Source organism: Mobula hypostoma, chromosome 1 (genome assembly GCF_963921235.1).
Source record: "Mobula hypostoma chromosome 1, sMobHyp1.1, whole genome shotgun sequence".
NCBI lineage: Eukaryota > Metazoa > Chordata > Chondrichthyes > Myliobatiformes > Myliobatidae > Mobula > Mobula hypostoma.
In genome coordinates this window covers 209,352,735-209,475,198 of record NC_086097.1, presented here as the reverse complement: position 1 = coordinate 209,475,198, position 122,464 = coordinate 209,352,735, and the positions used below count along the sequence as shown (strand labels likewise).

Genomic DNA, 122,464 nt, shown 5'->3' with positions numbered 1-122,464 from the left:
TTCTGATTAGGGAAGACTCAGAATGTTTCAATAAGAACACACTGGATATTCATGTCTTAATAAAGCCAGTGATGACTATGGCATATTTATTTAGGTCTCCTGATGAACTCCTGAAGATGGTCCAGTGAATCGACTCAAAGCAATCCCAAATTTGCTCCTTCACTTCTGCCATCCAGCACTTTATGGACTCCTCACCGACGTTGTGATCTTCAGAAATATCTCATTGATCTATATTTCAATTAAATGCATAAAGTTTCATCCTCAATATTATTATTTAGCCATATAGTAGAAACGTGTATACATTTCACAATGTATAAAAATTGTGTTGGTGCCTCCGATTTGCCACTTGAACTATAATGAAATGGTTTGCCCTTTGTAAGTGGGCAGTTGAAGAAAATTAGAATGTTCTTAAACATCCAGTAACCTGATTGAATAATTTCATGTACAAAGGCTTTTGGGTAGGATCATCTGCTCATGCACACTGCAATGAAGTAGTACCCACTACAGAGATAATCAAAGAGCTCTTAAAATAAAATTGTCAAAATTATAAGTAAGCACAATATCATACACCCAAATTATCAAGTAAATGCCATTTGAGGAATTGAAGCAAATTACATACAGAATAATATCAACTATGGTAAAATAAAATTGCAAGTAACACAAAAACTATTCATAAATTTACAGTACTGGGAAAAAATAAAATATTTAAATATCCTTTTGTGTATGTATTTTAGCTGTTGAAAATATATTCAGAGCAATGAAAAACTTATCTGCCATCATACCCTGAAGGACTTCTTTCTTAATTTTTCTTTTATTGCTAACTTTTCCAAGCAGCTTTAACTTCCTGTCGGTTCGTCTGTCAGCAACTTCACTGTCAATCCATTGTTGGCATGGAAACACGTACTCTTGGACTCCACTGGTTTCTTTTGATTCCATAATACTGATTGTCTCCAGATACCAACCAGCTCCATATCCAACACTGTCGTGTTCAACATGCACGAGTGTTGGAATACCCAAGTCAATAGCATGCAGATGAAAAACATTAACCTAACAAAAGTGATTTATAAAGAGTAACAAAAATTAAATTTGTTAAATAAGTTGATGACAGACCTTTAAATGATAGTCTAAATCTATGCACTTTTTAGATACTTAAAGTTCCCCATCAACTTAAACCAACCCCATCAACATCACTCCCATCCCAATTTCTATCACTCACTTACTCATTAGGGTAATTAACATCCTAACATGAAAAAATCTGCAGATGCTGGAAACCCAAGCAACACACACAAAATGCTGAAGGAACTCAGCAGGCCACCAGCATCAATAGAATAGTCGACGTTTTGGGCCGAGACCCTTCATCAGGACTTCATCAGATTAATATACTAATCTGCACATCTATGGGACATGGGATAGTTTTCATTCTAACTTTGGTTTACTATATTTTGTATTAGGTGTGCATATTATAATCGGAGTTCCACACATAACAAAGCACTTGGCAAACATATTGCATCAGGAGTTCTAAGGGGTGTTGGATCAAATAGGGTAGACTCCCAGCCCTCAGTTTAGCCTAGCCATAATCCAGAAGGGAATCCATTCTGACTCGTGTCCAGATGAAGAGGCCAAAGTTTAAGCAACACACATCAAAGTTGCTGGTGAATGCAGCAGGCCAGGCAGCATCTCTAGGAAGAGGTACAGTTGACGTTTCGGGCCGAGACCCTTCGTCAGGACTAACTGAAAGAAGAGCTAGTAAGAGATTTGAAAGTGGGAGGGGGAGGGAGAGATCCAAAATGATAGGAGAGGACAGGAGGGGGAGGGATGGAGCCAAGAGCTGGACAGTTGATTGGCAAAAGGGATATGAGAGGACCATGGGACAGGAGGCCCAGGGAGAAAAAAAAGGGGGAGGGTGGAAAAACCCAGAGGATGGGCAAGGGGTATAGTGAGAGGGACAGAGGGAGAAATAGGAGCGAGAGAGAGAAAGAAAGAATGTGTGTATATAGATAAATAATGGATGGGGTACAGGGGGAGGTGGGGCATTAGCGGAAGTTTGAGAAGTCAATGTTCATGCCATCAGGTTGGAAGCTACCCAGATGGAATATAAGGTGTTGTTCCTCCAACCTGAGTGTGGCTTCATCTTTACAGTAGAGGAGGCCATGGATAGACATATCAGAATGGGAATGGGACGTGGAATTAAAATGTGTGGCCACTGGGAGATCCTGCTTTCTCTGGCGGACAGAGCACTCGGATCTCCCCCTCCCACTTTCAAATCTCTTACTAGCTCTTCTTTCAGTTAGTCCTGACGAAGGGTCTTGGCCCGAAACTTCGACTGTACCTCTTCCTACAGAGGCTGCCTGGCCTGCTGCGTTCACCAGCAACTTTGATGTGTGCTGCTTGAATTTCCAGCATCTGCAGAATTCCTTGTGTTTGAGGCCAAAATTTACCTCATTAGAAATTTGAATTTAGAAATTACAGGGGCAGATTAAAAAAACCAGATAACTCACAGTAAGTGGTGTTTCTTTTTACAAGGACAAGCAAAGTTCTTGCAAGTCTTCTGATTACTGAGTTTGAGATCAACCATCAATTATATTCATGTAAAACACTTCAAGTATGCAATACCATCCATCTTTGTAGCATTGCTTTGTGTGGATGTCTGCAGTGTGGGCACTTAAGTTGCAGTCAGTAATTGTCATTTACCATACAAATGTATACCGTCAAATGAAACAATGTTCCTCCAGACCAAGGTGCACAACACAGTATATGTAACTCACACACACAACACATAAAGTAATATCACCACAAATAAATCAACAAATAATAAGGTGCATGTGTGACACAAAGTTAAAAAGCAAATACTATAATGCTATATTGCAAAGGGTTCATCTTTGTGCTTGTTGAATGTGTCACTACTGTGGCCTTGTACATAACAGAACTAGCTGCAGGAACTTTGATTACACTGTGGGAATACAACTGTGGGGACATGAAAGTTAGGTGAATACAGGGGTGGGACTTGTGACAAGTGATGATTGGTTCTGGTTTGATGGTTTGAGATGGTGCTAAGTAAGGTATTAGTCCACTTACTGGAGCATTTCATATCAGTGGAAAGGGTATCAAAGTAGAGTGGTCGGGGGGGTGGTGGTGGTGGTGGGTCTGATGTAGTTCTTCAAGGCCTCACTGATGGGCTGGTTGTGATTGACGCTGCAGATTGGGCAGTGTGGGAGGTGTGCTGAAGTGAGAGGGGCCCATGCTTACCCAGAAAAGTATTTTAATGCTTGCTCTGTTCTGTCCTAATAAACATAGTTTTATAGTTCTATGCAGATAACTGGAGTTTGTGTCTTTCTGCCATGAGCTTTTTGTTGTAATGAAACATTTCGGTGTAGTCGGCAAAGGATCTGGCGGGTGCAGTAGAAAGCAAAAATATTTGCAAAAAAATGTTTAAGAGCGAGAGTTAGCAGGAAGGCCACTGCTGTGAAGGATACTGAGTAGGGGATGGGCCGATAACTCTGCAGGGTTTCAGCAGCCTAGCCAATTTGCTGGTGGACCACAGTGTGCTGGTGGATTGATCGGACGAGCTGGACCCCCGAGGGGAAAAGATGGGACACCATCTCTTGTCAGTACTAAAATGTTTGGTGTTCCTGAACAAGACGGGGACCCAGAGAGGGACTTTTTGGCAGCGGGCAGCCATCATAAAACAAAGAGACAAGACAATCGTTTCAGAAAGAGGATGAAATGGGAAATCTTACATATGAGGTGGAGGTATTGAATCAGTGCTGCATAACCATGGCAGAGGCCACGCGGTTGGCACGGACATAGGCTGAGGAGATAGAAGAAAAGACTGTCAACATTGACTGCCACCTGTCTATGGTCCAGCAGCAGGCAGTGGCCCAGAGGGACAATTGGCAACCAGACCCAGTGAAGGCCCATGGTCTTATATTACAGGGCGATGACCCAGAAACCTGGGATGTGGATATTTGGTCTGATGGTGAGGATCGGGAGGTAAGGCTGGATTGGAACTCAGTAGTGGTTCTGCTGGAAAATCACCCTCCTTCCTATGCCCCACAGCCATTGAAAGCATGACCATCTAGGATTACTACCTCCATAGGAACACGGTCTGACCAATCTCTCTCACTAAGCCCTCCTCTGGGATAATCTCACACCCCCGGGTCAATGTATCATCCAGCTAGCAGGAATGGAAACCCCGAAACGGTGACCAGCTTGGTGGTGACTAAGGACTACACCATGGAAATGGTGGAGCTGAGGGAATGGTACAGACTGAAATTGGGGGATTCATTAGTAGTTAAGGACAAGGGACATGGAGGAATGATTTTATCTGACTGAGAAATGGCGCCCTGGGAGGATTGTCTTGAAACCATCGTGTAAACAATGCCCTACAGTGGGAAGGTCAGGGAAGAAAGATCTTTGTGGGAAAGAGTAATGGCCACAGAAAAGGTTAAAGTGCCCCTGTGTAATTACCAGTCACCCCGAATGGTAGTTAAAGTCTTGGGAAGACTGGAACACAGGAGAGGAGGGGACCAAGGTTCTCTGTCAGTGGACCCTGATCACTGGGATTTATGAAGGTGGTGATGACCCACTGGACCATGGTAAAAATAGCAGGCCCCATCTGAACAGGATAGTACTGCCCCTTTTAGGGCTGATGGAAAGGAATACTTCAGCATTGCCTATTGGGCTCTTGGAGAGGATAGAACACGCTGGCGGGGCTCATAGCCAGGTAAGCAAGATAGAGGAGGAGGACAGAGGGGGATATCGCCTGACCCGTAAGGAGGTGTTTTAGCTCTTGCTCAATACAGGCATGTGGATGGGATACTCACTGCTGCCTTGTATGCTTTATGGAAAAACCATTGGCAAAATAAGAAGGGAGAAGTCTCACAGGGGAATTAAGGGGCTGCTGCTGATCACTCACCAACTGTAGGAGACGTGATCTCCCTATACCCCTCCCTCGAGGTGTTGCGGTTGTCACTCATCCCAGACTGGCTACATACAGTAAGGATTGTTAGACACAATCTGCCTTTCACAAAGCTATGCTGACTGTCCCTGATCAGACCATGACTCTCTAAATGCCCATAGATCCTATCTCTAAGAATCTTTTCCAACAGCTTTCCCACCACAGACGTAAGGCTCACTGGTCTATAATTACCTGGACTATACCTACTACCTGTTTTTGGACAAAGGGACAACAGTCGCCTCCCTCCCATCCTCCGGTACCATTCCCGTGGACAACAGGGACATAAAGATCCTAGCCAGAGGCTCAGCAATTTCTTCCCTCGCCTCATGGAGCAGCCTGGGGAATATTCCGTCAGGCCCCGGGGACTTATCTGTCCTAATGTATTTTAACAACTCCAACACCTCCTCTCCCTTGATATCAACATGCTCCAGAACATCACCATCATCAAGTTCCCTCTCATTGGTGTATACCGAAGAGAAGTATTCATTGAGGACCTCGCTCACTTCCACAGCCTCCAGGCACATCTTCCCACCTTTATCTCTAATTGGTCCTACCTGTCATCCTGTCATCCTTTTGTTCTTCACATAATTGAAGAATGCCTTGGGGTTTTCCTTTACCCTACTTGCCAAGGCCTTCTCATGCCCCCTTCTTGCCCTTCTCAGCCCCTTCTTAAGCTCTTTTCTTGCTTCCCTATATTCCTCAATAGACCCATCTGATCCTTGCTTCCTAAACCTCATGTATGCTGCCTTCTTCCACCTGGATGTTGTTATTGTGGAATGCCGGGGGAGCTGAGTGGCCTTGGCAGTGGCATGGACTAGGTCTCAAGCCAGTATGTTGCCTGTTTACAGCCACCAAGAGAGAGGCGTCAGAGCTGCCGCACCATCGTGGGTGGTGTGGTGCCGTGCCCAGACTGAAATCATTGCTGCCCCGCTCAGTGTTCATTTGGCAGAGGATAAGCCGTATTGCAGTCAACTCCAGGTTTCAGTGGCATTCATTTCAGGGCCACAAGCCACGGTGAAGCTAGTTTACAGCCACTGGGAGAGAGGCATCAGAGCCGGTGGGGTCGGCATGGCACAGCATTCAGGCTTGAGTTGGTGCAGACACCCCCTCTCCTGTAGAGTCCGCTTGGCAGAACAATGGACTCAGGGTTTCGTCTCTAAATATATATTTTTGTGTGATTGTATTTTACTGATATCCTATATGTGCTTGCTGTCTTGTAGGTGTGAGGTCTAAGCCTCAAGCCATGGTGTCACTTGTTTGCTGTACCTAGGGGCAGAGTGTCACGGTGTCCAGGCTAGTGGAGGCGCTGCTACACCCACACCAGTGCTCAATAGGCAGTAGTCAAGCTCTGGTTTGGTCATCTGCAGACTTCGGTGGTGTTGGATGGCTCGAGTTTGGACTTTTTTTATTGAGTGGTTGTATCTTTCTATCTTATATGTGCTATTTGTGCTTTGTACTGTGTATTTACTGTTGGTACTGTGTTTTGCACCTTAACCCTGGAGTAACGATATCTCGTTTGGCTGAGTTCATGAGTATTCATGTATGGTTGAATGACAATTAAACTCGATTTGAATTGAATCTCCCAGAAGTAGAGGGGTTGGTTTGTGTATTAACCCCAAAAAGATCCAAGACACCAGCCAGAATGTGTTGTTCCTGGGAATAATGTGGCACTCTGTACATCAGGAGATACTAGAACCGGTAAACAAAAAATATTGAGGGTGGTGGTTCCTACCGCTAAAGAGGAGACCCAACATTGTGTGGCTATTTGGGTACTGGAGACAATGATAATGACCATGTCAGGTATCTCAGAAAAAGAGTTCTTTCCAGTGGGGACCCGGCCAGCAAGGCACCTTTGAGACTGCCAAACAGGCTGTAGAACAGGTCCACCCCTTGGGGTATCTTTTGAACTACAGGTTTCTGCCAACTCTCGAGTAGCTGAGTGGAGTCTGTGGAAGCTAATGAAAGGGCATTGGGTCCCTTGGGATTTTGGACTAAGACCTTTCTTGAGGATACAACCAGATGCACCCCTTTGACAGAAATCCCTAAACTTGTTACAGGGTCTTCTTAGCCAGTGAGCACCAGACCGGCTCAGAGATGGTGATCTCCAGACACCATGTATCCATTATGCAATGAGTGAGATCTAATAACGCGACCCACAAAGAAGGCCGAGCTCAGCGCCCTTCTATAGTCATATGGGAATGGTACATAGCAGACTGGGCAAATAAAAGCCTCGATGGGCTGAACTGCCTCCATGAACAGGTTATGGCCTTAGCCACCAATAACCATAGCACCTCAGATGAGGTTGTAGCCCTCGACATATTGCCTATACAAGGAGGCAAACCATATGGTGATGTAACCCTGGAAGAGGAACAGCACGTGTGGCTCACCGATGGCTTCTGCTGTTACATAGTAGCAAACAGTGGTGGAAGGCTGCTGCCCTCCACTGTGCTACATGAGGGGGCGGGAGGACCTAGCCAGCTTGCTGTAACCCTGCCCCTACATAATGTCACAGGGTCAGTGCAAGTATGCACCAACTTCTTGGTTGTGGGTTTAAAGAAGATGTTTCCTGTAGTTCGGGAGTCTAGGACCAGATGAGAGAGCCTCAGAATATCTCTGTACTATCAATTTCTGTACTACCAATTTAGTACAGAGATGAAGAGGGATTTATTTTGCAAGAGGATGGTGTATCTGTGGATTTATTGCCGAGGAAGGCTGTGAAAGTCAAATCATTGAATATATCTAGAGTGAAGATTCATACATCAAAGTTGCTGGTGAACGCAGCAGGCCAAGCAGCATCTATAGGAAGAGGCGCAGTCGACGTTTCAGGCCGAGACCCTTCGTCAGGACCCTTCGTGACGAAGGGTCTCGGCCTGAAACGTCGACTGCGCCTCTTCCTATAGATGCTGCTTGGCCTGCTGCGTTCACCAGCAACTTTGATGTATGTTGCTTGAATTTCCAGCATCTGCAGAATTCCTGTTGTTAGAGTGAAGATTGATAGGTTCTTGATTAGACAGGGTGTCAAAGGCTATGGGGAGAAGGCAGGAGAATAGGGTTGAGAGGGACAATAAGTCAACCATGGTGGGATAGCAGAGCAGATTCAATGGGCCGAGGGGCCTAATTCTGCCCTAATTCTTATGGTATTCTGGTCTCAACATTATATCAGTTCCATGACAATATACTCTGGGAGGGAGTTGGCGGCCTTTTGGAGTGTCAGGAAGGTGGTGGGCTACGATCATGCACTGGGTGTTTCTATAGCCATTTTGCCTTTATGCTTAGGAGTTTTCCCAATCTGTTTGTAATATGGTGGGGTGTCTGCAGGAATTTATTGAAACCAGTGGGCCAGATGTAATGGGGTTGCAACATTCAAGGGCTGGAATGTATTACAAAAGGTAAATCTTTGCATTTGTCAAATGCCTCACCACTGTGGCCTAGAATGTAACAGAACTGGCAGCAGGAGCTTTGATTACCCTCTGGGAATACAGCTATGGGAACATGAAAGTTCGGTGAGTGCAGGGGTAGCACTCGTGAAGATTGGTGACAAGTGATGATTGTTTCTTGTTTGGTGGTTTGAGTTGGTGCTAATGTAGTAGACCACTTGTTGCAACATTTCATATCCGTGGAAAGGGTAAAAAAGGTAAAGCAGTTGGGGGTAGTTATTCGAGACCTCACTAATGGGTTGATCACGAATGGTGTTGCACTTCGGGCAGAGTGGGAGGCGTGCTGTAGTGAGAGGGGCCCGCACATACACAAGTAAGCACTTTAATGCTTGCTATTCTGTCCTAATAAACAACATTTTGTAGTTATAAGTAGATAATTGGAATTGGTGTCTTTCTGTTTTACGAGCTGGGTCCGCCAACCTTCAGTTGTAATAAAGTGAATGCCACTGGTGCTTCATACATGATGAAGCCTAGTTGGTGGCAGGCAGTTCTGTCGTTTTACAACCTGGGAGAAGAAGCTGTTCCCCATCCTAACAGTTCTTGTGCTAATGCTATGGTACCTCCTGCCTGAAGGAAAGAGGTCAAAGAGATTGTGGACAGATGGGAGGGATCATTGACAATGCTAAGGGTTCTGTATATGCAGTGCTCCTGATAAACATCTCTGATGGGTGGAAGAGAGACCCCGAAGAATCTCTCAGCAGTCCTCACTATCCTTTTCAATAATCCAAGCAATAATATAAAACTATACACTGAGCATACTTCAGATTTTTCCCATTTTCCTGGCCCCATGATGGAGGAAAAGCAGGGTGGATTTTAATGTATTTTATTTGACTATGTAAATATCTGTTAACAATCATAATATTGATGGCAGATGTACTTCTCCCAGATCAAATATAAAACGCTATGCATTTTACCCATGATACTTTCATGATGTATCTCGGGAGAGTGGCAACGTGACACTGTATCCAGGGAAAGTGTCTAGATGGTCTGAAGTAAAGTGATTGATTCATATTTCAAATTTTCTAAACATCAACCAATTTTTTTACTGTGCCCATGGCCTGTTCTTCATCAAGTTACGGTATTGCTTGCACTGTTGTAACTATATGTTATAATTATGTGGTTTTTGTCAGTTTTTCAGTCTTGTTCTGTCTTGTGTTTCTGTGATATCACACCAGAGGAATATTGTATCATTTCTGAGTGCATGCATTACTAAATGACAATAAAAGAGGACTGCGTGTCCTCATAATCTAATCTAATCGAAATCATAATGCATGTTACTATTTCTCAAAAAGAAACCCATGCATTTGGGAACTAACTGTATTTCTGATTATCTTCTAGCTCTTTCCAACAGCTATGTTAGTTCTTTCCCTTTTCCACCAACTAATTTTCTACTAGAATATGCAACATAATAAATACAATGAGAAATCCATCACTTGCACAGAAGAATCATAAAACCAATTCTTTCTACCAGCATCCCTATTGTTCTCAAGGACTTTGGCTTAGTGATCCATGTCCAGAATTGCAAATTAGAAACATTTCAAAATATGGTGACCTTGGATCCATTTCTAAGGTTAGAACCATAGAACACTATAGCACAGAAAACAGGCCATTCGGCCCTTCTACTCTGTGCCAAAACATTATTCCGCTAGTCCCATTGATTTGCATCCAGTCCATAACTCTCCAGACCTTTCCCACCCATGTACCTATCCAATTTATTTTTAAAACTGAAGAGTGAGCCTGCATTTACCACGTCAGATGGCAGCTCATTCCACACTCCCACCACTCTGAGTGAAGAAGTTCCCCCTAATGTTCCCCCAAACCTTTCCCCTTTCACCCTGAAGCCATGTCCTCTTGTATTTATCTCTCCTAATCTAAGTTGAAAGAGCCTATTCACATTTACTCTGTCTATACCCCTCATAATTTTGTAAACCTCTATCAAATCTCCCCTCATTCTTCTACACTCCAAGGTATAAGGTCCTAACCTGTTCAATCTTTCCCCGTAACTCAACTCCTGAATTCCCGGCAACATCCGAGTAAACCTTCTCTGCACTCTTTCAATCTTACTGATATCCTTCCTATAGTTAGCTGACCAGAACTGAACACAATACTCCAAATTTGGCCTCACCAATGTCTTATACAACCTCCCCATAACATCCCAACTCCTATTCTCAATACTTTGATTTATGAATGCCAGGATGCCAAAAGCCTTCTTAACAACCCTGTCTACCTGTGATGCCACTTTCAGGGAATTATGTATCTGAACTCCCAGATCTTTTTTTCTCCACACTCCTCAGTGCCCTACCATTTACTGTGTATGTCCTACCTTGATCTGTCCTTCCAAAATGCAACACCTCACATTTGTCTGCATTAAATTCCACCTACCATTTTCTGGCCCATTTTTCCAGTTGGTCCAGATCCCTCTGCAAACTTTGAAAGCCTTCCTTGCTGTCCACAACACCTCCAATCTTAGTGTCATCGGTAAACTTGCTGATCCAATTTACCACATTATTATCTAGATCATTGATATAGACAACAGACAACAATGGTCCCAGCACAGATCCTTGAGGCACACGACTCATCACAGGCCTCCAGTCTGATAAGCAGTCATCCACTACCACTGTCTTCTCCCACACAGCCAATTTCAAATCCAGTGTACAACTTCTCCATGGATACCTAGTGTCTGAACCTTCTGAACTAACCTCCCATGTGGGACTTTGTCAAAAGCCTTACTAAAGTCCATGTAGACAGCATCCACAGCCTTTCCTTCATCTACTTTCTTGGTAACCTCCTCAAAAAGCTCTACAAGATTCATTAAACATGATCTACTATGCACAAAGCCATGTGATTATCTTTAATCAGCCCTTGGCTGTCCAAATACTTGTATATCCGATCTCTCAGAACACCTTCCAATAATTTACCTACTACTGATGTCAGGCTCACTGGCCTGTAATTATCTGGTTTACTTTTGGAGCCTCTTAAACAACGGAGCAACATGAGCTACCCTCCAATCCTCCAATCCTCTGGCACCATACCTGTCGCTAAGGACATTTTAAATATTTCTGCCAGGGACCCTGCAATTTCTACACTAGTCTCTCTCAAGGTCTGAGGAAATGTCATGTCAGGCCTGGGGGATTTATCTACCTTTATTCGCTGTAAGGCAGAAAGCACCTCCTCCTCTTTAATCTCCATATGTTCCATGACACTACTGCTCATTTCCCTTCCTTCCATATATGCTATGCCAGTTTCCTGAGTAAATACTGATGCAAAAATTTGTTTAATATCTCCCCCATCTCTTGAGGTTCCACACATAGAAGATCACTTTGATCTTCTAGGGGACCAATTTTGTCCCTTACTATCCTTTTACTCTTAATATACTTGTAGAAACCCTTCAGGTTTACCTTCACACATTATCTGCCATGTCTTCTTTTTGCCTTCCTGATTTCCTTCTTTAGTATTTTCTTACATTTTCTATACTCTTCAAGTGACTAATTTTTTCCTTGTTGCCTACTGCTATACACCTCTCTCCTTTTTGTAACCAGATCGCTAATATCCCTTGAAAACCAAGGTTCTCTATGCCTGTTAACTTTGCCTTTAATCCTGGCAGGAACATGCAAACTCTGCACTCTCAAATTTTTGCCTTTGAATGCCTTCCACATACTGAACACATCATTGCAAGAAAACAACTCATCCCAATCCACTCTTCCTTGGTCCTTTCTCATTTCCTCAACATTCCTTCTCCAATTTAGAACCTCAACTCGAGGACCAGACCTATTCTTATCCATAATTAACTTGAAACTAATTACATTATGGTCACTGGACACAAAATGTTCGCCTACCCATACTTCTGTTACCTGACCTGTCTGGTTTCCTTATAGGAGATCAAGTATTGCATCCTCTCTCGTTGGTACCTCTATATATTGATTTAGAAAACTTTCTTGAACAGATTTGATGAACTCCACACCATCTAACCCTTTCACAGTGTGGGAGTCCCAGTCAATACATGGAAAGTTAAAACCCCCTACTATTACAACTTTCTGTTTCTTACATTGGTCTGCTATCTCTCTGCAGATTTGCTCCTCCAATTCTCTCTGACTATTGGGCGGTCTGTAACACAACCCTGTTAGTGTGGTCACACCTTTTCCGTTTCTCAGCTCCACCCATGTGGCCTCTGTAGACAAGCCCTCCGGGCTGTCCTGCCTGCACACAGCTGTGATATTCTCCCTGACTAGTAATGCCACCCCTCCCCCTTTCATCCCTCCCTCTCTGTCACGTCTGAAACAATGGAACCCCGGAACATTAAGCTGTCAGTCCTGCCCCTTCTGCAACCAAGTCTCACTAATAGCAATAATGTCGTAATCCCACATGTCAATCCATGCCCTTGGCTCATCTGCCTTACCTACAATACTCCTTGCATTGAAATAGTTGCACCTGAGAACATTTCTATCATGTACAAACCTTTCATTACTGTCTATACATGCAGTCATTGCATGAACTTTATCCTCCTCCACCTCACTATCTGCTCTAACACTCTGGTTCCCCTCCCCCTGCAAATCTATTTTAACCCCCCCCCCCCCCCCACTAAGCAGAACTAGCAAACCTACCTGCAAGGATGTTAGTCCCTCTCCAGTTCAGGTGCAAACCGTCCCGTCGGAACAGGTCCCATCTTCCCTGGAACAAAACCCAATTGTCTAGAAACATGAAGCCCTCCCTCCTGCACCATCTCCTTAGCCACGTATTTAGCTGCATTATCTTCCTATTTCTAGCCTCACTAGCACATGGCATGGGTAGCAATCCTGAGACTGCAACCCTGGAGGTCCTGTCCTTCAACTTTGCACCTAACTCCCTATACTCCCTTTGCTGGACCTCCTCCTTCCTACCCACGTCATTGGTCCCTACATGGACCACGACATCTGGCTGCTCACCCTCCCTCCTGAGAATACCAAGAACTCGATCTGAGATATAGTGGACCCTGACACCAGGGAGGCAACAGACCATCTGGGATTTTTGATCTCTCCCACAGAACCTCTTATCTGTCCCCCTAACTATCGAATCCCCTATCACTACTGCTCTCCTCTTTTCCCTCCTTCCTTTCTGAGCTGAGGGTCCAGTATCAGTGCCAGAGACATGACCACTACAACTTGTCCCTGGTAGGTCGCCCTCACCAACAGTACCCAAAACAGTATACTTATCATTGATGGGAACGGCCACAGGGGTGCTCTGCTCATTCTGTCTACTCCCCTTTGCTCTCCTGACAGCTTCCTGTCTCCTGACTTTTAGCAGCAACTATCTCCCTGAAACTCCTGACTACTTCTGCCTCTGCCTCACGAATGATCTGAAGTTCATCCAGATTCAGTTCCAGTTCCCTAACTCAGTTTGTCAGGAACTGCAGCTGGATGCACCTTTTACAGGTGTAGTCATCAGGGACAATTGTGCTGTCCCTGACTTCCCACATACTGCTAACTGCTGCCTCCATTACATACTCCTAAGTTAATTAAATGAACTGACCGAGCTGGGAGCCACCTCTGCCTCAAAGCTCCACTCCTACCCTGAGCCACTGACACACTGGCCACGCCTCTTCAGTTACCCCTCCTTTGATTTGTCCCTGCCAATTATCTCAAGTACCCACTCCCTCTAATCAACTAGTCAACACTCTGTTTAGCCCTTCAGTTGCCCTCTACACTCCTTTTTAAAGCACACTCACCTGAGCTTTTAATTTCTTTTGCAATTTGAATCTCAGGGGCATTCAGTCCTGCTTTAGTAATCTTTCAGTGCACATGCAGTTACCGATTATCTTATCATGTTTAGCCATAACTGACCTTTAGGCGCTTGATTTTTGCAACTAACAATGTTTTCATATTTTATTACCATCATCAAAATAAATTAGAAATTGTTCCATACCTATTTATTCTAGAATTAGTTCCTCACTTTCTAAAGACATAATTAACATAATAACTCATTATCTTATTCACAACATGACTAAAATGGAGAAACTTTACAATTGCACCTTTTCCTGAAGTTAAGCTATTAATGAATCTCTGTGTGATCAGAATACTAAAGAGGGAATTTTGGGCAATTATATAAAAAAATAGATGATGTGAGAAAAAATAATCTAACATTTGCTAAATTAAAGTGTTTGAGAAATTGAGGAAGTAATGCTGGAATGAATAAATATGAAATAATTTCTAATATTCCTAATGTTTTTGAGCTATGTAATAAAGATACAAAATAAATGGATATGATGATAAGTAATGCAAATCACATGAACAGCACAATATATATCTCACTGCTTTGTGCCCTAGTCTGCATGACAGATGATACATGAACCACATCATAGCAGATTTAATAGCATATTTGAAAAGTACTGAAAATTTGGAGAAGAGTTTCTGAATCAGAATGAACTGTGAAACATATTATTCAAAACTTTTTAAACTTGGAATGGTTACTTGACTTGCATGTCACAAAGGTTTTGAGCAATGATCACCTTGACATAATATGTTCATTGTGCCTTTAGCAAAATACCTCATTTTCACTGCTTACAACACCACATACTTTAGCACCATCAGCACACTTACCAACCAAGATTTGTACATTCTCAGCCAAATTGTTGATATAGATGAAAAATACCAAAGGGCCTAGCGCCCACTCATAGGGAACACCTCTAGTCATAGGCTTCCAGTCAAAAAAAAACCTTCCACACAACCCTCTGCTTCCTACCATCAAGACAAATGCATACCCAATTATCTGGCTCTCCCCGGATCCTATGCAGTCTAAGTTTCCGTAGAGCTGTCTCAGAGAAAATTGGATTAGCAAAAGCTGGTTGTGTTATGAGTGAACAAGAACTATAGTGAGGTCATAAATCACAATGGATGAGTATTGGACTTTGCATTATTGCTGATGTCATTCAGGGTTGTTTTATACCAGAAAAACAATGCTTCAGGTGCGAACAAAAATTAGAAATTTTTAATTAGAAAGTCAGGGATTGAACTTCCATTCAGTCACTAAGAGACCCAAAAATAGTTCCTACTTTACTTGACTCTTGGATTGCCTAATTTCAATTGCACTGCACTATTTTAATGTTATGAGAAGTAATTTCAAGACCAGCATATATTTATTCACACCTGATTGGTGAGGAATGTGACTAATCAAAAAAAAGAAGAGTTTACCATGAATCTCTGCAGTAAAATAACATGTGACAGGGAAGGTTAGTAAGAGAAGCAAGAGCATTTTTCACAGAAAAACTATTAACCAATTCACTAACTGTTTGATAATTCATGTTTTAGTTGTAGGAGTACTGTAAACACAATACCAACCTGATGTCTTTTAAACAATACAGATCTAGAACGCCCAAGTTTCCTTTTGCAAGTATCCCCTTGCTCACCATATATGGTGATGGAAACATCTGCATCCGTGCTTGCTGCAGGCACGTTCCCTGTGAACACTTGAATGGAATATAAGATAACTGCAGGAAGCAGAAAGAATTAGTTTCTTGAGTAAACTGGTGATGCCTACATTGTGGACATCAGGGCTACGGAAATATCACAAAATATTGACATTCTATGAAAAAGGTAAATAAATAACACATTTTTCCACTTGCATCTTCTGATGTACGCACATATCTTGCATCTTTGCATCATGTAAAATCATGATCTGGACTGTTTTCTAGGAATGCAACTCCCTGTAAAGCAGGGGCCGTCTGCATTAAGAAGTGATAAGGATTACAATGATATTCATTATAAATCTAAGTGAACATACTATGCCATCTTCAATCAGAAAACTAGCAATAATACTTGCTCAGCAATATGGTTAGGGTGAGATGATTATATAGATAAATGTTTTGTAGAGTCTTTTGATCATACGACACAGAAACAAACCCTATGGCTCAACTGGTCTATACAGATCAGGATTTCCCAAACAAACTAATCCCATTTGCCAGCGTTTGGCCCATAATCTTCTAAACCTTTTCAATCTATGTACCTGTCCCAATGTCTTTTAAACATTGTTATTGTACCTGCCTCAACCACTTCCTCTGGCAGCTAATCTCAATAAATACCTCCCTTTGTATAAGAATTCTCCTCTTCAAGTTTCTCTAAAATTAAACCTATACAGTCTAGTTCTTGATACCCCAAATTTAGGAAAAATGACAGAGTGCATTCACCCTATCTATGACCCTCATGATTTTGTACACCTTTATAAAATCACCTCTTGGTCCCTAATGGTGTCAAGTAATAAATTCCTAGCCTGTCCGACCTCTCCCTCTAAGTCTGTCCCTCAAATCCCGGCAAAGTCATTGTAAAACTTTTCAACACTCCTCTCAGTTTAATATCTTTCATATAGCAGACAACCAAAACTGAAAGCAATACTCCAACTGTGGCCGCACCAGCATCCTATACAATCATTACCAACTTGTCTAATTGTAACTCCACTTTCAGGGAACCATGTACTTATATTACAGGTTCCTTTGTTCTATAACACTCCCAATAACCCTGCCAATCATTGTGAATTTCCAACCTGGATTTGACTTCCAAAATGCAACAGCTCATGTTAAAGAATTGGAATTGGAACTGGGTGAATTCAGGATAATTCAGAAGGCTGAGGGGTTGATTAGCAGGCGACACAGGGAGGTAGTTACATCGAAGATGCAGGACACAGGTAATTAATGACCATCAGGAAGGTAAAGGAGATAGGTAGCCATTGCAGGGCACCCCGAGTCTGTTCACCACAATAACAAGTATACCACTTTTGAAACTGTTAAGAGGATGTCCCAGCAGTGGAAAGCCACAGCAGTTGGGTCCCTGTCACTGAGTCCGGCTCTGTGGCTTAGAGGGAAGGGGGAAAAGAGGTGAATTGTAGTGATAGGGAATTGAATGGTTAGGGGAAAGGGCAGGAAGTTCTGTGGAAGAGAATGAGATTTACAGATGGCATGTTGCCTCCTGGGTGTCAGGATCAGGGACATCTCGGATCGAATTTGCAGCATTCTGAAGTGGGAAGGTGAGCAGCCAGTGGTCGTGGTCCACATTGGTACCAATGACGTGTAGGTGGGGTGATGAGGTCCTGCAAAGTGAGCTCTGGGAGTTAGGTTCTAAGTTAAAGGACAGGACCTTCCGGCTTGTGATCTCAGGGTTGCTGCCCATGCCACGTGCTAGTAAGGCTAGAAATAGGAAGAAAATGCAGTTTAACATGTGACTAAGCAGATGGTGCAGGAGGGAGGGTTCAGATTTTTGGATCATTGGACTTCTTTCCAGGGAAGGTGGAACTTGTACAGATGGGATGGATTGTACCAGGACTGGGACTAATAATATTCTTATGGGAAGGTTTGCCAGTGCTGCATGGTGAGGGGGGGGGCGGGGGTTTGAACTAGAGTTGCTGGGGGTGGGAAGCAGAGCGCCAGAGCAGATAGTGGAGTGGTTGTGGGAAAAGATGTTGTAAAGCCTGCATACCAAGACAGGAATCGAAAGGTTCAGCATGTTGAGAATAATGGTCTGAATTGCATTTACTTCATTGCTAGGAAATAGTTGAGTTTAAGGCCTGGATCAGCACATGGAATTATGACATTGTAGCCGTTAGTGAGACTTGGCTGCAAGAGAAGCATGACTGGGAGCTCAATTTTGCAGGGTTCTGTCGTTTCAGACATGATAGGCTGGGATATATTAATAGGCATGGGGTGGCATTACTAGTCAGGGAAACTGGCAGTGCTCTGATAGGACAGTTTAGACAGCTCGTCTATATGGGTGGAAATAAGCAATAAGAAAGAGATCACCACATCAGTGGGAGTTAGAGAGTTTGCAGACTGTTGCAAGGTTGTGATTTCAACTTTGCACATATTGACTGGGACTCCCTTACTATTAAAGGGCTGGATGGTAGAGAGTTTGTCAAATGTGTTCAGAAAAGTTTCCTTAATCAATATATAGAGGTCCCAAACAGAATGTGTGACACTGGATCTCCTATGAGGGAATGAAATGGGGCAGGTGACAGAAATGTGCATAGGGGAACACTCCGGATATTGTGATCATAATGCAAATAATTTCAAGATAATTATGGAGAAGGATAGCTAGAATCCTCAAGTTGAGATTCTAAATTAGAGAAAGGCTAACTTTGATGGTATCAGAAAGAATCTAGCAAATATAGATTTGGACAAGTTGTTATCGGTCAAAGGTGTGATTGGTAAGTAGGAGGCCTTCATTGGAGTTTGGAGTTCAATTCCATCGCTGTCCTAAGGAGTTTGTACATTCTACCCCTGACCACATGGGTTTCCTCCAGGTGCTCCAGTTTCCTCCCATAATGGTTAGTAGGTTAATTGACCATTGTAAAAAATCCTGTGATTAAATAGATGAGTTGCTAGGGTGCAGCTCTCTAGGCCGGAAGGGTTTGTTCCATCCTCTGTCCCTAAATAAGTAAATACATAAATAACGGGTTTAAGGAACCTTGGTTATTGAGAGATATTGAGGCCATCATTAGGAAGAACAAGGAGGTGTATAGCAGGTATATGCAGTAAGGAACAAATGAGGTACTTGAGGAGTACGAGAAATGCAAGACAACTCTTAAGAAGAAAATCAGGAGGGCTAAAAGAAGGCATGAAGTTGCTCTAGCAGACAAAGCAAAGGAAAATCCCAAGGGCTTCTACAGATATATTAAGATCAAAAGGATAGAAAAGGACAAAATTGGTCCTCTTGAAAATCAGAGTGGAAATCTATGCCTGGAACCAAAAGAGATGGGAGAGACCTTAAATGGATTTATTGCATCTTTATTTTCTCGGGAGATGGACACAGAGTCAAAAGAAATGAGGCAACACAGCATTGAGGCCATAGACTATGTATATGGATTACTGGAGAGGAGGTGCTTGTTATCTTGAGGTAAATTAGGGTGGATAAATCCCCAGGGCATCACAATTTCTTCAATTAGAGGATGGTGAGAGTGTGAAAAATACTGCCAATAGAAGTAATGGATGTGGGTTCGATTCCAAGATTCAAGAGTAATTTGGCTAGGTACGTGGATAGGAGGGGAATGGAGGACTATGATCCGGGTGCAGGTCAGTGGGACGAGGGAACATAATAGTTTTTGTTGTGGACTAGATGGGCCAGAAGGCCTGTTTCTGTGCTGTAGTGCTCTCTGATTTTATGACCCCATGCCATTACCTTGCACTTATCCAAATAAAAGTCCATTTGCTATTCCTCAGCCCACTCACTCAGCTGATCAAGATTCCACTATAATTTTTGATAACCTTCATCATTGTCCATGATGCCATCAATTTTGTGTCATCTGTAAGCTTATGAACCACACCTTTTTTATTCCAATCATTGATACAGATGATAAACAACAAAAGGGCCCAACACCGATTCCTGAGGCACACCACTGGTCACGTGCTTCCAGTTTGAGAAATAATCTTCTCCCACCACCCTTTCTTTTCTATCATCAAGCCAGCTTCCAGGGCAGCATCCTATTATCAAAGATCATACTAACCATTCTTATCAACGTTTATGGTCACCTCATCAAAAAAACTCAATCAAGTTCATAAAACATTATTTCGCTTGGTCAAAACCATGCTGATTACCATTAATCATCCTTTGTCTTTCAAATGTACATATATCATATTCATCAGAATTCTCTCTAGCAACTTACCTACCATAGACTGGCCTATAGTTCCCAGGTTTTTTCTTTACTATCTTTCTTAAATAAAGGCAGAACATTTGGTACCCTTCAGTTTACTGGCACCTTACCCCTGATGAAGAATGATGTGAATATTTCAGCCAGGGCTCCTCCAATTTCCTCTCTCGCCTTCAACAATGTTCTTGCAGCCTGTCAGCAGGCTGGATGGAGAGCGAGATGTCTCCCAGTGGAGGTTGGTTGTAGGGGATTCGTAGCCCATTCTTTAGTTAGAGCCTTCAGCATTTTGGGCATCGAGGGAGAGAGGAAGAGGAGAGCCATCCACAGTACCACCAATGCGGCAGAGAGGGCCTCAAGATGGCTGTGGCTCAAAAGAGGGGAGCCATGGAGTCATAAGTAGCTAGCCACCTGGAAACAAGCTGGGGTCTGATCAGCCCTGGCTGGGTCACCTGGAGGAGGTTGTCTGATGTTGAAAAACCCGAAACACCTGATGATTCCAGGAACATCACTGAAGATGTGTCCAGAAGCATCAATAGATGTATGTACACAGCTTGGATAAACCTGGCTTGGCCTTGGAGATTTATCTAACTTCATATTTTTCTGTCATGATATGATTGGATTGCTTGTAGGTAATTGTTAAACTGATTTTACTTGCCTCTCAGTGGCTCTCGGTCTGGCTGAATAGCTGCCAGTTCGGTCACGGTTTCAGATCCGTGCTCTCCAAACAACCAACAATGTGCAGTGTTGAAACCCAGTTCCTGTTTTGTTTTGAGGTTTTTCATGCGAAACTGCAATTATATAAGTTTATAATACATGTTTTGATCTGTAACCAGCAAAAGTTATATATATTTTTCTATGGAGTTATTTGTTTCCAATAAATTGTATGCACAAATGCCTTACCTTAAATAGTCTTATTCCTCTATTGAGGTACGGATTTAATAGCACAAAGGAAACTTTTTTGATTTCACCAATTCCTTCAAGGGTTACCTATAACAAAGTATACATGATTTTGACACACAAAGTGAAACAAAGCAAGTGGTAAGCATCAACAAACTAAATTGTTCTTGCTTAAAAGTTAAAAATGAAACAGCGCCAAGTTTGTAAGATTGCTCAGATAAAGGTGTTAAAGAACTAGTCCTAATGGAGGAATCTGCAAGAAATGTAATGGTTAGCATTTGTAGTAACCGTTTAATGCACTGAAAAACAATTAATTATTTTGATGTATTTGGCTGTTTTCACTAGGAATTCATTTTTCTGGTGCTGAGGCAGAATAGTTAATGGACCAAGTAAGCTCATTTATCCTATTGATGTAATTCAGTGCCAAGATCAAAGGTCTAATTCAAGCAGCATTTCTCTTTTGATTCTTGCAAAATAGTTGTATTGAAGTGTTCAAATCTGGATAGATTACAACTGTAGTTAATCCAGTATTAGTCTATTCAGTAATCAAGTAGTATTTCGGCTTTTGCTTGAATTAATGTCACATGACACAAAGCCTACATTTCACACTTAAAAAAAATTCTTAAAAGTTTACAGCACTAAAAACCAATGTGAATATAATTGATGTTTAAATATCCTACACTGAATTCTGTCCCTACAAGATTTAGCACTTGTCTGAGCAGGACAGAATAAATTGTTGTTAGTTTATCCATCCAAAAACTGGTTCTGCCTGAACCTTGCCCAAGTTCTTGGTTGCAATAATTTCATAGTGGGGGTGACCTGGCTCTCTAGGTAAAATTTTTATATGCACACATCATTTCAAGTATGCAGGTCTGACCAGTTTTAAAATTTCAACAAAACACTTGCTGATTGAGAGGATCAAATAACAATTAAGTAAAATTGGGTGAAGAATTGGATATTTCCATTTGTCTCAATCTGATTTTCAAGCATCTATTTGAAGAGCAATGACTCTATTATGGGGTTGAGATTTCCTGCATTTAATATTTAATTGTGTAATTTAGCCCAATGATCTTTTAGTTCATAAAATGATGGAGGAACTCAGCAGGTTGGGCAGCAAATATGGAAAGGAATAAAGGGCCGATGTTTCAGACCAAGGCCCTTCATCAGCATTTGAAAAGGAAGGAGTAGAGGCCAAAATTTAAAAGATGTGGGGAGAGGAAGTCAGAAGGTGATAGGTGGAAGCCAGGTGAAGGAGAAGGTGAGTAGGAGAGGACAGATGAAGTGAGAAGCTGGGAAGTGTAGGTGGAAAAAGTAAAAGGCTGAAGAAGGAATCTGATAGAAGAGAAAAGTGGACTATGGGAAAATGGAGGGGTGCCAGAGGGAGGTGATAAGATGTGAGGAGAAGAGAAGGGGTAAGAGGGGAATCAGAGTGGGGAATGAAAAAAGAGAGAAGGGATATCAGGTAGAAATTACTGGAGGTTAGAGAAATCGATGTTCATGCCATCAGATTATAGGTTAGCTAAATGGATTATGAGGTGTTGCTCCCCCAGTCTTAGATTGGCCACATCATGGCAGTAGAGGAGGCCATAGACTGATATAGCTGAATGAGGATGAGGACTGGATTTAAAATGGTTGGCTACAAGGAAATTCTACTTGTTGCAGATGGAGTGAAGGTACTTGGAAATGATGACTGGGTGCATCACAGGCTGGTATGGAGACTCTAATGCACAGGATCACACGAAGCTGCAGAGGTTTGTAGACTCATCAAGATCCTTCATGGGGGCAACCACAATGAAATATCTTTATTGTCATTGCATAGTACAATTTGTCATGCACCAATACAGCGAAAAGGAGTTTGCAACTCTCGTACTCAATGCTATAAAACAACAAATAAAATAAATAAACAATAAATAAAATCAAGTAACCAGCCAATACAAGCAATGTCCAGCAGTACAGCACAACTCAGATGCATGACAGCCATAAAACCAGTATTAAAGGTAGCAATAAACAAATTTATGGATGATGCCTGATCAATTGGTTCAGTGCAATTATACCTCTGGGGAAAAAGCTATTTTTCAGTCTGGAAGTGCGGGCATAGAAAATCTTATAACGTCTGCCAGATGGAAGAAGTTCGAACAGATGATTGCATGGATGTGTATTGTCCTTACAGATACTTGTAGCTTTCCTTAGGCAGCGAGAGCTGTAAGTGTCCTCCAGGGCTGGGAGCTGTGTCCCAATGATCTTTTGTGCGCTAGAGACGACCCACTGAAGTGCTTTCCTATCAGCTGCTGTACAACTGAGATACCACACAGAGATGCAGTATGTCAAGATGCTCCCTATGGTGCAGCGGTGAAAGGTCATCAGCATCTGTTCAGGTAGACCAGCTTTCTTCAGCGTCCTGAGGAAAAACAAGCATTGCTATGCTTTCTTAACTATTGTTGTGGTGTTAGTGAACCATGTAAGGTCTTCTGAGATGTGTATTCCCAGAAACCTGAAACTGGACACTCTCTCCACTAGATCTTCATTAATGTAGCCTGGAGCATACTAGTCATCTCGTGACTTTCCAAAGTTGATAATTAGCTCCTTAGTCTTTGCTATATTAAGAGACAAGTTGTTCTCTGAGCAGCAGCTCACTAAGTTCTGTACCTCCATTCTGTACGCTGATTCGTCTCTGCTGGAGATCAACCCAATCACTGTTGTGTCATCTGCGAATTTGGCGATGGTATTGGTGTCAAATGCAGGTACACAGTCGTACGTGAAGAGGGAGTAGGGTATGGGACTCAATACACAACCTTGTGGTGTACCAGTGTTCAGGATAGTAGTGGAGGACAGGTGAGGGCCCAGTCTCACTGCCTGTGAATGCTCTGACAAGAAATTCAGGAACCATCCCTGCCATTGAGGAGATCCTCAATAGGGGGTGTCTCAAGAAGTTAGCATCAATCATTAAAAAAGTCTCACTGTCCTCTTTTTGTGACTACCATTAGGGAGGAGGTCCAGGAGCTTGAAAAGCCACACTCAGTAGTTCGGGAACATCTTCTTCCCCACAGCCATCAGATTTCTGAATGGTCCATGAACCTATGAACATTTCCTTATTAATCATCTTTTGCACTATTTATTTTGTGACTTACAGTAATGTTTATGTTTTGCAGGTACTGCTGTTACAAAACAATACATTTTGTGATATCTGTCAGTGACAATAAACCTGATTCTGATTCTGATAGACTGAACATCTCAGCTATTTAAGTACAGCCTTTTTATTAAGAGCCTGGCAAATTTATGCTGGAAATAAATTATAGATTTGACTGACATAATAATAAATATTGTTAATCTCTTAAATTCTGATTGAACATTCAACTGATTAACAAGTAAAACAGCAGGCAATAGAGAGCAAAGACATCAACAATTAATACATCAGATCAAAACCTGACTTCCCTGCCACATCTAGCCATAGTCAACGAGTAATCTTGCAAGGAAGTTAGCCCTTCAGCCTAACTTGTCCTTGCTGACCATGATGCCCAGCAAGTGAGTCCCACTGGCATGGTCATGATTGATGGTGGTTAATTTAATACCATCATGAGGAAGTGGCTCCAAGAGCACCCACATCCTCAGCAATGGAGAGGCCCTGCCTGTAAATGCCAAACGCAAAGTTGAAGCATTAGAGACCGTGGTCAGCCAGAGGTGTCAAATGGTGATTTGATCTCAGCTTCCACCTAAGATTCCAACAATCACAAAGCCAATTCAATTCACTCTGTATAACATCAAGGAACAGCTGAAAACATTGAAGACAGCACAAGCAATGGGATTTAACAATATCTTGGATGCTTTTTACACAATTGACAATCTGTTTGACAATACCTATGGTGGACACTCAAAATGATGCTCAGTGCAGATAGGTCATGGTTCCAGCCTGAATAATGAACTCATGCCACATTGTGGTGGGATTCAATTTCTCAGGGTGTAGGGTGGTAGCCATATAGGGAGAAGATGTGAGTCCAACCTCTACCACATTTTCTCTCACTCCATGGCAGCTTTTTGTGCTGGTGTACCATGGCTGCTATGGATAGTGTCGAAGGTGAGATCCACCTCCACAATCTCTTATGGGAAAAACCTATGATCTTCAGAGGCATCTGCTTTTAGAAGCTATGTGTTCACAATCAATAAAAATCACCATAACTATTTCTTCAATGAATAACTTCCTAAGTTTGCAAATATTTTGGTGTGGGGGAAGGGGCTGCCATTGAACATTACTGTGTGAAAGGGCCTAGTTTGGGACCCAACAAATAAGCGTAAAATCATATTCTAGGTAAAGTATCCTCAGGTGATGAACAGATGTACAAGGAAATGGAGCTCTGTTCAATCTTTATCAATCATTGGTTAGGCCTCAAATGTTCTTACAGCAGAGAAGATGAAGGAAAAAATAAACAGATCCCTAAGATCATAAGGTGTTTTGTTAAAATAAATAGGAAAAGCAATCTGCATTGGCAGGGTGGTTAGCTGTGAGGACACAGAATTGAAGGCATTCCCAAATACCAGGAACTGGATGATTGGAATTTATTATCTAACACTTCATGATAATATGTCTGAAGTGGTGATTGAAGCTCATTCAGTAGCAACTCTAAAAAAAGAAATTGGATTATAACTTGAAAAAGAGAAATGATGCAGATGACATGGAAAGAGCAGGGGATTTAGATAAATTTAATAGTAGGTTCAAGTAGGCCATGAAACTTCCTATATTATGTGATTCTTAATGATTTTATGAAACACGCCTGTGTTGGAAACCATTTCACATTATTTTTCACAACTGAATTAATCCTATGATTCCATGTTTCCAGTGGATTGCTATCGGATCTCTGTCCAGGATCTCCTGCTGAGTATTTCATGTCCAGTTAGAGTACAATAATCTGTTGCTCTCATATCTCATGTAATCTGTATTAGTTATCTAGACCTATTTTATCAGCCAAAAGATAATTTCAATGTTTATGTTAATAATTTATTCTCCTGTAATTTTCAAAACAGACTTGAATTGATGCTTGAAAAAGAATAAAATGTGGTGCTTTGGAAAAGTGCAGGGGTTGGGCCTAATTGCATAGCTCGTCCAGACAGACAGCACAATATAGCAGGTTTGAATCTGCTCTGCGTGATTAGAAATTAGTAACCTACGAAGAATTTCCAGATCACACATGGCAGTCAAAATGCACTTGCAATTATGCAGCAGATGTCATTTTGTGATTTAATTTCCATAAATTACCTTTTCCTCTTTTTTTCAGTTCCTCAGTTCTTTTAATATTTGTTGCTAAATTGTAATTAACTGGTGATTTATCTCAATGCTATTCCTGGGATCTTGCAGTGCACAACATAGCAATTCTGATCAGAGCTCTTCCTTAATAATTATTTTCATGACAGCAATCAGAGCAATCATGGAGTATTACTTCATACTCTCTAATTATGCTTGTGCATAATGGATAAGCTTTGCGGTATCAAGATACCTGGCCTTTCACAAGATGCTGGGGTGAGGGGGGGGACACTCAGCAGGTCAGGCAGCATCTATGGGGAGGAATAAAGAGTCAACATTTCAGACTGAGACCCTTCATCAGGATTGGAAAGGAAGGGTGAAGAAGACACAGGTGGGTGGTGAACTGCAGGAGGGATATAGTAAGAAGCTGGGAGGTGACAGGTGGAAAAGGTAAAGAGCTGGAGTAGAAGGAATCTGATGGAGGAAGATGTTTAACATTAAGGAAGCAACCACAATGCTGTATTCAATGAAGTAATGGAGTTAATTGAGTGTGAAAGGCTATCCACTGATGAAATAGTTTGTGACGCCGGTTTGAAACTTATATATATCTAAGTGTCTAAGCCATAAACTGAGGTCAGGCTGCTTTGAGAAATCAAAAGAAACAGTCTACCAATACCATAATGCACATAGTTAACTAAGTTAGTAATAATTACTTTGGAATATCCAGCTGAATGCCTGTCATATCTATTGTGGTGTGCTTTTCCATTATGAGAATCACCCCTACCGTCTCATGCCAGTCAAGAAGTTGAGGATGCAGAAGATAGAAGAGAAAGGGAAAATGCAAACGTGGTGAAGGCAATGCGGCTGAATGTCAAAAATTAATGGTTTGACTTACATGTCATAAATAATCATTACTTGGAACTTTTGTGGTGGAGCTGGTATTCACCACTTATCTGCCAACCTCTAACTGTTGATAGGTCTTGCTATATACAGGCATGGACTGCTCTATTTGCTGGAGAAGTGCAAATTGAACTGAATTTATTTTCAAGAATCAGAAACATCCTTGTTCTAATGTTATGACAGAAGGAAGATCACTGATAAAGCATGTGAAGATGTTTAGGCCCACTTTAGATATACTTTCCTGCAATGCCCTGAAATTAAGATGATTGATTTCCAACAACCACTACCTTTTTCCATTGTCAAAGGTAAAATTCCAATCTCTGTAAAGTTTTCCTCTAGAAGCTCATTGACTGAGTTTTATACGGTTTTCTTTGTTGTCACTCTTGTTCAAATACTGCATTGATATCAAAGGCAAGTACTCTCAGACAAGAGAAAATCTTCAGAGTCAAGTCAAGACACCTTGTATTGTCATTTTGACCATAACTGCTGGTACAGTACACAGTAAAAACGAGATGTTTTTCAGGACCATGGTGCTACATGAAACAATACAAAAACTACACTGAACTATGTAAAACAATGCAAAACTACACTAGACTACAGACCTACCCAGGACTGCATAACGTGTACAAAACAGTGCAGGCATTACAATAAATAATAAACAAGACGATAGGCACAGCAGAGGGCAGTAGGTTGGTGTCAGTCCAGGCTCTGGGTATTGATGAGTCTGATGGCTTGGGGGAAGAAACTGTTACGTAGTCTGGTCATGAGAGCCCGAATGCTTCGGTGTCTTTTGCCAGATGGCAGGAGGGAGAAGAGTTTGTATGAGGGGTGCATGGAGTCCTTCATAATGCTGTTTGCTTTGCGTATGCAGCATGTGGTGTAAATGTCTGTAATGACGGGAAGAGAGACCCCGATGATCTTCTCAGCTGACATCACTATCTGCTGCGGGGTCTTGTGATCCGAGATGGTGCAATTTCCGAACCAGGCAGTGATGCAGCCGCTCAGGATGCTCTCAATACAACCTCTGTAGAATGTGGTGAGGATCGGGGGTGAGAGATGGCCTTCGCAGAAAGTAGAGATGCTGCTGGGCTTTCTTTGCTATGGAGCTGGTGTTGAGGGACCAGGTGAGATTCTCCACCAGGTGAACACCAAGAACTTCGGTGCTCTTAATGATCTCTGTGGAGGAGTCATTGATGTTCAGTGGAGAGAGGTCGTTCCATGTCCTCCTGAAGTCAATAACCATCTCTTTTGTTTTGTTCACATTCAGAGACTAGTTGTTGGCTCTGCACCGGTCTGTTAGCCACTGTACCTCCTCTCTGTATGCTGACTCATTGTTCTTGCTGATGAGACCCAACACGGTCATGTCATTTGGAAATCAAAGTAATACACTCAAAATGCTAGAGGAACTCAGCGGGCCAGACAACATCTATGGAAAGGAGTAAACAGTCGATGTTTCAGGTTGAGACCTTTCATCAGGATCCTCAGCTTTTCTCCGGAATGATTTCGAGAGTTTTCAACTTCTCTTTGGCAGTTGAAATCAGCATGAGAGGTCACTTGTTGGTGACACAGTGCAAGGTTTAAAAAGACCTCAGGAGCTTTCAGCTTCTTTTTGGCTGGCGACAACAGCATGGGGCCAATAACAGGAAAGGAGGTGTAGGTGGGGTGGTCATTGTCGGAGCAGGCATTGTGTGAATGGGGCATTGTTAGAGTCAGATGTATCTGTAAAGGCAATAAAGCAGGCAAAATGGAGTAAAGGGAATTACAGAGGCATGAGAAAGGAGCTTGCCAAAGTTGATTGGAAGAGGACACTACCAGGGATGATGGCAAAGCAGCAATGGCTGGAATTTCTGCAAGCAACTTGGAAGGCACAGGATAGATACATCCTAAAAATGAAGAGGTATTCTAAAGGGAGGAAGAGGTAACGGTGGATGACAAGCTAAGTCAAAGACAGCATAAAAGCAAAACATTGTAATATATCAAAAATTAGAGGTAAGCTACACCATTGGGAAGCTTTTAAAAACCAACAGAAAGTAACGGAAAAAGCTATAAAGAGAGAAAAGATAAAATATGAAGGAAAGCTAGCCAATAAAATAAAAGAGAATATAAAATTTTTTTATCAGATATGTTAAGAGAAAAATGGAGATGAGAGTGAATCAGACTGCAGGAAATGACTGTGGAGTGGTAGTAATGGGGGACAAAGAATTGTAATGCAAACTTACTAAGTATTTTGTATGAGCCTTCACTGTGGAAGACACTAGCAGAATGCAAGAGAGTGAGAATGGCAGGGGGCAGAAGTGAGTGCCATTGCTGTTACTATGGAAAAGGTGCTTAGGAAGCTGAAATGCCTGAAGGTAGACTACACCCTAAGGTTCTGAAAGAAGTAGTTGAAGACAATGTGGAGGCTTTAGTAATGAACTTTCAAGAATGACTAGATTCTGGTATGGTTCCTGAGGACCGAAAAATTGCAGATGTCATTCCACTCTTTAAGAGGGAAGGGAGGCAGAAAAAACGGAAATCATAGGCCAGTTAGCTTGACTTCAGTGGTTAGAAAGATTTTGGAATCTATTGTTAAAGATGAGGTTTCGAGGTGTTTGGAGGCACATGATAAAATAGGCCAAAGTCGACATGGTTTTCTTAAGAGGAAAATTTGCCTGACAAATCTGTTGTAATTCTTTGAGAAAATAACAAGCAGGATAGAGAAAGGAGAGTGAGTGGATGAAATATATTTCAATTTTCAGAAGGCCTATGACAAGATGCTGCATAACAAAATAAGAGCCCATGATATTACAGGAAAGGTGCTGGCATGGGTAGAAGATTGGCTGATTGGTTGGAGGCAAAGAGTGAGAATAAAGGGGGTCTTTTTCTGGTAGGTTGATGGTGACTAGTGGTGTTTCACAGGGGTCAGTGTTCGGATCGCTTGTTTTCAAGTTATATGTAAATGATTTGGATGAAGGAATTGATGGCTTTGTGGCCAAGGTTGTGAAGAATATGAAGACAGGTGGAGGGGAAGGCAGTTTTGCAGAAGCAGAGTGTCTGCAGAAGGGCTTTGAAGATTGAGAAAATGAGCAAAAGGAGGCAGGTGATACAGAGCATAGATAAGTGCATAGTCATGCACTTTGGTACAAAGAATAAAGGCATGAACTATATTATAATTGGGGAGAAAATTCAAAATTCAGGGGTGTAGAAGGACTTGGGAGTTCTCAGGCAGGACTTCTACGTCTGCTTTGAAAAGGAGAATATAACTACGGCTTTGAAGACTCCTGCAGCCCGGTGACCCTGTGATCTCTGTCTCAGAGGCCAATGTTAGGCTGTCTTTAAAGAGGGTGAACCCTTGCATGGCGCAAGGTCCCGATGGAGTACCTGGTAAGGCCCTGAAAACTTGTGCCAACCAACTAGCGGGAGTATCCAAGGACATTTTCAACCTCTCACTGCTATGGGTGGAAATTCCCACTTGCTTCAAAAAAGCAACAATTATGCCAGTGCTTAAGAAGAATAATGTGAGCTGCCTTAATGACTATCACCCGGTAGCACTCACACCTACAGTAATGAAATGCTTTGAGAGGTTGGTCATGACCAGTCTGAACTCCTGCCTCAGCAAGGTCCTGGACTCACTGCAATTTGTCTATCATTACAATAGGTCAACAGCAGGTGCGATCTCAATGGCTCTTCACATGCCCTTAAACCACTTGGATAATACAAACACCTATGTCAGGATGCTGCTCATCCACTATAGCTCAGCATTTAATACTATCATTCCCACAATTCTGATTGAGAACCTCACTCTTCAGTGGATCCTCAACTTCCTAACTGGAAGACCACAATCTGTGCAGATTGATGATAATATCTCCCCTTCACTACGATCAACACTGGTACACCTCAGTGGGGGAGGCAGGAGATTGGAGCTGAGAGGAAAAATGGATCAGCCATGATGAAATGGAAGGACAGACTCAATAGGCCAAATGGCCTAATTCTGCTCCTTTATCTCATAGTCTTAACTTACAGGTTGAGTTGGTAGTCAGGAAGGCAAATGAAATGTTAGCATTCATTTTGAGAGGACTAGAATACAAAAGCGAGAATATATTACTCAGTCTTAATAAGGCATTGGTCAGAATGCATTTGGAATATTGTGAGCAGCTTTGGGCCTCTTATCTAAGAAAAGATGTGTTAGCATTGGTGAAGGTCCAGGTCCAGAAGATCACGAGAATGATCCCAGAATCGAGAGAGTTAATATATGAGGAGCGTTTGATAGCTCTGGGCTGCAGTTTAGAAGAATAGAAGAATAAGCGGGGGGGGGGGGGGCGGAATCTCATTGAAACCTACTGTATATTGAAAGGACTGAATAGAGTGGATGTGAAGAGGATGTTTCCTATTGTGACGAAGTGTAGATCCAGAGGGCACAGCCTCAAAATTGAGACATGTCTATTTAGAACAGAGATGAGGAAAAATTTCTTTAGCCAGAAGGTGGTGAATCTCTCGAATTCATTACTACAGACGGCTGTGCAGGCCAAGTCACTGGGTATATTTAAGGCAGAGAGTTATAGGTTGTTGATTAATCAGAGTATCAAACGCTATGGGGAGAAGGCAGGAAGATGGGGTCGAGAGGGATGATAGATCAATCATGATGGAGTGGTGGAGCTGACTTAATGGATCAAAATGGCCAAATTTTGCTTTTATATCTTATGGTCTTATGGAATTCAGATCTTTGGAGATGTGGACCTATGCCATCCTGACAAAACCCAAAACCAAAGTTTTCAGTGAACAAGTTGTGAGTAAGTGCAGTTTGACTGCATCAATAATACCTTCCATAACTTGCAGTTGAATGTGAGGGGACTGACTAAGTGGACCGAATTTATCCTGCCATTTTGTGAAGAGGATATAACTGTACAACATCGACATCCGGTTAGATATCAGTGTTTTGCTACACCAGGACAACTTGGCTAAGAGGCACAGCTAGTCCTGGAGCTTAAAGCTTTAGTTGTATTGCAGGCATTGTTATATTTAGTTAAGTGGAGGTGGCATCCTCTTTATGCAGAGGTTATTGCTAGAAGAAAAGTAGATAAGCATTAAAAATGTTTTAAGCTTCTCATTCAATTTTTAAAATCTTACCTCAAATGGAATATTTTTCACATTTGCAATTTCCATCAAAGGAGATTTTCCCTTTGTTCCAAATACAATTAAAGAAATTTCAGGTTTTTGTAATAACTCTCCACTGTCAGACATTGTATGCATCCACATCTGCCATGGTTCTTTGCGGTCAATTGTAATATGGTCCAAAGGGTTAGTGAAAATGTCAACAGCTTCTGAATAAAAAAGTGTGATTGAAAAGTAATAAATACTAGCTATTCATCTATATGTGGATATATTCCATCATCTTCCATTTTAGTTGAAATTGCTTAATAAAATTTACAACATTGTAATTAACATTCCAGAAAGTTATATATGACATTTCCACTTTCAAGCAAAAATAAATGTTACTCTGTGCAAATATTTCTTTGCATATTTCAAGATCACTCTGGTACGGAGAGGGGAGGCTGCCTTTTTATCACTGGTGCGATCACTCTGCTACAGAGAGGAAGAATGTTGCCCAGGTTTTCTGCATTTTGGATGTGGACTTTTTTACAGCCTTATGGTTTTTCTTGTATTCTTTGTTTTTTTGTCTGATCTTCCACATTTTTTTGTGTGTGGAGATGGGGATTCGGGGGTCAATGTGCCTGTTTCATTTTTGTTCAGTTTTTTTGTGCGGAGAGGAGGGATTTGGGGGTTGATATGCCTGCTCCATTTTTGTTCAGTTTTTGTGCGTGGAGGAGGGATTTTGGGGGTTGATGTGCCTGCTCCATTTTTGTTCAGTTTTTGTGCGTGGAGGAGGGATTTGGGGGTTAATGATCGTGCTGCCATTCTCTTCTTTCTTGGTTTCATGGCTATCTGGAGAAGAAAAATTTCAGAGTTGTATACTTTGATAGTAAATGAACCTTTGAAACAGTATATAAAGATGGATTAAAGGAAACTCTAGATAATCCTTTCCTGTTATAATATTATATTATTTTATAAAGTAACATAAAAAAATTTATTTCAATTATCCGTGAAGCAGCTCATTTATTTGGGGATCACAAAATATTTATGACTCAGGAGACGGCCATTTGGCCCACTGATTTTGTGCTAGTTAGGAAAGCGCTACTCAGTCAAATATCTCATTCCAGTATTGTGTCTGTAGTCCAGTTCATCACCCAAGTATGCATTCAAGAAATCGTTAAATGAAATTTTTTGTCTCTACCATTCTTTCAGTCAATAAGTTCTGATCCCTACCATCTTTACACCATTTTTTTAATTAAATGCAATCGTGAACAATAGCCAGATCAGAAATGCTGATCAAGTCAACTAGTTCTCAAAGAGAACCCTGATAGGCCATTCAGATGGTTCACTGCTGCTCAGCGATAGAACACAAAAAAAATGTACAATTTATTATCTCCACTCTAATTTTTCTAACTCATATAAATTAATGCCCTTGTTTTTTTTTAACTCTTTCACTTGGGGAAGGAAGTCCTCTCCATGTAACCTCTCCATCTGCTCTTAATTTTATGCACCTCATTGAAATCTCAGAATCACCATCCACACCTCCCCACCACCCTGCTTCTCTGTTCCAAGAAAACAAGCCAGTTCTGATATAGGCTGTCCAATATTTCCTCGTAGCTAATGTTTTACAATTTTGGCAAATTCTCATGAATATCTCCTCCAATACATGCAGTAATATGGTGGCCAGAACTTAACACAATAATCCATTTCTAGTTTATTGTATATTAACCAGCAAACTCTCCCTGCTCTTACTTTCAAAACTTTGACTAATAAAGAAACATGCTATGTGCCTTCTTAAATGTATTGTTGATTTCTGCAATTAAGGATCTGTGAATGTACATTATGAGATCCTTGTTCCTTCACCACTCTCAGATTCCTCCATTTTATTATGCATTCTCAGTTGCATTTACCTCACACTTCTTCCAAATGAATTCCATTCGCCATTTTTCTGTTTAACTGATCAGGCCACCACTCTCATCTGGCTGTCAAAAATTCATTTCCTTACAATCAAGTAAATAGCCATTTTTGTAACATCTCCAAACTTACAATCAAGTTGAAATAATTAATTTATACTACAAACAGCAAGGGGCTGAGTACTGGGTCTGCTGTACCTCCACTTAACAACCAATATTCTTTGCTTTCTGCCACTAAGTCAGTTTTGGATCAAACTTTCCACTCTACCTTGGATAAACTGTGCCTTTATTGACTAGCCTGTCATGTTGTAAAATAAATTGCTAAAATTTATGTGGACTGCATCAAACTCACCAGATCCGCCCCCCCCCACTTTGAAAAAGTTCAATGATGATTTCCCCTTTAATAAATCATTTCTAACAGCCCCTGATCAATCTCCCCCTTTCTCAGCAAAGATTTGCGCTGTCCTTCTTAATATCCTCCCATTCATTGCATATCTTGCCCTTGTTGCTCTTTCTCTACATCCATCCACCATTATCTCATGCTTTTTGTATTGATAGACCATTAACCCAGTAAAATGCCCTTTTTTTGTTTTTCCGACAATAACATTAATTCAAGGCAATGGAAAGAAACTGTTGTCAGTGATAAATTAAATTTAATAACTACTCTTTTTCAGGTACATAACATAATACCTTTAAGATGGATTATTGCTTCAGAAAATTCATTATTTTTCTGACGTTCTCCAATGAAATTATCATGGATAAATGTATGTTTCGAAACAGGCAGTTCTCCCTCTGTTATAATGATTTTCTCCAGGAACCAATCATCTGATTATGAAATTAAAAAAGAATAAAACCATGGTGAAAAAAAAGTCTGATCAACTAGTATCAGAGGTTGCATCTATCTATGCACATCTGGACCAACTTATTAGACAATATAATTTCTGGGATGTAGTTAGTGATTTACATAAATGGGAATCTTGGAATCAGACAATATATATGACTCATTTATTTGGCCTATTCTGTCTGCATAATACTCAGGCTCATCTCACCTTCCATTATTTGGTCCAGAGCACTGGAGATTACAGTCTTCCATGTGCATATCCACGCTATTTTTAAATGCCACGAGTTTCATAGAACATAGAATAGTACAGCACATTACAGGCCCTTCGGCCTACAATGTTGTGCCACCCCTCAAACCCTGCCTCCCATATAACCCTTCTTTCTCCACCATTCTTTCAGGCAGTGATATTCAGACCTTTGCAAGTTTTGGCATGAAAAATGTGCTTTCTCACTTCCCCTCGAATTTTCCTCCCATCTACTTTAAATTGTTTATTCACTCCTCCGTCAAGGAAATTCATTTCTTTCAATTTACTCTACTTAGGTCTCTGATAATATTGTAAGCCTCCATTAAGGCTCATTCACCATTATGTCCTGCATTCTCAACCGCATTCTCTGTTCCACAAGAAAATAACATATTTTAGTTCTGATGAAGTATTTTTGATCTGAGCTGTTAACTGTATCTCTTGCCACAGATGCTACAGAGGAAAATCTCCTCCGTATCTTCTCCATTGTGATCACATCTTTCCTGTCGAATGTTAAATTTATTATCAGCGTACATATTTGTTACCATATACAATCCCGAAATTCATCTTTTTTTTGGGTATTCGCAGTAAATACAAGAAATACAATAGAGTCAGTAAAAGACTGCACCCAACAGGACAGACAAACAATGTTCAAAATACAACAAACTTTGCAAATACAAAATGAAAACAAAGAAACCATAATAATAGTAAATAAATAAGCAATAAGTATTGAGAACTTGAGATGAAGAGTCTGTCAAAGTGTGGGAACAGTTCAGTGATAGGGTGAAATTATCTCCTCTGGTGGAAAAAGCCTGATGGTTGAAGGATAATAACTGTTCCTTAACCTGGTGCTGTGAGTTCTGAAGCTCCTGTACCTTTTTTCTGATGACAGCAGCAAGAAAACAGCATGACCCAGCTGGTGGGGATCCTTGATGATAGATGCTGCTTTCCTGCAGCAGCGCTCTGTATAGATGCGCTCACTGGTGGGGTGGGCTTTACCTGTGGACTAGGCCGTTTCTACATACTCTTAGAGGATTTTCCATTCGTGGGCATTGGAGTTTCCATATCCGGCCAATATGTAACCAATCAGTATACTCTCCACCACACACCTATAGAAATTTGACAGAGTTTGAAGTATTGTAGAATATTGGTAGCTTGGGCTGATGGAGTTTTAGGTGACATTCTGAATCTACACAAACTTCTAAGAAAGTAGAGGCCTGGCCATGCATTCTTCATAATGGCACTTATGTGCCAGACCCAGGACACTTCAAGGACTGCATTCTTCCCATATTCAGCATCCTTTCATTTATTGTGTCCTGTTCCACTTTCTCAAATTACTAACCCATATCTTCAAAGTGTGCTCCACTTGCAGTTAATGTGCTCAATTACCTACATCCTTCTGTAGTGTGAAGCTTTCCTATGCAGAAACTGCAACTATTTTTTATCATCTGCAATCATTTTTAATCAAGCCTCCTATTTTTAACACTAAACCGTTAGTATATACTGCACACATCAAGGAACTGTATTTTGTGCCACGTAGAACACTTGCCAATATTATCATTTTATTTCTTGATACCGAGCCAAGTTTTGGATCCAGCTGCCAGTTTTGCATGGATCCCACGTTCCTTTCCTTTACTGACCAGCCTGCCATCCGTAAGGTATCCACATGCTTGTGCTGTTCAGAAATGATTTCAAGAATTTGCCCACCACTGAACAGGCTTGTAGTTATTCAGTTTATAGATTCCTCCCTTTTGACTATTTTCTAAGCCACTACTGAAGGTAGAAAGGGAAATCAAATTAGCTGCATTACTTAAGATTATAACAATTTCCACAACAATAGTGCTAAATAGGGGATTGTGACAGGAAGCCAGAGCGTTGATGCTGCTCCTGAAAATTGAAAATGAATAGTAGAAAGGTGTATTATGTGGGAGTAAGGGTTCCATAGTGCCCAAAGCTCAGTTAGCTCACATAATGAAGTGGCTCCTGGAAAAAATACTAGAGTTTCCATCTACCATGGATTCGCATTGCAATAGGACTCTGTTCTTATTTTGACTGGTGAGATAACATGGAAAATAAAACAAGGCAGATTTTCTCGACCATATAAAACCGTAGGTATATATGGCATCTTTAGCAACCATAAGATGTCTCAAACTCAGTTAATTTAAAGTACAGCTAGTGAAGGAGATGTGGCAGCCAATTCTGCAAAACAATGTTCCACATGAAGCATTGTGAAAATGACAACAGAATCAGCTTTAATGATGTTGGTGTGGGATGAATAGAGAAAATGTTTAGTTAACTATGACAATAAATATGTGAAAGCTTTGTATTTACAAATCTGCACTACATAATTCATTCAATATTACAAAAAATAGTACATACAACTGTGTCATATTGATCAAACTCTACTAAATAGAAGTTTATTGAGTTGCATTAATGCTGTTATTGCTATTCAAACTGTCTTCATAAAGTATGTTGGTCATACCTTTTTTCTGACCCTTGTAGCCAACATTAATATGATAGAGTTTACCCAGGAAAACTGCACTGAACTTGAACGTGTCCATCTGAAAGTACAGGAAATTAATAATAGCAAAAATACTCCTTCATAAAGTAATGTTGAAATTGATTAAATTGGAATATGTGCAACACACATAACATGCTACATGACTCAGCAGGCCAGGAAGCATCTACGGAAAAGAGTACAATCAACATTTTGAGCCGAGACCATCAAGGGTCTCAGTCCGAGATGTCGACTGCACTCTTTTCCATGGATTGTCTTGGCCCGAACCATTGACTGTTTTACTCTTTTCCATAGATGCTGCCTGGCCTGCTGAGTTCCTCCAGCATTTTGTGTGCGTTGCTTGGATTTCCAGCATCTGCAGATTTTCTCTTGTTTGAAACTGGATTATGTGTTGGGATGTAAACATTTCAGGCTTCTGATAGAAACATAATTGGAATTAATTAAGATATTCTGAATGCTAAATTTTCTGAAAAGGCCTCCCTTCCAGAACGGCTAAATTATAATCATCACTAAAAATTAGTCTAAAGGATTGTACAATTAAAATAGTTAAATTTATTTCTGTTGATTATTTTAACTTCATTTCCAAATTATATTCTATATGTCAGGATTCAGGAGAAGGATAATGTTATTCATGTACTGTTTATAGTCAATGTTAATCACATGGCTATTGAGGTAAATTTGAATAGACCAATTCCTTTTGAAAACAGTTTATCACAGAGGCCATTTGTCTTTGTCAATATCACATGCATTCATGTAATCGAGATTCAGGACTCAAACTGAAATGTCACATCTAATGATTAATCTTGTTTTAATGGAAAATTAATTCTAAGTGACCTTTTTAAGTAAATTCATAATAATATCTAAGACAAGAACTTAGGGGGTGGGTGGTTTAAACTTGAAATTATGTAGCGATAACAGACTAAGTATAGAAATTTAGCTGTTTTATACACCATTTGATGAATTCCCTCCATAAAAAAAGATTGTACTTTTTTTTCTCTCTTTCTTTATGTCTCCCCATGTCATTTTTGAAAAGGATAGGGAGCCATTTCCCTTGCACTTCCTAAGGTTTTGGAATGACTAAAGATAAACCATCTTGTCTGGATGCAGCTGAGTGCCTGGAAGTCTTTACTCTGTTTGAATGCCTAGGCTTGGAGAATTACAATAATGAGATAAAAAGCAATAAAGCTAGAGATTCTGGGAACCTGAAATGAAAACAGAAAATGCTGGAAACCTTCAGCAAGTCAAGCAGCACCTGTGGAAATAGAACCAAAGTTCTGACAAAGCATTCTTGATCTAAAACATTATCTCTATTTCTCTTTACATATCCAGCATTTTTTGCTTTTGCAATATAAATGGCTTCTTTATCTTTGTCGATATTATTGAAAAATTGCCTCTGAAAATTGGTGCTTGATCATCTGTATATATGTGAATGATGTATTATGTGACAGTATTATAAGTTCCAACAGTTAGATTATTTTTAAAGTGTTAGTGAAAAGCATGATTCTCAAAGAGCAATGCCAACAAAATATCCAAAGCTAAATCCTGCTTCTCAAATATTACAGAAAGGCAAATTCTATGGAAAATTTACAGGGCATTTTTTTTTGTTTTACGGGATTAATACATTCAAAATAATTAACAAACATAGTATCATAGAAAAAATCCTGAGATGCTAATCTATTCAAACTTACCTTCCCTTTATAAAACGTAACACTTTCTGAATTAGATTTTGTCAGCCATTGTTCTCCAGAATCTCCTTTGTCCCCATGCACAATAATGAAGGCTGTTCCAACAGCACTTGCATTTGCCATTTCTCCAGTATATATATGAACATTATATTCCACAACTGAATCAATGGTAAAAGTGTTATTAGAAAAGTTAAATTTTGCAGTTGGAAAAAAAAGTGTTAACAATATAGTTATGAAGTATCCACATGGGTAGTTTAAGGTAAAAAATCTTCATAGAATCGCCAGGATTTTACTTTTGAAATGAGACTGCTTGACTGGGTCATTTTGTCAACAGGGCTCCTAGAAGATTTTCTGGCAGCCAGTAAGTTCCATACGGATTTCATAGGGCTGCATGTTGTGCCTCACAGACCACCCAATGCTACTGAAATAAGTGTATGGACTGACTGCTGAACTTTCTTGAATGGGTCTCCATGAGTAAAACAGAGCGATCTCTCAACGGGAGATGCTAAAGATTTCACTCTGGCATTCAGAAAGCACTTCAGCTCCCACAGAGCAGATAAGGAATTTAAAAAGAATGATAAAAGTCTGATGCTGAAATAGTCAGATGCGTGAAACAAATTTAGAGAAGCTGGAAAATATCAATGTGTATCTCCAGATCTGGTATGAAGCATTTGGATGGGTTTTAACTTTCTGATGCATGGGAATCAGCATGGCTACTGGCAGGCAGGATGACAGAAGTTCTCAACTGTGTGTTTACTAGAGATTATTGAACATTGCTATAGGATTAACATATAATTTCTAGGTTTCCAGAGCAATCGAACTGATGTATACAGACCGCACAATGTTGACATACTGTATAGTTCAATTCAGATCCATCATACAAAGTTTACATTTTATGAGTGCAAAGTTTATATTTTATCAATTCAAGATGATGACTCAAGAGTGAAGAAGATGAACAGCACATATAACAAGGATCTTCAAGACTCTACAAAATATTGCTTGGCATCATGCTGGAGAGGAGGGCATTGGCCACAGGGTAATAATTCATCCTCTAAAGAGAGACAGCTAGCAGTACCTGTAAAGATGTAGCTAGAGTTGGCTATAGGATCGTTCTCCTGAATTCATTGCCAAGAGCAATTTAACTGTCTCTGGAAAATTAGGTGCAGTTGCACATTCAATTATAGCCTGATGTGCACATTACCTAATGCCACTTATTTTGCCCTCTGAAGTCTCCTACTCAAGCACATCATTTCTCACACAAACTCATTTTTAGATACATAATACTGTTTTGTTTGTGCACTTTTCATGCATTCCCTGTTGGCCAACCTCACTGATATTCAAGCTTACTTTTTATGCAGTGTCTTGCTGACCCCTCGTAGTTACTGCCAACCAATCTTCCCCATTCATCTATCCATTCATTGTGTCCCACTGTACTCCAAATTCCAGCCTGGTCATTTCCTACTTGCAGGAGGAGGGCACAGAAAACCAGGGAGACAAAGAGATGGCCACTAGCCATCAGCTAATTAATACGTACACAAGAGATACCCAGCATGTCAGAATTAATTAAAAACTGAAAATGGTGGAAACACTCAGCAGGTCAGGCAGAATCAATGGAAAGAGAGCAACTGAGATAATTAGTCCTGAATGAAGACAGTGGATGAGTGTCTACACCAGCCTGCTGAAATAATTCTATCACATGCAGTCACACTGCATACAAGACATATTCTCTTCTCTTGATGACAGTGGTAGGTGCCAAATGATCATAACAACAGTAGTGGCATTCATCTACTGAAGTGTATTTATTTTTTCTTGGACCCTTCACCAGCAGAAGACTGCACAATTCCTACACAGAAGAGATCTTCTTTTACACCAAGGAAGCAGCGTTATGTAACTGTGTCCCTGATGCACCGTCAGATATGATGTTTCATTGGGTGTGGAAGGAGAGAGAGTCTGGTATATTAGAAGTTGATTCACGAATTGCCAGCCAGCATGTTGCAGATCTTTGCAATGATATCTCTATCCATAGAAACACTGGCCACAAGGTTGGTACATGGGGAATCACATTCACATATGATTACATAATGACAAATTTAATAGTATGGAACTTAGTTATAAACTACTAATCCTCCCATTGCTAGCAATGAAATGCAGGATTATGGAAGAAATGATGGTGATGGGATATCTAATGAAAACACTTCTCCTTCAGACTGATTGTCCCTCAATCAGTAACCCATCTGCTTGTATTCAAGTCCCTAACACATGGAGTGGTTAACTGATATCCTCTGGCTTCAAACTCCACAACTATCGGCCTAGAGCACCTCAGCCACAGGACGAGAGCTGTTTGCCTCTATCTCTGTTGAAACCAAAGGGTTTCTATCACTTTCCTGCTGTGAAAAGAAGAATCCATGATTTTTAGTCACACTAGAATGTGTAGGTAGGATTTTACATATTGGTTATATTCTCCAGATTCAGATAACTTTATTGCTCAGAACATTGGAATATTTAAGACTGCTAAATGATAAGTGTTTTTTTAACAGGTGGAATGGGCAATCAAGGGCCTACTCTGAATAACAGGGTTGTGGGGAAGTTGGAGAATATACTATTTCCCAAGTAGTCAAATTATCTAAAGTGCATATTCAGTATAGCATAGGGACAACCCATTAAGGAATAGCTATTAAGATTAGCTACATGTGATTGATTGTTAGCAATTAGTTGTTTGGGCCTATTTGTTAAGAATTAATTGTTTGAGGCTAAAGATAAAGATTAGCTTTTAAAGATTAGCTATTAAAGACTAGTTGTTAAGGGCTAGCTATTAGTTATTGTTTATTAGGAACTAATTGTTAAAGATTAGTGGTTAGATGGTAAGTGTCAGTGATAAACTGTTAGGAACAAATTATTTGGGATTAGCTGTTGGGGCTAGTAATTAGGGAGTGACTGTTGGAGGCTAGCTGTTATTGGCTAAATATTGGAGACCAGCTATTAAAAAATATAGGAAGATTGTTAAAGAGATAGTAGTTCAGTACAGCGAGGAACAACCGTGAAGAGGCACAGAAATGTAATTAAAGGCACAGATCCCCAAGAAGTATCATCAGGCAACTCTCATGCCGAAAACTGAAAAAAAAAGAGACAAATGCATGTGCTAAGAACATCAGCTGGTCAGGAAGGACCTATGGAAAGAGAAATAATGTTTCAGGTCAATCCCTTGTAATTGGCCTCTCATACCACAATCCTAAAAATCAGTCCAGTTTCATTGTAGTTTTGAACTTATTAGGAGGATGGACTGCTTCAGGTTAAATACAACATGGAAACTACTTTACAATCTTGTACAAATCTGATTGTACATGCTTGCATACAACCTGTGTGTAAATAGAGTGAACACATTTCAACCAGGTTAAAATGTCTGGGGAGCCACATAAATGGAAACCAGCACAAAATGTCCAGTCAGTCCCGAAGAAGGGTCTCGGCCTGAACAGCAACTGTTTGTTCATTTCCATGGATGCAGCCTGATCTGCTGAGTTCCTCCAGCATTTTGTGTAGGTTGCTTTTGAATACAATGTACTGTACCTATTTAAAAACAAGGCAATACAGTATTGTAAAATCTGAAGGTTATGTTGCCTTCATTTATGGAGAAATTTTGTAATTGTAACCCTGGTATACATAGTGTATGTTATGAAGCTGAATTGTTTATGAACAGTCAGTTATGAAATCCTGCATAAACCTTTGACAAGAGCCTGGAGGGATCCTCCTGCAGGAAGTCTGAGAGTAGATAGTCACACTCGTAAGTCCTAGGAGCAGAGTTAGGTCAATCAGCCCATCGAGTCTGCTCCACCATTCCATCGAGGCTGATTTATTAGCTCTCTCAACTTCATCTTCCTGCCTTCTCTCTGCATCCTTTGCCATGCTGATTAATCAATAACCTATTAACCTTCTCATTAAATATACCAAATGACTTGGCCTGCACAGCCGTCTGTGACAAAGAATTCCACAGATTCACCATCCTCTGGCTAAAGAAATTTTTCCTTATCTCTGTTCTAAATGAATATCCCTCAATTCTGAGGCTGTGCCCTCTGCTCCAATACTCCCCCACTATGGGAAAGACCATAAGACATAGGAGCAGAATTTGGCCATTTTGCCCATCAAGTCTGTTCTATTCAATCATGGCTGATCCTTTTTTCCCCTTCTGAACCCCACTCCCCGGCCTTCTCTCCATAACCTTCGATGCTGTGTCCAATCGAGAACCTATCAAGCTCCGCCTTAAATACACCCAATGACCTGGCCTCCTCAGCTGCCTCTAGAAATAAATTTCACAAATTCACCACTGTCTGGCTAAAGAAATTTCTCTGCATCTCTGTTTTAAATGGACACACCTCTATCCTGAGGCTGTGCCCTCTTGTCCTAAACTCCCTGGCCATGAGGAACATCCTTTTCACATCTACTCCATCTAGGACTTCCAACATTCAAAAGATTTCAATGAGATCCCCACTTATCCTTCCAAATTTCAGCAAGTACAGACCCAGAGCTATCAAACATACTTTGTATGATAACCCTCATATGAAACATCCTCTCTACATCCACTCGATTCAGACTTCTCAATATTTGATAAGCTTCAATCAGAAACCCCCTTATTCACCCCTCATTCTTCTAAACCCTAGCGAATACAGACCCAGAGCCATGAAATGCTCCTCATATTTTAACCCTTGCATTCCTGGGATCATTCTCATGAACCTCCTTTGGACTCTCTCCAATGCCAGCACATCCTTTCTTAGATAAGGGGCCCAAAACTGCTCACGATATTTGAACTGTGGTTTGCCCAATGCTTTATAAAACTTCAACATCACACCTTGCTCTTATATCCTATTCCTCTCTAAATGAATACTAAGATTGCATCTGCCTTCCTTACCACCGACTCAACCGGCAAGTTAACCTTTAGGGAATCTTTCTTGAGGACTCCCAAGTCCCTCTGCACCTTTGATTTTTCAGTTTTTTCCCCCTTTACAAAATAGTCCATGCCTTTATTTCTCCTGCTAAAGCGCATGACCATGCACTTCCCTACATTATATTCCATCTGTCACTTGCCTATTCCTTCAATCTGTTTATGCCCTTCTGCAGACACACAGCTTCATTTACACAACCTGCCCTTTCACCTATCTTTGTATTGCCTCAAAACTTTGCCACAAAGCCATCAATTTTTCATCCAAATCCATGGAGGAGGAGGAGAAGATGGCGGCGTGACACAGCTTGCGCGGCCACTCCGGTGAATGATATCTGTAATCTGTCAAGTAGGGTGCCATGCACAATCCTGATTTGATGGAGAAGACATGAGACAATGGAGGAACATCTGGAGAAACTTCTGAAATGCCTTTTTCGCTGCCGCTGCTGCTGTGTGATCCAGAATCTCTGGAGGGGAAGGCCTGGAGTCCTCGGCTTTGCTTGTTGCTTGGCGGCCGGGACGGGGTCGAAGCGCTTGGCAGAGATGGTGCTCAGTGCTCGGTGTCGAAGGGCTGGTCGGAGGCTCGAAGTTTCCGGACGGACTCAGAGTCAGCTGTGATTGGGTGCTTCCAATGCATCGACAGTTGTCGGTGCCTGGAGGTTTATGGCAGGGAAAGTTTTTCCCTTCTGCTGCCTGCTATCGGGGACTATTAGGAGTCGATCGGAACTTTGAGACTTCTTTTTACAGTGCCCATGGTCTGCTCTTTATCAAATTATGGTATTGCTTTGCACTGCTGTAACTATATGTTATAATTATGTGGTCTTGTCAGTGTCAGCCTTTGGTTTGTCCTGTTTTTTTTTTGTGATATCACTCTGGAGGAATATTGAGTCATTTCTTAATGCATGCATTCCTAAATGACAATAAATGAGGACTGAGTGTCCTCATAATCTAATCTAAAAAAACAATAATTGACATGCAATGTGAAAAGAAGCATGCCCGACACCAACCCTTGCGGCAAACCACTAGTCACCATCAGCCAATCAGAAAAGGCCTGCCTCTTGCAACTTAGGGGTTGGGTGCTTCCAATGCATCAGTGAGTTTGCGGTGCTTAGAGGGTAATGGCAGGGAGAGTTTCTCCCTTCTACTGTCTGCGTGAGATGATTGGGCTATCAGGAATTGAGACTTTTTTTTACCGTGGCCATGGTCTGCTCTTCATCAAATTTCAGTATTGCTTTGCACTATTGTAACTATATGTTATAATTATGTGGTTTTGTCAGTTTTAGTCTTGGTTTGTCCTGTGTTTCTTGTGATATCATTCTGGAGGAAGACTGTATCATTTTTTAATGCATGCATTTCTAAATGACAATAAACGAGGACTGAGTGTCCTCATAATCTAATCTAATCTAATTGGAATTGCTTTATTATTGTTACATGTACCGAGACACAGTGAAAAGCTTGTCTTGCATACTGTTCATAAAAGCCAGATCATTACAAGGTACATTAAGGTAGAACATGGTATAACAGTAACACTACAAAATAAAGTATAACAACTACAGAGAATGTGCAATGCAGGTACACAATAAAATTCAAGATCTTAAGGAGGTAGATTGTGAGGTTAAGAGTCCAATTTATCATACTAGAAATCTTATAGCAGTGGGTGAATATAATCGGTGGTACTCATTCCTATACATTCTTTATCACCATCTATCAGCATCATGACCATACAGCACAGAATAATGCAGATCCAGATGAGCCCTTTGGTTCACAATATCTGTGTCATCCATGATGCCAAGTTAAGCTGCATATCAGCCTGCAGATGATCAGTAACTCCTAATTTCCTCCCCATCCATGCATCTGTCTAAATGCCAATGAAGTTGAACTATTGGTCAAACCACAATTAACACTGTGCCAAATAAGTATTTAATTAATTTTCGATCCCAATACAAACAAATTAACTTCTATCAGCAGAGAAAATGTTATTGGGATGTTCCGGTATAGTATAAGTAGTCACTTTAAATGTATCTTAGGTACAAGCTGATGAGGGCAAAATGTAATCTCCCCTTCAAAAAAGAACATTTTAACTAAAGAAACATTCAAAGGTAAAGTGTTCACCTGAATCAGTATATCTACATCTGGAGCTGTCATTTATAAGGACCAATTTTGATTGTGTGTGAGTGATTCTAAGGAATGAGCCCTTTTCATTCTTATTTCTGTGTGTCATCCTAATTGTACTGCTCAGATCAAGTAATCAATACTTGACTAATTTGGCTGTTTATGGAGCACCAGCATCCAAATTATTGTGTAGAACAAAAATTATGCTACTTATTAATCAGAGGAAATGGCAAGATGTCTGAAAAAACAGAATTTAACATTATTTCTTAATCTCATTTATTAGAATTTCTAACATTCATTGATATTATTTTCTGCGGTTCCTTGGAAGACACAAATTTAAATGAAGAGAAACTTGCACAGTATTGGCTACTCTCCTTACTTATTTTTCACAATATTATTTGGCACAGTATGCCAAAAATTGCAAATTCCTGACCCTTTTTATTTATTTAATGGGGGAGGGGTTGTTATGTCATAGGGGAATGCTGTTGTAGTACATGATACTTTTGAAATGAACTTTCAGTTGCCATCTCCCCAATTTCTTGCACAGAAAATTAACCTCCAGCAATGTGTTATAGAAACCCTGCATAACTATTCATTTAGTCAGTTTTCAGAATGTTTTTTAAAGTGCCATGAGGCTAAAATCAAATGTTATCTATGGTTTACTATGGTGTAGAAATTAATGACATGTACTATCATTAGTCATACCTGAAAGTACATTTTAGGATGAAAGGTAGTAAATATGGATTGCATTATCGATAGTACTAGCTTACCTAGAGACTTTCTGAAGGCTTTCTGAGACAACAGGATTCAGCATTTCAATGATTAACTTACAGGTTTATTGGTAGTAAAGGAGGCAATTGCAATGGTAGCACTCAAAGTTCAAAGTTCAAAGTAAATTTATTATCAAGTACATATATATTACCATATGCAACCCTCAGATTCATTTTATTGTGGGGATACTTGATAAATCCAATAGCAATAGTAGGATCAATGAAAGACTACACCCACAGGACAGACAACTGGAGTACAAAAGACAACAAACTGTGCAAATACAAAAAGGAAATACATAAATAAATAAGCAATAAATATCGAGAATCCTTTAAAGTGAATCTATAGGTTGTGGGAACAGTTCAGTGAAGGGGAAAGTGAAGTTGAGGCAAGATATTTCCTTTGGTTCAAGAGCCAGATGGTTGAGGGGTAATAACTGGTAGTGTGAGTCCTGAGGCTTCAGTACCTTCTTCCTGATAGCAGCAGCGAGAAGAGAGCATGACCTGATGACCTGAATGATGGGGGTCCCAGCTGATGGATCCTGCTTTCCCGCAACAAAGCTCCTTGTAGATGTGCTCACTGGTGGGGAGGGCTTTACCCATGATGGACTGGGCTATATCCTCTACTTCTCGTAGGATTTTCCCATTCTAGGGCATTGTTGTTTTTATACCAGACTGTGATGCAGCCAGTCAATACACTCTCCACCACATGTCTATAGATGTTTACCAAAGTTTTAGATGTCATGCTGAATCTTTGCAACATTCTAAGGAAGTAGAGGCCATGTTGTGCTTTCTTCATAGTTGCATTTACATGCCAGGCCTAGGACAAGTCCTCTGAAATAATAACACCAAGGAATTTAAAGTTGCTGATCCTCTCCATCTCTGATCGCTGATGAGGACTGGCTCATGGACACCTGATTTTCTCCTCCTGAAGTCAATAATTAGCTCCTTGGTCATGCTGACATTGAGTGAGAGGTATTGACTAGTAGCACCACTCAGCCAGATTTTCAATCTCCCTCCTTCATGCTGACTTGCCACCACCTTTGATTCAGCCTATAACAGTGGAGACGTCAGACAACTTAAATGTGGCATTGGAGCTGTGCTTAGCCATACAGTCATAAGTGCAAAGTGGGTAGAGCAAAGGGCTAAGCACACAGCTTTATGGTGCACCTGTGCCGATGGAGTTCGTGGAGCAGATGCTGTTGCCAATTTGAACTGACTGGGATCTACAAGTTTTGAAGCTTATTGATTAGTTTTGAAGGATGATAGTATTGAATGCCAAGGTGTAGTCGATAAAGATCATCCTGAAGTATGCATTTCAAGAGGATGAATATAAAAACAAAGCATGTAATGCTGAGGCTTTATAAAACATTGGTCAGACTGAATTTGAAGGATTGCAAACTGTGTCGGTATTGTTTGATGGCTATAGGCCTGTACTCCCTGGAGCTTAGAGGAATCATAGGGGATCTTATTGAAACCTATCAAATATTGAAAGGCCTAGATGGTGTAGACGTGAAGAGGAGGTTTCCTATAGTGGGGGAATCTAGGGAAAGAAGGCATAGCCTCAGAATACAGGGAAAAGAGATAAGGAGGTGTTTCTTTACTCAGAGTGTGGTGAATCTGTAGAACTCATTGCCATGGAAGGCTGTGCAGCCCAAGTCATTAAGTATAAAGTGGAGTTTGATAGATTCTTGAATGGTAAGGTTGTCAAAGGTTACAGGGAGAAGGCAGGAGAATGGAATATAGGGGAGGTAAAGCAGATTCAATGCGGCAAATGTCCTAAGTCTGCTCCTATGTCTCATAGTCTGCTCCTATTATAGTCCTATGGTCCAACACTGCTGAAGGAGTTATTTAAATAACTTTTCACTCTTTTCTGAGTTTGGCCTTAACCTGCCCACTGGGGGGAAAAAGAATAGTCAAAATTCTTAGAGTGCACAAGTCAGAACTTGTATTCTTTTAAAATATTATAGAACATAGAATAGTACAGCACAGTACAGGCCCTTTGGCCCACAATGTTGTGCTGACCGTCAAACCCTCCCTCCCATATAACCCCCCACCTTAAATTCCTCCATATACCTGTCTAGTAGTCTCTTAAACTTCACTAGTGTATCTGCCTCCACCACTGACTCAGGCAGTGCATTCCACACACCAGCCACTCTCTGAGTAAAAAACCTTCCTCTAATATCCCCCTTGAACTTCCCACCCCTTACCTCTTGTATTGAGCAGTGGTGCCCTGGGGAAGAGGTGCTGGCTATCCACTCTATCTATTCCTCTTAATATCTTGTATACCTCTATTATGTCTCCTCTCATCCTCCTTTCCTCCAAAGAGTAAAGACCTAGCTCCCTTAATCTCTGATCATAATCCATACTCTCTAAACCAGGCAGCATCCTGGTAAATCTCCTCTGTACCCTTTCCAATGCTTCCACATCCTTCCTATAGTGAGGTGACCAGAACTGGACACAGTACTCCAAGTGTGACCTAACCAGCATTTTATAGAGCTGCATCATTACCTTGCGACTCTTAAACTCTATCGCTCGACTTATGAAAGCTAACACCCCTATTATGATAAGTAATTAAATACTACAACTTCTATAATCTATAGCAGTATTCACTGTATAACACTATAACATTGGGAGCAGCTAGTAGAACTGTAACCTCATAAATCTTGTGACATAGGTTCAATCCTGACCTTTGGTGTCAAAGAGTACTGTAGCACAGAAACACACCCATCAGCCCATTCTGATCTGACTTAGTCCCATCTACGTGCACCTGGGCTATATCCTGCCGACCTGCCCTGTCCAAATATCTATCTAAACTCCTCTTAAATTTTACAATTGAATCTTCATCTACCACTTCCACTGGCAGCTCATTCCACACTTGCACTACCCTCTGAGTGAAGACATTATCTGCATGGAGTTTGCATATTGTCCCTACGATCATGTGGGTTTTCCCAGTGGTTAATTGGTGTTTGATAACAGTTCACAGCAGAATAAAATAGTGATTAGTACGGAATTAGTACAGAAGGATATTTGGTATCTGTTGATTTGCCCATGATTTGCATTTCCAAGAGGATTCAGGGAGCAGAGAGCCAAGCCTCGTGGTGAGGAAGCTGTGGGGGAGGGGGAGTGGGTGGGGTGCGAGCCGATGTTCAACTTCATTTCGCTGATTGAAGCTTCCATTGTTCACCAATTAAAGTGACGAGGAAGACTGACACATGGAGGCAAATGCAGAAGGTGAGCCCTGGCTGCCTGCCTTTTGATCACTAGTGGGATCACTCTGCTGCCAAAGAGCAGAGTCTGTGTGGCCTGCTGCTGTGCCTGGAGGATATTCCTGAGGGTTTTCTGCATCTTGGATATGGATATGGACTAATGACTACGCACTTTTTTTCAATCATAGTTTTTTATATTCTGTGTTTTTCACCTGATCTTTCTCATTTTTTTTGTGCGGGGGAGGGGGTATTTGGGGACTGATGATTGTGTTGCCATTCTTTTTCCCTTGGTTTCATGGCTATCTGGAGAAGAATCATTTCAGAGTTGTATACTTCGATAATAAATGAACCTCTTAACTTTTTTTAACCTTTGATTGTCAGTGTGGATCTGATGGGCCAACAGGCCGGTTTACTTGTATGAGTCTAGCACTCCATGAGTTAATGACATTTAACTTTATGAGCAATGAATTTTACTAATCCAGTATTGTGGGGAAAACATAAGGAGTCCGTGTTTCCTGTCACCAGACTGAAAGCATGGAGAGCATAAAACACTTGGAATGGGTGTTGTTTTGCGGTTTAAATCGGTATGTTGCATGCAAATAATTAATATAACTTAGATGAGTCTGTTAAAATTTATTTTCTGCTTTCTCCTCCCTTCAAAGAATTTCTAAGAAGTAGGTGTGACTGTCTTCACTTTCCCTGAATGTTTCTGAACTGATGAATGAACCTGGCATGCACATCTTGCCGTTTTGAGTTGGAATTAAATTATTCTCATGAAAGAGTGAGGAAACCTTATAAATTCTAAAGGTTCGCAATGATCCATCATGCTGGATGACAAATCCAGACATTTTGCTAAATTGAGGCATTTTGATTTGCTGTCAAAGTGAAGGACCGCTTAGATTCTATGGTGGTATATATAATCACTCAAGGTTTACTATTTCATTTCCCGAGACCAAACAACCCAATAACAACAATGTGTGCAATGATGGATGTGCTGTTTTCAGAGGTGAATGATTGAATGACTGTTATTCTATTATGTTTATTGAACTGGAGTGAACTTAGTACAAATGCGAAGAAATATTGCTGCCAATTGAGACATTGTTGAGTGAAGATTAGATAGTGTTCAGTTAAAAGCTATGTAAAATTGTCTCCTGCCCAAGCTCAAGGGCAAATTCTTCTCCATAAGTGGTTTGTTTTCAATTTCCACATCAGTCATCTTTACCAAAATTACTAAGTGTCGATTTAGGTCTTCAATATGGTACTGGGAAACATGACCACCTTAATGTTGTTTTTTAGATAATGTAGCAGAATCTGTTGGGATTATACACAGGGCTGAAATGGATAGTTAAATCAAGGTCAAGTTCTTCTTTATTTATGTCTAAGCATGAGGTCTTAGGAAACTGCTAAAGACAATATAGATTGCTCAGCAGACTTTATTATTATCTATTGGCCCCAGCCAGCTGAGAAAGATTATTCTATTTACAACAGATCCAGGCAGACCAGTGAGGGGGTTCCCTGGTGGCATTCACTATTGATGGTTGGCTGGATGAGGTTGTGATAATAGATGACAACACCTGCTGATTGGAAAGGTTATGATCTTTCCATAAGCTTTTTCTTAAAAACTAGCTCAGTCACCTTGGTGACTGATTCTGCACTGCACTTGTACAACATATTTGTTCATGATTATTCCACAGAAACTAGTGTGTTTTCAGAAAGCAATGCTGCATTTACCTTGCTAATGCTAAATTCACAAATAGCCCATTAATACGCTTGGGAGTCAGCCCGTGAAGGGCACCTCTCCACTATCCCAGCACTGCTGTAAACGTATGGGCTGCTGTCTCTGCTGAAAGTAAGGCAGTACAGTGACAGGATCAGGCCTTTACACCTTTGTGGATGAGACTGAGCTGTGGAGACATTTTCCCTCTGCCAGGCTTATAAAATTCAAATGGTTTAAATGTGCCCCTCTTATATGCTCATCTCAAACCAAGACCACATGATTCTCTCATCTCAACTTCCACTTGAACAGCTACAACAAAAGGCCCCAGAACTGAAAATGAGCTGCTGTTCACGAGAAAAGCTAAAGAGAGTGCAGGAGTCTGAGGTGATCGCAACCTTGTCACAAATTAGTGTTCTGTTGAACTGGAAGGCAGGACCTTATCATGGCCAGCAAGCCTACGGCTGGTGACTCACCACCTACCTGTGCTATTCAGAGCTGGGACCAATGATGAAGGCAGGAAGGCAAGACCTTACCAGCCAGCATGAAATCCTGTTCCCCTCAGGCGATTAACCCAAGGGTACACTGGAAGACACAGTGTACTCTTCGTGCCATGAGTTACAGAAGCCTGAAGTTACACACCACTTGGTTCAAAAACAACTATTTCCCTTCAACCATTTGGCTCTTGAACCTAATCATGAGGTCAGTATAGCAGTACTAAGACCATTTTGCACCACAGTTGACTTATTTTGCCCTAATTGTGTTCATTCTCGTTAGGATTGTGCATAATTTTGACTGGTTGCTTCAATACACAGAATTGAAAGAGGCGTCAGCTAGCTCAATCATCACCACAAGGCTTCCACCATGGAGGACGTCATCAAAAGGTGGTGCCTCAAGAAGATGACATTATGGACTCTCACCATCCGAGTCACACTATCTTCTCACTACTACCATCAGGGAGGTGGAAAACCCACACTTAACATTTTAAGAACAGCTCCTTCCCCTCTGTCATCAAATTTCTGAACATTCCTTGAACCCATGAGCAGTACCTCACTATTCTTCTCTTGCACTATTTAACTATTTATTATTATTGTAATATAGTAACTTGTTATACCTGCTCTATACTGCTACCTCAAAACAACCAACTTCATGACTAATGTCAGTGACAACGAACCTGACTCTGATTCTAATTTGTATTTTACTTATGAACACTGCTTATTGCATTGCACCTGTGCACAGAAGTACTTATGCATATGACTTTGATTTTGACCTTACGATGCATTCCATGAGATCAGGCAGCTTGCTGGTCTGCATTTGGTGGAGGTAGACATTAGGGTTCTCGGATCGAGGTTTGGGTGCTAGATCACTTCAGGCTGAATTCTACAAAACGTTGCAGATTAAAGAAGCGGAAGTATGACCTCATCTTCCAGGTAGCTGACTCATTAACCAGCCTTTCTCTCTGGCCTGACTGCAGTCCACTTACACCTGGTAATTCAACACACGCATATTCCTACCACCCTTTGCGGTACATAGAATAGCAGAATCCAAGTGGTGAGAATATCAAACGAGTGAAGATGGCATCACACACCTTTTTTATGTGTGATGGCTCATTCAGCAGGGCCTAGACAGCTGGCAATACTTGGGTTACCTAAATGAGAGAAGTATGTTCCTATGACCATCTGAAGCAAAGGGGCTTAAATCAGCCAAAATTTGGAATGCCAGGTGAGATTGCGGAATGAGAGCTAATGGTAAGTGAGAAGAAGGATTATCTGTCAGTATAGCTGTGGCAACCACCTCTGCGTTTCATAGCACTACCTGTGCATTCTGAGTAAATATGTAGACATTCAACAGTTGTAGATCCCACCACTGTGTGCTGCTGCAGTCGGTGGGTGGTTACCCAGTGTCTCCCACTACAGATATTTGTGCATCTGAGTGTGTTGCTCTATGTGATCGGATTGCCACGGTTGAACAGCTGATATGTGAGGTGATGTGGGTAGGGATGTACGTGAATTGGTTTTGGTTGTAGAATTGGGGTGTTGATTAAGGGAGGCTAATTTGGGTGACTGATGAAGCTGTGATGAATCAGCATACAGGAGGGAGACTGAAAACTTAGCTCAGTGGTGTCATAACAACAACCTCTCACCAATATCAGCAGGACCACAGAACTGATTGTAAACTTCAGGAGAGGGAAACCAATGGTCCATGAGCCAGTACTCATCAGAGGATCCAAGGTGGAGAGGGTCAGTAACTTTAAATTCCTGGTATCACTATCTTAGAGGACCTGTGCTGGACCCATCATATAATTGCAAAGAAAGCACAACTTACTTTGGAGTCTGCGGAGATTCAGCATATCATCAAAAACCTTAGCAAACCTCGACAGATGTGTGCTGGAAAATGTGCCGACTGGCTGCATAATGGCCTGGTATGGGAACACCAATGCCTTTGAACATAAAATCCTATAAAAGGTAATGGATTCGGCCCAGTACATCCGGGTAAATCCCTTGCAAATATTGAACACATCTACATGAAATGTTGCATAGAAAAGCAGCATTCATTATCAAAGATCCTCACCATCCAGGCCATGCTCTTTTCTCATAAAAGTTGCTGGTGAACGCAGCAGGCCAGGCAGCATCTCTAGGAAAAGGCACAGCTGACGTTTTGGGCCGAGACCCTTCGTCAGGACTAACTGAAGGAAGAGTTAGTAAGAGATTTGAAAGTGGGAGGGGGAGGGGAAGATCCAAAATGATAGGAGAAGACAGGACGGGGAGGGATGGAGCCAAGAGCTGGACAGTTGATTGGCAAAAGGGATATGAGAGGATCATGGGACAGGAGGTCCAGGGAGAAAGAAAAGGTGGGGGGAAGCCCAGAGGATGGGCAAGCGGTATAGTGAGAGGGACAGAGGGAGAAAGAGGAGAGAGAAAAATAAATAACAGATGGGGTACGAGGGGGAGGTGGGGCATTAGCGGAAGTTAGAGAAGTCAATGTTCATGCCACCAGGTTGGAGGCTACCCAGATGAAATATAAGGTGTACCTGAGTGTGGCTTCATCTTTACAGTAGAGGAGGCCGTGGATAGACATATCAGAATGGGAATGGGACATGGAATTAAAATATGTGGCCACTGGGAGATCCTGCTTTCTCTGGTGGACAGAGCGTAGGTGTTCAGCAAAATGATCTCCCAGTCTGTGTCGAGTCTCACCAATATATAGAAGGCCTCATCGGGAGCACCGGACGCAGTATATCACCCCAGCCGACTCACAGGTGAAGTGTCGCCTCACCTGGAAGGACTGTCTGGGGCCCTGAATGGTAGTGAGGGCGGAAGGGTAAGGGCATGTGTAGCACTTGTTCCGCTTACAAGGATAAGTGGCAGGAGGGAGATCGGTGGGGAGGGGTGCGGGGGGACGAATGGACAAGGGATTCGCGTAGGGAGCAATCCTGTGGAAAGCAGAGGCGGGGAGGGAAAGATGTGCTTAGTGGTGGGATCGCGTTGGAGGTGGCGGAAGTTACGGAGAATTATATGTTGGACCAGGAGGCTGGTGAGTGGTAGGTGAGGACAAGGCAGATTTCCTCGTGCATGCTCTTTTCTCGCTCCTGCCATCAGGTAGAAGTACAAGTGCATCAGGACTCGTACCATCACGTTCAAGAACAGTTACAACCCCTCAACCATCAGGCTCTCGAACAAAGGGGGATAACTACATTCATTCTATTTCTGGTGTTCCCTCAGCTAATCATCTCATTATCTTGTTATTTCATGCTCTATCATTTCATGTTATTTCATTCTCGTTATTTGTTGCTATTTATTTGTATTTCCATTTACACAGTTTGCTGTCCATTGTTCCTGTTTACAGTTACTGTTCTATAGATTTGCTGGGTATGCCCACAAGAAAAAGAATCTCAGGGTTGTATGTGGTGACAGGTATGCAATCTGATAATAAACTTTACTTTGAACTTTGAACTTTTGAGTGTGGTCTTGCAGCTAGCAATCAATAGAATTTGTCACTGTTGACTAATCTTGAACACGCACGAGTCTATTAACCTTCACCTTGCTTTGGGACCATGAACTTGCTGTAACAAAGCTGGCTATCACCTCTCCACTCAAAGTGGACTAGGATTCTGGAGAGTGCAGGATATCTCTTCTGGTTTACATCCCATAGTTCTAGGTCAGGTCAGCATCTGAGGATCAATGTGCCTGTTACCATGTCTGTGCAGTGTCTCTGACAGTGTCTGCAAGCACTGAGCATGTCTCATTTAAGAAATGTGTGGGGGTCTTCAGTTGTTGTAGCTTGCCTTGAGGCAGAGTGCAGAAGCCCATATCTAGTCCTGTGAAACAACTTTCTACCCCTTCCTTTTTGAACTTTGTCACATCCCCTCCCCCATGGCCCACTTAGATGCATTGACACTTCCATAAGATGCCTGCATTAAACCAAAACTGTTTCTCACAATTGTGGACAGACATTATGAGGATTTCCAGCTATTTATGCTTTGAAAGAAACTGCTGTGATTGTCTTGATGTGAAAGATAAACTACCCAGGAGGCTGCATCCAGTGATGGGGTAGCAGTGGAGGTTGGTGTGTGGGTGGGAGAGAGCGTTGGAGGGGAAACATAGCAGGTATTAAGAACAGGAAAGATAAATATTTTCTCCACTGTTTACTGATAAAGTTGCTCGGCTTACAATCCAGAAGACTGATGTAAGTTTAAATCCCATTGAAGTATAGGGCCATTTTTTTTCTCTGACATCAACTCAGTGGGTAGTGTGGCTTCTATTAGTGTCATTTCAATTCTCTGATTCTACATCTGTATTATAAATGTAGGGAAGCTTATGTCTGACTGACTCCACTTTCAGTCATAAAGCGGATGAAAAACAATAACTCTTGGGATCTAGAGTGACACAAGTTTTATCGCTGCAGATTTGTACAAACTAAATGAATTTTTTTTTAGTACACAGGCCTTCCACATGACAAAAAATACTGTCACACATAGACAATTAGCTCAAGAGCCCACAAAAGAAATAAAACTTGCCACTGGTTTGTAACTATAAACTCATTTGCAGTTGCTTGTTGGGAAGAGAATGTGGAAGCTAACCACGGCCTGTATATCAATTGTTACCACTAAGCAATGGCAATGAAGAAAAAGTTGATAATAAAGGAAGTTAGACTGATCTTTTCTTACCAGGAAGAGGATCTTCCATAGGATTCAGTGCAGGGAGCTCCCGCCCCTGTATAGTATTTGGTTTAATCCACCAGTTAAAAGCAAACCAGAGCTCTGCCTTATTAGAAGTCTGTTTCATATTGATCAAATCTAATTTCCATGGTTGCTTCAGGACACCAGGTTTGGGACTGACACGGAGCTTAAAAATTATCCCCACACCTGCCAGTTCAGCCTACAAAATAAAAGGGATAAAAGCAAGTCTTCATGATCAACACAGTTTATTAGAAATAAACAGGAATGTGCAAATGCATTAACATAAAAATAATGGGCTCCCCATTTCACACAACTTTATTTATTAGTAGCTGAGCCATTATTAGTATTGGCCTCTGACAAATTAGCTAATCTCGGCTATGTGATGATATAAGTTTTATGTTTGGTGTCAGTAATTCTAGGTTAGAGAGGAGAAATCCCACATTTTTATCTTGTTAGACAATATGAATTTATGAAATACAACAGTCATAGTCATACTTTATTGATCCTGGGGGAAATTGGGTTTCATTACAGTTGCCCCATAAATAATAAATAGTAATAGAAACAGTAATAGTAATACTACTATTAGTAAATAGTAAATAGTAATAGTCATGGAAATAATAAGTAGTAATAGAATAGTAATAAATAGTTAAATAGTAATATGTAAATTATGCCAGTAAATTATGAAATAAGTCCAGGACCAGCCTATCGGCTCAGGGTGTCTGACCCTCCAAGGGAGGAGTTGTAAAGTTTGATGGCCACAGGCAGGAATGACTTCCTATGATGCTCTGTGCTGCATCTTGGAGGAATGAGTCTTAGGCTGAATGTACTCCTGTGCCCACCCAGTACATTATGTAGTGGATGGGAGACATTGACCAAGATGGCATGCAACTTAGACAGCATCCTCTTTTCAGACACCACCGTGAGAAAGTCCAGTTCCATCCCCACAACATCACTGGCCTTACGAATGAGTTTGTTGATTCTGTTGGTGTCTGCTACCCTCAGCCTGCTGCCCCAGCACACAACAGCAAACATGATAGCGCTGGCCACCACAGACTCGTAGAACATCCTCAGCATCGTCCGGCAGATGTTAAAGGACCTCAGTCTCCTCAGGAAATAGAGACGGCTCTGACCCTTCTTGTAGACAGCCTCAGTGTTCTTAGACCAGTCCAGTTTATTGTCAATTCGTATCCCCAGGTATTTGTAATCCTCCACCATGTCCACACTGACCCCCTGGATGGAAACAGGGGTCACCGGTACCTTAGCTCTCCTCAGGTCTACCACCAGCTCCTTAGTCTTTTTCACATTAAGCTGCAGATAATTCTGCTCACACCATGTGACAAAGAGTGCCATTCAATGATATCACTGTAATCTCACCTCCACAATCCTGTCTGCATGTGATTACCTTTTACACAGTTCCTTGTAAAAGATTTCATTACTCCTGTCTTAAAAATACTCAGAGACTCTGCTGCCTTTTGAGTAAGAGAGTTTTAATGACTCAGCACCCTCAGAGTGAAATAAAATCAACTAATCACTGTTGAGAAAAGACTGCACCTTATTTTTAACCAATGACTCTTTAATTCCAGATTCTCGCGCAAGAGGAAACAAACTTCTCACATACACATCAATCAGACTCTTTAATGTTTCAATTAAGTTGTCTCTCACTCTCCAAAACTCTCACAATTTAAGTCTACCCTGTCCAACTTTTCCTCATGTGACAACCACCTCTTCCAGGTATTAGTCCAGTTGCCCAAATTGTTCAGCTATTACCACTTCTTCTGTGCTACCTTTAGCTTCGAGGAGGATGTACTTAGACCTAATGAACAAATGTCCTGTCAACGTTCACCACTGGACAATTCACCCCTCACTGTGCATATGTGTTTCAGAAAGGTATGAAGAGAATCAGGAAGAAGGAAACAACACATAAGAGAGTAAAATAAATTCACCTTCACTTGTGTTGTTTCATCTTGAATACCAACTGGGATTTTTCTTTGCCCATCTTTACCATAAATAGTAATTATTACTTGCACTGGACCATGATCTATTTTCAAATTTGAGCTTGAGATTGTCATTATCCATACATCTGACAAATTCTGTAACAAGTTCTTGGCACTGGCAACAAGTCTTTCACCTAAAAACAAATACAAATTAAATTACTGAGCATTTTCAGTCGGATATTAAAAAACATATATTTAATTGAATCTGATTTTAATTTATCCAGCTTAAAAAAGAACAATTTGTTTGAGATATCTGTCTCCTTTGGCTTCATTGCAAATTGAATTCATTGTAAATTTCCTTGAATTTAAATGTTTGACTGTTTTTATTTCATTTCAGCTATAATTTCTAATTTTTAAGAAGTTGACTTATATTATGACTACGTACTTCATAAAGTAAATTCATTGTTACCAGTTACAAATGCCCAGATATCTTAATACAAGTATTATTTAACTGAGTGGAGAACTCAAGAGAAAGAACATTGACTTGAGGCCAATTTACACAAAGCCGAATGTTATATAACATATGACATAAATGAAATCTGAAGACATTTAAATTAAATGCTTGATAAATATTGTTATTTATATTTCCATATCAGTGCTTCTCCTACAAATTAATATTTGTTTTGTGCTATGGAATCGATTTATCATTGTTGCAACTTTTGTTTGCTATGAAAGCCACAAATGCAAAATATTTGATAATGGGTAATTTTTTATTTAGGAAAAGCCCTTTATGACAACACGCACAAAATACTGGAGGAACTCAACAAGTGAGGTAGGGCCTATGGAGAGGAATAAACAGTCAATATTTCGGCCTAAGACCATTCAGCAGGTCTGGAAAGGAAGGGGGAATGGGAAAAAGCCAGAATAAGAAGTGGGGGGAGAGGGGGATAGGGGAAAGAGAATAAGCTGGCAGGTGAAACCAGATGAAGGAGAAGGTGGGGAAGTGCTTTGTAAATCTTGCAGGTTACACTTTTAATGTGATTTTCAGAAATTTCAAGGCAATTGTGTTATTCCAACTCTGTTCATGAAGTGATTGCCCCTATCTATTCATCATTGCTATCAAACTTCAATTGGACCACATATGGATTACAATGTGCAATTTTGTTTTAGTGTTATGTAATGTGAAGAAATATAAAAGCATAAAAATACAAAATTATGACTAGTGTCTCCATTATAACAAGAAAAAGAATTCAAAATATTTTGGATGTTGAGCATTTTTAGCTATCTTATAGATGTGTAAAACAATAAATAAAAGTGTATTCTTCACATTTTGAATCTGAGGTTTTTTTGTCATTTTTTTTAAAGATTTGATCAAGGATTGATATTGGAATGAATAAATTTGAGCAAATGGAACACAGATTACTACTCATATTAGGGTTAAGCACTGAAAATGATTGGCTGGACTGAACAGCTTATTTCAGTGTCATCTGTATATAACATGTAAATGTTACGTAAAGACCTGCTGTGTAAGCAGATGTCAATATGGCAGTTTCTTGGGATTTGCTTAAACATGAAGTAATTAAAAATGGGTCTGGTTTTCATGCACTTCAATATGCAACATGCCTGAAAAGTGATGCAGACCTTCCATCTATGGTTTCCGATCTATCTGTGTTTCAAATGTACTTCTGATTCCAAGTTGGAATGGAACCAAAATACTGCACCTGAAGTGGGAATTAACATGTAAATTCAATTCAAGTTTAAAGATCTAATTTTGAAGAAAATTCAGGCCTGGAAATCTATTTTCACTAGTTTCACCTGTTACATATTACATGCATTAAAAATTTAAATATTTACTAATTTTATAAGAGAAATTGAATCAGCTTGGTTCAAGAACAATTTTGGGCATCATGGTAATAAGCTATTAGTGGTTTGTCTACTCAGAAAGACTAGGGATTTCATAAACATTTGCAAAGACTAGAAATCTAAAATAGAGACAGGAAATGCTGGGGATACTCTGCAGGTCAGACAGTATTCATAGGGAAAGAAACATAACTAATGAATCTGGCCAGTTAGGAAGAATCTGGCTGACTGGAAAAATTAGGAAGCAAGCATGCTTTAAATTGTAGTGGGGTGAGAGGAATGGCAAGAACAGGAGACATGCCTGTGAATCGATGGAGATCAAAAATGTCCAGGTAAGCGATATGTTATTGCTACTGTCTGATAGAGGGCAATGAATCAATTTAATCAGAGTTGTGCTGTTTTTAGGAGTTTAAATAAAGAGAAATGTTTGAGAACAATTGAGGAGTCCTTTGTTTCTGCTATTTTCCTTAGCCAAAACATTGTGAGTACCATTCGAAAATCATAGATATATGGTCTGCTGTTGAAGAACTCAGTTATACCATTGTCAAAATAGTAGAACAGAAGGTCTCTTATCTACCATAGAACATTATCCCTGTCTTTCTTGACCTAAATTGACTCCCTTTTTCCCATGACTGAAATCTTAAATGTTTCATTTTAAATACATGTGTGACACCATAGCCCTGTCTCCTCTAGCTCTATTTTATCCCAAAACTTCAGCTACTTGGGCGCTCTTTATTTTAATTGTACTGATGCATTTCATCATACCACTCTGCAGCTATTTTAAGCCTGTGGAAGGACTCTGCCAGTCCTCATTCATTCCCAACAATTGGAAAGTGCTACTGTACTGCAGCATGACAGTTTAAGAACTACTTCACAGAATCAAAACCATAAGGGAGGGTGCTATTAATGCATAGAATTCAAAGCCTAAATTCCACTGTTCCTGAAACATGGTAGCATTACCAGTCATGCTTTTTTGGAACTGTTGTTAACAATTTCATGATATTTTCCAAAACATTTTAGAACAGAATTAGTTAGATTGCTAACACCATTTCATCATTGGAAAAAACAGTGCAGATGAGTTTCTACAACTAACATTTCATCCTCGATCTCTCCATTTCTTTTTCTTTTATTTTAAGAGATGGAGTCCATGCAGATTATCAGGTCCTTGCCAAGTCATAGGGTAGTAATTCTGTAAGACCAATGCCTCTTCTCCTCATTTTCCTGTGCTCATACAACATAATCTCTCCCATTCATGGCCAGCAACTTCTCTTTGCTGCATGTTGCTAATTACTTACATGCAGTGGCTGATTAATGTATGAGCTCATCTTTAGGACGTGTCAGGAAACAAAGAATTTAGTGTTACCCCAAGCAATCATAGATGGAATGAGCAGACTATGCACAGAGAGCAGTTGAAGTTAGGGAGGCAGGAGCTCGAACTGATCTGCCACTGCTACAGTCAGACAATCCTCAAAATACAATTTCTAATCTAACATTTCACACTGTGTTTTGTTGGGCTGTATCTACGAACCACCCTAATGTTAATATTAATACAAGTAAGGTCGAATGATACTTCCAATAGGATGCCCTTGTCCTTTGTCTAATGATGTTGACATTGATTTGCCAAAATCACTGCTGCCAACTTTTTGCAGACTTTGTACCAATTGGGAGTATGCATAGAATAAACTAACTGATAACAGAGACCCATGGGTAGGACTAGCATCATTGTAGTAAATAATGGCTACACCTACAAACCATTTATCATAACTACATCGAAGCCAGTAAATTGCTGCAGAATAATAGCAAGAAATGAATTGCTATTTTCACATATCTTTTCACTGACTTCCATAAAGTATGAAGATATGGCAATACTGTATTAAGAAGAACTAGGCCTTCTCACATTCTTATGCAAGAAGAGTGTTAAAAAAATAGAAAGCAAATCCCCAAGGCAGAAAGAGGGAAAACGGATTTTAATTACTGCATGACTGACTAGTGGAATTCACTGGTTAGTAATCAATCCTAGAGACAAGCATTTGCTTTGATTTGTAAGCCTGAGGCTCATTTGAATCTGATTTATCAGATATTGGATGCTTTGAGGCTACCCTGGTTCTATGCTGTGTCAGTGTCTCAGGAATGCTGCCAGGAAGGGTGAGAATTGTGATGAGACAGACCATGAGTGAATCAGAGATAACAGCAACCTTCCGTTTTCTTGACTGGAGCTCAGATGCTGCGTAACTTGAAGTAAGTTTATTTTGATGAAATGCCGGAAGTTGAAGTCAATTGAGTTTATTGTCATATGCATGTCTATGCATGCACAGGTGAATAAATTAATTGATCTTTTAATGACTTTTATATTTAAATATTGAAAAAAAAATTTCAATTGTTTTAAAATAATTCCACAACTTGTGGTAGTTGCTTCATTGTAATGTCTTAACGGCATTGGTTTATGATGTCAATGTTACAATATAATTGTCAATGTGAATTCCTGAGGTAGAAACAATGTATCTGTGAAATGGTAGAATGAGCAGAACTGGTGCCCCAAAATAGGATTGTATTAGTCAGTAGAAAAAGCCTTCTGCATCTTTGAAAACAGAGTTAAGGCTAATAAGGTGTAACAACAATATCCTGGCTTTTTATCTTCTTTGCACATGTTGTGCATTTGGGATAAATGTGCAGAACGTTCTGTTTTAATATTTTATTAATACTATTTTTTAAATGTCTTATTATTATTAAAATATTCAAACTTCAGTAATTAGTTTTCTATTTGTTCATAAGAAATTCACATTATTCATTATTTTAACAAATTAATAGGAAAGGAAATATTTGTCCCTTTTAATTTAAAGATATTTTATAAGACAACTGGCTTGCTTTTACCTGCAATTATAATTTTGCACTACAGAAATAATGTAGTAAGAAAGGGCCAAGATGAGTTTAGTGTTAAGTGAAGTAATTTGTAGGAATGTTATATGGAGAATTAAGACGTTTTAGATATATCACTGAGATTGTTAAATTCCTAACTTGAACTATAGATATAAAGCATACCTAACAAAGTAAGTTCACGACTAGTTTGCTTTGTTCCAATGTGGTCATCCAACCATCTCCAGCATGGGAACACCCATTCTCTGGTTGAATCCTTTGATTCACGTACAGTTATCATCTTCAAATATGTGCCAGCACCATAACCTTCTCCATCATGACTAATGATCACCTTTGTCAGTTGGCCTAAAGATACTGCTTTCACCAAAAATGAGTCCGTCTGTAAGTTACAATGAAAATACATGTACATTTAATGACTTTAGGTTTCATGATTCACAGATTGATACATTTTCATCAACTGAAATTAATTTTCTAAATTCAAATATACACGTTCAATAACTTTATGGTACCTTATTCTGTTGAAACTTTTCTCCAATTACTAAAGACTTTTCCAGCTTTCTTATTCCAGTGTCTCCTCGTTCTCCATGCAGAGTTATAAAGACATTAGCAAAAGTTTCTGCTCCCCAACGATCACCAATATGAACATCAACAAGGTAGCTATTCACTATAAAAATCAAAAGGGCTTGACATAAGTGTGCAAGATAGAATAATAACCAGTTTTTGAAGATTTTAGGAAGTTTGTAATTCCTTGTGGTTGTTCTGGGAGGAGATTAGTGAAAACCACTTGAAAACGCACTGTAACCTGGTTGGACCAAATCTTAGTTTTTTCTTCTTGGTGATTTCCAAATATACCTTTGCATAACATTTAACATGCTTCTAACCAAAGGCAAAAACTTTTTAGACCTGGAATTCTTGTTTTTGTACATCAATGAATGGTGGTCCCTGGATGATGACCCTGTAGCTGACTTAAGGGCACTGTTGCTGGTGTAGCAGGCAGCAATGCCAAGCAGAAAACATCTTCCTGTAAATCTTGTTGTTGACTCAGAAAAGTATTGGACATTGGCACATCATTTGCCTGGAGATAAGTGGAAAGACTCTACTTTGAGGTAGCCCAGCAGGCTGCCTGGATTAACAATCAAATTTAGAAATGTGCATAGGCAAAGGTCCTTTTGCAGGATGAATTTTTAAAATTCACCCTATAATGCACAATCATCCTTTCCAATGTAGAGGATGATATATACAAGAACAATACCATTTTGCTTGTCCATTGCAAGCTTTGCTTGTGATAGTTGATTAGCCTTATCAAGCTATTAATAAAAAGCACATCTACGATAAGTGTTTGGCTTAATACTTAACGAGAAAATATTAAGTAGTTTGCATGTAGCAAAAGAAAGGATTACAGAATAAATATGAATAATATTTGGCATCCACCTGCTAGAATAGAAATTCAAAGTTAAAATTTCCTTTCTGTAAGGAAATAACTGAGAATTCCAAGTGAAGGTTTCAAATATATGCCATAAAATAGTTATAACATTTTTATAAGGAATGTCTGTGCAATGAAAGAACATGTACAGAACCAAGTAAATTGCAAAATCATTTCCAAAGGCCATAAACTTCTACTTGGATAGTCTGATATATGCATGATATTTTATCATATTAGTCTTTCAAGCCATTTATGAAAAACATATAAAACCAAAAAAAATCCATTAAACCATTTTTTTCAATCTCTCCATTTATAATTTATTAAAAATACAAGATTTAACTTATGGATGACGGATGAGAGACATTTTTCAACCTTGCTCCCAGGATGGAAATTTAAATTCAATGCAATATATTTGGAGAGGACTTTTCTCCTGGAAAACCAAACTGAGAGCAAAGCTGAAATGTACGCAACATTACCAAAGTGAGCAGTTTGAAAATTTCTACAAACTGAGCTGTTCAGTTTTCATTACCTCCATATAAGAGACTTACTGTACACCTTCAGATGGCCAGGAAAGGCCAAGCGAATGACTGTTGTATCAGCTTATTTGTATGTTCTTTGCTGTAGCCATTGGCAGAAGTATCATATAAAATATCATCACCTCATATTCCCATACTGTATAGACCTAATGACACAGAAAGCCATTTGGACTATTGAGTCTGCCGGATTACAGAGTAGTTTCAATCCCTCATCAATTTTCCTTGTAACACCTTCACCCTACATTGCCCATCAACCTGCCTAGATTCCACCACTTACCTGCATACTTGGGGTAATAAACAGCGGTCAATTAATTAACCAAACTGCAAGGGAGGAAAGGCGCCACATCCGGAAAACCAGTCACAGAAAGAACATGGAAACTCCATTTTGACAAGAATAGAATTCCAGACTGAGCCCAAGTTACTAGAGCTGTGTGGCAGCAGCTTTAGGAACTGTGCTGCTGGAATGTGATGTAGATCAAAATGAGAGGTCATCCTTTAAAAGGTTTAGTTGCTGCTCAGCACTGTGTGGAGAGAGACCAAGAGACAGAGAGACGCTCAACTTTAGGGGTGTCTTTACCGTGATGGACTGGGTGGTATCCATTATTTTTGTAGGATTTTCTGTTCAAGGATATTGTTGTTTCCTTGCCAGGCTGTGATGTTGCCAGTCAATATACTCTCCACTACACATCTATAGAAGTTTGTCAGAGTTTTAGATGCCATGCTATATCTCCACAAACTCCTAAGGAAGTAGAGACACTGCTGTGCTTTCTTCATAAATGCACGTAGGTGCTGGGCCTAGGACAGGTCCTGTGAAATAATAACACTGAGGAATTTAAAGTCGCTAACCCTCTGATCCTCCAATGAGGACTAGCTCATGGACCTCTGAATTCCTTCTCCTAAAATCAATAATGAGCTCCTTGGTCCTGCTGAAATTGAGTAAGAGGTTGTTGTTATGGCACCACTCAGCCAGTTTGTCTGTCTCCCCCCATATGCTGAGTGATCAGCACCTTTGATTTGGCCTATGACAGTGGTGTTGTCAGCAAACTTCAAAGGTTCATTTATTTTCAAAGTATTTATTCAGTATACAACTCTGAGATTCTTCTTCTCCAGATAACCATGAAACAAGGAAAACCATGAAAGTCAGTTCAAAGAGAAACAGCAAACCCACACCCCCACACCAGAAAAAAGAATGTCAATATGATTTTCAACCCTCCAACCCCCTCTGCACAAAGCACAAGAACATTGGGCCCCAAATCTCCCTCCCCCACACAAAGAACTAACAAAAATGCAACAAGAACATTGACCCCTCAATCGCCCTCCTCCGCACAATAATAACTAACAGAAATGCAAGAAAAACATTGACCCCCCCAACCCCCTTCCCCTGCACAAAAATATGAGAAAGAACGAGCACAATGCGGAATATAAAAACCATAAGACTGAAGCAGTCCATGTTCCACAGTCCAAATCCATAAAGGCAGAGCCATGGTCGCATTCATGTGTAGCTGGGCATAGCTCAAGGACCATCTATAAATTTGCTGATGATACAGCCATTGTTGGTAGAACCTCAGGTGGTGACGAGAGGGTGTACAGGAGCGAGATATGCCAACTAGTGGAGTGGTGTCGCAGCAACAACATATTTGCTCTCAATATCAGTAAGACAAAAGAGCTGATTGTGGACTTCAGGAAGAGTAAGATGAAGGAACACATATAAATCCTCATAGAGGGATCAGAAGTGGAGAGAGTGAGCAGTTTCAAGTTCCTGGACGTCAAAATCTCTGAGGATCTAACCTGGTCCCAACATATTGATGCAGTTATAAAGAAGGCAAGACAGTGATTGTACTTCATTCGGAGTTTGAAGACATTTGGTATGTCAACAAATACACTCAGAAACCTCTATAGATGTACCATGGAGAGCATTCTGACAGGCTGCATCACTGTCTGGTATGGCGGGGGGGAGTTACTACACAGGATCGAAAGAAGCTGCAGAAGCTTGTAAATTTAGTCAGCTCCATCTTGGGCACTAGCCTACAAAGTACCCAGGACATCTTCAAGGAGCAGTGTCTCAGAAAGGCAGTGTCCATTATTAAGGACCTCCAGCACCCAGGGCATGCCCTTTTCTCACTGTTACCATCAGGTAGGAGGTACAGAAGCCTGAAGGCACTCACTCAGCAATTCAGAAACAGCTTCTTCCCCTCTGCCATCTGATTCCTAAATGGACATTGAACCCTTGGACACTACCTCACTCTTTTAATATATATTATTTTTGTTTTTTGTACGATTTTTAATCCATCCAATATACATATACTGCAATTTATTTAATTATTTATTATGATTATTTTTTCTTCTTCTATATTATGTATTGTATTGAACTGTTGCTAAGTTAACAAATTTCATGACACATGCCAGTGATAATAAACCTGATTCTGATATCCTTGATATCATCAAAAGAGAGAGACACTGCTCAAACGCAGAGGCCTACGCTCCCGGCACATCGACAGGTGACACTGCAGCAGAGGGATCCCATTGTCAATCAAAAGGCAGGCAGTCGGCACTGAACCCTCATTCGCCTTCTGCATTCGCCTCAATGTTTCAACCGTTCTCGTCGCTTTAATCAATGAATAATGGAACCTTTAATTGGCCAAATGGAGTCGAACATCGGCTTGCACCCCATATTGTACTTTCTTTGCCTCAAGGCTCATGCTTGAATATGGCTTTGGAGGTCTGCTTAGCCACACTGTCGTAAATGTAAAGGGAATAGAACAGGGGTAAGCACACAGACTTATGGTGCATCTGTGCTGGTGGAGATTGTGGAGAAGATGTTGTTGCCAATCTGAACTTACTGGTGCCTATAAGTGATGAAACTGAGGATCCAATTGCACCAGGAGGTATTGAGGTCAAGACCTGGGAGCTTATTGATTAATTTCGAAGGGACTAGTGTATTGAATGCTGAGCTGATAAAGGGCATCTCCTGATGTATGCACCTTTGCTGTCCAGATGTTCCAGGGTTGAGTGAAGAGCCAATGACATGGCACAAATTGTGGACCTTAGACAAACTGAAGGTGAGCTAAGTCGTTTCTCAGGTAGGAGTTGATATTTTTCATCAACAACTTCTCAAAACACTGCATCACTGTGGATGTAAGTGCTACTGGACGACAGGCATTGAGGCAGGTCACCATGCTTTTCTTGGTCACCGGTATACAGACATTGAAACCCACTTGAAGCAGTGGATACCAGACACTGCCGAAGCGAGAGTTTAAAGATCTCAGTGAACACTCCAGCCACTTGATCAGCACAGGTCTTCAGTACCTGGCCAGGTACCCTGTCTGGGCCAGATGCTTTTCGAGGGTTCATTCTCCTGAAGGCTGCTCACACGTTGGCCTCAGAGACTGAAATCACAGGATCATTCGGGGATATGAGAGCTTATGATGGTTCCTCCATGTTTTGGTCAAAATGAGCTTAGAAGGCATTCAGCTGATCAGAAAGTGAATCCCTTCTGTTGTCTGTGTTGCTTGATTTAACTTTATAAGAGGTGATAGTGTTCAAGTCCTGGCACAACTGATGACTTCACCCATGAGATCGCTTTTTGGAGATCGTACCTGGACATCTTGTAACTTTCTTGGTCACTAGACTTGAATGCCTGTGATCTGACTCTTAGCAGATTGCAAGACTCATGGTTCATCCAGAGCTTCTGATTGGGAAAGACTCTGAATGATTTTGTGGGGATACACTCATCCACAGCTGATTTAACAAAGTGTGTTACAGCCATGGTGTATTCATTCAGATCCATAGGTGAGTCCTTGAGCACTGCCCAGTCCACTGACTCAAAGCAATCCCATAGCCACTCCTTTGCCTTCCGCGACCACCTCTTCGATGTCCTAACCTCCGGAGCCTTGCTCTTTAGCCTCTACCTATATGCAGGACTAAATGCAACGATGAAGCATTTGCAGCCATATTCACCCACAAATGTCACATGGATGCTGTGTCCTGACTTCCTCCAGAAATCCCTACATCATAGACGTCAGTCTTCAGACAGTTTGGTTCACTTCTCTTGACATCAAGAAAGGATAATTGGATACTACAAAGGCTGTGAGACCAGAAAATACTCTGTATACATTACACAGGCCCAATTTTCCACAATGTTGGGTAAATGATCGTAACAAGTGTACTTCAAGCAATACCATCTACCCAAAAGTGTGGAAAATTGCCTGTCTAGGTTCCTTCTGATGGCACTGAGCTAACACACTGACCTGAAGCACAGAAGCAGTTTAAGGAGGCAACTCACAACCACTTGAGTGTACGTCCCAATTTGGGACATACCGATGATATTTTAATCCGAATAATTGAATAGATAAAAAGAATTATTGTCCTGATCAATTCTAAAGCCCACCTCTCTTCTACCACAAACAAACACAGCTACCTCTGTGGCTCCATTCTGCTTTATATCTTAATGCATATATCTTAATTTCATTCACTCCTTACCTATTCTATATTTATCCTATCGCAGGAGAACCCAGTTACAAAATTTCATCTGTTCTGTTAGCGCCTCTAAAAAAATGACCAAAATAATCCATTGCTATGATCAAAATCCGAGATATATGTAATGGAGAAAAGCAAGCTGCAACTGATGGCAAGGACGTTTTATTGTTTTCTTATCATGACCCTCATCACATGGACATTTTTCCATTGTTGTTATCTGTCAGTGATGGTGTATGATCAGCAACCATAACAGGACCAGTGGTTAGATGCTGCTCCTGGAAACAGCAGAGCTGACTGTCTGTAATGTGAATTTTACCCTTAATTTGGGGGCTAAAGTGGTGCTAAAGAAGAGTTAAGCCTAATCAGGGTGCTGCAAAAATATCACAAAGAGTTTGCCTTGAAGAAATCCTTACTGTGATTTTCACCCAGCAGCTTTCCTGAGATCAAATCGACATGCTTTCCGATGGTACCCGCCTGCACAGACTGCTGCGGCTGTGTCTTTGCTTCTTGGAAGTCTGGGAGGCAGCTTCGGGCAGTAAAGAATTCTCTCCATGGCAACTATGGTACAGTAACATACAAGTTGAAGGCAAATACAGGGGGAGAGATACCTTTAATGTATATGGCCACCAGCCCATTCATTCCAATCAGAATCATCGTCGTTGATTGCACCTCCTGCATTGAGTGGCCTCATGCCTTTACAAGGCCCAGGGTCATCTTGCAATGCAGCATATCAACATCAAACAATTTTAAAGCCTGTGAAAAGCAGGGTGAGTTTCAACAACAATGCAGTAAGTAAGTATAGCATGAAAAACTCAGGCAGGCAACAGGAGACATCTACAGATCGACATCTAGGTTGGTACCCTATGATTGATAATTCCCAGATGTCTAACTGCAGTGTATGCTTTCATTTTTACTGGGGGTTAAAACAAAGTTTATAAGCTGCACATTACATTTGAAGGTTCTGACACAAAGACAAAGGTGGGCATGAGATACATTGGTGATGTCATTATGTATGCAAAAAAGTCAGCTGTTTTTAAGTCAATGAGCACTTGATGCCATTTTATGTTATTTGTGCATTGGAAAATGGGTACAATGCATTCTATTTCTGGGCATCAATGTTTTGATGAAGAATGGTGAAAAGGTCAGTGGTATGCTCTCACAGAACACAAGGCAGGGAATTTAGAAGTATCCTATAATTCAGTATTTGACAGTACAACTTTCAGTCCACCATAGGCACTAGTGATGTTGAGTTTTATGAACATAAGACATTGAGGCAATTATATTTTAAAATATGAATACTCAAGAGAGTTGCAAGGGCTTTCGAAATGGGTGCCTTTTTGCTTTTACAATTTTTTCATTACTTTATATTACTTCCGCTTTTCCTCCTGTGTCTCATATTATAGACATTGGTGACCCTCTCATTGTTTCTTCAGATTATTTCTGCTCTTGAATGCCTACACACAGTGTGCAGGAGGTGAAGGTGTACTCTGCTGACAAAGAAAGTAGCTCTGCCTGGTAAATTAATGAAAGCACTTTAAAAAGCTTTTGTCACTGCTCACAAATAATCAATGTAAAGCTGATAATTATTACGCAAACAACAGGAATTCTGCAGATGCTGGAAATTCAAGCAACATACATCAAAGTTGGCTGGTGAATGCAACAGGCCAAGCAGCATCTGTAAGAAGAGGTACAGTCGACGTTTCAGGCCGAGACCCTTCGTCAGGACTAACTGAAGGAAGAGTGAGTAAGGGATTTGAAAGTTGGAGGGGGAGGGGGAGATCCAAAATGATAGGAGAAGACAGGAGGGGGAGGGATAGAGCCGAGAACTGGACAGGTGATAGGCAAAAGGGGATACGAGAGGATCATGGGACAGGAGGTCCAGGAAGAAAGACGGGGGGCGGGTGACCCAGAGGATGGGCAAGAGGTATATTCAGAGGGACAGAGGGAGAAAAAGGAGAGTGAGAGAAAGAATGTGTGTATAAAAATAAGTAACAGATGGGGCACGAGGGGGAGGTGGGGCCTTAGCGGTAGTTAGAGAAGTCGATGTTCATGCCATCAGGTTGGAGGCTACCCAGACGGAATATAAGGTGTTGTTCCTCCAACCTGAGTGTGGCTTCATCTTTACAGTAGAGGAGACCGTGGATAGACATGTCAGAATGGGAATGGGATGTGGAATTAAAATGTGTGGCCACTGGGAGATCCTGCTTTCTCTGGTGGACAGAGCGTAGATGTTCAACAAAGTGGTCTCCCAGTCTGCGTCGGGTCTCGCCAATATATAAAAGGCCACATCGGGAGCACCGGACGCAATATAAGGGAGGAAGGGAGGAAGAGGGAGGAAGCGTAAGGGCATGTGTAGCACTCCGGGTCCAACATATTATTCTCCGTAACTTCCGCCACCTCCAACGGGATCCCACCACTAAGCACATCTTTCCCTCCCCCCCCCTCTGCATTCCGCAGGGATCGCTCCCTACGCAACTTCCTTGTCTATTCGTCCCCCCCATCCCTCCCCACTGATCTCCCTCCTGGCACTTATCCGTGTAAGCGGAACAAGTGCTACACATGCCCTTACACTTCCTCCCTTACCACCATTCAGGGCCCCAAACAGTCCTTCCAGGTGAGGCATCACTTCACCTGTGAGTCGACTGGGGTGATATACTGCGTCCGGTGCTCCCGATGTGGCCTTTTATATATTGGCGAGACCCGACGCAGACTGGGAGACCGCTTTGCTGAACATCTACGCTCTGTCCGCCAGAGAAAGCAGGATCTCCCAGTGGCCACACATTTTAATTCCACATCCCATTCCCATTCTGACATGTCTATCCACAGCCTCCTCTACTGTAAAGATGAAGCCACACTCAGGTTGGAGGAACAACACCTTATATTCCGTCTGGGTATCCTCCAACCTGATGGCATGAACATCGACTTCTCTAACTTCCGCTAAGGCCCCAACTCCCCCTCGTACCCCATCTGTTACTCATTTTTATGCACACATTCTTTCTCTCACTCTCCTTTTTCTCCCTCTGTCCCTCTGAATATACCCCTTGCCCATCCTCTGGGTCCCCCCCCCCTTGTCTTTCTTCCCGGACCTCCTGTCCCATGATCCTCTCGTATCCCCTTTTGCCTATCACCTGTCCAGCTCTCGGCTCTATCCCTCCCCCTCCTGTCTTCTCCTATCATTTTGGATCTCACCCTCCCCCTCCAACTTTCAAATCCCTTACTCACTCTTCCTTCAGTTAGTCCTGACGAAGGGTCTCGGCCTGAAACGTCGACTGCACCTCTTCCTACAGATGCTGCCTGGCCTGCTGTGTTCACCAGCAACTTTGATGTATGTTGCCTGATAATTATTAGGTACTTTATGGCTGAGTACACATTTCATGAAGGATAGATGTACAAGAAAGAAAACAGAAATTATTGGAAAAACTCAGCAGGTTAAGCAGCATCTGTGGAGAGAGAAACAGGTCAACAACCTTTTTTTTCAATAATACTGTATCATCAACTTGAAACCTTAACTTTGTTTCTGCAGATGGTGCACAACATTTTGTGTATTTCTAGCATTTTCACTTTTTTACCCAGATATATAGCATCTTCAGTCTTTTGCTTTTCCAGGATAGAACAAAATTGACACACAAAAAAGTAAAGCAATGAAACAGGAAATAATGCATAGTTGGCCTTATTATTCGGGGTGTATACATTAAATACAATTGAAGTAATGAATAGATTTCAATGTCTAGAAATAGAATCTGTTGAAGATGATAGCAATCATGTAGAAATGAAATTTAACTCTCTGAAGGATGCCTTGGTAGAATCAGCAAAGCCAGTGATTCCTAAAAAAGAAAAAAGCACAAAGAATAAATGGATGACAGATGAAATCAAAAATCTAATGGAAGAAAGGAGACGGAAGAAAGAAAATCCTATAGAATATAAATCCTTAGATTAAAAAAGTTAAAAGCTTATGTCAAAAAGCCAAAGAAGAATGGTTAAACCAGGAATGTGAGCAACTAGAAAGAATCCCTATTACTGATCCAAAAAGGTTACATCAACAAATCAAGAATCTCACTGGTAAAAAGCTCCTCTGTTCTTCAGGTGGATGTTTGAAAGCAAAGAACGGTACCATTATCATGGAAAATGATGAGATTATGAACAGATAGACTGAGTATATTCAGGAATTGTTTGAAGACAGGAAGTTGTCCTGTCCAAGACCAGAGGCAGCTGCAGAAGATCATGAACACAGCCCAGCACATCACACAAACCAACCTTCCGTCCTTGGATTCACTTTACACTGCACGCTGTCGGATCAGTGCTGGCAGGATAATCAAGGACACGACCCACCCAGCCAACACATTTTTCATTCCTCTTCCCTCTGTGAGAAGGCTCAGGAGCTTGAAGACTCATATGGCCAGCTTCTTTCCAAATGTGATAAGACTGCTGAACGGATCCCGACCCAGATCTGGGCCGTACCCTCCAAATATCCGGACCTGCCTGTCAGTTTTTTTGTACTACCTTACTTTCCCTTTTCTATTTTCTACTTATGACTTATAATTTAAATTTTTAATATTTACTAACGATTTGCACACCAGGAAGTGCAAAGTACAGTATCAAATATCGCTGTGATGATTGTACATTCTAGTATCAATTGTCTGGCGACAATAAAGCATAAAGTATAAAGACGATCGAGGCGAAAAATCAGAAATTAAGAAGAACACTGAAGGTCCAAGTATTTTAAAATCTGAAGTTCGTAATGCAATAAATAAGATGAAGAAAGGAAAGGCAGCAGGTCCTAATGAATTAGTAATAGAACAAATTATCGCCCTTGAAGATTATGGAATTGAAAAACTTACTGATTTAATCAATGACATTTATGAGACTGGAATAATACCAGAAGAGATAAAAAATTCAGTACTTATCACTCTTCCTAAGAAAGCTGGAGCAATAGAATGTGAATTACATAGGACCATAAGTTTAATGAGTCATATCACCAAGATACTTATAAGAATTTTGATGATGAGCTAAGAGTAAGATACAAGCTGAAATAGGTAAAGAACAATGTGGTTTTGTGAAAGACAAAGGTACAAGAAACGCAATATTGATGTTAAGGATATTATCAGAACGAGCTACTCAAGTGCAACAAGATTTGTTTGTTTGTTTTATCAACTATACAAAGGCATTTGATAAAGTGAAGCACAATAAGTTATTCGAAATATTACAGAAAACTCTAGATCTAGATTCGAAAGACCTCCGTCTAATCAGAAATCTGTACTGGGAACAAACTGCTGCTGTAAGAATAGATGGAGAAGTGAGTCAGTTTACGAAAATCTAGAGAGGCATTAGACAAGGGTGTGTTTTCTCCCCGATTTGTTTAGTGTGTACAGTGAAACAATATTACAAAAAATAAGAGATATCTTGGGAATCAAAGTTGGCGGTGAAAACATCAATAATTTCAGATATGTGGATGAAACTTTGTTAATTGCAAGTACGGAGGAAGAACTACAAAACTGAGTTGATATAGTTGTTGAAAAAAGTGCAAAAATAGGTCTATCTATCATTGCAAAAAGACAGAATGTATGGTGATATTCAAAAAGAAGGAGAATACTATCTGCAGGCCGAGAATAAACGGGGAAGATATAAAACAAGTACAGAACATTTGCTACTTAGGAAGCTGGGTGACATCAGATGGCAGGTGCGATTTAGACATCAAAAGAAGAATAGGGATGGCAAAAGACACCTTTACGAGAATGAAGAATATACTGACCAACACTAAACTAGGCATGACAACCCACCTCAGAGTACTGAAATGTTATGTTTATCCAGTTATGTTATATGGTTCAGAATGTTGGACAATATCTAGTAACACGAGGAAATGAATTGCAGCAGCAGAGATGTTGTTTTTGAGGAGGGTGCAAAGAATATCATGGATGAAACGAGTATCTAACGAGGATGTCATGAACACAGCAAGCACAAAAAGAGAAATAATGTATGAGATCATGAAAAGGCAATGTAACTTCATTGGACATAATAGCTGCCTGTGTCTTTAAGAGAAAACGGTGATGTCATTTTGCATGGGTGGGGTAGAACGAGGAGTTGCCACTTTCTAGAAATGCTTTTGAATGCTTTTCCCAGGTTTGGTGAAGAAAGGTGAATATATTTGATAATATCCATGTAAATTCATTTATACTTGTTTGTAAATCTAGAATATCAGTAATTTGATGTGTTTTACAGGTGGATGCTTTAGGTTTCCACGAGTAAATTGATCAGCACTAGGCAGTGTGATTGCGAAGTTCCTTAATCGGCCTACTAGGTTGGTCTTTTTAGTAATTCAAACTCAAGGCAATATATTGTATAAGTTTATTTGTCATTCTTTATTGCTACGTGACCGAATGTGAATGTGTTAATCTCCGTTCATGTAGCGTGAGCAAGGAGAACTCATTTCATGGTCTAGCCTACATGTGTTTGGAAGTTAGACACATGTGTGCCAAATCTCTTAGTTAAGATGAGATGTATTTATTCATATTTTCGATGTTGAGTATAAGGTACAGGGTTGCTAGGATTCTAATGTTGTTTGTATTGTTTTTTTTAGATATGCCACTACCATATTCATTTTGCATATTTTGCTTAGTTATTTTCATACTGCTTTGAAGATACAAAAATTAAAAAAGCAGGGTAAGATGTTAATATCCCTCACGTCAATGTGGGATGAGCACATGATTGAGACTCCCTCGATGTGGGAGTGGCACAGGGTTGACACACAAGGGTTTTCAAGTGGCCACCCTCCTTCCTTGATGTTTCATTGATCAGCCCTCTTCATCTCTGGAGGGCTTAACGATGACTTCTGGTGTCCCAGAGCCACCCTCCCCCTGATGTGTCCTCCTGTTCTCCTGATGCTACCTTGGAGCCCACGAGAGATCTTTCCTCTTGACGCATAGCCATTGACTGCTTCTTTCTGCCACCTCTGATGGGACTCTGACGGTGTACTTTAACCATGGATCCCTAGCTCCTCCAGCAATTTGATGGTGGATGTGGCTATAAATTCCCTACAACCTGTTACGTAACCGGCTACAATGAATATCAACCAAGTCAGGTTATATAAAAACAACCAAACATTTATTAAACACTGATGAACAATAAAAAACAAACGAAAACCTAAACCAGAAGTTAACCGCTATGCGGCTGTTCAACAAGCTGCCACTCAGTACTGGTTCTTAAAGCGATAAATGTGAAAACAGTTCTTAAAGCGGTAAATTCAAACACAGTTCTTAAAATGGTGAATTCGAAAGTCCAAGAGATTTATACATTCAATTGGGAGAGACTTCTCTGGAGAAGGGTTTCTTCATAGATGCGACCTTCCTGCTGGTTCTGTCCAAAGGATTCACGATGAAGGAAACAAACGGCTCAAAAACAACTGATCTTTCTTCTGGCAAGCAAATCCTGCATGAACTACCTTGCTCTATTAGCAAGAGTTATCTTCGATGCAGGTCGCTACTTCTTCAACGAAGACTCAATAAGGTCGATCCTTTGCTAAACTGCGAAACGATACCAACTTCTCTTAATCCTTCAGATCCTGTACTTCGATAAAATCTTCACTCTCCAATACTACTGAAAAGGTACATCAACAAATCTGGCAAAAATGGGTAAACTGCCAGTCCAGCACTATTGTACCTTACAATAGAACGTAAAACTCTGTTTTAAAAATGAAACTGTGTCATAAAGCAAATACGCAACGGAACGGAGACTTCGACTAACGTTCTAGCTGGAAAACTAACTGCGTCACCATGGGTCTTCCCTTTTATACCCGTGGTGAACATGTCATCACGTGACCTCACATCAGCAGGAGAATTACATCAGGTGACCTCCAAAAGACCATTACATCATTCTCACAAGATCTCCTTGAGGTATGTAACAAACCCAATTCCACAGGGCAAACTTTGGTTTTCCAGCCCTGTCACTGAGCTTCAGCTGATAGACCTGCATAGCATAGCCTCTTGCTCTCATGTGCTTCAGCCACTGAATCCTCCCACGGGATTGAGTTCCACGATGTAGACGATCTGTAATGAATTGGACCAGTGAACCACGTCTGGCCTAAGGTTGGTGATAGCAATTTCTGGTGGAAAGGTGAGCTGTTTATTGACATCCACCAGCATTTTCCAGTCACTGGGCACGCACATGTGAGCTGGTTTTGGCTTAGGGAGGAGATTAGTCAGTCTTTTCACTGCCTCCCAGACAAATGCTGCTGGTATCAGAGCACTAGTCATTCTAGGGGGCAAGGAGTTGGTTGCTGTCCTTTTGGTCTCGATTGCCGCTGCCAGACTCTTCAAGACCTGGTTGTGACACCACATGTATCTGTCTTCTATGAGTCTGGTCTTGCAGCTTGCCAGGATATGCTTGAGAGTGCTGGAATCAGGCACAGGGAACATTGGGTCCTCACCAAACCACTGGACGAGGTTTTTTTGTGAGGGAAGCACATCATATGTAGCTCTGATGAGAAAGCTAAGTCTGTTTGCTTCCATCTCCCATATGTCCTTCCAGCTGATTTTCCTCCTCTCAGTGTTTTCCACCACATCCATTGCCCCTGCTTAACCAGGGAGACGGCCTTTGCACTTCTGTCTGACTCTTCTTGTCTCCGTACTTCCTTGACAATGATCTTCCTTCACTCTGGAAGTTTCTGCCTTCTGCTTGGTGGGTCCACTTGCTGCCAGACCAAAGCCTCCCCAGCCCTGTTGGAGTTGCCCCATAATGTCTCTATGCCTAAGGGCTGCGGTTGCTTGCTGCAAATCAGTTGTGGTCCATTTCCGCCCAGTTGATAAAGTCTGTGCAGTGTTACAAATGGTCTTGTCATGAGAGTCTTCCGGTGTCATCTGTAGATGCACCTTAGAACAATTGTATTCCTCTATAAGGCCAGTGACAGGTAGTTCAAGGACTCCTTTACCATAGAGACTGATGTTACTGACACACTTTGGGATACCGAGCCACTTCTTTACGAACAACGTGATGGTTCACTCGAGTTTCTTCATGGTTGTTAGTGGGACCTCATAGACAGTGAGTGGCCACATCACCTGGCATAGGAGTCCAAACTGTAAGCAGCAGAGCTTCATTTTCTTTGCAGCATGGTTTTGTCGATGTTATCCAGGCTGTTGGTGATGTGTTGCTTTAGTTCTTGCATCTGCTCTTTGTCCGTGGGGCTGGCATTGTACCATTTACCCAGGCTGATCAGACACTGTTGGAATTGGGTCATCAATGATGAAGAATTTCATGTCTTTCAGCATACCCTTGACTATGGAGATACTTTGTGACTTGCTGGATTTGATTTTCATTCTGGCCCACTTGATGTTTTCCTGCAGCTTTCCAAGTAGTCACTTGGTGCATGATGCAGTAGTGGTCAGTGTTGTTGTATCATCCATGTGCACCCTGATAGGGGGAAGACAAAGTCCAGTATTTGTTCCTTCACCACCTACCATCTATATTGAAGTCCTAATAATGACCTCCATGGCCATTGTGAAGGCCAGGGGTGATACAGTGCAACCTGTCAAATGCCTGCTTCCAGCCTCTGCCATGTTGTGGTAAAATGTGCAGTTGTGAAACATACTTCCAGGTATTGGAAGTACAACTTCACTAGCATTGTGATGGGCTGTGGTATCTGGAAGAAGTCAAATGCTTCTCTGAGGAATGTATGGCGAATTTAGCCAAATGCATTGGCAAAGTCCAAGAAGATCACAGAGATTTCTTTTGTTCTTGCTAGCTGCTTGGAACTGGTGCCATATCATGCTTGTATGTTCCAAACACTCGGAGAACCCTGTAAATCCTGCTTTCTGTACATCTGCATCAATGTACTTGTTTCTCTCCAGGTAGCTGGCCAGCCACTGTGCAATTGCAGTGAAGAAGATTTTCCCCTCGATATTCAGAAGGCAGATTGGTCAAAACTGACTGGTGTTTTCTGCATCCTTCTTTTTTGGAATCAGGACAGTGCCAGCCTTTCCCCATACTTTGGATATTATTCGCCTCTGCAATACTACTCTCATGAATCTCCAGAGAAAATGCAAGATGTCTGGTGCATTCTGATATAGCCTATATGATACTCCATTAGGCTCGGGAGCAGATAATGCTCTTGCCCATTGGACTGCCTTCTCCACTGCCCTCCGCTTTGGAGGGTCAAAATCCAGGTTGTAGATGGGGGGCTGAATTGGCGGGATGTCAGATGCAATGAGCATATGTTCCTGCCTAGTATGTATCTTTTCCAGGTGTTCTTCCAGTTTCTGCTTTGAGGTTTTCAAAGTTCCACTTTTTTCTGGTTTGACACCTTTAATAAACTTAAAAGGGTCTTTGTAGAACTGCGTTCTTGTTTGTTCTTTCTTTCTGCGCAACTTTCTTAGATTCTCAGCTCTTCACAATTTTGTCAGCCGGATCTTGACGTCCACTTGAAGTTGGTTGAGGTCTTCCCTCTCACTGTCTGGGGCTTTCTTCCACTGTTACCTTATCTGTCTCCTTTCTCCAACCAGTCACTCAATCTCCTGCTTCCTCCTGGTCTTTATTGGTGGTGAGATGCCTTTCCACCCTTCCTTGTGCTGACTCCAAACCGCTCTTCCCGTAACAGTAGACGATGTCTCCCATTGCATCCATCTTCTTTTCTGCTGTTCCTTTTAATTGCTCCAAAATTTTCATCGTCGCTGTTGATGGTTTCCCACTCTTCCATATCAGCAGTTTTACTCTTTAAATATAAATGTCATTCTAGTCCAAAGAGTTAATCCCTATTGTAGAAGTTAGCCTTCTCACTGAAGATTTGTGTAAAACAAAATCACATCATTGCTCCCATATGTTTGTCAGTAATTTTTGCTCTGATTTTGCTTCTTATAACCAACTAATTTTTTGTGCATGAACCTACACTTCAGAGTAAATGAGAGGTTATTCGGGCTCTGACAGCTGCATTCTAGAACCAATCTCAACCAAAGCTCAGTCATCAAGCTGCAGTTTGAGAGCTACGATAGACAGAAAATATGTACTCAAATAGACAGGAGGTGTCTATTCACCACCTTTATATTAAAAAAACCCAGAAGATGTGACAAGAAGCTATGATTCCAGATTTACTGAGGACAAAGTCAGTTATTTTATGTCACATAACTAAAACACTAAATTACAAGGAGATATTAAAAAAATGAAATGATGAAAAATGATAATTGTATTCCATTGTAGGTAAATGTGACAACATCACTTTTGGACCCAACAAGGATATAAACAAGCTCTTGCAAGAATAATGTAAAGCCAGAGACACTAAAGGTTCAAAAATACTTAAGGATTCATATGATCATTACATAACATGGATAGGAGCAAAAATATTAGAAATGATTATGATAGATATCACTGCCATATGTTCATTTTTTAAAGTTATGTCTTCATTCTCCCATTCTTTCATTTCCACTCTCTCTTCAAATTTAATGATTTAAGTACTCAGTGAAATATGTGAGCTTTTCAAAGCTTTTCACATTTTTAGGTGAAAAAATTGTATTGAATATTTTGTCCTTTTTTGAAAAATGGTATTTTTGGAGTATAACCAGAGTATAATTAAAAAAATACTTACTACAGTATAGTGGAAAGTGATTTTAAAAAGTATGTCAAAAACAAAACACTTCTGAGGAGCAATTCAAGCTTAGGAAAATAAGCATTGCACATCATATTGAGTAGGGAACTAATGTTTTTCACTTCATTCTTGAATCATATCAGTTATAGACAATTTATCAGAGTTATCACGGGTAGTGTTAAAATGCATATGTAAAGCAACAGATTCTTCAGCAGAACAAGCTGGCATTATAATTCTGACGATCTTGGATTACATTATAACCTTCAGGATTTACAATTAACAGTAGGTAACATTATTTCAGAAAACAATATAGCTTAATGTTTCGAAGACAGCACTTTTGATCAAACGGAGAGCTCCCAAGTAGACTGTGGACTGAAAGTAAGAGCATTCAAACTGCCACAGGATAGAACTAACATGATCCAGGTGTAGACAGCTTTAGGAAAATAAAAGAGAGTAGTGAATCTGATGCACTTCCTTCACACCCAGGTATATTGTTTTTCTTCTATTTGTGGCACAAATAAGTAAATTGGCACAAATTCCCTTCATTGATCATAAATTGTGCAATTCTGAAGTGCAGTTGTACATTCATACTTCCATTCTCTTAATGACAAGGAATAAAGTAATCTATCAATATAAAAAAAAATGGTCTCCAGAATTTGCATATTCTGTAAATGCAATAATAATAATAAACAAGAAAACATATTGACACTTTTTTAAGGTTCAGCCTGTAGCTATTATCACCCCCCCCCCCCGCCGGAAGTTTTCATGTTTTATTGTTTTATAACACATTGAATCACAATGGATCTAATTTGGCTTTTTCTGATCAACAGAAAAATACTCATTCGCATCAAACTAACAACAGGTCTATACAAAGTGATCTAAACTAATTACCAATATAAAACACAAAATAATTAATCACATAAGTATTCACCCCTTCAAGTCAGTATTTAGTAGGTGTACCTTTGGCAGCAATTGCAGCCTTGAGTCTGTGTGAAAATGTCTCTATCAGCTTTGCACATCTGGACAGTGTAATTCCACCCCCCCCCCCCCGCCAATTCTTCTTTACAAAACCGCTCAAGCTCTGTTAGATTGCATGGGGATTGCGAGGGAACAGCCCTTTTCATGTCCAGCTACAAATTCTCAATTGGATTGCGGTCTGGACTCTAACTTGGCCACTCTAGGACATTAACTTTGCTGTTTTTAAGCCATTCCTGTGTAAAATTGGCTTTATGCTTGGGGTCATTGTCTTGCTGGAAATCAAATCTTCTCCCACGTCGCAGTTCTTTTGCAGACTGCATCAGGTTTTCCTCAAGGATTTTCTTGCATTTTGCTGCATTCACTTTACCCTTTATATTCACAAGCCTTCCAGGGCCTGCTGCAGTAAAGCATCCCCACAGTATGATGCAGCCACCACCAAGCTTCACTGTAGAGATGGTGTGTTTTTGATGAAGCGCAGTATTTGGCTTATGTCAAACATAGCATTTCATCTGATGGCTAAAAAGCTCAATTTTGGTTTCATCAGACTATAGGGCCTTCTGCTAGCTCACTACAAAGTCTCCCACATGCCTTCTGGAAAACTCTAGTCAAGATTTCATGTGAGTTTTTTTCAGTAGTGGCTTTCTCTTTGCCATTCTCCCATAAAGCTGTGACTGGTGAAGATCCTGGGCAATAAATGTTGTATGCGCACCTCTCTCATCTCAGCCACTGAAACTTGTTTGTATCTCCTCCAGAGTTGTCATAGATCTGTTGCTGGCTTCCCTCACTAGTCCCCTTAGACTATAAGACAAAGGAGCAGAAGCTAGCCATTCGGCCCATCGAGTCTGCTCCACCATTTTATCATGAGCTGATCCATTCTCCCACTTAGTCCCACTCCCCCGCCTTCTCACCATAACCTTTGATGCCCTGGCTACTCAGATACCTATCAATCTCTGCCTTAAATACACTCAATGACTTGGCCTCCACTGCCGCCCGTGGCAACAAATTCCATAGATTCACCACCCTCTGGCTAAAAAAATTTCTTCGCATCTCTGTTCTGAATGGGTGCCCTTCAATCCTTAAGTCATGCCCTCTCGTACTAGACTCCCCCATCATGGGAAACAACTTTGCCACATCCACTCTGTCCATGCCTTTCAACATTCAAAATGTTTCAATGAGGTCCCCCCTCATTCTTCTAAACTCCAAGGAATATAGTCTAAGAGCCAACAAACGTTTCTCATATGTTAATCCTCTCATTCCTGGAATCATTCTAGTGAATCTTCTCTGTACCCTCTCCAACGTCAGCACATCCTTTCTTAAATAAGGAGCCCAAATCTGCCCACAGTACTCCAAGTGAGGTCTCACCAGCACCTTATAGAGCCTCAACATCACATCCCTGCTCCTATACTCTATTCCTCGGGAAATGAATGCCAACATTGCATTCGCCTTCTTCAGCAGTGACTCAACCTGGAGGTTAACCTTAAGGGTATCCTGTACGAGGACTCCCAAGTCCCATTGCTTCTCAGAACTTTGAATTCTCTCCCCATTTAAATAATAGTCTGCCCGTTTATTTTTTCTGCCAAACTGCATAACCATACACTTTCCAACATTGTATTTCATTTGCCACTTCTTTGCCCATTCTTCGAATCTATCCAAATCTCTCTGCAGACTCTCGGTTTCCTCAGCACTACTGGCCCCTCCACCTATCTTCGTATCATCAGCAAACTTAGCCACAAAGCCATCTATTCCATAATCCAAATCGTTGATGTACAATGTAAAAAGAAGCGGCCCCAACAAGGATCCCTGTGGAACACCACTGGTAACCGGGAGCCAACCAGAATAGGATCCCTTTATTCTCACTCTCTGTTTCCCGCCAATCAGCCAAAGCTCTATCCACGTATGTAATTTTCCCGTAATTCAATGGGCTGTTATCTTGTTGGACTTATCTGTTATCTTATCTGTTGGACTCCGGCCATGTTCCACCAAGATGCAACACTGGGCGTCATGGGAGGTTGTTCCTGCCTGTGGCCATCGAACTTTGCAGCTCCTCCCGTGGAAGGTCAGACACCCTGAGCCAATAGGCTGGTCCTGGACTTATTTCCATGTGGCATAGTTTGCATATTGTTGTTTGATTGTTTGTGGTTTTGTATTGCTATATTTATGCTCTATTCTTGGTTGGTGCAGCTGTAATGAAACCCAATTTCCCTCGGGATCAATAAAGTATGTCTATCTATCTATCTATAAGTAGCCTCATGTGTGGCACCTTGTCAAAGGCCTTCTGAAAATCTAAATATACAACATCCACTGCATCTCCCTTGTCTAGTCTACTTGTAATTTCCTCAAAAAATTGTAATAGGTTTGTCAGGCAGGATTTTTCTTTAAGGAAACCATGCTGAGTTCTGCCTATCTTGTCATATGCCTCCAGGTACTCCGTAACCTCATCCTTGACAATCGACTCCAACAACTTCACAACCACCGATGTCAAGCTAACAGGTCTATAATTTCCTTTTTGCTTCCTTGCCCCCTTCTTAAATGGTTGAGTGACATTTGCAATCTTCCAGTCCTCCGGAACCGTGCCAGAATCTATCGACTTTTGAAAGATCATCGCTAATGCCTCCGCAATCTCCACAGCTACTTCCTTCAGAACACAACACACCTTTCTTGCGCGGTCACTCAGTTTTTGAGCATGCCCTGCTCTAGGCAGATTTACAGCTGTGCCATTGTCTTTCCATTTCTTGATGATTGATTCAACTGTACTCTAAGGGATATTCAGTGACTTGGAAATTTTCTTGTATCCATCTCCTGACTTATGCTTTCCAATAACCTTTTTGCAGAGCTTCTTGGAGTGTTTTTTTGTCTTCATCACGTAGTTTTTGCCACGATACGAATTCACCAGCAGTTGGACCTTCTAGATGCAGGTGTATTTTTACTACAATCAATTTGACTGCACACAGGCCTCCAAAAACAGATCTCCAGTTAACTGATTATGTAACTTCTAAAACCGATTGGCTTCACCAGTGATGATTTGGTGTGTCTTATTAAAGGGGTTGAATACTTATGCAATCAATTATTTTGTGTTTTATATTTGTAATTAATTTAGATCACGTTGTAGAGATCTGTTTTCGCTTTGACATGAAAGAGTCTTTTTCTGTTGATCAGTGTCAAGAAAGCCAAACTAAATCTACTGTGATTCAATATTGCAAAACAATAAAACATGAAAACTTCCGGAGGCGGGGAATAATTTTTAGAGGCACTGTAACTACTAATATTTTCCCACAAGCAAATTTGGGATTTGCACATGTATGTACATGAATGTGATATCTCCAGGCTTGATGATTGTTGTTTGCCAGTTTTTCCATGATGCCTTTCTCTAGCTGGACTCTATTTTACCTCATACAATGCCTGTGACTCATTTCTTACCTTTTAATCCCTCATTTCTGTGGGCAACGCATGTAACTTTGGATTATATCAAAGAAAAAAGAAATCAAATTCGCCTATCTATAGTAACTGACCCCAATTCAAAAGCTGAATATTGAGTTTATTTGCAATGGACATTAATTAATTTTCTCATCAAATGCCCACAGGATTTTTTTTAATTGGTTAAATTCAATTGCCTCCTCCAGTATATCTATATTTATTTTATCTTGATTTTTATTTCTATGTATATTTCCAGTCATTTGTCTTTTTTAATCTAGTTACTTTGCTAACAATCAAGAATTGTTTACCAACTGGCGTGAAACTTCCATATTTAACATAGATGTGTGGACCTCTCAGCTCCCAGAATTCCTGCACAATCAAGGAAGCTTATCAATGCCTTGACTTTCTGTGGAAGCTGAAGAGAGCAGGATGCACATTAATACTCATGACCTTCTACAGACGTGCAGTCGAGAGCACTCTAACATCTGCATCACAGCATGGTACCGAAACTGCACTTTGGCAGACCGGAAGGCTCTGCAATTGATAGTCGAAACTACCCAACATATTTCTGGCACCAGCCCATCAGCAAAACCATGAAGGATCCCACCCACCCTGCTAACGGACTGCTTTGTCCCTCTCCCTTCAGGGAGGAGGTTATGTAGTATCCATGCCAGGAATATGAGACTCAGGAACAGTTACTCTCTCCAAGCAGTAAGACTGATCACCACCTCCAGCCACTAACCTACCCCAGACATTGCCCACCACCACTGCTTTAGTCTTGTGAGAGACACCTTATGTACACCTGTCACCTAGCGTCACGTTATGTACATACAATCCATCTATGTGTATGAACTATTTTACATACTTATATATATTAATTGTGTTTTTGATTTTTATGTTCTTTATTTTAGTGTGATTTTATTGTGTGTACACCACCGGATCTGCAGTTACAATTATTTTGTTCTCCTTTACGCATGTGTACTGAAAATGATATTAAACAAACTTGATCTTTGAATCTTGAATAGAGAATGTTTGGCTTTCAACTAAACCTATAAATAATTACTGAACCTGGTTATGGTTACAGATAAGGCACGGCTGGAAAAGGTGAATATACTTTTCTAAAAAATGTCAGAAACATTTTAAAATCATAAACCAAATTATTCTGAGCTCCATCAATATAACATTTGCATTTACTTTGGCAAAGGCTTTGATTACTTCACTTGCTGGCCAATTTTCGGGGAGAATGACATGTGACACCGAACATATAAAGAGGGAGAAAATACTTCAAGACTGAAATATAGTAAAGGACTTGCTTATTTTTCATTTGTAAAGACAAGGTTGAAAGCAGATGTATTATATTGACCAATAAAATCTGTATATTACTATCAATTTTATTACCTTTAAGAGTTTCAACTTTAGGACCATCTTTAAAAGATGGAAGTCCATAAAATTAAATTCAAAGTAATTTATGTTCTTTAATGCTTTACAACTCTTTTATAAGTAATTCTACATAATCTCTGTATGATATTATTCCTACCAGGTAATATGTTCAGTCCCTCCTTTGTCAGAGAAAATTCTTTCACCAATTCCTTGTCTTCTTTGATTGCAGACAGCCAGGAGTTACAAAGAAAACTGAAGATCTGTTTTGTTTGCAAATCTTCCAAAATAATCGAGACTAAATGCCAACCCAAATAGTTAAATAGTTCTTCAGCATTGACACGAATCTTGTAAATATCTCCCAGGTTTTCTATTGCAACCTAAAAAATAATTTACATGTTGAACAGGACAAAAGGATACTGCTGAAAGTTTGATACTGTGTACATCCGTATGTATAAAATATTAACACAATGTAAACAAAATGTGCAAAATCAACAAGGATCAGCCAGAAGTTTTTAAACCTTAAAAGATCTTTTCTTCCCTTTTGATCCTTTATTTTATACTTTACCAATTAAGGTTAGAAAAACAATCATAGGATCTTTATATAAGTTATGTATTTATTCTTTATCCTATGAATCATAGCATTAGAAACATAGAAACATAGAAAACCTACAGCACAATACAGGCCCTTTGGTCCGCAATGCTGTGGCCGAACATGTACTTACTTTAGAAATTACCTAGGGTTACCCATAGCCGTCTACTTTTCTAAGCTCCATGTACCTATCCAGAAGTCTCTTCAAAGACCCTATTGTATCTGCCTCCACCACTGTCGCCGGCAGCACATTCCACACATTCACCGTTCTTAGGATTAAGTCATCACTACCAAAACCAGTATTTTTGCTCATTAGACAATGGGGGTGAATTTTAAACTAGTACAATATGAACCAGTCCATGTGTTTGTGAGGTGATGTTGAAGAAACATCAGTGAACTGCTACATACATTGTATATTTATTACTTATTCAGTCACATAGTGTATGTGAATCGGGGGAGAAGTAAGAGTATTTAATGTGGTGGGTACCAATCAGCTTGTTTACTTAGTTCTAGATAGAGTCAAAGTTCTCAATATTAGAGGAGGACACACTTAACCAGGTGAAGATTATTTCATTACATTCTTATCTTGATAGATGATGGAAATCAGGAGGAGAATATCTCCTTACAGAGTTTGCAGATCAACCTTCTCATCTGACCACATCATTTATGCTGCAGGTCAACATCAAGGTAGTAAGGATTTATTGAATCTCTGACTGCCTCATTTGATGGATTATTATATTTGTTCCTACATTTTATTTAGTCATTTTAACTAGATTTTAAAAGAAATACAGTGATATCTATTATCAATTTAAACCATTTATAATACAGAAATAAAATAATTTAATAGCATCAAATCAATTCACTTCAAAATAATCTGAATAATTTTAAGATATTACCTTAATTTTTCAATCATAATTTTCCATTAACTCAATTACTGTACTTGTCACTTTACCATTTTGTATGGCTTGTGCATAGCACTCTTAAATCACAATAGCTCATATTTCATGTCTTACAATAAGCTCATCAACCGATCCTGGAAGAAAATATAGAAACTGTGGGTTGTCTGAAGACAGAACTATTTCATCACTTTTTCCCTTGGAACCGTAAACGACAAGGGTTGTCTTAACATCTGCGGGTGTCATTGAGTCTTCGGCTGTTTCCAGTCTGATCTTGAATTTTGCTATGCAGTACAAAATGGTAATAATTAAAATGGAAATTCTGTACAATGAAGAAAATCAGTTCAAAATCTTAGATAAAGGGTTCAATATGGTTATTCTTCTTTTAACTCTATTTTCCTTAAAGTTCTAGTCATTTTGTTTCTATTACAGATTTCCAGAATTTGTATTTTATGTACTTTGGAACCTATATTTGCTTAATATTGTGCAAATCATTAATGCCTGATTGTTATCATCATCAGCAATTACTCGTAGTCGAGTATGATTCATCTCCTGGCGGTTGACCTGGTCATTTGTGGTCTTGAGATGACTGAAGAGACCGATCCGTGATCCACAAGTCCTATTGCAGTGTACCTGATATTGATCCTCTCAAAACTAATCTCTTTACAATATTTTTATTATTAATTTTACATATAAGAATACAGAGTACAAGAAAAAATATATATCAATACATTATACTAAATCGCATATAAAGACTTCTTACCCTATATTCATACAGATTAATTAACTCATAACATTGAAATATAGTAATTTTATTATATAAAAAAATCTAACCCATCTAATCATCTGTGCTTTAACAGCAAATCAAAGGTTTTGAAAATAATTCAAAAAAGGTCCCCATGATGTTTGAAAGTCTTGGCTAGATTCAGAGATTGAACATCAAATCTTCTCTAAATTTAAACGTGACATCACATCAAGTAACCATTGAGCGTGAATAGGAGGGACCGCATCTTTCCATTTAAACAAGAACGTCCTTCTGGCCGTAAGAGAAATAAAAGCCAAAATGTGCAAGTCAGATGGCTCCAAAATAATATCCTTTCCTCAAATAATACCAAGACTAATCAACAAGCTTCAAAACTTTGGCCTCAATATCTCCTTGTGCAATGGGATCCTCAATTTCCTCAGTGCAGACCCCAGTCTCTTTGGATTGGTAATAACATCTCCTCCGCAATCTCCACCAGTACATGTGCACTAAAGGGCTGTGTCCTTATCCCCTGCTCTACAAGCTTTACACTTATGAGTTTGAGGCTAAACACAGCTCCAATGCCATATTTAAGTTCAGAGAATCTGTCCTGGGTCCAGCACATAAGTGCTATTACAAAGAAAATGTAGCAGTACCTCTACTTCCTTAGAAGTTTGCAAAGTTTCAGCAAATTAGTTAAAACATTTGCTTAATTGCTTGTTTATCTATTTTTGTGTTTTTAAAGTATTCTTGATAATCTTGAAATACTTAATGATTAATGAAATTTTAAGTATTTTAAATAATTTTAACAAATTCTAATTGGAATTTGAATGTTTCTGAATATTACTATTTGACAGTTGTGAAAGGACATGATAGGAAATTGCAGTGAATCCATTAGAGGAATATTTAAATCGAGAGGATAGAAAACAGTAATTTAGCCAAAACGCTTAACCAAAATTAACCTCACTGGTCATTTCACTCCCTGTTGTCCTGTATTTCCCTTCACCTCAAATTTCAATCCAATTTTCCTCTAAATGATGCATGGGGTCCATGTAAACTGGCCAGTTGTATTCAGAGCTGACTTACCCACAGAAGACAGAGGAAAGTGGTCGAATATGACCTATTCTAGCTGGAGGTGTATTATTAGTAGTGTTCTGCAGAGATCTGTACTGGGACCTTTGTTGTTTTTATATTTATATACATAGATAAAGAGGTAGATGTGTGGTTTAGTAAATATGCAGGTGATACAGGGATTGGTGATATTGTGGATAACAGAGAGGACTGGCAAAGAATGCAGCAGAATATAGATCAGATGCAGATATGGGTGGAGAAATGGAGTTTAACCTGGACAAATGTCAAGTTTTTCACCTTGGTCGGTCAAATGTAAAAAGACTGGCAGGACCCTTAATAGCATTGATGAGTAGAGAGATCTTGGGGACATTAGTTCCTGAAAGTGGCTACACAGGTTGATGGGGTGGTTACAAAGGCATATGGTATACTTGCCTCTATTAGCTGAGGCACTGAGTTCAAAAGTCAGAAAGTTGTGTTGCAGCTTTATAAAATTCTAGTTAGGCCGTATCTGGGGGATTACATACAGTTCTGGTCACCCCATTATAAGAATAATGTTGAGATTTTGGAGAGGTTTACCATGCCTGAATTAGAGGGTATGTATTACAACAAGAAGTTGGATAAACTTAACTGTTTTCTCTGGAACAGTGAATGCTGAGGGGAGATCTGATTGAGGTTTATAAGATTATAAGGTTTATATTTTGATAGCATGAGAGGCATAGTTAGAGTAGGCAGCCAGTATCTTTTCTGTACGGTTGAAACGTAAAATACCAGAGGGCATGCATTTAAAATGAGTGGGCTAATTTTAAAGAAGTTTTTCACAGAGGGTGGTGTGCCTAAATGTACTGCCTAATGTGGTGGTAGAGATAGATGCATTAGAGACTTTTAAGAAATACAAATAGGAGGAAAATGGAAGGATGTGGAAATTTTGTAGGCAGAGTGGATTAGTTTATTTGGCCATTTGATTATTAATTTAAATGGTTCTGCAGAACATTGTGAGTGCCTGGTCATGTGCTGTACTATTCTATTTTCTATCTCCGGCAGAACATCTTCATTCTAACAATGAAAAAATAAGATCTATGTACCATCCTATCTCTTGTATATCTTGACTATACCACTTCCCACCCTGTAAAGGCAGGAGGAGAGGATGGCGCTGCGATGCAGCGCGTGCAGCTCTCCGGTGAAATGATACCGCTTTTGTAATTAGGATGCTGTTCACAAATCTGATTTGATGGAGACAGACGTGAGAAGCACAGAGGAACATCTGGAGAAACTTCTGAAATGCCTGGTTCGCTGCTGCTGCTACTGTGCGATAGAGAATCTCCGGAGGGAAGGCCCCAAAATCCTCGGCTTTGCCTGCTGCTGGCCGCCGGGGCTGGGGTCAAAGCACTCGGCAGAGATGGTGCTCAGTGCTCAGTGTCGGAGGGCTGGTCAGAGGCTCGAAGTTTTCGGACGACTCAGAGTCAGACTGTGGTCGGGCATGGCAGGGAGAGTTTTCTTCCTTCTCCCGTCTGCGTGAGATTTGCGACTTTCGAGAGACTTTGAACTTCTTTTACCATGCCCATGGTCTGTTCTTCATCAAGTTATGGTATTGCTTGCACTGTTATAATAATATGTTATAATTATGTGGTTTTTGTCAATTTTTCAGTCTTGGTCTGTCCTGTGTTTCTGTGATATCACAATGGAGGTATATTGTATCATTACTTAATGCATGCATTACTAAATGACAATAAAAGAGGACTGCATGTCCTCATAATCTAATCTAATCTAATCTTCTGTAAAAATGCTATTCCCTTTTCTCAGTTTCTTTGGCTCTGCCACATCTGTTCCAGGACATCAGAGATGTCCTCCTTCTTCAAAGGATGGGTTTTCCCTCCTTTCACTATCGATGCTGCTCTCACCTACATCTCCTCCATTTCCCGGAAATCCGTACTCACTCCATTTTCCTGCCGCCTTAACAGTTATAGAATTCCTCTTGTCCTTACCTACCATCCCATAAACCTCCGCATCCAACAAATTATCCTCTACAACTTCCGCCATATCCAAAGGGATCCTACCACCAAACATATCTTTACTTACACCCCACCTCCACTTTCCATAGGGATCGTTTCCTCCATGATTCCCTTGCCCATTCGTCCATCCCTGCCAATCTCGCTCCTGACACTTAAGACAAAAATCAAAAGTGCTTTGCCTGCCCACATACCTTCTCCAGGTGAGGCAACACTTCACCTGTGAATCTGCTGGGGTCAGTTATTGCGTCCAATGCTTCCGATGCGGCTTCCTCTACGTTGGTGAAACCCATCATAAAATGGGGGACCGCGCTTCACGGAGCACCTCCATCCACTCACTTCAAGCAGGACTTCCTGGTGGCCAAACATTTCAGTTCCAGTTCCCATCCCCATTCCAACATGTTGGTCCATGGCCCCCACTTGTGCCAAAATGAGGCCATCCTCAGGGTGGAAGAGCAACATCTTATATTCCATCTGGATAGCTTCCAAACTGATGACATGAATATTGATTTCTCCTTCCAGTAAACAAATAGTCCTTCCACTCCACCGCCTCCCCCTTTATTCCCCTCAGTGACTTTTTACCTTTTCTCGCCTGCTTACTACTTCCCCCTGGGTCCCCTTCTCCTTCCCTCTCTCATATGGTCCACTTTACACTCTATCAGATTCCTTCTTTTCCAGCCTTGACTTTTCCCATCCACCTGGCTTCACCTTATCACCTTTCAGCTAACCTTTTCTCCTTCCCCCCACCTTTTTTATCCTGGCATTTTCCCCTTCTTCCTCAGTCCTGAAGAAGGGTCTCGGTCTGAAACATCGACTGTTTATTCATTTCTATGGATGCTGGCTAACCTGCTGAGTTCCTCCAGCCGCAACCTGATTTTCCAAATCTAAATGCATGTTGAAACCCCCCATGACTTGTGTTAACACTGACCCTTTTACATGCTTTTCTATCTCCCATTGTATTTTGTACCCTACATTCTGGCTACTGTTTTGAGGCTTGTATATCTCCCATCAGGGTCTTTTTATCTGTGTAGTTTCTTAACTCTACCCCCAAGGAATCCTCATCTTCCGTTCCTATGTCACCTCTTTCTACTGATTCGATTTAATTTTTTTTACCAACAGTGCCAACACACCTGCATGTCCTTTCGATACAAGGTGGATCCGTGAATGTTAAACTCCCAACTTTGATCTTTCAGCCTCTACTTAGTGATGCCCACAATGTCGTACCTGAAAATCTCTGACTGCATTACTAGATTATCTATCTTATCCCTTATACTGCCTGCATTCAAATATAACACCTTCAGTCCTGTATTCATCACCCTTTTCAATTTTGTCCCCTTGTCACCCTTCACCTCATCTCACTGACTGCAAGTCTAAGGGAGCATATTAGCTTGGTTGCTTAATTTGAGCTTGGTCTCACCGGCATCATATCAGTATTATACACTCCTGACGTGATCTGCCTGTGCTGCATACAGGAATGTAAATTTTGGACATTCTTCAAAATCAAATCTGTGTTTGCAGCCTCTACCATTTCAATTATTCAATAACTTTAGTTGGCATTAGAGTTTCTAAGAGATATTTTAAAAGAAACATTAAAATAGGTCATTTATCCTAATCAAATGTATCAAATTTCACCCTAATTTCAGTAGAAACATAGAAACATAGAAAGTAGGTGCAGGAGTAGCCCATTCGGCCCTTCGAGCCTGCACTGCCATTCAGTATGATCATGGCTGATCATCCAACTCAGAACCCTGTACCTGCCTTCTCTCCATACCACTTGATCTCTTTAGCCACAAGGGCAGTATCGAACTCCCTCTTAGATATAGTCAATGAACTGGCCTCAACTGTTTCCTGTGGCATAGAATTCCACAGATTCACCACTCTCTGTGTGAAGAAGTTTTTCCTCATCTTGGTCCTAAAAGGCTTCCCCATTATCCTTAAACTGTGACCCCTCATTCAGGACTTCCCCAACATCGGGAACAATCTTCTTGCATCTAGCCTGTCCAATCCCTTTAGGATTTTATATGTTTCAATAAGATCCCCCCTCAGTCTTCTAAATTCCAGCGAGTATAAGTCTAGTCGATCTAGTCTTTCTTCATATGAAAGTCCTGCCATCCCAGGAATCGATCTGGTGAACCTTCTTTGTACTCCCTCTATGGCAAGAATGTCTTTCCTCGGATTAGGGGACCAAAACTGCACACAATACTCCAGGTGTGGTCTCACCAAGGCCTTGTACAACTGCAGTAGAACCTCCCTGCTCCTGTACTTGAATCCTCTTGCTATGAATGCCAGCACACCATTCGCCTTTTTCACCGCCTGCTGTACCTGCATGCCCACTTTCAATGACTGGTGTATAATGACACCCAGGTCTTGTTGCACCTCCTCTTTTCCTAATCAGCCACCATTCAGATAATAATCTGTTTTCCTGTTCTTGCCCCCAAAGTGGATAACCTCACATATATCCACATTAAATTGCATCTGCCATGAATTTGCCCACTCACCCAACCTATCCAACCTATCCAAGTCACCCTGCATCCTCTTAGCATCCTCCTTTCAGCTAACACTGCCGCCCAGCTTCGTCTCATCCGCAAACTTGGAGATTCTGCATTTAATTCCCTCGTCTAAATCATTAATATATATTGTAAACAACTGGGGTCCCAGCACTAAGCCTTGCGGTACCCCACTAGTCACTGCCTGCCATTCTGAAAAGGTCCCGTTTATTCCCACTCTTTGCTTCCTGTCTGCCAACCAATTCTCTATCCACATCAATACCATACCCCCAGTACTGTGTGCTTTAAGTTTGCACACTAATCTCCTGTCTGGGACCTTGTCAAAAGCCTTTTGAAAATCCAAATATACCACATCCACTGATTTCCCCCCCCATCCACTCTACTAGTTACATCCTCAAAAAATTCTATAAGATTCGTCAGACATGATTTTCCTTTCACAAATCCATGCTGACTTTGTCCAGTGATTTCACTGCTTTCCAAATGTGCTGTTATCACATCTTTAATAACTGACTCTAGCATTTTCCCCACCACCGATGTCAGGCTTACAGGTCTATAATTCCCCGGTTTCTCTCTCCCTCCTTTTTTAAAAAGCGGGGTTACATTTACCACCCTCCGATCCTCAGGAACTAGTCCAGAATCTAAAGAGTTTTGAAAAATTTTCACTAATGCATCCACTATTTCTTGGGCTACTTCCTTAAGCACTCTGGGATGCAGACCATCTGGCCCTGGGGATTTATCTGCCTATAATCCCTTCAATTTACCTAACACCACTTCGCTACTAACATGTATTTCCCTCAGTTCCTCCATCTCTCTAGACCCTCGGCCCCCTACCATTTCCGGAAGATTATTTATGTCCTCCTTAGTGAAGACAGAACCAGAGTAGTTATTCAATTGGTCTGCTATGTCCTTGTTCCCCATGATCAATTCACCTGTTTCTGACTGTAAGGGACTGACATTTGTCTTAACTAACCTTACCCTTTTCACATATCTATAAAAGCTTTTACAGTCAGTTTTTATGTTCCCTGCCAACTTTCTCTCATAATCTTTTTTCCCTTTCCTAATTAAGCCCTTTGTCCTCCTCTGCTGGACTCTGAATTTCTCCCAGACCCCAGGTGTGCTGCTTTTTTTGGCTAATTTGTATGTTTTTTCTTTGGAATTGATACTATCCCTAATTTTTCTTGTCAGCCAGGGGTGCACTACCTTCCCTGGTTTATTCTTTTGCCAAACTGGGATGAACAATTATTATCTAGTAAAGCATTATTAAGCTGTTACAGTACAGATCACAGCATAATTTGTTTACTGAAGGGATTATTTTCCTTGGTTAGAGAGCCAGTGATGCTTCGACTTCAAAAAAAAACTAAATATAGGAGTTTACATACGTAGGTCCGCACACAAAATGTGATAAAATAGGCCAAAGTCAGCATGGTTGCCGTAAGGTGAAATCTTGTCTCACAAATTACAGGTTACCCCCGCCATCCGAAGGTAGAGTGTTCCTATGAAACAGTTCGTAAGCCAAAATATCATAAAGTGAAGAAGCAATTACCATTTATATATATGGGAAAATTTTGTGAGCGTTCGCAGACCCAAAAATAACCTACCAAATCATGCCAAATAACACATAAAACCTAAAATAACAGTAACATATAGTAAAAGCAGGAATGATATGATAAAAACACAGCCTATATAAAGTAGAAATACTTTTCCACAATCATTACTGAACTGTTCTCCGTACCGAAAATCTCACGCAAGCGCTGTCGGCAGAAAATCTCACGCAAGCGCTGTTGGCTAGAACACTCTCTCCAGTAACCTTTAAGCTATGAAACTGCCAAATCATACCAAATAACATGTAAAAATACACAGCTGATATAAAGTAGAAATAATGTATGTACAGTGTAATATCACTTACCGGAATTGGGACAGCGCCGAGCACACTGATGATGGTGTGTTAGGCTGAGTCGGAGTTTGGGTGGTGCAGTGGCCCCCACCCTCCAGGCTGCTGAGCGATACATTGCCACGAAGCACGCAGGGGTCCAGCGGTAGCTGGGAGGCACACAGCACATCTTTAAGAAAAAAAGCCGAAATAAACAAGCTAATTAATTAGGTGCTGCTCGACACGTAATTGTCGGCCCAGATCAGTGCCAATTTCCGATTGCGTCGTCTCTGATCTGGGCCAACAATTACGTGTTGGTGGTACCTAATCAATTAGCATGTCTATTTCGGCTTTGTTCTTAGAGATGTGCTGTGTGCGTCCCGGCTACCATTGCATTTTCCGTGAATCGGTATCTGTCCGTGGCTTGGGGACTGGGGTGGTGGGACACTGGGGTGTCATCTCGTCGTCTCTTTCCATTAGAGCAGGCAGCTCATCTTCTTCTATCTCTGCCCACCTCGATATCGAGGGTCGAGGTTTGTCGTCTGCTGTGGCTGATGTGGAAGGCTTGCTTGACTGCTGAGCCTCGCGCATTTTTCTATCACACAGTTCTTTAATAAGGACTTAAACCATCCTGCAAATATCTCCTAAACCGACGTACCCTTACAAAATTAAAGTCATACTTTATCATTACTCATTCGGTTTCGATTGTTATCCTTTTTTCTTCCAATTGCATCAGCTCTTCATTTGTCAGTTCTTGGTGATGGGATGCCAAAACCTCTTCAACATCATGTTCGTCATCTTCCACAAGCCAAACTCACGTTGTCCTTACTTCGTTCACCACGATCAAAACGCTTAATTATGTCTAGTTTTACCGTAAATGTAACACCCTTACGAGCTCTTTCAGGCTTTTCCGACACCTTAGAACTCATCTTGCAAACCGCTGCTCACAGACACATGTTTCAGCAATGCTGGTGAGAATGCCGTTACAAATCCGGGGGAGAGCGGCTGCTCGGGGCGCGCTCTACCTTTTATCGTGCGCTGAATTTTTTTTCATAACAGTGAAAACTCCTTCTGAAAGTGAAAACAGGGTACTAATGTAGGTCTTTTGTAACAGTGAGGTTTCGTAAAGTGAACGTTCGAAAAGCGGGGGACGCCTGTATTTGGAATTCTTTAAGGAAATAACAAGCAGAATAGACAAAAGAGAGACGGTGGATATTTTTTTCTTGAATTTTCGTAGGCCTTTGACAAGGTGCTGCACATGAGGCTTCTTAACAAGATAAGAGCCTATGGTATTACCGGAAAGAGAGAAGATTAACAAAGAGAGAAGATTGGCTGATTGGCAGGAGGCAAAGAGTAGGAATAAAGGGACACACACAAAATGCTGGAAGAACTCAGCCCAAAGCATCAACTGTTTACTCTTCTCCATAGATGCTGCCTGGCCTGCTGAGTTCCTCCAGCATTTTGTGTGTGTTGCTTGGATTTCCAGCATCTGCAGATTTTCTTGTGTTTGTGGGAATAAAAGGGGTCATCTGTTTGGTTTGAGTGACTAGTAGTGTTCGGTATGGGTCAGTATTGGGACCATTTCTTTTCACGTTATATGCCAATGATTTGAATGAAGGAATTGATGGCTTTGTGGCCAAACTTGCAGATGATATAAAGATAGGTGGAGGGGCAGGTAGTGTTGAGGAAGCAGGAAGTCTATAGAAAGACTTAGATAATGGACAAAGAAGTAACAGATGGAATATAATGTAGGGAAGTCTAAATTAAGGTGTGGACTATTTTCTAAACAGGGAGAAAATTCAAAAATCAGAGGTGTTAAGGGAGTTAGGAGTCACTTTGCATGATTCCCTAAGGGTTAACTTGCAGGTTCATTTAGTGGTAAGGAAGGCAAATGCAATGTTAGCATTCATCTTGAGAGGACTAGAATATAAACGCAAGGCTTTACAAGGCATAGTTCAGACCGCAATGGGAGTATTGTGAGCAGTTTGGACCCCTTCTCTAAGAAAAGTTGTTTTGGCATTTGAGGGGGTCCAGAGGATGTTCACAAGAATGTTTCCAGGAATGAAAGGGTTAAGGTACGAGGAGCATTTGATGGCTTTGGGCCTGTACGCACTGGAGTTTAGAAGAATGAGGGGAGATCTCATTGAAACTATCGAATATTGAAAGCCTTGATAGAGTGGATGTGGCATGGGTATATCCTATAGTAGGGGAGGCTAGGACCAGAGGCCACAGCTTCAGTATATAAGGATGTCATGTAGAACAGAGTTGAGGAAGAATTTCTTTCACCAGAGGGTTGTGAAACTGAAATTCATTGCCATAGATGACTGTGGATACCAACTTATAGGGTATATTTAAAGTGGACGTTGATAAGGTCTTTATGAATCAGGGCAACAAAGGTTATGGAGAGAAGGCAGGGCATTGGGGTTTGGCGGTATAGTAAATCAGCCATGATGGTATGTTGGAACAGACTCGATAGACCAAATGGTCTAATTCTTTTTCTATGTCTTTTGGCCTTATGGTCTTGTGGAATTCATGTCACTATGCAGCTATGAGGTCTTCATCTCCCCATTGTTAATGGCCAGGTGTTCTGTTTTGCTAGATATAGTACTTCAGTTTCTCTTCTCTGCTTTTGGACCAAGGCTAACTTGGTTTCTATCTCTTCTTTGCTCTGTTCTGTAAGAAGGAATCTATGAATGAGAAAATGACAGGCTTTGACCTGAATGTATGGGAAGCCTTTGTCGAAGGTGAATAAAAGGAAAATGCAAGATATAGCAGCAAAGTAAGGTAGAATCTGAGTGGTGGCTGGAATTATTGTGGAGTGAAAAATGTGCAGACAGAGGAGGATGTGTGTACCTGCAAGATGTTTTCGGGGTGGGGGGTGTAGGTGAATATACTACCAGGGCAGATTGACAGAATTGGAATAATGTACAGATCAATATATAGCTGAATATAGTACAGGTGAACTCCAAATTGCCTGTGCCATTAAATCTAAAAGCAGACGATTAACCTTCCATTGCTCACATCAATGGCCACCTCCAGCCTTGCCTTCTGAGATGCCAGGATGATTCTTGCACCTATTATTAAGAAATATAATAAAAGCCCCAACCACAACGTTCAGCATAAGGACAAATGAATCATGGAAAAACTTTTGCATGCTTCATTCCATTGTCTACTTTGTTGTGTTGTGCATTGAACTGTTGAATTCACGTTTATACAATTTGTTGAGCTAAAATTCTACACACCATCATCATGATTGTGCACCCTAAGTGGATGAGAGAGCTGGAAGTAACATGTTATTATCCTATCTCTGTTAAAGTGGCTTTGATAAAGACTCTGCAATAGATTTCAAGTCATTCACCACCTCCAATTCTCGGTTCCCAATGTTTTAGGAAAATGCACTAGGTGCAGCGCAGAGCAAAAATGATGTTAATATGTTCACACAAATGTAATGCTTTCATCCCTAGAATGATTTTAGTAAATATCTTTAAGAGTCTCACCTAAATTTACACAACCTTCCACAGGTACGATGACGAGATTTGGTCATGATGTCTGAATTGGAGCTGATCTGTGCTTAATATGACTCCCTAAAGATATTTTCTAAAATCCTTCTAGGATGAAGGCATTACATTTGTGTTAACATATTAACATCACTGGAGTTTCTTGCTTTAGAATACAGCAAGTCAAAAGAGGATATTGATATTCACAAACTTATAAGGTTATGACAGAGAAAGCAACTTCCAACAACTGACCAAAAACAAAATGGGAATTGATGGATTGTTAGAAACAAAAGGCAGAGTTTTAAGGTAACTGGCAAGAGAATCATTTGGCAGAATTTTTTCATGTCCTGCTTAAAAGAGCGTGAGATACCATCTCAGAATCACGTTATCACTGTCTAGAATGACATGACATTTGCTGTTTTGTAACTGCAGTACAATACAAAGACATAGAATTACAAGATTACATATATTTGTCATGCAAATAAAAAGGAATAATGATGTAGTGTTCACAGATTCATGGACTGTTCAGATATCTGATGACAGAGAGGTAGAAGGTGTTCCTGAATAATATCATCTGAATAGTAAACTTTCAAATCAAATTGAATTCATGTTTGAATAACAAAATATATCAGGGATTTAGTACAGTAGGATTAACTGGTTTATTCTTTGAAAGAACCACTTAAGAATTAAATAAATTCTGATGTTATATTTTTCCATGATTCCATGATAAGCTCTCCAATAGTGTTGTCAGCTTTAGTATGGATGACCTTCTTCAATGCCTGCAGTCCATCCTTAGGTTGTGCTGTTTGTTAATGCAAATGATGCATTTCACTGTGAATTTTAATGTACGTGTAATGAGTAAATGAACCTGAATCTGAATATGCATCTTGCAATTCCTCTTTGGCATTCAATTATGCATTTAATTTCTTCTCAGGTAGCTAAATGTTATAAAATTTACCTTTAAACATTTTACATCAATGCTAAAAATGTTCACAAAAAACTCATTTTAAAATGTTATCAATTATCAGCATTGGTCATCAAACAGTAACTATACTTTGAATAGAAAAAGACAGATTCTTATACTTACTTTTTGCTATCAGTTCTCTCTCGGTTTTTTGATCATCCCGATTTAAATCTAACCACCTGCAAATTCATGAATATGCAATAAAATTAAAAGTCATCCTGTTAGTTATATCAGCACCTTCTGTCCATGATGTCACCAGAAGTTGCTACCTATGTTAAGAGCAATAACAGTAAGCACTGTTAGCTTTGGTCTCATTACAACTGCAAAATCTGGGCCATTATGGTGTCTAATTCTGCAAGTCAGGACATTTCTTCTTTAGTTCAAGCAATACTGTACCTGTTGCACGTGAATACATCCTCATGCTCTTGGCCATTCTCTTCATAGTTAATGATGACTTTGTCAAGAAGCCATTCACTTCCTGTGGGGGAAGTTTTAATTTTAAATGATTATTCAAAATTACAGAATTTTAGAAGCTTAAGGGACAGAAGGATTAAAGTAAGAATTCCACCAGATTGAAGTAAGAACTTTGGGCAGATAGCTCTCAATTTATAACTTTGGCACTCAAGTACATCATGCATCTAATAATGCAGTTATTAAATGTAATGAGTGTTTCTAATTCCATCACCAATTTCAGTAAGTGAGATTTGGAACCCCAAAAATTTTTAAAGGATTTTTTTCTTCATCAATTCCATTCTATTTTAAATCCCCAACTAGTGAAATTTGTTCCTTTGATTCACTATAATGAGTCCTTAAACCATTGCATAAATTTGATTAAATTTCCTCTTATTCTTCCCGGTTTGAAAGCAAGTCATATAAGCCTTGCCAATTCTCTAAACGAAACTTCTGAGATCCTGTCAAACCTTGCTCTCTGGAGAGAGCACATTGTTGTAATGCCATGTACGGAATAATGAGCATTTCTCTTGCCTCTGTGTCACACTGTCCTCTGAAGTTAATGGAATTAGTGACAAAAATAAGACAAGAGCACGCTAAGACATTTAATCATAATAATTTTGTTTGAATAATGTGTAGGTAAGACTACCCATTCTCATCAATTCTACAAAATATTGCACGTCTGTAATTTGTGAAGATAGCATGAAAGGTATTCTTGCAATATTAATTGTGAAATGATCAGATAGATGAGCAACATCATAATAGTCAGTCTCATATCATTATCTGACAAATAATGATATAATGTTCTCCTTACCTGGATGTTATTGATGATATATTAAATGAGTCAATTATTACATAATAACTTTATAACTTCATCAAGGCCTGTGTAGATGAGTGTGTGTTTTCAAGAACATACCAGACACACCTAAACTTAAAGCCGTGGATGAACCAGGAGATTCGTAGTCTGCTGAGGGCTAGATCTGTCACATTCAACACCGGAGTTTCAGAACGGTACAGAACTCCAGGTACGACCTATGGAAGGCTATTTTAAGAGTGAAAAAACAATTCCGATTGAATTGCCTTTCTCAATCACTGGAGACAAAGCTGTCTACCGACATCATTTATAAACCTACCGATTCCCATGGCTATCTTGACTATACCTCTTCCCACCCTGTCTCCTATAAAAATGCTATTTCCTGTTCTCAATTCCTTCATCTCCACTTAATCTATCACCAGGATGAGGCTTCCTTTTCCAAGACATCAGAGATATCCTCTTTCTTCAAAGAACTGAGTTCTCTTTCCTCCACCATTGATGCTGCCCTCACCACATCTCCTCCATTTCCCCGAGATCTCCTATTGGCATTTTGTGTGTGAATTCCAATTGAAGATAGAATTGGATGCACTGGCAGGGTTTGAAGGCCATTGGTTCCTACAAAGCAAAACCTAACATCGTTAATGGCTGTGGTGCTTCACTGAAATCACAGCCTTTTATGTATGCTTTAAAAGGGAGAATAAAACTACACCTGTGCAAGTCCATGCAGTGTCTGGTGACCCTGTGATCCCTGTCCTAAAGGCCGACGTCAGAGCATCTTTCAAAAGGGTGAACACTCGCAAAGTGTCATGCCCTGATGGTGTACTTGGTAGAGCTCTGAAAAGCTATGCCAACTGACTGTTGAGAGTGTTCAAGGACATCTTCAGTACCTTACTGGGTTACAAATGGTCGGGCAGCATCAGCAGTAACAACAAAACCAATCCCAATGAGATTAACACATACTATGCAAGTTTGAAGAGAAGGGGATTGGAATATTACCACCTTCCCTAATAGCCTCCAAAATACCTGAACCCAGTGCTTCGGATATAAATTAAGTCTTCAAAAAAAAATTCAGAGCTCTAAATTCAAAGTACATGTATTATCAAAGTGTGTATAGATGATTAAGGAAGTCCTGAACACCACAGAGATTGAGGACCTTCATTGCTGTCCTAAATGTCAATGGCATAAAGGGTAGTAAGTAAGTATGTATACTATATACAACCTTGAGATTTGACTCCTTACAGGAGGCCACAAAACAAAATAAAATAGAGGCCATTTAAAAACAGAAGACCATCAAACACCCAATGTGCAGAAAAAAATCTTGCATACAATGAAAGTAAGCAAATAACATTCAGAACTGAAGTTCACAAAGTGAGTCCACAGCCATGAAACCAGTCATCACTACAGCTGATTCAGCTATTAGTTGTAGGCCATGGCCTCAGAGATGAGTAAATTTCATGGAGCTGCAAGCTGAACACCAATCCATCACTTGCCTCTGGCCCCAAAACCCTGACCTTTTCAATCTGGCCTAGCACTTAAGTTGGTCAAGCATTGGCTTGTTCCTCACTCTTGGGCATGGGCCCTGCCACCTCCACTCTGCCTCAGATCTGCCACTTCAAATTGGCTCCAAGCCCATTCCTGCAATGGCCAAACATTAGTTTCTTCCCTGCTTTTGGGCCCAGGCCGAAGATTGAGGAACAAGCCGATGCTTGACCTCGATTCAGCCCATACACAAAGTGCTGCAACGGTCTTGCACCTTAAAGTCTTCAGTTCACACCACGAAAATGCCAGATCGTATAGGCGGTTCAAAAGCTCAACTCCAGAAGGGAAGTTATAGGCCATCGATTGCAGTGATCACTTTTGAGAGAAAGTTTCGATAATAAAGTAGTTAATAGTTGTGTTTTCTGCCAGCAAGTCATCGTTGTGTTTCACCAGCGCTATCTTAAACCTGAATGTGAACCCACAGAAAGCATCTGATCTAGATGGTGTCCTTAGTTGTATCCTTAGATCCTGTGCAGATCAGCAGGTGGGGGATTTTCAGACATTTTTAACCTCTTTTTGCTCCAATCTTAAGAAAATCACTATCCACCTGCTTTAAGAAGACAACTATCATCCCGGTACCTAAGAAAAACAAAGTAATGTGCCTTAATGACTACTGCCCAGTGGCTCTGACATCCTCCATCATGAGGTGCTCCGAGAGGCTGGTCATGGCACATATAAACTCTAGCCTCCCAGTTAACCTTGACCCACTGAAATTCACTGACTGCTGAAACAAGTCTACAGTCAACTTTGGAGCATCTGGACAGTAAAGATACGTATTTTAGACTACTGTTTATTGACTACAGCTCCGTCTCCAATACTATAATTCTAAGCAAATCCATTTCAAAACTCCTAGATCTGGGAATCAACACTTCCCTTTACAACTGGATCCTTGATTTCCCGACCAACAGACTACAATCAGTAAGGATAGGCAGCAACATCTCTGCCACAATTGTAGTCGATTCTGGTTAACTGGGACACATCAGGACCAGTACATTTTACGAAGATATTGTCATCATCAGGGGAGCATGCAGCAATATACAGAGACAGTGTAATGAAAATTGAGTCTGGCAGAGGCTGAAAATTAAATATCAATATCACATCAAGGTTCCTCTATTTCTGCTCTTTGTGTTCTTCTGCTGTGAAATTTGCTCCTTGTTTCCTTTTGCCTCCTAAACAAGAGTCATTGCTACAGCTATACACACCAATTTAGAGAAGTAATCAGTGAAATGTCAGCTGTGTATTGATAGCATCATTAGCTGTGTGATTAAATATCGGCATATGTTGGCAACGGCAAAGGAATTGCACATGGATGAGTCCAGGCCAATTCCTGAATGTGTAATCGAACCCATGGAACACTATCATCATGGGTGGTTTTTGCATTTTAAAAGATTGCATGGTAATTGCCCTAACTTTCAGGCTACTTTTAGTACTGGAGTGGCTCGAAAAGTTCACCTCAAAAAGAAATGCAATGGTGTTCAAAATAATAATGAAAAAGCCATGGTTATAGTTGTGGTTGTGGTTTTAAACAGGGCAATAACCTCTCTAATCAAGCTCAAGTTTAATTATCATTCAACTGTGGATGAATATAGCCAAACAAAACAGTGTTCCTCCGGGGCCAAGGTGCAAACAGTACACAGCATACTACACATAGCACAGATAGCAGAAAAACAGTTACAAAGGGAAAAAAATATACAGTATCGCCCAAGCCCCTGAGAGGCATGGCTTGTAGATGGATGGTACGGTGTCCTATTTCAGTTTGTCCTACCACCAAGTGACGACAGGAGGCAGCACTGAGCAAACACCAAAGCGTAGCATTGAGTGAACAATGGAGGGCAACACTGACCGGGGGGGGGGGGGGGGGCGGGGAGGCAGCGCCCAACCTAGTAGGGATTCCAGCACACCCACAGAGGTCTTCCACACTGCCTCTGGCATCTCCTCCCCTGAACGGCTGCAACAGGTGACCTTGCAGCATGAGAGCCTAGTCCACAACCGAGGCAATGCCATTGGTCTCTCCAACGAAGCAGTGAGAACTTGCAGTATTGTACATGACCAATGTCCGACTATGTCTTGAAATCACAATTAAAACAGCTAAGAGAATCAACGCACATCCCCTCGGCAGCAGCATGAAATAATTCCAGGTGACAACACAATAGTGGTATGCAATAAGTCCAGCTCCATCATTATCGAGTAACTCCTGCAGTGCTTGATGTTGGAGGCATTTAGCAGTGTTTTGCGATCATAAAAAAGACATAAAGGACCGACAATTATACCTTTGATTGGACCCGAAGTGGCTGCTGCATCTGAGTGCGCTGCCATCCCTCCAGAATCATGGTTTAACAGCATACTGATAATCATAGAAACATAGAAAACCTACAGCACAATACAGGCCCTTCGGCCCACAAAGTTGTGCTGAACATGTCCCTACCTTAGAACTACCTAGGCTTTACCCATATCCCTCTATTTTTCTAAGTTCCATGTACCCATCCAGGAGTCTCTTAAAAGACCCTATCGTTTCCTGCTCCACCGTCGCCGCCGGCAGCCCATTCCATGCACTCACCACTCTCTGCGTAAAAAACTTACCCCTGACATCACATATCCAATGGTTCCTCAGAAGAATGGTCGGCAAGATCTGGCATTGGCCCTGGCAAAGAATGGTTGTGGAAGGGAATGTTGAACAATCAAGCAAGAATTCCAAAGATCTCTTTATTCTGTTTTACAGTCTAACCCTCAGCCTCCTGATGGTTGCCTGTCCCTCACAGAACAAGGCAGCTTTGGCTCCAAATCATTCCAATTGCATGTAGTCAGTGCAGGTTTCCTAGTAGTTTGACTTTGCCTCATTTGAAGGCACATACGTTGCTTCCAATAAGAAGAACTGACAGGTGAGGCCTGGTACATAGCAGTGCCCTTCAAAGTGAAAATGACAGGCTCTATTTTAGAATTACTTTGGGAGTTGATAAACCTGACCTCTGGCATATAGGCTGTCAAAGCTGTCAAGGAGATTCAATGCCTGTGACATTTACAAACACAGAAAGGCAGTCCAAAATATTAATTTTTTAAAAATTTGAAATATTTCTCAAATACTGAAGTCTTTTTTAGTATTAAACAATTTAGTAGAAAACAAGAACATTAGGAAATAAAAACAATAAAATACATTTAATGAATTTCACCAAGTCAAATCGCATTTAAGGTTCCATCCATAACCATTCTTTCCAATTGTAATGAATGGATCTGCTAGACTTATTGACTTTGCACAAGTTCACCAGGCAGATTTCCCAATTTGAGTGGAGGAAAATCTATTGAAGTTTGAGCTTAGGACTCTAATGTTGGATTTCAATAACAAAGTGCAGTTGACCTAGCAAAGGCAATCAACTGAGAACAAATGTGGGACTTGATCTTGCTCAGAAGTCCTGAATTTCCAAAGAGAAATGTAAATAAAAGCTGGCATTTCTAAACAGAACTGCTGGGTTTTATTTAGAAAATCTAGGTCAGTAAATATCTCTTGATCTTATAGATCTGCCTATAGATGACACTGAATTAATAAATAACACAAAGAATTACTAAAGTGGAAAAATAGAACAACTGCAGTGCATAACTGAAACCAATCTACACTGGGTGATTTAAGAGTGGAGTGAATCAGCAGTTTTAAATTCCTGGATGTTAACATATTGGATGACCTGTCCTAAGCCCAGCACATAAATGCAATCATAAGTAAAGCAGGTCAGCGTCTTTATTTTCCTACAAGGTTAAGAGAATAAATTGATTTATTCTTGTCATACTGTATGTACTGAGGTACAATGAAAACACTGTCTTGCATACCATCCATATTCATTAAAACAGTATACAGTATTGAATTAATACAAGGTAAAACAATAACAGAGTGCAGAACAAAGTGTTACAGTACAGAGCTCTGTTTGTTACTGAACACTCTAAAAATCTTCTACAAGTGTAATGTTGACAATATCCTGAGTGTTTGCATCATTGTCTTTTAGGGCAACATAAGTAAACAGAAATGTAGGAAGTTGCAGAAAGTAATGGACTCTGTCTGGTACACATTCCTTCCCACCATTGATAAAGGATAACCATATAACCATATAACAATTACAGCACGGAAACAGACCATCTCGGTCCGTGCCGAACTCTTACTCTCACCTAGCCCACCGACCTGCACTCAGCCCATAATCCTCCATTCCTTTCCCATCCATATATCTATCCAATTTAACTTTAAACAACAACATCGAACCTGCCGCAACCACTTCTGCTGGAAGCTCGTTCCACGCAGCTACCACTCTCTGAGTAAAGAAGTTACCCCTAAACTTTTGCCCTTTAACTCTCAACTCATCTCCTCTTGTTTGAATGTCCCCCACTCTCAATGGAAAAAGCCTATCCACGTCAACTCTGTCTATCCCCCTCATAACTTTAAATACCTCTATTAAGTCCCCCTCAACCCAAAGAATAAAGGCCCATCTTGTTCAACCTTTCTCTGTAACTCAGGTGATGAAACCCAGGTAACATTCTAGTAAATCTTCCCTGTACTCTCTTTATTTTGTTGACATCTTTCCTATAATTCGGTAACCAAACCTGTACACAATACTCCAAATTTGGCCTCACCAATGCCTTCTACAATTTCAACACTACATCCCAACTCCTATACTCAATGCTCTGATTTATAAAGGCCAGCATACCAAAAGCTTTCTTCACCACCCTATCCACATGAGATTCCACCTTCCGGAAACTATGCACCATTATTCCTAGATCCCTCTGTTCTACTGCATTCTTCAATGCCCTACCATTTACAGGATAGAGGGGAGCCCTTTCAAAACAGAGATACAGAGAAATTTCTTTAGCCAAAGGGTGGTGAATTTGTGGAATTTGTTGCCACATGCAGCTGTAGAGGCTAGATTGTTGGGGGTATTTAAGGCAGAGATTGATAGGTTCATGATTGGACATGGCAACAAAGGTTACGGAGAGAAGGCCGGGAACTGGGGTTGAGGAGGAGATAGAAAAGAAGGATCAGCCATGATTGAATGGTGGAGCAGACTCAATGGGCCAGATAGCCTAATTCTGCTCCTAAGTCTTATGGTCTTATGGTCTTATAATATCTACGTCTTAAAAAGGCAACATCTACCATTGAAGATCTCCATCATCTGGGACATGCCAACTTCTCAAAGTTACCATCAAGCAAGAGATACTTAAGTCTGAAGTCCTGCACCACAGGAACAGCTACTTCTCTTCAAACATTTGGTTCCTGAACCAATTGGCACAACCCTAAACACTACAGCTTAGCAATTTATGACCACTTTTACTAGTTTGCATTAAAACAGTCTTTGCTTTTATTTTTAAATTGTGTTAAATTTAAATTTCTTGTAAAAACATGTATAATTTATGTTTATCTTCTAAATGCTGCTTTTGTGATACTATTTGTCTGTGATGCTGCAATTGTGTTTCATTTCATCTGGATATTTATGTAATTGTGCATATGATAATAGACTTTACTTTCACTTTTACTCATGAGATTAAGTTGCATTACTATGTAAATACCAGGAGCTTAGAGAGAACTTCATTTTTGACTTTACTATTTTATCCTACTTGGCAAATCAATTCACCGATATTAAAGACATTGAACTTAGTTTAAAAATAAATAGCTAGAAACAACTGAAACGAAATAATTATTTAAGTGCTTAAAATAATTATTTCATTAAGTAATTGCCAATGGATTTGCTAATTATCAAACAGAAAATATTAGCATCTGAGGTGTATCTGAATGATATTTACATCTGCCATAGATTCCAAATGTTGGGAATGGTAATAAAATCAAACCATTGGGGAGTGGTAAACCATTAACTTAATTCTGTTTCTAATTTTGAATTGGTCAGTGGTATACTAAACCATGAATAAAATCCAATTTAATCAGGAACAACAGAGTCAGTATAATGGAAATGCTTTTTAAAAGTAATTCATGACACTAATTAATTTAATCTTTAACCTGTTTAACCCACTAGATAATCATATTAACCTTTTTCCTGTCCAGTTCTGATATAGTCAATAATCAATCTTGTATTAAAGACTGTAATGATTGCCCTAAATAGCAAAGTAATTATATTAGAATGGAAAGCTAAATTTTTGTCAGCAAATTATGTTATTTTTCACATCTTATTTCTTTAAATGTAATCTACTATTATGGCTTTCTAAAAATTGTTGTTCTCGATTTATCTTCTCTGCATTCTTTAGTGTTTTTAGAGTCTGCGAAACAGAAGTTGCTTGATTGCATAAACTTGCATATAAATTAGTATTAAAACTCGTTTCATCACTCTTGTCCATGGAATTTTCCTCTGCATAATAACCAGGAGTTCAAATGTAAGGAATTTGATTACACTGTACCTGCTTTCACACCGTCATGTCCAATTACAATCTTTTTAAGTATTCCAACAGAAACTGCCTCTAGGATAAAGGTGTCCATCTGTGAGACAGAAAAATAATAATTTGCAGTTGTTCCAGTACAATATTGAAAAATAAGTTGCAAGTAAGTAAATTGTGAACCTCCTCTGTTGGTAATAAAACATTAAATGCTGTGTTGAGACAAGGATCATGATCTGTCATACCAAATGCTGTTTTGTTAGTTTTGGAAATGTAATATGGTCAATATTTATGCAATGATGTTCGCCAGTTGAAATGGTATTTTGGCTGTATAAATCTTGCCAGAAATGGTAAAATGTAAATAGCTCCTCCTTTCTTGAATTCTGTATCTAGTTTTCATCAACTCACAAACAAAACAATTAAGGACCTAAAGTAATAGATTCTGAGACAAAATCCTGAGGTCAGGCAATATACGAAATATTAAAACCACTAAACGATGTGGAGGAGATATAACTTAATCGAGAGCTACAATTTTAAAAAGCTACAGTTGTGGATTACATTTAAAGAAGTAAGATGTGAACTTTTGATGGATTTCTATACTGTGTTTTCTTCCTTTCCCATCACAAGGTGACCTAAAAGGTCATTTGCACTTACAGCATTGGCATTGGTGTTCTGTCCCGGCACTAACAGGCAGATATCATCAGGCAATGTATGGTTAGTCTATGAATAAATTCTTCTCGGGCTTCCAGCTGGGTACAGGTATCAATCATAACCTAAAAAAAATCGATACCTGTACCCGGTATGATGCAGAGGAAAATCCCATGGCCTGAGAAGAGTTTATTTGTCATATACACTGAGAAAGCACTAGATGTTTTTTTTTATTGTTAGTCTGTTGACATAAATGATGAAACCTACAAAGGCACCATTCGCAAGATGATTCTAAGTTGAGGGCTAGCAGGCAATGATGGACAAGGACTTGGTTTCTAGATGATATACGAAGACTAAGGCAAGTAGAGGAAAGAACATGACAAAATAAACAAAGATGGGATGGAGGGAAGGTGGGAACACAGAACAGGAAAAATTTGATTCCTGATGGACAGGAATTTTTTATAGAATAGAGAGGCAGAGAATTAGTCCCTTGAGCCTTTCCCTTTCAGTCCATGCCAACCAACAAATATGCATTTGCACTAATCCTACCCAATTAATTAAACAACCTGCCATTTTTGAAATATGGAGAAAAAGTATGCTGTCACAGCGAGTAGATGCAAACTCTACACTAGGGGTCGCCATCCTGTTGATCGCGATCGACCAGTTGATTGTAGAGACTTTCCCAGTAGATCCCAAGGAAAAATCAAAACTAAATACACAAATACTGTTGTAATGTGAGCATTATAAAAGTAATACTAATTAGGATAATGGTAAAATAGCAATATTTTCACTAAAAAGCTGTTTGTAAAGAGAGATTGTTTCCAGGTTGTGGGGGTTTAGTTCCGTTCTTTCTGCCCAGTGCGCATGTGTGTAGCTCCCTCGTCATGCACCGCGTTTTCAGTGTAGCCTGTGTTGCATCAAAGTGACCAATCAGATTAGGTAAGAGTACGGACTGTCGCAAACATCAATATATGGCAGTGTCCCCAACCTCCGGGCCGCGAAGCATGCAGGGGTGCAGGGGTAGTCTGGATGCACACAGCACATTTTTAAGGGAAAAAAGCCGAAATAAACCAGCTAATTAATTAGGTGCTGCCCGGCACGTGAATGTCGGCTCAGATCAGAGGCGACGCAATCGGCAATCACTTGTGATATCCTGATAGCATGGCGGAGGCTCCACGAAAGAAGGTGAAAACATACAAATTCCATCCAGAATGGGAAGAGGAATTTCTATTTACCTTGGTGAAAGACAAGTGTGTATGTATGTTGTGCCACCAAACACAAGCACTGACTAAAAGAGGGAATCTGGAGCGGCACCACAACACCAACCACCAGGAATTTAAAGACACCTACCCCCCAAAGAGCGCAATTCATGCCTGGAAAGTTGAGCTGAAATCGGGGTTGAAGGCCTAGCAATTGTTTTCCACAAAACATGCTGCTCAAAATAAGGCTGCTATTGAAGCATCATTTCCTGTAACTCACCTTTTGGCTAAACACAAGAAACCTTTTACAGGTGGCGATTTATTCAGGGAACCAATGGCCATTACCGCAGAGACTGTTTTTAATGACTTTAAAAACAAAAACGGCATCACAACCGCAATACATAATATACCGCTTGGCCCTGCAACAGTGACAAGGAGGGTAGAGTCACCGTCAGAGGACGTGAATATTTTTCACTGCAGTTCGATAAATCCCTGAATGTAATGCAAACAGCTCAGCTTGTTTTATTTGTCAGAATGGCTTTCCAGGATTTTCCAACAAAGGAGGACTTCCTCACTCTTTGGCAATTAAAGGAAAGAACGAGAGGTGAGGATATTTACAATGAGTTTAAAAATTATGTCCGTGAAAATGACATCCCCATTCATAAACTACTGGCAATTACTACTGATGGGGCCAAGCAATGTGTGGTGTGCTCGTTGGTTTTATACCACTAAAAGTCAGTGCCTAGTTCGGGTCAACTTATCGATGTGAAATTGCATTTTCACGGATGAACATTATTAAATCCAAGTACAGGAGCTGTCTTACTGACAGACACCTCACTAGGGTTGCCAACTTTCTCACTCCCAAATAAGGGACAAAAGTAGCAGTCAAATCCCGGGACATTTGTGTTTCCCCGAGAAAGACTACCATGACCATGAAGCTTTGCGCGGAATCGGTTTTGGCTTAATTTTCATTATTTCTACTTTATATAGGCTGTGTATTTATCATATCATTCCTGCTTTTACTATATGTTAGTGTTATTTTAGGTTTTATGTGTTATTTGGTATGATTTGGTAGGTTTTTTTTTGGGTCTGGGAACGCTCAAAATTATTTTCCATATAAATTAATGGTAATTGCTTCTTTGGCGTAAAGCATTTCGGCACGAAAGGTTTCATAGGAATGTTCTACCTTAGCGGGGATAATACGGGACAGTTGGCAACCCTACACCTCACAGACTGTCTCAGACTGGCTGTCTGTAGTTATGAGCTAAATTTCAGGGAACTAGCAGAAAGTATTCAGCCCCAGTCATCACACTGAGTGCAACAGTCAATATTTATTCATTTATTTTTTTGAAATAAAATTAAATAATGAAACTTAGAATTAAAGGTGTGAAGTATTATAATATTCTTAAAGAAAGACAGCTATGCCTGTTTGATATGCTAGTTACAGTGTTTCCTTGTTTGAATTAATTTGCAAGTTTGACAAAAGTATTTTGTGTAATTCAAATACAATTCGCTCATATAAAAGGCCTCAAATTGGAAGTACAATCTGAGCCGTTTTTTTCTCTAAACGATTTAGTAGGTAGATCTTGCCTTTCACTGAGGTCGAGGTAGGGGATCTTGGGCTTAAAAAGGTTGGTGACTATTACTCTACACAGACAGTACCAAAGGTCTGGATTGAACGTGGGCTATAATCCTGAGATTCTTCTTCTGCGGGCATACTTAGCAAATCTATAAAACAGTAACTATAAACAGGATCTATAAACTGTAAACATCAGGAACTGCAAACTGTAAACAAACTGTGCAAATGCCGATAATAAATAAATAGCAATAAATAATGAGCATGAAATAATGAGATAAAAGAGTCCTTAAATGAGTGTAGTTATCCCCTTTTGTTCAAGAGTCTGATGGTTGAGGGGTAGTAACTGTTCTTGAACCTGGTGGTGTGAGTCCTGAGGCACCTGTACCTTCTACCTGATGGTAGCAGTGAGAAAACAGCTTGGCCTGGCTGGTGAGTATCTTTGTTAATAGATGCTGCCTTTCTAAGGCAACATTTCATGTAGATGTGCTCAATGGTGGGTAGAGTTTACCTGTGTTGTACTGGGTCGAATCCACTAGTTTTTGTAAGATTTTCCACTCAAAGGCATTGGTGTTCCCATACCAGGCCTTAATGCAGTCAGACAACACACTTCCCACTACACATCTATAGAAGTTTGCCAAGGTTTTTGATGAGATGCCGAATCTCCACAGACAACTGAGGAAGTAGAAGCACTGTTGTGCTTTCTTTGCAAATATATTTATATGATGGGTCCAGGTCAGGTTCTCTGATATAGTGACACCCAGAAATTTATAGATACTGACCCTTTCCAACTCTGATCCTCTGATGATTACTGGCTCATGGACCTCTGATTTCCCTCTCCTGAAGTCTACTATCAGTTCCTTGGCTTTTTTGACATTGAGTGAGAGATTGTTGTTATGACACCACTCAGCCAAATTTTCAGTCTCCCTACTGTATACTGATTCATCACCACCTTGGACACAGCCCCTAACAGTGGTGTCATCAGCAAACTTGTATATGGTTTTGGAGCTGTACTTAGCCGCACAGTCATGGGGGTAAAGTGAGTAGAGCGGTGGGCTAACTACACATTTCTGCAGTACTCCTGTGCTGATGAAGCTTCTGGAGGGTAGTTTTTTTGCCAATCCAAACTGACTGGGGTCTACGAGTGAGGATATCCTGGATCCAATTGCACAAGGGGGTATTAAGGCCCAGTTCTTCAAGTTGACTGATTAGTTTTAAGGGGATGATGGTGTTAAGTGTTGATTGTAATCGACAAAGAGCATCCTACATAGAAACATAGAAAACCTACTGTACAATACAGGCCCTTCGGCCCACAATGCTGTGCTGAACATATGCTTACTTTAGAAATTACCTCGGGTTACCCATAGCCCTCTATTTTTTCTAAGCTCCATGTACCTATCCAAAAGTCTCTTAAAAGACCCTGTTGGATCTGCCTGCACCACCATTGCCGGCAGCCCATTCCATGCACTCACCACTCTCTGCGTAAAAAAACTTACCCCTAACATCTCCCCTGTACCTACTTTGAAATACCTTAAAATTGTGCCCTCTCATGTTAGCCATTTCAGCCCTGAGAAAGAGCCTCTGACTATCCGCACGATCAATTCCTCTCATCATCTTACACACCTCTATCAGGTCACCTCTCATCCTCTGTCGCTCCAAGGTGAAAAGGCCAAGTTCACTCAATCCATTCTCATAAGGCATGCACCCTAGTCCAGGCAACCTCCTTGTATATCTCCTCTGTACCCTTTCTATTGTTTCCACATCCTTCCTGTAGTGAGGTGACCAGAACTGAGCACAGTACTCCAAGTGGGGTCTGACCAGGGTCCTACATAGCTGTAATGTTACCTCTCGACTCTTAAACTCAATCTCATGGTTGATGAAAGCCAATGCACTGTATGCCTTCTTAACCACAGAGTCAACCTGCACAGCAGCTTTGAGTGTCCTATGGACTTGGACCCCAAGATCCCTCTGATCCTCCACACTACCAAGGGTCTTACTATTAATACTATATTCTGCCATCATATTTGACCTACCAAAATGAACCACCTCACACTTATCAAGGTTGAATTTCATCTGCCATTTCTCAGCCCAGTTTTGCATCCTATCAATGTCCTGCTGTAACCTCCAACAACCCTCCACACTATCCACAACACCCCCAACCTTTGTATCATCAGAAAATTTACTAACCCATCCCTCTACTTCCTCATCCAGGTCATTTATAAAAATCGCAAAGAGAAGAGGTCCCAGAACAGATTCCTGAGGCACAGCACTGGTCACCGACTTCCATGCAGAATATGACCTGTCCACAACCACTCTTTGCCTTCTGTGGGCAAACCAATTCTGAATCCACAAAGTAAGGTCCTCTTAGATCCCATGCCTCCTTACTTTCTCAATGAGCCTTGCATCGGGTACCTTATCAAAAGCCTTGCTGAAATCCATATACACTACATACACGGCTCTACCTTCATCAATGTGTTTAGTCACATCCTCAAAAAAATCAATCAGGCTCGTAAGGCACGACCTGCCCTTGACAAAGCCATGCTGACTATTCCTAATCAAATTATGCCTCTCCAAATATTCATAAATCCTGCCTCTCAGGATCTTCTCCATCAACTTACCAACCACTGAAGTAAGACTCACTGGTCTATAATTTCCTGGGCTATCTCTACTCATTTTCTTGAATAAGGGAACATCATCTGCAACCCTCCAATCCTCTGGAACCTCTCCCGTCCCCATTGATGATGCAAAGATCACCGCCAGAGGCTCAGTAATCCCTTCCCTCGCCTCCCACAGTAGTCTGGAGTATATATCGTCCGGTCCCGGTGACTTATCCAACTTAATACTTTCCAAAAGCTCCAGCACTTCCTCTTTCTTAATGTCTATATGCTTAAGCTTTTCATTCCACTGTAAGTCATCCCTACAATTGCCAAGGCCCTTTTCCAGAGTGAATACTGAAGCAAAATATTAACTAAGTGCCTCCGCTACCTCCCCCGGTTCCATACACACTTTTCCACTGTCACTCTTGATTGGTCCTATTCTCTCACGTCTTATCCTCTTGCTCTTCACATACCTGAAGAGATGTTCCTTAATCCTGCTTGTCAAGGCCTTCTCATGACCCCTTCTGGCTCTCCTAGTTTCATGTTTACGCTCCTTCCTGCTAGCCTTATAATCTTCTAGATCTCTATCATTACCTAGTTTTTTGAACCTTTCGTAAGCTCTTCTTTTCTTCTTGACTAGATTTTCAACAGCCTTTGTACACCACAGTTCCTGTATATTACTGTCCGTTCCCTGACTCATTGGAACTTACCTATGCAGAACATCATGCAAATATCGTGATGTAGGCATCTTTGCTGTCTAAATTCTGCCCAGCAGAGATTCTCAAGAGCTGATTATTGATGTGAATCTTTTTCAGAATAAAGTAAATAAACATTTGAAGCAAATGAGGTACAGAGCAAAGAACTATGAATGGGCTATGGCATTAAATCACTTTGGCAAAGGGACACAATGAAGCAAATGGATTTGTCCTGTTCTATAAACTTTTAAGCATTACTGACAATGAGTAATTCAGTTTTGTGACAAATTATACCACACTGTAATTTCCACATTACATCAATCACGTACATGCCGTACTAATTAAAGAAAATATGTGGGTCTTGAAATTATGAAATTTGTAAAAATCTAAGTTAAAAAGACATTGCTTGGGGTCCCACTTTATTTTGTATCTTACAGAACTTTATTTGCAACTTAAGCAATTTCTGTTTGCTGGGGTCTCCTCTTTCACTGTGCATCAGGTTGTGAAAAAAAGATTAGGCTGGTAATTGGGAAAGAAGTGATTGTTGGGCCGGTCTCTGAGATGAATATGAGTGATTGGAAAGACTGTCAATTGAGAGGCTAGAATGAAGATGGTAGAAAAGTCAGGGAAGTGGTTGAGGATGACTTAAGGACATCTGGCAGTAGAGATGTGGATTCTAAGTAGAGAGGGTAAAGATCAAGTTGATTAAATAACCCATCTAGAAGAAGATTGATAACTCAGATGCTCTGATGATGGTCCAGGCAGGGTTGAGACTAAGAATGTCGAAGTAAACTTCAACCCTTTTGGTTAAAGCTTGCTTCAGTGTCCAGATCCAAGCTCTTTATGAAATTTTCTTTGTTTTGTGATTTATTCAATTATAGGCATTATATACCTGGTTAATTGGTGTGCAAGTGGGATCAAAATGAGCAGAGTATGCCATTTGACATCAGTGTACATGCCCAGCAGCCTCCATGCAAAAACAGTATTGAGGTTCTCTGCCTCATTTACCATTTGGGTTTTGATACGACTCAGCTGCACAACACATAACTAAAGATTGCATTTTGTAACAGAATGCATGTCATTGTTTATGCTGACAACATTCTTTACTGATTTAATATTTTTATTCCATTGTGTTACCTGTTCTTTTTGAAATTTTCTTTGATTGTTCTGTGAGTTATGCAATTTCCGTTTGCCCGTATCTCCTCTTTCACCAACTATATTGATGTAAACATTGGCATCTGTGTTTGCTTCAGGTTCGTCTCCAGTAAACACATGAACATGATAAAGCAATACTGGTTCATATAGAAAAAAATAATTAAAATAGCTAACAATGCAAATTAAGTGCAAAAAATACATATGGAATACACTTTTTCTAATCTGATATATTGCTCTTTGAAAACTGTACAGAACATTACATTTAGACAACATATAAGTTATTCAGTTGTTCCGGTGGACTCCCATAATATTTTCAGCCAAATGTTTTGTGAAATAATATCATATTCCACCAGAACCTAAATACTGTACAAAGGATTTAAGCATTGGCTCTGAAGTTTCAACAAGCCCAGTAATTGAAAGAAGCTCCAACCATCCTTTGAAAGGGCATCAAATCAGAGAGAGTGTGCCCGTGGAGAGGTAAAATTAGGAGATTCCAAATGTTGTGATTTTCTTTATCCTTGGCATCATAATATTCTGGGATATGGTAACTGAGTTAATTGAGGCTTTCTAATCTCTTGAATAGAGAAGATAGATTTCACAAGAGGTAGGGTTGTCAGGAGATGGGGAGGGTAAGCATCCTTGATACACTCCGAGGAAACAGACTATTTGCTTCCAATTAGCCCAGACAAAAAAATGCATATTAGAGTTGTGGTGTTGTTGGTTTCTTGAGTTTCTGCAATCATTATTACTCAGACTAGGTTTAGTGAAAACAGAACATCCTCTCATGTAGACAGCGATTCTTAAATTCAAGAGCAGTATCTAATATACTTAAGAAAGTTATACAGCATGCTTCGCTCAGTCTTACACTAAACTAAAAACTCACTTACAATATACAACTTTCCTGCATATAAATAATAAACCTAAAGAAAACACTATCTATTTGCATCATCATCTATATAGAATTAAGCATTCTTTAACTACTTGCCTGTACAAAACTATACACCATTATAAATTAAACCAGATATAAACATACTTGTTGGAGGAACTCAACAAGTCAGGTAGCCCCTCTGGAGGGAAATAAACCGTCGACATTTTGGCCAAGACCCCTCATCAGAACTTTATCAGGGTCTCAGCCTGAAACATTGTCTGTTTGTTTCCCTCCATAGATAACCGCCTAAATATTGGGTTTCAGCAGCATTTTTAAATGTGCTACTCAAGATTTCCAACATCTGAAGAATATCTTGAGTCCATAAACATATTTATTCACTTAATTTTCTCAACTCCAAAAGCTTTCACCTAAAATCCTTTAAGCGTCATATTCCATTCCAACTCAAGTTGTCCATTGAAAATTCAACAGAATAGCAATGCAGAAATTTGTATCACATAGATCCACCCATTGCTCCTTCACCACCTCAGTCATCATCCAGTGTTTTTAACTCACTATCACCTAGGCCATAACTCACTACCCACGTGCTCTTCAGGAATTATCCTCACAAGGCTCACATTGGCTCACATTGTTTCACATATTGGACACTCACTGCTTCACTCTCTGCTTGCTTCCTATAATACATTTTGTTTTGTCTTCATTACACCAGTGACAGATTCCTCTCTGAAGCTGTCAGCAACACTCACTGACCTCTCACCTATTTTGTCACTGACCTCTCATGGCTTCATTCTCTGGCCTCCTCAGACTTCGTTGACTGCTGCCTCTTGTTCTTCATTCCAGCCCCCGTCATCACTTGACGGATTGTCCTCTCCCCATTCCCTTAATTCACTGCCTCCCATGTCTGCCCACTTGACAGATTTCTTGTGTACCTTTCCACTTTGTCAGATGTAAATTAAGAGAACATTAATGGGCATTATGATTTCTGCTAGTGTGCAGGATGGCATTAATATGATCACTGAATGACACAGAACATACGGAGGCTATCTCAGCCATTGTATCAGTACTGTCTCCTGCAAATGTTATTCAATTACTTCCATTCCCTATCCCCAATATTTTTCCTTGCAAGTACTTATCGCATTTCAGATTAGAGGTTGTGGAAATAAAGTGTTGCAGGCAAATGGAAGTTTTCTCATAAATAAAAGGAAGGCTGAAGATCAAAGACCAATGTAGAACATATTGTACAGTTGCAAACACGAGGAATTCTGCAGATGCTGGAAATTCAAGCAACACACATCAAAGTTGCTGGTGAACGCAGCAGGCCAGGCAGCATCTCTAGGAAGAGGTACAGTCAACATTTCAGGCCAAGACCCTTCATCATACTGTACAGTACCTGGAAGGCGCTTTTCTCCTGGTCTGGTGATAGGAAATTCCCTCCACACATCTCCATCATCTTGATTCTCATCAAACCAACGGTTGACAGGAATGCTGATAACCCGTCCAGTGCGAAGATCTTTCAGTTTTACATCATCCAGAAACCAGGCTGGCTCCTCTCCTTCATTATCATGGCCTATACGAATTTTATATAGCTCCCCAACATCAGGTGGATTAATCTGATGTAATAAAAAGTAAGATCTACTAAATCAATTACTTAAACAACAAAATCAATCAAATCACTGTGCCTGATGCTACTGGATTAGGAAATTCCTCTGTAACACTTTCATGATATTACCTTCAAAAAGAACATGAGAACAAAAATACAAACTCAGTGTTTGGTAGTATATCAAAGACAGTTTACAAAAGTTATGACTGACAACATCTCCAAGGAGTAAAATTCCGTTATATCAATGTACATTCCTGGCTGACACATTCATATCTTTAGCACTTTGTGTAACAAATCTGGTTGATGAATGCAATTTTGTAAAGAATACGAATCAAGTTCATTGTTATTTAATTATATACTGTACATGTATATAACATATATAACCATATAATATACTGTATATTATGTTTCTCCAAATCACAAATGTGAAAATCTGCAGATGCAGGAAATCTGAGCAACACCTACAAAATGCTGGAAGAACTCAGCAAGCCAGGCAGCATCTATAGAAAAAAGTACAATTGACATTTCTGGCCAAATGCCTTCGGCAGGACAGGAGAAAAAAGGCTGGAGTAGATTTAAAAAGTGGGGGAGGGGAGAGCGAAACACCAGGTGATAGGTGAAACCTGGAGGGGGAGGGATCAGGTAAACAGCTGGGAAGTTCATTAGTGAAAGAGACAGTAGGCCATGGAAGAAAAAAGAGGGGGGAGGAGCACCAGTGAGAGGTGATGGGTGGGCAAGGAGATAAGGTGAGGGAGGGAAAAGGGGATGGGAAATGGTGAAGGGGGTGTGGGGGGCATTACCAGAAGATAGTGAAATCGATGTTCATGCCATCAAGTTGGAGGCTACCTAAATGAAATATAAGGTATTGTTCCTCCAACCTCATCACAACAGTGGAGGAGGCCATGGATGGACATACTGGAATGGGAATGGAAAGTGGAATTAAAATGGGTGGCCACTGGGAGATCCCGCATGTTCTGGCAGACAGAGCGTAGATGCTTGGCGAAGTGGTCTCACAATCTACGTTTGTATGTCTGGTCTCACTGATATACAGGAGGCCACACCGGAACCACCAAACATAGTAAATGACCCCAACAGACTCACAGGTGAGGAGCGTAGATTCAGGGCCCTAATGGCCCTACATTCAAGGCCCAAAACAGTTTTAGAAAC

The 122,464-nt window shown here is 40.4% G+C and overlaps 1 protein-coding gene across 1 annotated transcript; it reads right to left on the bottom strand.

Annotated features, from left to right (window-relative positions):
* Nucleotides 1-20,471: 20,471 nt before the first annotated feature.
* LOC134349091 (lipoxygenase homology domain-containing protein 1-like) lies at nucleotides 20,472-78,293 on the bottom strand. The gene is made up of 12 exons (XM_063052995.1): nucleotides 78,207-78,293; nucleotides 70,721-70,865; nucleotides 64,382-64,536; nucleotides 64,038-64,251; nucleotides 59,148-59,332; nucleotides 57,193-57,403; nucleotides 39,297-39,451; nucleotides 37,573-37,651; nucleotides 34,699-34,833; nucleotides 32,132-32,325; nucleotides 20,896-20,982; nucleotides 20,472-20,783 (listed from the first exon to the last, which is right to left on the bottom strand). Exons 1-12 carry the CDS (start codon nucleotides 78,291-78,293, stop codon nucleotides 20,643-20,645), a joined length of 1,788 nt encoding a protein of 595 aa, XP_062909065.1. The 3' UTR covers nucleotides 20,472-20,642.
* Nucleotides 78,294-122,464: the final 44,171 nt, after the last annotated feature.

Bases quoted from the DNA above. Each gene is read 5' to 3' on its own strand.
- LOC134349091 (XM_063052995.1), bottom strand. From the start codon at position 78,293: ATGAGAGCAAGAGGCTATGCTATGCAGGTCTATCAGCTGAAGCTCAGT. The intron at 64,537-70,720 runs GTAAGGATTTCT...TGATTTTTATAG, and splicing joins GCTGCTGGGTGAAAATCACA to TGAATAGCTACCTTGTTGAT. The intron at 37,652-39,296 runs GTAAGTTTGAAT...CTGTACTTTCAG, and splicing joins TTACGTTTTATAAAGGGAAG to ATGGACACGTTCAAGTTCAG.